This window comes from Prionailurus viverrinus, unplaced genomic scaffold (genome assembly GCF_022837055.1).
Source record: "Prionailurus viverrinus isolate Anna unplaced genomic scaffold, UM_Priviv_1.0 scaffold_52, whole genome shotgun sequence".
Lineage (NCBI taxonomy): Eukaryota > Metazoa > Chordata > Mammalia > Carnivora > Felidae > Prionailurus > Prionailurus viverrinus.
Genome location: NW_025927615.1, coordinates 2023232 through 2167410, shown reverse-complemented (window position 1 = coordinate 2167410; position 144179 = coordinate 2023232). Strand labels below are relative to the sequence as shown.

Genomic DNA, 144179 nt, shown 5'->3' with positions numbered 1-144179 from the left:
GGGAGACCACTGCCTTGCTGTGAGTTCAGCGCCTGGAACCTCCTGGGACCTAACCGTAACCCTAACCCTACCCCGAACCCGGACCCTCCCCCGAAACCTAAGCCTGCCTCGACACCTAATCCTGCATTTGAGCCGCCTCCTGGCATGGGCCTTCACTTCAGCCCTTGAGGGAGATCACGAGACCGGAGTCGCTTCGGCCCTGGCGACGTCCCTGGACCGAACCCTAACCCTAGCTAAGGCTCTCTGCACATGGGGACACAATTCCAAGGTCGGACAGCATCATGCGCCTGGGGTCCAGAAGCGGTGCAGGCTGACTCGGCATGGACCTTGCAATCTCACCATGTCGTTTCCCAGGCCCGGCTGCAGCTCCCGAGAGGATTCCGGAGGCCTCCTCGACCAGGGTCTTATCGACGTGTGTGGCCTTGACAGCCAACGAGGGACCCTGACCGGCACGATCCCTTGTGCCCTCAACTCAGCCCTTCGGGGAGACCACTGCCCTGCTTTGGGAATGGCGCCTGGAACTTCCTGGGACCTAACCCTAATCCTAACCCTACCCCGAACCAGGACCCTCCACCGAAACCTAAGCCAGCCTCGATCCCTATTCCTGCATTTGAGACGCCTTCTGGAATGGGCCCTCACTTCAGTCCTCGAGGGAGATCACGAGACAGGAGTCGCTTCGGCCCTGGCGACGTCCCTGAACCGAACCCTAACCCTAGTTAAGGCTCTCTCCGCATGGGGACCCAATTCCAACGTAGGACAGCATCACGAGCCTGGGGTCCAGAAGCGGTGCAGGCTGACTTGCCAAGGAACCTGGAAGCTCACCATGTCGTTTCCCAGGCCCGGCTGCAGCTCCCGAGAGGATTCCGGAGGCCTCCTCGACCAGGGGCTTATCGACGCGTGTGGTCTTGGCAGCCAAAGAGGGACCCTGAGGGGCACCGTCCCTTGTGCCCTCAACTCAGCCCTTCGGGGAGACCACTGCCCTGCTGTGAGTTCAGCGCCTGGAACCTCCTGGGACCTAACCCTAACCCTAACCCTACCCCGAACCGTTAGCCTCCACCAACACGTAAGCCTGCCTCGTTCCCTTATCCTGCATTTGAGCCGCCTCCTGGCATGGGCCCTCACTTCAGCCCCCGAGGGAGATCACGAGAGCGGAGTCGCTTCGGCCCTGGCATCGTCCCTGGACCGAACCCTAACCCTAGCTAAGGCTCTCTCCTCATGGGGACCCAATTCCAAGGACGGACAGCATCACGCGCATAGGGAACAGAAGCGGTGCAGGCTGACTCGGCAAGGAACATGGAAGCAAACCATGTCGTTTCCCAGGCCGGCTGCAGCTCCCGAGAGGATTCCGGAGGCCTCCTCGACCAGGGGCTTATCGAGGTGTGTGGCCTTGAGCCAAAGAGGGACCCTGACCGGCACCGTCCCTTGTGCGCTCAACTCAGCCCTTCGGGGAGACCACTGCCCTGCTGTGAGTTCGGCGCCTGGAATCTCCTGGGTCCTACCCCTAAACCTAAACCTAACCAGAACCGTTACCCTCCCCCGAAACCTAAGCCTGCCTCGACACCTAATCCTGCATTTGAGCCGCCTCCTGGCATGGGCGCTCACTTCAGCCCTCGAGGGAGATCACGTGACCGGAGTCGCTTCGGCCCTGGTGACATCCCTGGACCAAACCCTAACCCTAGCTATGGCTCTCTCCTCATGAGGACCCAATTCCAAGGTTGGACAGCATCACGCGCCTGGGGTCCAGAAGCGGTGCAGGCTGACTCGGCATGGAACTTGGAATCTCACCATGTCGTTTCCCAGGCCCGGCTGCAGCTCCCTAGAGGATTCCGGAGGCCTCCTCGATCAGGGGCTTATCGAGGTGTGTGGCCTTGAGCCAAAGAGGGACCCTGACCGGCACCGTCCCTTGTGCGCTCAACTCAGCCCTTCGGGGAGACCACTGCCCTGCTGTGAGTTCGGCGCCTGGAATCTCCTGGGTCCTACCCCTAAACCTAAACCTAACCAGAACCGTTACCCTCCACCGAAACCTAAGCCTGCCTCGATCCCTAATCCTGCATTTGAGCCGCCTCCTGGCATGGGCCCTCACTTCAGCCCTCGAGGGAGATCACGAGACCAGAGTCGCTTTGGCCCTGGCGACTTCGCTGGACCGAACCTTAACCCTAGCTAAGGCTCTCTCCGCATGGGGACCCAATTCCAAGGTCGGACAGCATCACGCGCCTGGTGTCCAGAAGCGGTGCAGGCTGACTCGTCAAGGAACCTGGAAGCTCACCATGTCGTTTCTCAGGCCCGGCTGCAGCTCCTGAGAGGATTCCGGAGGCCTCCTCGACCAGGGGCTTATCGACGTGTGTGGCCTTGGCAGCCAAAGAGGGATCCTGACCGGCACCGCCCTTTGTGCCCGCAACTAAGCCCTTCGGGAAGAACACTGCCCTGCTGTTAGTTCGGCGTCTGGAACCTCTTGGGACCTAACCCTAACCCTAAACCTTCGGCGACCCGTTACCCTCCACTGAAACCTAAGCTTGCCTCGTTCCCTTATCCTGAAGGTGAGCCGCCTTCTGGCATGGGCCCTCACTTCAGACCTCGTGGGAGATCACGAGAGCGGAGTCGCTTCGGCCCTGGCATCGTCCCTGGACCGATCCCTAACCCTAGCTAAGGCTCTCTCCTCATGGGGACCCAATTCCAAGATCGGACAGCATCACGCGCATAGGGAACAGAAGCGGTGCAGGCTGACTCGGCAAGGAACCTGGAAGCTCACCATGTCGTTTCCCAGGCCCGGCTGCAGCTCCCGAGAGGACTCCGGAGGCCTCCTCGACCAGGGGCTTATCGACGTGTGTGGTCTTGGCAGGCAAAGAGGGACCCTGACCGGCACCGTCCCTTGTGCCCTCAACTCAGCCCTTCGGGGAGACCACTGCCTTGCTGTGAGTTCAGCGCCTGGAACCTCCTGGGACCTAACCCTAACCCTAACCCTACCCCGAACCAGGACCCTCCACCGAAACCTAAGCCTGCCTCGACACCTAATCCTGCATTTGAGCCGCCTCCTGGCATGGGCCCTCACTTCAGCCCTTGAGGGCGATCACGAGACCGGAGTCGCTTCGGCCCTGGCGAAGTCCCTGGACCGAACCCTAACCCTAGCTAAGGCTCTCTCCTCATGGGGACCCAATTCCAAGGTCGGACAGCATCATGCGCCTGGGGTCCAGAAGCGGTGCATGCTGACTCGGCATTGAACTTGGAATCTCACCATGTCGTTTCCCAGGCCCGGCTGCAGCTCCAGAGAGGATTCCGGAGGCCTCCTCGACCAGGGGCTTATCGACATCTGTGGCTTTGACAGCCAAAGAGGGACCCTGACCGGCACGGTCCCTTGTGCTTCAACTCAACCCTTCGGGGAGACCACTACCCTGTTGTGAGTTCAGCGCCTGGAACCTCCTGGGACCCAACCCTAACCCTAAACCTACCCCAACCAGGACCCTCCACCGACACCTAAGCCTGCCCTGATACCTAATCCTGCATTTGAGCCGCCTCCTGGCATGGGCCCTCACTTCAGCCCCAGAGGGAGATCACGAGACCGGAGTCGCTTCGGCCCTGGCGACGTCCCTGGACTGAACCCTAACCCTAGATAAGGCTCTCTCCGCATGGGGACCCAATTCCAAGGTAGGACAGCATCACGAGCCTGGGGTCCATAAGCGGAGCAGGCTGACTTGCCAAGGAACCTGGAAGCTCACCATGTCGTTTCCCATGCCCGGCTGCAGCTCCCGAGAGGATTCCGGAGGCCTCCCCGACCAGGGGCTTCTCGACGTGTGTGGCCTTGGCAGCCAAAGAGGGATCCTGACCGGCACCGTCCTTTGTGCCCGCAACTAAGCCCTTCGGGAACAACACTGCCCTGCTGTGAGTTGGGCGTCTGGAACCTCTTTGGACTTAACCCTAGCCCTAACCCTTCCCCGAACCGTTACCCTCCACTGAAACCAAAGCCTGCCACGTTCCCTTATCCTGCATTTGAGCCGCCTTCTGGCATGGGCCCTCAATTCAGCCCTCGAGGGAGATCACGAGACCGGAGTCGCTTCGGCCCAGGCGTCGTCCCTGGACCGAACCCTAACCCTAGCTAAGGCTCTCTCCTCATGTGGACTCAATTCCAAGGTCGGACAGCATCAGGCGAATAGCGAACAGAAGCGGTGCAGGCTGACTCGGCAAGGAACCTGGAAGCTCACCATGTCGTTTCCCAGGCCCGGCTGCAGCTCCCGAGAGGATTCCGGAGTCCTCCTCGACCAGGGGCTTATCGACGCGTGTGGTCTTGGCAGCCAAAGAGGGACCCTGACAGGCACCGTCCCTTGTGCCCTCAACTCAGCCCTTCGGGGAGACGACTGCCCTTCTGTGAGTTCAGCGCCTGGAACCTCCTGGGACCTAAACCTAACCCTAACCCTACCCCGAACCGTTAGCCTCCACCGAAACGTAAGCCTGCCTCGTTCCCTTATCCTGCATTTGAGCCGCCTCCTGGCATGGGCCCTCACTTCAGCCCTCGAGGGAGATCACGAGACAGGTGTCGCTTCGGCCCTGGCGACGTCCCTGACCGAACCCTAACCCTAGCTAAGGCTCTCTCCGCATGGGGACCCAATTCCAAGGTCGGACAGCATCACGCGCATAGGGAACAGAAGCGGTGCAGGCTGACTCGGCAAGGAACATGGAAGCTCACCATGTCGTTTCCCAGGCCCGGCTGCAGCTCCCGAGAGGATTCCGGAGGCCTCCTCGACCAGGGGCTTATCGACGTGTGTGGTGTTGGCAGCCAAAGAGTGACCCTGACCGGCACCGTCCCTTGTGCCCTCAACTCAGCCCTTCGGGGAGACCACTGCCTTGCTGTGAGTTCAGCGCCTGGAACCTCCTGGGACCTAACCGTAACCCTAACTCTACCCCGAACCCGGACCCTCCCCCGAAACCTAAGCCTGCCTCGACACCTAATCCTGCATTTGAGCCGCCTCCTGGCATGGGCCCTCACTTCAGCCCTTGAGGGAGATCACGAGACCGGAGTCGCTTCGGCCCTGGCGACGACCCTGGACCGAACCCTAACCCTAGCTAAGGCTCTCTCCTCATGGGGACCCAATTCCAAGGTCGGACAGCATCATGTGCCTGGGATCCAGAAGCGGTGCAGGCTGACTCGGCATGGACCTTGCAATCTCACCATGTCGTTTCCCAGGCCCGGCTGCAGCTCCCGAGAGGATTCCGGAGGCCTCCTCGACCAGGGTCTTATCGACGTGTGTGGCCTTGACAGCCAACGAGGGACCCTGACCGGCACGATCCCTTGTGCCCTCAACTCAGCCCTTCGGGGAGACCACTGCCCTGCTTTGGGAAAGGCGCCTGGAACTTCCTGGGACCTAACCCTAACCCTAACCCTACCCCGAACCAGGACCCTCCACCGAAACCTAAGCCAGCCTCGATCCCTATTCCTGCATTTGAGACGCCTTCTGGAATGGGCCCTCACTTCAGTCCTCGAGGGAGATCACGAGACCGGAGTCGCTTCGGCCCTGGCGACGTCCCTGGACCGAACCCTAACCCTAGTTAAGGCTCTCTCCGCATGGGGACCCAATTCCAACGTAGGACAGCATCACGAGCCTGGGGACCAGAAGCGGTGCAGGCTGACTTGCCAAGGTACCTGGAAGCTCACCATGTCGTTTCCCAGGCCCAGATGCAGCTCCCGAGAGGATTCCGGAGGCCTCCTCGACCAGGGGCTTATCGACGTGTGTGGCCTTGGCAGCCAAAGAGGTATCCTGACCGGCACCGTCCTTTGTGCCCGCAACTAAGCCCTTCGGAAAGAACACTGCCCTGCTGTGAGTTCGGCGTCTGGAACCTCTTGGGACTTAACCCAAACCCTAACCCTTCCCCGAAACGTTACCCTCCACTGAAACCTAAGCTTGCCTCATTCCCTTATCCTGCATTTGAGCAGCCTCCTGGCATGGGCCCTCACTTCAGCCCTCGAGGGAGATCACGAGACCGGAGTCGCTTCGGCCCTGGCGACGTCCCTGGACCGAACCCTAACCCTAGCTAAGGCACTCTCCTCATGGGGACCAAATTCCAAGGTCGGAGAGCATCACGCGCATAGGGAACAGAAGCGGTGCAGGCTGACTTGCCAAGGAACTTGGAATCTCACCATGTCGTTTCCCAGGCCCGGCTGCAGCTCCCGAGAGGATTCCGGAGGCCTCCTCGACCAGGGGCTTTTCGTCGTGTGTGGACTTGGCAGCCAAAAATGGACCCTGACCGGCACCGTCCCTTGTGCCCTCCACTCAGCCCTTCGGGGAGACCACTGCCCTGCTGTGAGTTCAGCGCCTGGAACGTCCTTGGACCTAACCCTAACCCTAACCCTACTCCGAACCAGGACCCTCCACCGAAACCTAAGCCTGCCTCGACACCTAATCCTGCATTTGATCCGCCTCCTGACATGGGCCCTCATCTAAGCCCTCGAGGGAGATCACGAGACCGGAGTTGCTTCGGCCCTGGCGACATCCCTTGACCAAACCCTAACCCTAGCTATGGCTCCCTCCTCATGAGGACCCAATTCCAAGGTCGGACAGCATCATGCGCCTGGGGTCCAGAAGCGGTGCAGGCTGAGTCGCCATGGACCTTGGAATCTCACCATGTCGATTCCCAGGCCTGGCTGCAGCTCCCGAGAGGATTCCGGAGGCCTCCTCGACCAGGGGATTATCGACGTGTGTGGCCTTGACAGCCAAAGAGGGTCCCTGACCGGCACGGTCCCTTGTGCCCTCAACTCAGCCCTTCGGAGAGACCACTGCCCGGCTGTGGGTTCGGCGCCTGGAACCTCCTGGGACCCAACCCTAACCCTAACCCTACCCCGAAAAAGGACCCTCCAGCAAAACCTAAGCCAGCCTCGATCCCTATTCCTGCATTTGAGCTGCCGTGTGGCATGGGCCCTCATTTCAGGCCTCGAGGGAGATCACCAGACCGGAGTCGCTTTGGCCCTGGCGACGTCCCTGGACCGAACCCTAACTCTAGATAAGGCTCTCTCCGCATGGGGACCCAATTCCAAGGTAGGACAGCATCACGAGCCTGGGGTCCAGAAGCGGGGCAGGCTGACTTGCCAAGGAACCTGGAAGCTCACCATGTCGTTTGCCAGGCCCGGCTGCAGCTCCCGAGAGGATTCCGGAGGCCTCCTCGACCAGGGGCTTATCGACGTGTGTGGTCTTGGCAGCCAAAGAGTGACCCTGACCGGCACCGTCCCTTGTGCCCTCAACTCAGCCCTTCGGGGAGACCACTGCCTTGCTGTGAATTCAGCGCCTGGAACCTCCTGGGACCTAACCCTAACCCTAACCCTACCCCGAAACCGGACCCTCCCCCGAAACCTAAGCCTGCCTCGACACCTAATCCTGCATTTGAGCCGCCTTCTGGCATGGGCCCTCACTTCAGCCCTTGAGGGAGATCACGAGACCGGAGTCGCTTCGGCCCTGGCGACGTCCCTGGACCGAGCCCTAACCCTAGCTAAGGCTCTCTCCTCATGGGGACCCAATTCCAAGGTCGGACAGCATCATGCGCCTGGGGTCCAGTAGCGGTGCATGCTGACGCGGCATTGAACTTGGAATCTCACATGTCGTTTCCCAGGCCCGGCAGCAGCTCCAGAGAGGGTTCCGGAGGCCTCCTCGACCAGGGGCTTATCGACGTGTGTGGCCTTGACAGCCAAAGAGGGACCCTAACCGGCACGGTCCCTTGTGCTTCAACTCAACCCTTCGGGGAGACCACTGCCCTGCTGTGAGTTCAGCGCCTGGAACCTCCTGGGACCTAACCCTAACCCTAAACCTACCCCGAACCAGGACCCTCCACCGAAACCTAAGCCAGCCTCGATCCATATTCGTGCATTTGAGCCGCCTTCTGGCATGGGCCCTCACTTCCAGCCTCGAGGGAGATCACGAGACCGGAGTCGCTTCGTCCCTGGCGACGTCCCTGGACCGAACCCTAACCCTAGATAAGTCTCTCCCCGCATGGGGACCCAATTCCAAGGTAGGACAGCATCACGAGCCTGGGGTCCAGAAGCGGGGCAGGCTGACTTGCCAAGGAACCTGGAAGCTCACCATGTCGTTTCCCAGGCCCGGCTGCAGCTCCCGAGAGGATTCCGGAGGCCTCCTCGACCAGGGGCTTATCGACGCGTGTGGTCTTGGCAGCCAAAGAGGGACCCTGACCGGCACCGTCCCTTGTGCCCTCAACTCAGCCCTTCGGGGAGACCACTGCCCTGCTGTGAGTTCAGCGCCTGGAACCTCCTGGTACCTAACCCTAACCCTAACCCTACCCCGAACCGTTAGCCTCCACCAACACGTAAGCCTGCCTCGTTCCCTTATCCTGCATTTGAGCCGCCTCCTGGCATGGGCCCTCACTTCAGCCCCCGAGGGAGATCACGAGAGCGGAGTCGCTTCGGCCCTGGCATCGTCCCTGGACCGAACCCTAACCCTAGCTAAGGCTCTCTCCTCATGGGGACCCAATTCCAAGGACGGACAGCATCACGCGCATAGGGAACAGAAGCGGTGCAGGCTGACTCGGCAAGGAACATGGAAGCAAACCATGTCGTTTCCCAGGCCGGCTGCAGCTCCCGAGAGGATTCCGGAGGCCTCCTCGACCAGGGGCTTATCGACGTGTGTGGTGTTGGCAGCCAAAAAGGGACCCTGAGCGGCACCGTCCCTTCTGCCCTCAACTCAGGTCTTCGGGGAGACCACTGCCCTGCTGTGAGTTCAGCGCCTGGAACCTCATGGGACCTAACCCTATCCCTAACCCTACCCGAACCAGGACCCTCTACCGAAACCGAAGATTGCCTCGATCCCTAATCCTGCATTTGAGCCGCCTCCTGGCATTGGCGCTCACTTCAGCCCTCGAGGGAGATCACGAGACCGGAGTCGCTTCGGCCCTGGCGACATCCCTGGACCAAACCCTAACCCTAGCTATGGCTCTCTCCTCATGAGGACCCAATTCCAAGGTTGGACAGCATCACGCGCCTGGGGTCCAGAAGCGGTGCAGGCTGACTCGGCATGGAACTTGGAATCTCACCATGTCGTTTCCCAGGCCCGGCTGCAGCTCCCGAGAGGATTCCGGAGGCCTCATCGACCAGGGGCTTATCGAGGTGTGTGGCCTTGAGCCAAAGAGGGACCCTGACCGGCACCGTCCCTTGTGCGCTCAACTCAGCCCTTCGGGGAGACCACTGCCCTGCTGTGAGTTCGGCGCTTGGAATCTCCTGGGTCCTACCCCTAAACCTAAACCTAACCAGAACCGTTACCCTCCACCGAAACCTAAGCCTGCCTCGATCCCTAATCCTGCATTTGAGCCGCCTCCTGGCATGGGCCCTCACTTCAGCCCTTGAGGGAGATCACGAGACCAGAGTCGCTTTGGCCCTGGCGACTTCGCTGGACCGAACCTTAACCCTAGCTAAGGCTCTCTCCGCATGGGGACCCAATTCCAAGGTCGGACAGCATCACGCGCCTGGTGTCCAGAAGCGGTGCAGGCTGACTCGTCAAGGAACCTGGAAGCTCAACATGTCGTTTCCCAGGCCCGGCTGCAGCTCCTGAGAGGATTCCGGAGGCCTCCTCGACCAGGGGCTTATCGACGTGTGTGGCCTTGGCAGCCAAAGAGGGATCCTGACCGGCACCGCCCTTTGTGCCCGCAACTAAGCCCTTCGGGAAGAACACTGCCCTGCTGTTAGTTCGGCGTCTGGAACCTCTTTGGACCTAACCCTAACCCTAAACCTTCGGCGAACCGTTACCCTCCACTGAAACCTAAGCTTGCCTCGTTCCCTTATCCTGCAGTTGAGCCGCCTTCTGGCATGGGCCCTCACTTCAGACCTCGAGGGAGATCACGAGAGCGGAGTCGCTTCGGCCCTGGCATCGTCCCTGGACCGAACCCTAACCCTAGCTAAGGCTCTCTCCTCATGGGGACCCAATTCCAAGATCGGACAGCATCACGCGCATAGGGAACAGAAGCGGTGCAGGCTGACTCGGCAAGGAACCTGGAAGCTCACCATGTCGTTTCCCAGGCCCGGCTGCAGCTCCCGAGAGGATTCCGGAGGCCTCCTCGACCAGGGGCTTTTCGACGTGTGTGGTCTTGGCAGCCAAAGAGGGACCCTGACCGGCACCGTGCCTTGTGCCCTCAACTCAGCCCTTCGGGGAGACCACTGCCTTGCTGTGAGTTCAGCGCCTGGAACCTCCTGGGACCTAACCCTAACCCTAACCCTACCCCGAACCAGGACCCTCCACCGAAACCTAAGCCTGCCTCGACACCTAATCCTGCATTTGAGCCGCCTCCTGGCATGGGCCCTCACTTCAGCCCTTGAGGGCGATCACGAGACCGGAGTCGCTTCGGCCCTGGCGAAGTCCCTGGACCGAACCCTAACCCTAGCTAAGGCTCTCTCCTCATGGGGACCCAATTCCAAGGTCGGACAGCATCATGCGCCTGGGGTCCAGAAGCGGTGCATGCTGACTCGGCATTGAACTTGGAATCTCACCATGTCGTTTCCCAGGCCCGGCTGCAGCTCCAGAGAGGATTCCGGAGGCCTCCTCGACCAGGGGCTTATCGACATCTGTGGCTTTGACAGCCAAAGAGGGACCCTGACCGGCACGGTCCCTTGTGCTTCAACTCAACCCTTCGGGGAGACCACTACCCTGTTGTGAGTTCAGCGCCTGGAACCTCCTGGGACCCAACCCTAACCCTAAACCTACCCCAACCAGGACCCTCCACCGACACCTAAGCCTGCCCTGATACCTAATCCTGCATTTGAGCCGCCTCCTGGCATGGGCCCTCACTTCAGCCCCAAAGGGAGATCACGAGACCGGAGTCGCTTCGGCCCTGGCGACGTCCCTGGACTGAACCCTAACCCTAGATAAGGCTCTCTCCGCATGGGGACCCAATTCCAAGGTAGGACAGCATCACGAGCCTGGGGTCCAGAAGCGGGGCAGGCTGACTTGCCAAGGAACCTGGAAGCTCACCATGTCGTTTCCCAGGCCCGGCTGCAGCTCCCGAGAGGATTCCGGAGGCCTCATCGACCAGGGGCTTATTGCCATGTGTGGTCTTTGCAGCCAAAGAGGGACCCTGACCGGCACCGTCCCTTGTGCCCTCAACTCAGCCCTTCGGGGAGACCACTGCCCTGCTGTGAGTTCAGCGCCTGGAACCTCCTGGGACCTAACCCTAACCCTAACCCTACCCCGAACCAGGACCCTCCACCGAAACCTAAGTTGCCTCGACACCTAATCCTGCATTTGAGCCGCCTCCTGGCATGGGCCCTCACTTCAGCCCTCGAGGGAGATCACGAGACAAGAGTCGCTTCTGCCCTGGCGACGTCCCTGGACCGAACCCTAACCCTAGCTAAAGCTCTCTCCTCATGGGGACCCAATTCCAAGGTCGGACAGCATCACGCGCCTGGGGTCCAGAAGCAGTGCAGGCTGACTCGGCATGGAACTTGGAATCTCACCATGTCGTTTCCCAGGCCCGGCTGCAGCTCCCGAGAGGATTCCGGAGGTCTCCTCGACCAGGGGTTTATCGACGTGTGTGGCCTTGACACCAAAGAGGGACCCTGACCGGCACGGTCCCTTGTGCCCTCAACTCAGCCCTTCGGGGAGACCACTGCCCTGCTGTGGGTTCGGCGCCTGGAACCACCTGGGACCTAACCCTAACCCTAACCCTACCCCGAACCAGGACCCTCCACCGAAACCTAAGCCTGCCTCATTCCCTTATCCTGCATTTGAGCCGCCTTCTGATATGGGCCCTCACTTCAGCCCTCGAAGGAGATCACGAGACCGGAGTCGCTTCGGCCTGGCGTCGTCCCTGGACTGAACGCTAACCCTAGCTAAGGCTCTCTCAGCATGGGGACCCAATTCCAAGGTAGGAGAGCATCACGAGCCTGGGGTCCAGAAGCGGGGCAGGCTGACTTGCCAAGGAACCTGGAAGCTCACCATGTCGTTTCCCAGGCCCGGCTGCAGCTCCCGAGAGGATTCCGGAGGCCTCCTCGACCAGGGCCTTATTGCCATGTGTGGTCTTAGCAGCCAAAGAGGGACCCTGACCGGCACCGTCCCTTGTGCCCTCAACTCAGCCCTTCGGGGAGACCACTGCCCTGCTGTCAGTTCAGCGCCTGGAACCTCTTGGGACCTAACCCTAACCCTAACCCTACCACGATCCAGGACCATCCACCGGAACCTAAGCCTGCCTAGACACCTAATCCTGCATTTGAGCCGCCTCCTGGCATGGGCCCTCACTTCAGACCTCGAGGGAGATCACGAGACCGGAGTCGCTACGGCCCTGGCGACGTCCCTGGACTTAACCCTAACCCTAGCTAAGGCTCTCTCCTCATGGGGACCCAATTCCAAGGTCGGACAGCATCACGCGCCTGGGGTCCAGAAGCGGTGCTGGCTGACTCGGGATGGAACTTAGAATCTCACCATGTCGATTCCCAGGCCCGGCTGCAGCTCCAGAGAGGATTCCGGAGGCCTCCACGACCAGGGGCTTATCGACGTGTGTGGACTTGACAGCCAAAGAGGGTCCCTGACCGGCACGGTCCCTTGTGCCCTCAACTCAGCCCTTCGGGGAGACCACTGCCCGGGTGTGGGTTCGGCGCCTGGAACCTCCTGGGACCTAACCCTAACCCTAAACCTACCTCGAGAAAGGATCCTCCACCGAAACCTAAGCCAGCCTCGATCCCTATTCCTGCATTTGAGCTGCCGTCTGGCATGGGCCCTCATTTCTGGCCTCGAGGGAGATCACCAGACCGGAGTCGCTTCGGCCCTGGCGACGTCCCTGGACCGAACCCTAACTCTAGATAAGGCTCTCTCTGCATGGGGACCCATTCCAAGGTAGGACAGCATCACGAGCCTGGGGTCCAGAAGCGGGGAAGGCTGACTTGCCAAGGAACCTGGAAGCTCACCATGTCGTTTCCCAGGCCCGGCTGCAGCTCCTGAGAGGATTCCGGAGGCCTCCTCGACCAGGGGCTTATCGACGTGTGTGGCCTTGGCAGCCAAAGAGGGATCCTGACCGGCACCGTCCTTTGTGCCCGCCACTAAGCCCTTCGGGGAGACCACTGCCCTGCTGTGGGTTCGGCGCCTGGAACCTCCTGGGACCTAACCCTAACCCTAACCCTACCCCGAACCAGGACCCTCCACTGAAACCTAAGCCTGCCTCATTACCTTACCCTGCATTTGAGCTGCCTTCTGATATGGGCCCTCACTTCTTCCCTCGAAGGAGATCACAAAACTGGAGTCGCTTCGGCCCTTGCGTCGTCCCTGGACCGAACCCTAACCCTAGCTAAGGCTCTCTCCTCATGGGGACCCAATTCCAATGTCGGACAGCATCACGCGCATAGGGAACAGAAGCGGTGCAGGCTGACTCGGCAAGGAACCTGGAATCTCACCATGTCGTTTCCCAGGCCCGGCTGCAGCTCCCGAGAGGATTCCGTAGGCCTCCTCGACCAGGGGCTTTTCGACGTGTGTGGTCTTGGCAGCCAAAGAGGGACCCTGACCGGCACCGTCCCTTGTGCCCTCAACTCAGCCCTTCGGGGAGACCACTGCCCTGCTGTGAGTTCAGCGCCTGGAACGTCCTGGGACCTAACCCTAACCCTAACCCTACCACGAACCAGGACCATCCCTGGGAACCTAAGCCTGCCTCGACCCCTAATCCTGCATTTGAGCCGCCTCCTGGCATGGGCCCTCACTTCAGCCCTCGAGGGAGATCACGAGACCAGAGTCGCTTCGGCCCTGGCGACGTCCCTGGACTGAACCCTAACCCTAGCTAAGGCTCTCTCCTCATGGGGACCCAATTCCAAGGTCGGACAGCATCACGCGCCTGGGGTCCAGAAGCAGTGCAGGCTGACTCGGCATGGAACTTGGAATCTCACCATGTCGTTTCCCAGGCCCGGCTGCAGCTCAAGAGAGGATTCCGGAGGCCTCCTCAACCAGGGGCTTATCGACGTGTGTGGCCTTGACAGCCAAAGAGGGTCCCTGACCGGCACGGTCCCTTGTGCCCTCAACTCAGCCCTTCGGGAAGACCACTGCCCGGCTGTGGGTTCGGCGCCTGGAACCTCCTGGGACCTAACCCTAACCCTAACCCTACCCAGAAAAAGGACCCTCCACCGAAACCTAAGCCAGGCTCGATCCCTATTCCTGCATTTGAGCTGCCGTCTGGCATGGGCCCTCATTTCAGGCCTCGAAGGAGATCAGCAGACCGGAGTCACTTCGGCCCTGGTGACGTCCCTGGACTGAACCCTAACCCTAGATAAGGCTCTCTCAGCATGGGGACCCAATTCCAAGGTAGGACAGCATCACGAGCCTGGGGTCCAGAAGCGGGGCAGGCTGACTTGCCAAGGAACCTGGAAGCTCACCATGTCGTTTCCCAGGCCCGGCTGCAGCTCCTGAGAGGATTCCGGAGGCCTCCTCGACCAGGGGCTTATTGCCATGTGTGGTCTTGGCAGCCAAAGAGGGACCCTGACCGGCACCGTCCCTTGTGCCCTCAACTCAGCCCTTCGGGGAGACCACTGCCCTGCTGTGAGTTCAGCGCCTGGAACCTCCTGGGACCTAACCCTAACCCTAACCCTACCCCGAACCAGGACCCTCCACCGAAACCTAAGCCTGCCTCGACACCTAATCCTGCATTTGAACCGCCTCCTGGCATGGGCCCTCACTTCAGCCCTCGTGGGAGATCACGAGACCAGAGTCGCTTCGGCCCTGGCGACGTCCCTGGACCGAACCCTAACCCTAGCTAAAGCTCTCTCCTCATGGGGACCCAATTCCAAGGTCGGACAGCATCACGCGCCTGGGGTCCAGAAGCAGTGCAGGCTGACTCGGCATGGAACTTGGAATCTCACCATGTCGTTTCCCAGGCCCGGCTGCAGCTCCCGAGAGGATTCCGGAGGTCTCCTCGACCAGGGGCTTATCGACGTGTGTGGCCTTGACAGCCATAGAGGGACCCTGACCGGCACGGTCCCTTGTGCCCTCAACTCAGCCCTTCGGGGAGACCACTGCCCTGCTGTGGGTTCGGCGCCTGGAACCTCCTGGGACCTAACCCTAACCCTAACCCTACCCCGAACCAGGACCCTCCACCGAAACCTAAGCCTGCCTCATTCCCTTATCCTGCATTTGAGCCGCCTTCTGATATGGGCCCTCACTTCAGCCCTGGAAGGAGATCATGAAACCGGAGTCGCTTCGGCCCTGGCGTCGTCCCTGGACCGAACCCTAACCCTAGCTAAGGCTCTCTCCTCATGGGGACCCAATTCCAATGTCGGACAGCATCACGCGCATAGGGAACAGAAGCGGTGCAGGCTGACTCAGCAAGGAACCTGGAAGCTCACCATGTCGTTTCCCAGGCCCGGCTGCAACTCCCGAGAGGATTCAGGAGGCCTCCTCGACCAGGGGCTTTTCGACGTGTGTGGTCTTGGCAGCCAAAGAGGGACCCTGACCGGCACCGTCCCTTGTGCCCTCAACTCAGCCCTTCGGGGAGACCACTGCCCTGCTGTGAGTTCAGCGCCTGGAACCTCCTGGGACCTAACCCTAACCCTAACCCTACCACGAACCAGGAGCATCCCCCGGAACCTAAGCCTGCCTCGACACCTAATCCTACATTTGAGCCGCCTCCTGGCAAGGGCCCTCACTTCAGACCTCGAGGCAGATCACGAGACCGGAGTCGCTACGGCCCTGGCGACGTCCCTGGACTTAACCCTAACCCTAGCTAAGGCTCTCTCCTCATGGGGACCCAATTCCAAGGTCGGACAGCATCACGCGCCTGGGGTCCAGAAGCGGTGCAGGCTGACTCGGCATGGAACTTAGAATCTCACCATGTCGATTCCCAGGCCCGGCTGCAGCTCCAGAGAGGATTCCGGAGGCCTCCTCGACCAGGGGCTTATCGACGTGTGTGGCCTTGACAGCCAAAGAGGGTCCCTGAACGGCACGGTCCCTTGTGCCCTCAACTCAGCCCTTCGGGGAGACCACTGCCCGGCTGTGGGTTCGGCGCCTGGAACCTCCTGGGACCTAACCCTAACCCTAACCCTACCCAGAAAAAGGACCCTCCACCGAAACCTAAGCCAGGCTCGATCCCTATTCCTGCATTTGAGCTGCCGTCTGGCATGGGCCCTCATTTCAGGCCTCGAGGGAGATCACCAGACCGGAGTCGCTTCGGCCCTGGCGACGTCCCTGGACCGAACCCTAACTCTAGATAAGGCTCTCTCTGCATGGGGACCCAATTCCAAGGTAGGACAGCATCACGAGCCTGGGGTCCCGAAGCGGGGCAGGCTGACTTGCCAAGGAACATGGAATCTCACCATGTCGTTTCCCAGGCCCGGCTGCAGCTCCCGAGAGGATTCCGGAGGCCTCCTCGACCAGGGGCTTATCGACGTGTGTGGCCTTGGCAGCCAAAGAGGGATCCTGACCGGCACCGTCCTTTGTGCCCACAACTAAGCCTTTCGGAAAGAACACTGCCCTGCTGTGAGTTCTGCGTCTGGAACCTCTTGGGACCTAACCCTAACCCTAACCCTTCCCCGAACCGTTACCCTCCACTGACACCTAAGCCTGCCTCGTTCCCTTATCCAGATTTTGAGCCGCCTTCTGACATGCGCCCTCACTTCAGCCCTCGAGGGAGATCACGAGAGCGGAGTCGCTTCGGCCCTGGCATCGTCCCTGGACCGAACCCTAACCCTAGCTAAGGCTCTCTCCTCTTGGGGACCCAATTCCAAGGTCGGACAGCATCACGCGCATAGGGAACAGAAGCGGTGCAGGCTGACTCGGCAAGGAACATGGAAGCTCACCATGTCGTTTCCCAGGCCCGGCTGCAGCTCCCGAGAGGATTCCGGAGGCCTATTCGACCAGGGGCTTATCGACATGTGTGGTCTGGCAGCCAAAGAGGGACCCTACCGGCACCGTCCCTTGTGCCCTCAACTCAGCCCTTCGGGGAGACCACTGCCCTGCTGTGAGTTCAGCGCCCAGAACCTCCTGGGTCCTACCCCTAAGCCTAAACCTAACCTGAACCGTTACCCTCCACCGAAACCTAAGCCAGCCTCAATCCCTATTCCTGCATCTGAGCCGGCGTCTGGCATGGGCCCTCATTTCAGGCCTCTAGGGAGATCACCAGACCGGAGTCACTTCGGCCCTGGCGACGTTCCTGGACCGAACCCTAACCCTAGATAAGGCTCTCTATGCATGGGGACCCATTTACAAGGTAGGACAGCATCACGAGCCTGGGGTCCAGAAGCGGGGCAGGCTGACTTGCCAAGGAACATGGAAGCTCACCATGTCGTTTCCCAGGCCCGGCTGCAGCTCCCGAGAGGATTCCGGAGGCCTCCTCGACCAGGGGCTTATCGACGTGTGTGGCCTTGGCAGCCAAAGAGGGATGCTGACCGGCACCGTCCTTTGTGCCCGCAACTAAGCCCTTCGGAAAGAACACTGCCCGGCTGTGAGTTCTGCGTCTGGAACCTCTTGGGACCTAACCCTAACCCTAACCCTTCCCCGAACCGTTACCCTCCACTGACACCTAAGCCTGCCTCATTACCTTATCCTGCATTTGAGCTGCCTTCTGATATGGGCCCTCACTTCAGCCCTCGAAGGAGATCACGAGACCGGAGTCGCTTCGGCCCTGGCGTCGTCCCTGGACCGAACCCTAAACCTAGCTAAGGCTCTCTCCTCATGGGGATCCAATTCCAATGTCGGACAGCATCACGCACATAGGGAACAGAAGCGGTGCAGGCTGACTCGGCAAGGAACCTGGAAGCTCACCATGTCGTTTCCCAGGCCCGGCTGCAGCTCCTGAGAGGATTCCGGAGGCCTCCTCGAGCAGGGGCTTTTCGACGTGTGTGGTCTTGGCAGCCAAAGAGGGACCCTGACCGGCACCGTCCCTTGTGCCCTCAACTCAGCCCTTCGGGGAGACCACTGCCCTGCTGTGAGTTCAGCGCCTGGAACCTCCTGGGACCTAACCCTAACCCTAACCCTACCCCGAACCAGGACCCTCCACCGAAACCTAAGCCTGCCTCGACACCTAATCCTGCATTTGAGCCGCCTCCTGGCATGGGCCCTCACTTCAGCCCTCGAGGGAGATCACGAGACCAGAGTCGCTTCGGCCCTGGCGACGTCCCTGGACTGAACCCTAACCCTAGCTAAGCCTCTCTCCTCATGGGGACCCAATTCCAAGGTCGGACAGCATCACGCGCCTGGGGTCCAGAAGCGGTGCAGGCTGACTCGGCATGGAACTTGGAATCTCACCATGTCGTTTCCCTGGCCCGGCTGCAGCTCAAGAGAGGAACCCGGAGGCCTCCTCGACCAGGGGCTTATCGACGTGTGTGGCCTTGACAGCCAAAGAGGGTCCCTGACCGGCACGGTCCCTTGTGCCCTCAACTCAGCCCTTTGGGAAGACCACTGCCCGGCTGTGGGTTCGGCGCCTGGAACCTCCTGGGACCTAACCCTAACCCTAACCCTACCCAGAAAAAGGACCCTCCACCGAAACCTAAGCCAGGCTCGATCCCTATACCTGCATTTGAGCTGCCGTCTGGCATGGGCCCTCATTTCAGGCCTCGAAGGAGATCAGCAGACCGGAGTCACTTCGGCCCTGGTGACGTCCCTGGACTGAACCCTAACCCTAGATAAGGCTCTCTCAGCATGGGGACCCAATTCCAAGGTAGGACAGCATCACGAGCCTGGGGTCCAGAAGCGGGGCAGGCTGACTTGCCAAGGAACCTGGAAGCTCACCCTGTCGTTTCCCAGGCCCGGCTGCAGCTCCTCGGAGGATTCCGGAGGCCTCCTCGACCAGGGGCTTATTGCCATGTGTGGTCTTGGCAGCCAAAGAGGGACCCTGACCGGCACCGTCCCTTGTGCCCTCAACTCAGCCCTTCGGGGAGACCACTGCCCTGCTGTGAGTTCAGCGCCTGGAACCTCCTGGGACCTAACCCTAACCCTAACCCTACCCCGAACCAGGACCCTCCACCGAAACCTAAGCCTGCCTCGACACCTAATCCTGCATTTGAGCCGCCTCCTGGCATGGGCCCTCACTTCAGCCCTCGAGGGAGATCACGAGACCAGAGTCGCTTCCGCCCTGGCGACGTCCCTGGACCGAACCCTAACCCTAGCTAAAGCTCTCTCCTCATGGGGACCCAATTCCAAGGTCGGACAGCATCACGCGCCTGGGGTCCAGAAGCAGTGCAGGCTGACTCGGCATGGAACTTGGAATCTCACCATGTCGTTTCCCAGGCCCGGCTGCAGCTCCCGAGAGGATTCCGGAGGTCTCCTCGACCAGGGGCTTATCGACGTGTGTGGCCTTGACAGCCAAAGAGGGACCCTGACCGGCACGGTCCCTTGTGCCCTCAACTCAGCCCTTCGGGGAGACCACTGCCCTGCTGTGGGTTCGGCGCCTGGAACCTCCTGGGACCTAACCCTTACCCTAACCCTACCCCGAACCAGGACCCTCCACCGAAACCTAAGCCTGCCTCATTCCCTTATCCTGCATTTGAGCCGCCTTCTGATATGGGCCCTCACTTCAGCCCTCGAAGGAGATCACAAAACCGGAGTCGCTTCGGCCCTTGCGTCGTCCCTGGACCGAACCCTAACCCTAGCTAAGGCTCTCTCCTCATGGGGACCCAATTCCAATGTCGGACAGCATCACGCGCATAGGGAACAGAAGTGGTGCAGGCTGACTCGGCAAGGAACCTAGAAGCTCACCATGTCGTTTCCCAGGCCCGGCTGCAGCTCCAGAGAGGATTCCGGAGGCCACCTCGACCAGGGGCTTTTCGAGGTGTGTGGTCTTGGCAGCCAAAGAGGGACCCTGACCAGCACCGTCCCTTGGGCCCTCAACTCAGCCCTTCGGGGAGACCACTGCCCTGCTGTGAGTTCAGCGCCTGGAACCTCCTGGGTCCTAACCCTAACCCTAACCCTACCACGAACCAGGACCATCCCTGGGAACCTAAGCCTGCCTCGACCCCTAATCCTGCATTTGAGCCGCCTCCTGGCATGGGCCCTCACTTCAGCCCTCGAGGGAGATCACGAGACCAGAGTCGCTTCGGCCCTGGCGACGTCCCTGGACTGAACCCTAACCCTAGCTAAGGCTCTCTCCTCATGGGGACCCAATTCCAAGGTCGGACAGCATCACGCGCCTGGGGTCCAGAAGCGGTGCAGGCTGACTCGGCATGGAACTTGGAATCTCACCATGTCGTTTCCCAGGCCCGGCTGCAGCTCCAGAGAGGATTCCGGAGGCCTCCTCGACCACGGGCTTATCGACGTGTGTGGCCTTGACAGCCAAAGAGGGTCCCTGACCGGCACGGTCCCTTGTGCCCTCAACTCATCCCTTCGGGAAGACCACTGCCCGGCTGTGGGTTCGGCGCCTGGAACCTCCTGGGACCTAACCCTAACACTAACCCTATCCAGAAAAAGGACCCTCCACCGAAACCTAAGCCAGGCTCGATCCCTATTCCTGCATTTGAGATGCCGTCTGGCATGGGCCCTCATTTCAGGCCTCGAAGGAGATCAGCAGACTGGAGTCACTTCGGCCCTGGTGACGTCCCTGGACTGAACCCTAACCCTAGATAAGGCTCTCTCCGCATGGGGACCCAATTCCAAGGTAGGACAGCATCACGAGCCTGGGGTCCAGAAGCGGGGCAGGCTGACTTGCCAAGGAACCTGGAAGCTCACCATGTCGTTTCCCAGGCCCGGCTGCAGCTCCTGAGAGGATTCCGGAGGCCTCCTCGACCAGGGGCTTATCGACGTGTGTGGCCTTGGCAGCCAAAGAGGGATCCTGACCGGCACCGTCTTTTGTGCCCGCAACTAAGCCCTTCGGGAAGAACACTGCCCTGCTGTGAGTTCGGCGTCTGGAACCTCTTGGAACCTAACCCTAACCCTAACCCTTCCCCGAACCGTTACCTCCACTGAAACCTAGCCTGCCTCGTTCCCTTATCCTGCATTTGAGCCGCCTTCTGGCATGGGCCCTCACTTCAGCCCTCGAGGGAGATCACGAGACCGGAGTCGCTACGGCCCTGGCATCGTCCCTGGACCGAACCCTAACCCTAGCTAAGGCTCTCTCCTGTTGGGGACCCAATTCCAAGGTCGGACAGCATCACGCGCATAGGGAACAGAAGCGGTGCAGGCTGACTCGGCAAGGAACATGGAAGCTCACCATGTCGTTTCCCAGGCCCGGCTGCAGCTCCCGAGAGGCTTCCGGAGCCTCCTCGACCAGGGGCTTATCGACGAGTGTGGTCTTGGCAACCAAAGAGGGACCCTGACCGGCACCGTCCCTTGTGCCCTCAATTCAGCCCTTCGGGGAGACCACTGCCCTGCTGTGAGTTCAGCGCCTGGAACCTCCTGGGACCTAACCCTAACCCTAACCCTACCCCGAACCAGGACCCTCCACCGAAACCTCAGCCTGCCTCGACACCTAATCCTGCATTTGAGCCGCCTCCTGGCATGGGCCCTCACTTCAGCCCTCGAGGGAGATCACGAGACCAGAGTCGCTTCTGCCCTGGTGACGTCCCTGGACCGAACCCTACCCTAGCTAAAGCTCTCTCCTCATGGGGACCCAATTCCAAGGTCGGACAGCATCACGCGCCTGGGGTCCAGAAGCAGTGCAGGCTGACTCGGCATGGAACTTGGAATCTCACCATGTCGTTTCCCAGGCCCGGCTGCAGCTCCCGAGAGGATTCCGGAGGTCTCCTCGACCAGGGGCTTATCGACGCGTGTGGCCTTGACAGCCAAAGAGGGACCCTGACCGGCACGGTCCCTTGTGCCCTCAACTCAGCCCTTCGGGGAGACCACTGCCCTGCTGTGGGTTCGGCGCCTGGAACCTCCTGGGACCTAACCCTAACCCTAACCTTACCCCGAACCAGGACCCTCCCCCGAAACCTAAGCCTGCCTCATTCCCTTATCCTGCATTTGAGCCGCCTTCTGATATGGGCCCTCACTTCAGCCCTCGAAGGAGATCACAAAATCGGAGTCTCTTCGGCCCTTGCGTCGTCCCTGGACCGAACCCTAACCCTAGCTAAGGCTCTCTCCTCATGGGGACTCAATTCCAATGTCGGACAGCATCACGCGCATAGGGAACAGAAGAGGTGCAGGCTGACTCGGCAAGGAACCTGGAAGCTCACCATGTCGTTTCCCAGGCCCGGCTGCAGCTCCCGAGAGGATTCCGGAGGCCTCCTCGACCAGGGGCTTTTCGACGTGTGTGGTCTTGGCAGCCAAGGAGGGACCCTGACCGGCACCGTCCCTTGTGCCCTCAACTCAGCCCTTCGGGGAGACCACTGCCCTGCTGTGAGTTCAGCGCCTGGAACGTCCTGGGACCTAACCCTAACCCTAACCCTACCACGAACCAGGACCATCCCTGGGAACCTAAGCCTGCCTCGACCCCTAATCCTGCATTTGAGCCGCCTCCTGGCATGGGCCCTCACTTCAGCCCTCGAGGGAGATCACGAGACCAGAGTCGCTTCGGCCCTGGCGACGTCCCTGGACTGAACCCTAACCCTAGCTAAGGCTCTCTCCTCATGGGGACCCAATTCCAAGGTCGGACAGCATCACGCGCCTGGGGTCCAGAAGCGGTGCAGGCTGACTCGGCATGGAACTTGGAATCTCACCATGTCGTTTCCCAGGCCCGGCTGCAGCTCCAGAGAGGATTCCGGAGGCCTCCTCGACCACGGGCTTATCGACGTGTGTGGCCTTGACAGCCAAAGAGGGTCCCTGATCGGCACGGTCCCTTGTGCCTTCAACTCAGCCCTTCGGGAAGACCACTGCCCGGCTGTGGGTTCGGCGCCTGGAACCTCCTGGGACCTAACCCTAACCCTAACCCTACCCAGAAAAAGGACCCTCCACCGAAACCTAAGCCAGGCTCGATCCCTATTCCTGCATTTGAGCTGCCGTCTGGCATGGGCCCTCATTTCAGGCCTCGAAGGAGATCACCAGACCGGAGTCACTTCGGCCCTGGTGACGTCCCTGGACTGAACCCTAACCCTAGATAAGGCTCTCCAGCCTGGGGACCCAATTCCAAGGTAGGACAGCATCACGAGCCTGGGGTCCAGAAGCGGGGCAGGCTGACTTGCCAAGGAACCTGGAAGCTCACCATGTCGTTTCCCAGGCCCGGCTGCAGCTCCAGAGAGGATTCCGGAGGCCTCCTCGACCAGGGGCTTATTGCCATGTGTGGTCTTGGCAGCCAAAGAGGGACCCTGACCGGCACCGTCCCTTGTGTCCTCAACTCAGCCCTTCGGGGAGACCACTGCCCTGCTGTGAGTTCAGCGCCTGGAACCTCCTGGGACCTAACCCTAACCCTAACCCTACCCCGAACCAGGACCCTCCACCGAAACCTAAGCCTGCCTCGACACCTAATCCTGCATTTGAGCCGCCTCCTGGCATGGGCCCTCACTTCAGCCCTCGAGGGAGATCACGAGACCAGAGTCGCTTCGGCCCTGGCGACGTCCCTGGACCGAACCCTAACCCTAGCTAAAGCTCTCTCCTCATGGGGACCCAATTCCAAGGTGGGACAGCATCACGCGCCTGGGGTCCAGAAGCAGTGCAGGCTGACTCGGCATGGAACTTGGAATCTCACCATGTCGTTTCCCAGGCCCGGCTGCAGCTCCCGAAAGGATTCCGGAGGTCTCCTCGACCAGGGGCTTATCGATGCGTGTGGCTTGACAGCCAAAGAGGGACCCTGACCGGCACGGTCCCTTGTGCCCTCAACTCAGCCCTTCGGGGAGACCACTGCCCTGCTGTGGGTTCGGCGCCTGGAACCTCCTGGGACCTAACCCTAACCCTAACCCTACCCCAAACCAGGACCCTCCACCGAAACCTAAGCCTGCCTCATTCCCTTATCCTGCATTTGAGCCGCCTTCTGATATGGGCCCTCACTTCAGCCCTCGAAGGAGATCACAAAACCGGAGTCGCTTCGGCCCTTGCGTCGTCCCTGGACCGAACCCTAACCCTAGCTAAGGCTCTCTCCTCATGGGGACCCAATTCCAATGTCGGACAGCATCACGCGCATAGGGAACAGAAGCGGTGCAGGCTGACTCGGCAAGGAACCTGGAATCTCACCATGTCGTTTCCCAGGCCCGGCTGCAGCTCCCGAGAGGATTCCGGAGGCCTCCTCGACCAGGGGCTTTTCGACGTGTGTGGTCTTGGCAGCCAAAGAGGGACCCTGACCGGCACCGTCCCTTGTGCCCTCAACTCAGCCCTTCGGGGAGACCACTGCCCTGCTGTGAGTTCAGCGCCTGGAACGTCCTGGGACCTAACCCTAACCCTAACCCTACCACGAACCAGGACCATCCCCCGGAACCTAAGCCTGCCTCGACCCCTAATCCTGCATTTGAGCCGCCTCCTGGCATGGGCCCTCACTTCAGCCCTCGAGGGAGATCACGAGACCAGAGTCGCTTCGGCCCTGGCGACGTCCCTGGACTGAACCCTAACCCTAGCTAAGGCTCTCTCCTCATGGGGACCCAATTCCAAGGTCGGACAGCATCACGCGCCTGGGGTCCAGAAGCGGTGCAGGCTGACTCGGCATGGAACTTGGAATCTCACCATGTCGTTTCCCTGGCCCGGCTGCAGCTCAAGAGAGGAACCCGGAGGCCTCCTCGACCAGGGGCTTATCGACGTGTGTGGCCTTGACAGCCAAAGAGGGTCCCTGACCGGCACGGTCCCTTGTGCCCTCAACTCAGCCCTTCGGGAAGACCACTGCCCGGCTGTGGGTTCGGCGCCTGGAACCTCCTGGGACCTAACCCTAACCCTAACCCTACCCAGAAAAAGGACCCTCCACCGAAACCTAAGCCAGGCTCGATCCCTATACCTGCATTTGAGCTGCCGTCTGGCATGGGCCCTCATTTCAGGCCTCGAAGGAGATCACCAGACCGGAGTCACTTTGGCCCTGGTGACGTCCCTGGACTGAACCCTAACCCTAGATAAGGCTCTCTCAGCATGGGGACCCAATTCCAAGGTAGGACAGCATCACGAGCCTGGGGTCCAGAAGCGGGGCAGGCTGACTTGCCAAGGAACCTGGAAGCTCACCCTGTCGTTTCCCAGGCCCGGCTGCAGCTCCTCGGAGGATTCCGGAGGCCTCCTCGACCAGGGGCTTATTGCCATGTGTGGTCTTGGCAGCCAAAGAGGGACCCTGACCGGCACCGTCCCTTGTGCCCTCAACTCAGCCCTTCGGGGAGACCACTGCCCTGCTGTGAGTTCAGCGCCTGGAACCTCCTGGGACCTAACCCTAACCCTAACCCTACCCCGAACCAGGACCCTCCACCGAAACCTAAGCCTGCCTCGACACCTAATCCTGCATTTGAGCCGCCTCCTGGCATGGGCCCTCACTTCAGCCCTCGAGGGAGATCACGAGACCAGAGTCGCTTCGGCCCTGGCGACGTCCCTGGACCGAACCCTAACCCTAGCTAAAGCTCTCTCCTCATGGGGACCCAATTCCAAGGTCGGACAGCATCACGCGCCTGGGGTCCAGAAGCAGTGCAGGCTGACTCGGCATGGAACTTGGAATCTCACCATGTCGTTTCCCAGGCCCGGCTGCAGCTCCCGAGGGGATTTCGGAGGTCTCCTCGACCAGGGGCTTATCGACGTGTGTGGCCTTGACAGCCATAGAGGGACCCTGACCGGCACAGTCCCTTGTGCCCTCAACTCAGCCCTTCGGGGAGACCACTGCCCTGCTGTGGGTTCGGCGCCTGGAACCTCCTGGGACCTAACCCTTACCCTAACCCTACCCCGAACCAGGACCCTCCACCGAAACCTAAGCCTGCCTCATTCCCTTATCCTGCATTTGAGCCGCCTTCTGATATGGGCCCTCACTTCAGCCCTCGAAGGAGATCACAAAACCGGTTCGCTTCGGCCCTTGCGTCGTCCCTGGACCGAACCCTAACCCTAGCTAAGGCTCTCTCCTCATGGGGACCCAATTCCAATGTCGGACAGCATCACGCGCATAGGGAACAGAAGTGGTGCAGGCTGACTCGGCAAGGAACCTAGAAGCTCACCATGTCGTTTCCCAGGCCCGGCTGCAGCTCCAGAGAGGATTCCGGAGGCCTCCTCGACCAGGGGCTTTTCGAGGTGTGTGGTCTTGGCAGCCAAAGAGGGACCCTGACCAGCACCGTCACTTGGGCCCTCAACTCAGCCCTTCGGGGAGACCACTGCCCTGCTGTGAGTTCAGCGCCTGGAACCTCCTGGGTCCTAACCCTAACCCTAACCCTACCACGAACCAGGACCATCCCTGGGAACCTAAGCCTGCCTCGACCCCTAATCCTGCATTTGAGCCGCCTCCTGGCATGGGCCCTCACTTCAGCCCTTGAGGGAGATCACGAGACCAGAGTCGCTTCGGCCCTGGCGACGTCCCTGGACTGAACCCTAACCCTAGCTAAGGCTCTCTCCTCATGGGGACCCAATTCCAAGGTCGGACAGCATCACGCGCCTGGGGTCCAGAAGCGGTGCAGGCTGACTCGGCATGGAACTTGGAATCTCACCATGTCGTTTCCCAGGCCCGGCTGCAGCTCCAGAGAGGATTCCGGAGGCCTCCTCGACCACGGGCTTATCGACGTGTGTGGCCTTGACAGCCAAAGAGGGTCACTGACCGGCACGGTCCCTTGTGCCCTCAACTCAGCCCTTCGGGAAGACCACTGCCCGGCTGTGGGTTCGGCGCCTGGAACCTCCTGGGACCTAACCCTAACCCTAACCCTACCCAGAAAAAGGACCCTCCACCGAAACCTAAGCCAGGCTCGATCCCTATTCCTGCATTTGAGCTGCCGTCTGGCATGGGCCCTCATTTCAGGCCTCGAAGGAGATCAGCAGACCGGAGTCACTTCGGCCCTGGTGACGTCCCTGGACTGAACCCTAACCCTAGATAAGGCTCTCTCAGCATGGGGACCCAATTCCAAGGTAGGACAGCATCAAGAGCCTGGGGTCCAGAAGCGGGGCAGGCTGACTTGCCAAGGAACCTGGAAGCTCACCATGTCGTTTCCCAGGCCCGACTGCAGCTCCTGAGAGGATTCCGGAGGCCTCCTCGACCAGGGGCTTATTGCCATGTGTGGTCTTGGCAGCCAAAGAGGGACCCTGACCGGCACCGTCCCTTGTGCCCTCAACTCAGCCCTTCGGGGAGACCACTGCCCTGCTGTGAGTTCAGCGCCTGGAACCTCCTGGGACCTAACCCTAACCCTAACCCTACCCCGAACCAGGACCCTCCACCGAAACCTAAGCTTGCCTCGACACCTAATCCTGCATTTGAGCCGCCTCCTGGCATGGGCCCTCACTTCAGCCCTCGAGGGAGATCACGAGACCAGAGTCGCTTCGGCCCTGGCGACGTCCCTGGACCGAACCCTAACCCTAGCTAAAGCTCTCTCCTCATGGGGACCCAATTCCAAGGTCGGACAGCATCACGCGCCTGGGGTCCAGAAGCAGTGCAGGCTGACTCGGCATGGAACTTGGAATCTCACCATGTCGTTTCCCAGGCCCGGCTGCAGCTCCCGAGAGGATTCCGGAGGTCTCCTCGACCAGGGGCTTATCGACGTGTGTGGCCTTGACAGCCATAGAGGGACCCTGACCGGCACGGTCCCTTGTGCCCTCAACTCAGCCCTTCGGGGAGACCACTGCCCTGCTGTGGGTTCGGCGCCTGGAACCTCCTGGGACCTAACCCTAACCCTAACCCTACCCCGAACCAGGACCCTCCACCGAAACCTAAGCCTGCCTCGACACCTAATCCTGCATTTGAGCCGCCTCCTGGCATGGGCCCTCACTTCAGCCCTCGAGGGAGATCACGAGACCAGAGTCGCTTCTGCCCTGGCGACGTCCCTGGACTGAACCCTAACCCTAGCTAAAGCTCTCTCCTCATGGGGACCCAATTCCAAGGTCGGACAGCATCAAGCGCCTGGGGTCCAGAAGCAGTGCAGGCTGACTCGGCATGGAACTTGGAATCTCACCATGTCGTTTCCCAGGCCCGGCTGCAGCTCCCGAGAGGATTCCGGAGGTCTCCTCGACCAGGGGCTTATCGACGTGTGTGCCCTTGACAGCCAAAGAGGGACCCTACCGGCACGGTCCCTTGTGCCCTCAACTCAGCCCTTCGGGGAGACCACTGCCCTGCTGTGGGTTCGGCGCCTGGAACCTCCTGGGACCTAACCCTAACCCTAACCCTACCCCGAACCGTTACCCTCCACCAAAACGGAAGCCTGCCTCATTCCCTTATCCTGCATTTGAGCCGCCTTCAGATATGGGCCCTCACCTCAGCCCTCGAAGGAGATCACAAAACCGGAGTCGCTTCGGCCCTTGCGTCGTCCCTGGACCGAACCCTAACCCTAGCTAAGGCTCTCTCCTCATGGGGACCCAATTCCAATGTCGGACAGCATCACGCGCATAGGGAACAGAAGCGGTGCAGGCTGACTCGGCAAGGAACCTGGAAGCTCACCATGTCGTTTCCGAGGCCCGGCTGCAGCTCCGAGAGGATTTCGGAGGCCTCCTCGACCAGGGGCTTTTCGACGTGTGTGGTCTTGGCAGCCAAAGAGGGACCCTGACCGGCACCGTCCCTTGTGCCCTCAACTCAGCATTTCGGGGAGACCACTGCCCTGCTGTGAGTTCAGCGCCTGGAACCTCCTGGGACCTAACCCTAACCCTAACCCTACCACGAACCAGGACCATCCCCCGGAACCTAAGCCTGCCTCGACCCCTAATACTGCATTTGAGCCGCTTCCTGGCATGGGCCCTCACTTCAGCCCTCGAGGGAGATCACGAGACCAGAGTCGCTTCGGCCCTGGCGACGTCCCTGGACTGAACCCTAACCCTAGCTAAGGCTCTCTCCTCATGGGGACCCAATTCCAAGGTCGGACAGCATCACACGCCTGGGGTCCAGAAGCGGTGCAGGCTGACTCGGCATGGAACTTGGAATCTCACCATGTCGTTTCCCAGGCCCGGCTGCAGCTCCCGAGAGGATTCCGGAGGCCTCCTCGACCAGGGGCTTATCGACGTGTGTGGCCTTGACAGCCAAAGAGGGTCCCTGACCGGCACGGTCCCTTGTGCCCTCAACTCAGCCCTTCGGGAAGACCACTGCCCGGCTGTGGCTTCGGCGCCTGGAACCTCCTGGGACCTAACCCTAACCCTAACCCTACCCAGAAAAAGGACCCTCCACCGAAACCTAAGCCAGGCTCGATCCCTATTCCTGCATTTGAGATGCCGTCTGGCATGGGCCCTCATTTCAGGCCTCGAAGGAGATCACCAGACCGGAGTCACCTCGGCCCTGGTGACGTCGCTGGACTGAACCCTAACCCTAGATAAGGCTCTCTCCGCATGGGGACCCAATTCCAAGGTAGGACAGCGTCACGAGCCTGGGGTCCAGAAGCGGGGCAGGCTGACTTGCCAAGGAACCTGGAAGCTCACCATGTCGTTCCCCAGGCCCGGCTGCAGCTCCTGAGAGGATTCCGGAGGCCTCCTCGACCAGGGGCTTATCGACGTGTGTGGCCTTGGCAGCCAAAGAGGGATCCTGACCGGCACCGTCTTTTGTGCCCGCAACTAAGCCCTTCGGGAAGAACACTGCCCTGCTGTGAGTTCGGCGTCTGGAACCTCTTGGAACCTAATCCTAACCCTAACCCTTCCCCGAACCGTTACCTCCACTGAAACCTAGCCTGCCTCGTTCCCTTATCCTGCATTTGAGCCGCCTTCTGGCATGGGCCCTCACTTCAGCCCTCGAGGGAGATCACGAGACCGGAGTCGCTACGGCCCTGGCATCGTCCCTGGACCGAACCCTAACCCTAGCTAAGGCTCTCTCCTGTTGGGGATCCAATTCCAAGGTCGGACAGCATCACGCGCATAGGGAACAGAAGCGGTGCAGGCTGACTCGGCAACGAACATGGAAGCTCACCATGTCGTTTCCCAGGCCCGGCTGCAGCTCCCGAGAGGCTTCCGGAGCCTCCTCGACCAGGGGCTTATCGACGTGTGTGGTCTTGGCAACCAAAGAGGGACCCTGACCGGCACCGTCCCTTGTGCCCTCAATTCAGCCCTTCGGGGAGACCACTGCCCTGCTGTGAGTTCAGCGCCTGGAACCTCCTGGGACCTAACCCTAACCCTAACCCTACCCCGAACCAGGACCCTCCACCGAAACCTAAGCCTGCCTCGACACCTAATCCTGCATTTGAGCCGCCTCCTGGCATGGGCCCTCACTTCAGCCCTCGAGGGAGATCACGAGACCGGAGTCGCTTTAGCCCTGGCGACGTCCCTGGACCGAACCCTAACCGTAGCTAAGGCTCTCTGCATATGGGGACACAATTCCAAGGTTGGACAGCATCATGCGCCTGGGGTCCAGAGGCGGTGCAGGCTGACTCGGCATGGACCTTGCAATCTCACCATGTCGTTTCCCAGGCCCGGCTGCAGCTCCCGAGAGGATTCCGGAGGCCTCCTCGACCAGGGTCTTATCGACGTGTGTGGCCTTGACAGCCAAAGAGGGACCCTGACCGGCACGGTCCCTTGTGCCCTCAACTCAGCCCTTCGGGGAGACCACTGCCCTGCTTTGGGAAAAGCGCCTGGAATCTCCTGGGACCTAACCCTAACCCTAACCCTACCCCGAACCAGGACCCTCCACCGAAACCTAAGCCAGCCTCGATCCCTATTCCTGCATTTGAGCCGCTTTCTGGAATGGGCCGTCACTTCAGTCCTCGAGGGAGATCACGAGACCCGAGTCGCTTCGGCCCTGGCGACGTCCCAGGACCGAACCCTAACCCTAGTTAAGGCTCTCTCCGCATGGGACCCAATTCCTACGTAGGACAGCATCACGAGCCTGGGGTCCAGAAGCGGTGCAGGCTGACTTGCCCAGAAACCTGGAAGCTCACCATGTCGTTTCCCAGGCCCGGCTGCAGCTCCCGAGAGGATTCCGGAGGCCTCCTCGACCAGGGGCTTATTGCCATGTGTGGTCTTGGCAGCCAAAGAGGGACCCTGACCGGCACCGTCCCTTGTGCCCTCAACTCAGCCCTTCGGGGAGACCACTGCCCTGCTGTGAGTTCAGCGCCTGGAACCTCCTGGGACCTAACCCTAACCCTAACCCTACCCCGAACCAGGACCCTCCACCGAAACCTAAGCCTGCCTCGACACCTAATCCTGCATTTGAGCCGCCTCCTGGCATGGGCCCTCACTTCAGCCCTCGAGGGAGATCACGAGACCAGAGTCGCTTCAGCCCTGGCGACGTCCCTGGACTGAACCCTAACCATAGCTAAAGCTCTCTCCTCATGGGGACCCAATTCCAAGGTCGGACAGCATCAAGCGCCTGGGGTCCAGAAGCAGTGCAGGCTGACTCGGCATGGAACTTGGAATCTCACCATGTCGTTTCCCAGGCCCGGCTGCAGCTCCCGAGAGGATTCCGGAGGTCTCCTCGACCAGGGGCTTATCGACGTGTGTGCCCTTGACAGCCAAAGAGGGACCCTACCGGCACGGTCCCTTGTGCCCTCAACTCAGCCCTTCGGGGAGACCACTGCCCTGCTGTGGGTTCGGCGCCTGGAACCTCCTGGGACCCAACCCTAACCCTAACCCTACCCCGAACCGTTACCCTCCACCGAAACGGAAGCCTGCCTCATTCCCTTATCCTGCATTTGAGCCGCCTTCAGATATGGGCCCTCACCTCAGCCCTCGAAGGAGATCACAAAACCGGAGTCGCTTCGGCCCTTGCGTCGTCCCTGGACCGAACCCTAACCCTAGCTAAGGCTCTCTCCTCATGGGGACCCAATTCCAATGTCGGACAGCATCACGCGCATAGGGAACAGAAGCGGTGCAGGCTGACTCGGCAAGGAACCTGGAAGCTCACCATGTCGTTTCCGAGGCCAGGCTGCAGCTCCGAGAGGATTTCGGAGGCCTCCTCGACCAGGGGCTTTTCGACGTGTGTGGTCTTGGCAGCCAAAGAGGGACCCTGACCGGCACCGTCCCTTGTGCCCTCAACTCAGCATTTCGGGGAGACCACTGCCCTGCTGTGAGTTCAGCGCCTGGAACCTCCTGGGACCTAACCCTAACCCTAACCCTACCACGAACCAGGACCATCCCCCGGAACCTAAGCCTGCCTCGACCCCTAATACTGCATTTGAGCCGCTTCCTGGCATGGGCCCTCACTTCAGCCCTCGAGGGAGATCACGAGACCAGAGTCGCTTCTGCCCTGGCGACGTCCCTGGACTGAACCCTAACCCTAGCTAAGGCTCTCTCCTCATGGGGACCCAATTCCAAGGTCGGACAGCATCACGCGCCTGGGGTCCAGAAGCGGTGCAGGCTGACTCGGCATGGAACTTGGAATCTCACCATGTCGTTTCCCAGGCCCGGCTGCAGCTCCAGAGAGGATTCCGGAGGCCTCCTCGACCAGGGGCTTATCGACGTGTGTGGCCTTGACAGCCAAAGAGGGTCCCTGACCGGCACGGTCCCTTGTGCCCTCAACTCAGCCCTTCGGGAAGACCACTGCCCGGCTGTGGCTTCGGCGCCTGGAACCTCCTGGGACCTAACCCTAACCCTAACCCTACCCAGAAAAAGGACCCTCCACCGAAACCTAAGCCAGGCTCGATCCCTATTCCTGCATTTGAGATGCCGTCTGGCATGGGCCCTCATTTCAGGCCTCGAAGGAGATCACCAGACCGGAGTCACCTCGGCCCTGGTGACGTCGCTGGACTGAACCCTAACCCTAGATAAGGCTCTCTCCGCATGGGGACCCAATTCCAAGGTAGGACAGCGTCACGAGCCTGGGATCCAGAAGCGGGGCAGGCTGACTTGCCAAGGAACCTGGAAGCTCACCATGTCGTTCCCCAGGCCCGGCTGCAGCTCCTGAGAGGATTCCGGAGGCCTCCTCGACCAGGGGCTTATCGACGTGTGTGGCCTTGGCAGCCAAAGAGGGATCCTGACCGGCACCGTCTTTTGTGCCCGCAACTAAGCCCTTCGGGAAGAACACTGCCCTGCTGTGAGTTCGGCGTCTGGAACCTCTTGGAACCTAACCCTAACCCTAACCCTTCCCCGAAACGTTACCTCCACTGAAACCTAGCCTGCCTCGTTCCCTTATCCTGCATTTGAGCCGCCTTCTGGCATGGGCCCTCACTTCAGCCCTCGAGGGAGATCACGAGACCGGAGTCGCTACGGCCCTGGCATCGTCCCTGGACCGAACCCTAACCCTAGCTAAGGCTCTCTCCTGTTGGGGACCCAATTCCAAGGTCGGACAGCATCACGCGCATAGGGAACAGAAGCGGTGCAGGCTGACTCGGCAAGGAACATGGAAGCTCACCATGTCGTTTCCCAGGCCCGGCTGCAGCTCCCGAGAGGCTTCCGGAGCCTCCTCGACCAGGGGCTTATCGACGTGTGTGGTCTTGGCAACCAAAGAGGGACCCTGACCGGCACCGTCCCTTGTGCCCTCAATTCAGCCCTTCGGGGAGACCACTGCCCTGCTGTGAGTTCAGCGCCTGGAACCTCCTGGGAACTAACCCTAACCCCAACCCTACCCCGAACCAGGACCCTCCACCGAAACCTAAGCCTGCCTCGACACCTAATCCTGCATTTGAGCCGCCTCCTGGCATGGGCCCTCACTTCAGCCCTCGAGGGAGATCACGAGACCGGAGTCGCTTTAGCCCTGGCGACGTCCCTGGACCGAACCCTAACCATAGCTAAGGCTCTCTGCTCATGGGGACACAATTCCAAGGTCGGACAGCATCATGCGCCTGGGGTCCAGAGGCGGTGCAGGCTGACTCGGCATGGACCTTGCAATCTCACCATGTCGTTTCCCAGGCCCGGCTGCAGCTCCCGAGAGAATTCCGGAGGCCTCCTCGACCAGGGTCTTATCGACGTGTGTGGCCTTGACAGCCAAAGAGGGACCCTGACCGGCACGGTCCCTTGTGCCCTCAACTCAGCCCTTCGGGGAGACCACTGCCCTGCTTTGGGAAAAGCGCCTGGAATCTCCTGGGACCTAACCCTAACCCTAACCCTACCCCGAACCAGGACCCTCCACCGAAACCTAAGCCAGCCTCGATCCCTATTCCTGCATTTGAGCCGCTTTCTGGAATGGGCCGTCACTTCAGTCCTCGAGGGAGATCACGAGACCCGAGTCGCTTCGGCCCTGGCGACGTCCCAGGACCGAACCCTAACCCTAGTTAAGGCTCCCCCGCATGGGACCCAATTCCTACGTAGGACAGCATCACGAGCCTGGGGTCCAGAAGCGGTGCAGGCTGACTTGCCCAGAAACCTGGAAGCTCACCATGTCGTTTCCCAGGCCCGGCTGCAGCTCCCGAGAGGATTCCGGAGGCCTCCTCGACCAGGGGCTTATTGCCATGTGTGGTCTTGGCAGCCAAAGAGGGACCCTGACCGGCACCGTCCCTTGTGCCCTCAACTCAGCCCTTCGGGGAGACCACTGCCCTGCTGTGAGTTCAGCGCCTGGAACCTCCTGGGACCTAACCCTAACCCTAACCCTACCCCGAACCAGGACCCTCCACCGAAACCTAAGCCTGCCTCGACACCTAATCCTGCATTTGAGCCGCCTCCTGGCATGGGCCCTCACTTCAGCCCTCGAGGGAGATCACGAGACCAGAGTCGCTTCTGCCCTGGCGACGTCCCTGGACTGAACCCTAACCCTAGCTAAAGCTCTCTCCTCATGGGGACCCAATTCCAAGGTCGGACAGCATCAAGCGCCTGGGGTCCAGAAGCAGTGCAGGCTGACTCGGCATGGAACTTGGAATCTCACCATGTCGTTTCCCAGGCCCGGCTGCAGCTCCCGAGAGGATTCCAGAGGTCTCCTCGACCAGGGGCTTATCGACGTGTGTGCCCTTGACAGCCAAAGAGGGACCCTACCGGCACGGTCCCTTGTGCCCTCAACTCAGCCCTTCGGGGAGACCACTGCCCTGCTGTGGGTTCGGCGCCTGGAACCTCCTGGGACCTAACCCTAACCCTAACCCTACCCCGAACCGTAACCCTCCACCGAAACGGAAGCCTGCCTCATTCCCTTATCCTGCATTTGAGCCGCCTTCAGATATGGGCCCTCACCTCAGCCCTCGAAGGAGATCACAAAACCGGAGTCGCTTCGGCCCTTGCGTCGTCCCTGGACCGAACCCTAACCCTAGCTAAGGCTCTCTCCTCATGGGGACCCAATTCCAATGTCGGACAGCATCACGCGCATAGGGAACAGAAGCGGTGCAGGCTGACTCGGCAAGGAACCTGGAAGCTCACCATGTCGTTTCCGAGGCCCGGCTGCAGCTCCGAGAGGATTTCGGAGGCCTCCTCGACCAGGGGCTTTTCGACGTGTGTGGTCTTGGCAGCCAAAGAGGGACCCTGACCGGCACCGTCCCTTGTGCCCTCAACTCAGCATTTCGGGGAGACCACTGCCCTGCTGTGAGTTCAGCGCCTGGAACCTCCTGGGACCCAACCCTAACCCTAAACCTACCCCAACCAGGACCCTCCACCGACACCTAAGCCTGCCCTGATACCTAATCCTGCATTTGAGCCGCATCCTGGCATGGGCCCTCACTTCAGCCCCAGAGGGAGATCACGAGACCGGAGTCGCTTCGGCCCTGGCGACCTCCCTGGACTGAACCCTAACCACAGATAAGGCTCTCTCCGCATGGGGACCCAATTCCAAGGTAGGACAGCATCACGAGCCTGGGGTCCAGAAGCGGAGCAGGCTGACTTGCCAAGGAACCTGGAAGCTCACCATGTCGTTTCCCAGGCCCGGCTGCAGCTCCCGAGAGGATTCCGGAGGCCTCCCCGACTAGGGGCTTATCGACGTGTGTGGCCTTGGCAGCCAAAGAGGGATCCTGACCGGCACCGTCCTTTGTGCCCGCAACTAAGCCCTTCGGGAACAACACTGCCCTGCTGTGAGTTGGGCGTCTGGAACCTCTTTGGACTTAACCCTAACCCTAACCCTTCCCCGAACCGTTACCCTCCACTGAAACCAAAGCCTGCCACGTTCCCTTATCCTGCATTTGAGCCGCCTTCTGGCATGGGCCCTCACTTCAGCCCTCGAGGGAGATCACGAGACCGGAGTCGCTTCGGCCCAGGCGTCGTCCCTGGACCGAACCCTAACCCTAGCTAAGGCTCTCTCCTCATGTGGACTCAATTCCAAGGTCGGACAGCATCACGCGAATAGGGAACAGAAGCGGTGCAGGCTGACTCGGCAAGGAACCTGGAAGCTCACCATGTCGTTTCCCAGGCCCGGCTGCAGCTCCCGAGAGGATTCCGAAGGCCTCCTCGACCAGGGGCTTATCGACGCGTGTGGTCTTGGCAGCCAAAGAGGGACCCTGACAGGCACCGTCCCTTGTGCCCTCAACTCAGCCCTTCGGGGAGACCACTGCCCTTCTGTGAGTTCAGCGCCTGGAACCTCCTGGGACCTAAACCTAACCCTAACCCTACCCCGAACCTTTAGCCTCCACCGATACGTAAGCCTGCCTCGTTCCCTTATCCTGCATTTGAGCCGCCTCCTGGCATGGGCCCTCACTTCAGCCCTCGAGGGAGATCACGAGACAGGTGTCGCTTCGGCCCTGGCGACGTCCCTGACCGAACCCTAACCCTAGCTAAGGCTCTCTCCTCATGGGGACCCAATTCCAAGGTCGGACAGCATCACGCGCATAGGGAACAGAAGCGGTGCAGGCTGACTTGCCAAGGAACCTGGAATCTCACCATGTCGTTTCCCATGCCCGGCTGCAGCTCCCGAGAGGATTCCGGAGGCCCCCTCCCCAGGGGCTTTTCGTCGTGTGTGGTCTTGGCAGCCAAAGAGGGACCCTGACCGGCACCGTCCCTTGTGCCCTCAACTCAGCCCTTCTGGGAGACCACTGCCCTGCTGTGAGTTCAGCGCCTGGAACCTCCTGGGACCTAACCCGTACCCTAACCCTACCCCGAACCAGGACCCTCCACCGAAACCTAAGCCTGCCTCGACACCTAATGCTGCATTTGATCCGCCTACTGACATGGGCCCTTATCTAGGCCCTCGAGGGAGATCACGAGACCAGAGTCGCTTCGGCCCTGGCGACATCCCTGGACCAAACATTAACCTTAGCTATGGCTCTCTCCTCATGGGGACCCAATTCCAAGGTCGGACAGCATCACGCGCCTGGGGTCCAGAAGCGGTGCAGGTGACTCGGCATGGAACTTGGAATCTCACCATGTCGTTTCCCAGGCCCGGCTGCAGCTCCCGAGAGGATTCCGGAGGCCTCATCGACCAGGGGCTTATCGACGTGTGTGGCCTTGAGCCAAAGAGGTACCCTGACCGGAACCGTCCCTTGTGCCCTCAACTCAGTCCTTCGGGGAGACCACTGCCCTGCTGTGAGTTCGGCGCCTGGAATCTCCTGGGTCCTACCCCTAAACCTAAACCTAACCAGAACCGTTACCCTCCACCGAAACCTAAGCCTGCCTCGATCCCTAATCCTGCATTTGAGCCGCCTCCTGGCATGGGCCCTCACTTCAGCCCTCAAGGGAGATCACGAGACCAGAGTCGCTTTGGCCCTGGCGACTTCACTGGACCGAACCTTAACCCTAGCTAAGGCTCTCTCCGCATGGGGACCCAATTCCAAGGTCGGACAGCATCACGCGCCTGGTGTCCTGAAGCGATGTAGACTGACTCGGGAAGGAACCTGGAAGATCACCATGTTGTTTCCCAGGCCCGGCTGCAGCTTCTGAGAGGGTTCCGGAGGCCTCCTCGACCAGGGGCTTATCGACGTGTGTGGCCTTGACAGCCAAAGAGGGACCCTGACCGGCACGGTCCCTTGTGCCCTCAACTCAGCCCTTCGGGGAGACCACTGCCCTGCTTTGGGAAAAGCGCCTGGAATCTCCTGGGACCTAACCCTAACCCTAACCCTACCCCGAACCAGGACCCTCCACCGAAACCTAAGCCAGCCTCGAACCTATTCCTGCATTTGAGCCGCTTTCTGGAATGGGCCGTCACTTCAGTCCTCGAGGGAGATCACGAGACCCGAGTCGCTTCGGCCCTGGTGATGTCCCTGGTCCGAACCCTAACCCTAGCTAAAGCTCTCTCCTCATGGGGACCCAATTCCAAGGTCGGACAGCATCACGCGCCTGGGGTTCAGAAGCAGTGCAGGCTGACTCGGCATGGAACTTGGAATCTCACCATGTCGTTTCCCAGGCCCGGCTGCAGCTCCCGAGAGGATTCCGGAGGTCTCCTCGACCAGGGGCTTATCGACGTGTGTGGCCTTGACAGCCAAAGAGGGACCCTGACCGGCACGGTCCCTTGTGCCCTCAACTCAGCCCTTCGGGGAGACCACTGCCCTGCTGTGGGTTCGGCGCCTGGGACCTCCTGGGACCTAACCCTAACCCTAACCCTACCCCGAACTGTTACCCTCCACCGAAACGGAAGCCTGCCTCATTCCCTTATCCTGCATTTGAGCCGCCTTCTGATATGGGCCCTCACTTCAGCCCTCGAAGGAGATCACAAAACCGGAGTCGCTTCGGCCCTTGCGTCGTCCCTGGACCGAACCCTAACCCTAGCTAAGGCTCTCTCCTCATGGGGACCCAATTCCAATGTCGGACAGCATCACGCGCATAGGGAACAGAAGCGGTGCAGGCTGACTCGGCAAGGAACCTGGAAGCTCACCATGTCGTTTCCCAGGCCCGGCTGCAGCTCCCGAGAGGATTCCGGAGGCCTCCTCGACCAGGGGCTTATCGACGTGTGTGGTCTTGGCAGCCAAAGAGGGACCCTGACCGGCACCGTCCCTTGTGCCCTCAACTCAGCCCTTCGGGGAGACCACTGCCCTGCTGTGACTTCAGCGCCTGGAACGTCCTGGGACCTAACCCTAACCCTAACCCTACCACGAACCAGGACCATCCCCAGGAACCTAAGCCTGCCTCGACCCCTAATCCTGCATTTGAGCCGCCTCCTGGCATGGGCCCTCACTTCAGCCCTCGAGGGAGATCACGAGACCAGAGTCGCTTCTGCCCTGGTGACGTCCCTGGACTGAACCCTAACCCTAGATAAGGCTCTCTCCTCATGGGGACCCAATTCCAAAGTCGGACAGCATCACGCGCCTGGGGTCCAGAAGCGTTGCAGGCTGACTCGGCATGGAACTTGGAATCTCACCATGTCTTTTCCCAGGCCCGGCTGCAGCTCCTGAGAGGATTCCGGAGGCCTCCTCGACCAGGGGCTTATCGACGTGTGTGGCCTTGGCAGCCAAAGAGGGATCCTGACCGGCACCGTCTTTTGTGCCCGCAACTAAGCCCTTCGGAAAGAACACTGCCCTGCTGTTAGTTCTGCGTCTGGAACCTCTTGGGACCTAACCCTAACCCTAACCTTTCCCCGAACCGTTACCCTCCACTGAAACCTAAGCCTGCCTCGTTCCCTTATCCTGCATTTGAGCCGCCTTGTGGCATGGGCCCTCACTTCAGACCTCGAGGGAGATCCCGAAGGTGGAGTCGCTACGGCCCTGGCATCGTCCCCGGCCCGAACCCTAACCCTAGCTAAGGCTCTCTCCTCTTGGGGACCCAAATCCAAGGTCGGACAGCATCACGCGCATAGGGAACAGAAGCGGTGCAGGCTGACTCGGCAAGGAACATGGAAGCTCACCATGTCGTTTCCCAGGCCCGGCTGCAGCTCCCGAGAGGATTCCGGAGGCCTCCTCGACCAGGGGCTTATCGACGTGTGTGGTCTTGGCAGCCAAAGAGGGACCCTACCGGCACCGTCCCTTGTGCCCTCAACTCAGCCCTTCGGGGAGACCACTGCCCTGCTGTGAGTTCAGCGCCTGGAACCTCCTGGGACCTAACCCTAACCCTAACCGTACCACGAACCAGTCCATCCCCCGGAACCTAAGCCTGCCTCGACACCTAATTCTGCATTTGAGCCGCCTCCTGGCATGGGCCCTCACTTCAGCCCTCGAGGGAGATCACGAGACCGGAGTCGCTTCTGCCCTTGCGACGTCCCTGGACCGAACCCTAACCCTAGCTAAGGCTCTCTCCTCATGGGGACCCAATTCCAAGGTCGGACAGCATCACGCGCCTGGGGTCCAGAAGCGGTGCAGGCTGATTCGGCATGGAACTTGGAATCTCACCATGTCGTTTCCCAGGCCCGGCTGCAGCTCAAGAGAGGATTCCGGCGGCCTCCTCGACCAGGGTCTTATAGACGTGTGTGGCCTTGACAGCCAAAGGGGGACCCTGACCGGCACGGTCCCTTGTGCCCTCAACTCAGCCCTTCGGGGAGACCACTGCCCTGATGTCGGTTAGGCGCCGGGAGCCTACAGGTACCCAACCCTAACCCTAAAACTGCCCATATCCAGGACCCTCCACTGAAACCTAAACCTGCCTCGATCCGTAATCCTCCATTTGAGCCGCCTTCTGGCATGGGCTCTCACTTCAGCCCTCGAGGGAGATCACGAGACCGGAGTCGCGTCGGCCATGGCGACGTCCCTGTAACGAACCCTAACCGTAGCTGAGGCTCTCTCCTCTTGGGGACCCAATTCCAAGGTCTGACAGCATCACGCACCTGGGGTTCAGAAGCGGTGCAGGCTGACTCAGCAAGGAACCTGGAAACTCACCATGTCGTTTCCCAGGCCCTGCTTCAGCTCCCGAGAGGATATCAGAGTCCTTCTCGACCAGGGGCTTATCGACGTGTGTGGACTTGGCAGCCAAAGAGGAATCCTCCACTGCACCGTCCCTTGTGCCCTCAACTCAGCCCTTCGGGAAGACCACTACCCTGCTGTGGGTTCGGCGCCTGGAGCCTCCAGGTACCCAACCCTAACCCTAATCCTAACCAGATCCGGGACCCTCCACCAAAACCTAAGCTTACCTCGATCCCTAATCCTGCATTTGAGACGCCTTCTGGCATGGGCCCTCACTTCAGCCCTCGAGGGAGATCTGGAGACCGGAGTCGCTTCGGCCCTGGCGACGTCCCTGGACCGAACCCTAACCCTAGCTAACGCTCTCTCCTCATGGGGACCCAATTCCAAGGTCTGACAGCATCACGCGCCTGGTGTCCTGAAGCGGTGCAGACTGACTCGGGAAGGAACCTGGAAGATCACCATGTTGTTTCCCAGGTCCGGCTGCAGCTTCTGAGAGGGTTCCGGAGGCCTCCTCGACCATGGGCTTATCGACATGTGTGGCCTTGGCAGCCAAAGAGGGATCCTGACCGGCACCGTCCCTTGTGCCCTCAACTCAGCCCTTCGGGGAGACCACTGCCCTGATGTCAGTTCGGCGCCTGGAACCTCCAGGTACCCAACCCTAACCCTAACCCTACTCCGAAACGGGACCCTCCACCAAAACCTAAGCCTGCCTGGATCCTTAATCCTGCATTTGAGCCGCCTTCTGGCATGGGCCCTCACTTCCACCCTCGAGGGAGATCACGAGATAGGATTCTCTTCGACCCTGGCGACGTCCCTGGTCCGAACCCTAACCCCAGCTAACGCTCTCTCCTCATGGGGACACAATTCCAAGGTCTGACAGCATCACGCGCCTGGGGTTCAGACGCGGTGCAGGCTGACTCGGCAAGAACCTGGAAGCTCACCATGTCGTTTCCCAGGCCCGGCTGCAGCTCTCGAGAGGATTCCGGAGGCCTCCTCGACCAGGGGCTTATCGACGTGTGTGGCCTTGGCAGCCAAAGAGGGATCCTGACTGGCACCGTCCCTCGTGCCCTCAACTCAGCCCTTTGGGGGGACCACTGCCCTGATGTGGGTTTGGTGCCTGGAGCCTCTAGGTACACAACCCTAACCCTAACCCTACCCCGATCCGGGACCCTCCAACGAAACCTAAGCCTACCTCGATCCCTAATCCTGCATTTGAGCCGCCTTCTGGCATGGAACCTCACTTCAGCCCTCGAGGGAGATCACAAGACAGGAGTCGCTTCGGAGCAGGCGACGTCCCTTTACGGAACCCTCACCCTAGCTAAGCCTCTCTCCTCATGGGGACCCAATTCAAAGGTCTGACAGCATCTCGCACCTGGGACCAGAAGCGTTGCAGGCTGACTCGGCAAGGAACCTGGAAGATCACCATGGCTTTTCCCAAGCTCGGCTGCAGCTCCCAAGAGGATTCCGGAGGCTCCTCCATCAGGGGCCGATCGACGTGTGTGGCCTTGGCAGCCAAAGACGGATCCTGACCGGCACCGTCACTTGTGCACTCAACTCAGCCCTTCGGGGAGACCACCACCCTGCTGTGGGTTCGGCGCCTGGAGGTCCTGGGAGCTAACCCTAACCCTTACCCTACCTCGATCCGGGACCCTCCACCGAAACCTAAGCCTGTCTCGATCCCTAACCCTGCAGTTGAGCCGCCTTCTGGCATGGGCCCTCACTTCAGCCCTCAAGGAAGATCACGAGACCGGAGTCGCTACGGCCTTGGCAACGTCCCTGGACCGAACTCTAACCCTAGCTAAGGCTTTCTCCCCATGGGGACCCAATTCCAACGTCTGACAACACCACGCGCCTGGCGTCCCGAAGTGGTCAGGCTATGTCGGCATGGAACCTGGAAACTCACCATGTCATTTCTCAGGCCCAGCTGTAGCTGCCCAAGAGGATTCCTGAGGCTCCTCCATCAGGGCCGATCGACGTGTGTGGCATTGGCAGCCAAAGAGGGATCCTGACCGGCACCGTCCCTTGTGATCTCAACTCAGCCCTTCAAGGAAACCACGACCCTGCTGTGGGTTCGGCGCCTGGAGCTCCTGGGAGCTAACCCTAACCCTAACCTACCCCAATCCTGGACCCTCCACCGAAACCTAAGCCTGCCTCGATCACTACCCATGCAATTGAACCACCTTCTGGCATGGGCCCTGACTTCAGCCCTCGAGGGAGATCACGAGACTAGAGTCGCCACTGACCTGGTGACGTCCCTTACCGAACCCTAACCCTAGCTAAGGCTCTACCCCATCGGGACCCAATTTTACCGTCTGAAATCACCATGCGCCTGGGGTCCAGATGCGGTGTAAGCTGACTCGGCATGGAACCTGGAAGCTCACCATGTCGTTTCCCAGTCCCGGCGCCAGCTGCCCGAGTGGATTCTGGAGGCCTCCTCGATCAGGGGATGTGTTGCCTTGGCAGACCAAGACGGATCCTGACGGGCACCCTCCCTTGTGTCCTCAACCTAGCCCTTCAGGGAGACCACTGTATTTCTGTGGGTTCGTCGTCTGGAGCTCCTGGGATTTAAACTTCACCCTAAACCTACCCTCTGGAGGTTTCTACAGCTATCCTCAAATCCTAACCCTCTCAGCCATCCTCAAATCTCAGCCATCCTCAAATCTCAGCCATCCTCAAATCCTAACCATCTCAGCCATCCTCAAATCCTAACCTTCTACTTGAGCCGCCCCATTGCATGGGCCCTCATTTCAGGCCTTGAGAGAGATTTCGGGCTCAGTGTGCCTTCGGCCCTGGTGACGTCCCTGGACCAAACCCTAATCCTAGGTAAGGCTCTCTCTCCGTGGGGACCCAATCCCTACGTCTGACAACACCATACGCCTTGGGACATGAAGGGTTGCATGGTCACTTGGTATGGTATCTGGAAGCTCACCATATCGTTTCCCATGCCTGTTGCAGCTGCCAGTGAGGATTCCTGAGTCTTCCCCCACCAGGCGCTCATAGAGTTGTGTGGCCTTGGAAGAACAGAGTCTGACCCTGCCCGGCACTCTCCCTTGTGCCCTGAACTCAGTCCTTCGTGGAGACCACGGAAGTGTTCTGGCTTCAGCACTTGGGGGCTCCTGGGACGTAACCCCAATCCTACCCTTAACCGGACCCTCATCCAAATCCTAAGCTGGACTTGAACCCTATCCCTTCATTTTAACCTCACCTTCACATGAGCCCTCACTTCATCTCTCGAGGGAGATCTCGAGACTGGAGTTACTTCGATCCTGGCTACGTCCCTGGTCCAAACACTAACCGTAGCTAAGTCTCTCTCCTCTTGTGGACCCAATCCCAAGGTCTGGCAACACCACGCGCCTGGGGTTCCAGAAGCAACGCAGTGTCCCTCGGCATGGTGCCGGGAACCTCACAATGTCATTCTGCAGGCCCGGCTGCAGTTGTCTGAGAGAATTCCTGAGGCCTACCCGACCAGTGGCCCATAGATTTGCGTGGCCAGGAAGCCAAAGACTGAACCTTACCAGCCCTCTCCCCTGTGCCCTCAACTTAGCCCATTCGGGTGACCACTGCCCTGCTGTGGGTTCAGTACCTGGAGCCTCTTGGGTCCTAACCCAAACCCTACCCCTAACCAGAAACCTCAACCGAATCCTAACCCGATCTTGAAACCTAATCAAACAATTGACCCCCGCTGTCTCCTGGTCCCTTACTTCATTCCTCTAGGGAGATCACGAGACTGGAGTTGCTTTGGCCCTGGCAACGTCCTGGACCGAACCCTAACCCTAGCTCAGACTCTCTCCCAATGGGGATGTAAGCAACAAACTATAAATCGTCTATGAGAAAAATTGAAAAAACCCAAAGAAAAGGAAAACATTCCATGCTCACGTATTAGAAGAACAAACATTGTTAAGATGTCAATACTACCAAAGCAGTCGACACACTCAATGCAATCCCTATCAAAATAACACGAGCTTTCTCCACAGAGCTAGAACAAACAACCCTACAATGTGTAAGGATCCAGAAAAGATACCAAAAAGTAAAGTCATGTTGAAAAAGAAAACAAAGGTGGAAACATGACTATTTTGGATTTATGGTGTATTAGAAAGCTGCATTCATCAAGACAGGACGTACAGGCACAGAAACGGAGACAGATGTCAATGGAACAGAATATGGAACCCAGAAATATACCCTCAAACATATGGTGAGGAATCTTTGTTAACACAGAAAGAATATCGAATGGAATCAGAGTCTCTTCGGAAAATGATACTCGGAATACTGGACACTGAGAATGTTGAACCTGGACACTGTCCTTAAACGACACACACACACACACACACACACACACACACACACACACACCTCATAATAGATGAATTATCTAAATGTAATTCAGGAACATTCAAAATCCTGGAGGAGATAACAGGCAATGTACCTCCTTGATCCTGGCCACAGCAACTTCTCGCTTGTCATGTCTCCAGAAGCAAGGGCAATAGAAACCACAATGAACTATTGGGTCCTGAAGATAAAAAGCTTCTTCACAGAAGGGGACAAAATCAGCCAAACTAAAAGGCAACTGAATGAAATGGGAGACGATATTTGCAAGTGACATATCAGATAAAGGGTTAGTATCCAAAATCTATAAAAAACTGATCACACTCAACACCCAGAAACCAAATAATCCAGTGAAGAAATGGACAAAAGACATGAAGAGACACTTTAAGAAAGATGGCATCCAGATCGGTCACACATGAAAAGATGCTCAATCTCACTGGTCATCACTGAAATACAAATGAAACCCACAATGAGATATCCCCTCACACCTATCAGAATGGCTAAAATTAACATCTCCTGAAATGACAGATGTTGGCAAGGATGCAGGGAAAGGGAACCCTTTTGCAATGCTGGTGCGAATGCAAAGCGGTGTAGCCATTCTGGACAATAGTATGGAGATTCGTCACAAAAACAAAAAATAGAACTACACTAGGACCCAGCAATTGCACTACTACGTGTTTATCCAAAAGATACACTAACGCTGACTCGAAGTGGCACGTGTACTCCAATATTTCTAGCAGCATTCTCAACAATAGCTAAGTTATGCAAAGAGCCCAAATGACCACTGACAGATGAATGGATAAAGAAGATATGGTATATGCATACAATGGACTATCACTCGGCGACCAAAAAGAATGAAATCTCGCTCTTTGCATCAACGTGGATGGAACCGGACTTTCTTAAGCTAAGCAAAATATGTCAGAGAACGACACACATCCTATGATTTCTCTCATCTGTCGAATTTAATAAAACTGAACATAGTGCAAGGAAAGCAAAAATAAGATACATACAGAGAGGGAGTCAAATGATAAGAAACTGTTAAATAGAGGGAAGAACCTCAGGGTTCCTGGAGGGTTACTGAATAGGGGTATGGGCTAAATGGGTGACGGGCATTAGGGGTGGACCTTGGGATGAGTATTGGGTATATTTTGTACTTGATGGATCACTAAATTCTACTGCTGAAACTGTATTCCTCTATAAGGTAACTAACTTGGGCTTCAATTTTAAAAAGAAGAAATATTAAAAATAAGTAAAGAAATGTACCACCAGTCAAAAGAAAAGAATATTTAAATCGGGCTCTTGAGTGGAAAGGAAAGACTAAAAGTGTTACAGACAAGAAAGGATCAGAGAAAACATCAAGAAACAATGACAAAACAACTAGTAGAATGGGACTAAATGTATACCTAGCAATAATCACTCTGACTATAAATGGACTAAATGCTCCAATCCAAAGACATTGGATAGGGCGTCAGAATGGACTAAACAAACAAACAAACAAGCAACAAAAAACAATGTCTATCTAGATGCTGCCTACAAAGCCTTATTTGGACTTAAGTCTCCTGCAGATTTGTTATTTTTTAAAATTTTTTTAATGTTTATTTATTTTTGAGACAGAGAGAGACCGAGCATGAACGGGGGAGGGTCAGAGAGAGGGAGACACAGAATCTGAAACAGGCTCCAGGCTCTGAGCTGTCAACACAGAGCCCGACGCGGGGCTCGACCTCATGGACCGCGAGATCATGACCTGAGCCGAAGTCGGCCCCTTAACCGACTGAGCCACCCAGGCGCCCCAAGTCTCCTGCAGATTTGAAGTGAGGGAATGAAGAAATATTTATCATGCCAATAATGTCAAAAGAAAGCCAGTAGCCATACTTATATCATGCAAAATAAACTTTAAAACCGAGACTCTATTTTGGTACCCTTTGGGTAAATACCTAATAGTGACATTGCATGCACCCAGTATTTATAGCAGAATTATCAACAGTAGCCCAACTATGGAGAAAGCCTAAGTATCCATCAACTGAGGAAGGTGTAAAGAAGTTGTGGTGTGTGTATGTATACGTATGTATATGCATATGGACATATGTGTATGTTCATATATACATACATACGTATATACAATGAAATATAACTCAGCTTCAAGAAGAATGAAATCTTGCCATTTGCAACGATGTGGATGGAGCTCGAATGTATTATGCTACGTGAAATACGTCAATCAGAGAAAGACACATATATGATTTCACTCATGTGGAAGTTAAGAAACAAAACACATGAAAACTTAGGAAGGAGCCAGGAAAAGAGAAGTGTGGTAACAAACCACATGAGTCTCTTAATGTTAGAGAAAAAAAAAGTGAAAGTTGATGGAGGGAGATGGGTCAGCGCTGGGCTAGATGGAGGACGAGTATTAAGGAGAGCACTTGTGATGAGCACTGGGTGTTGTATGTAAAGGATGAATCACCGAATTCTACTCCTAAACCCGAGAATGCACTGTATGTCAACTAAGACTTAAATTAAAATACATACATACATACATACATACAGCTATAACAAGAGATGAAGACAGACACTATCTGATACTAAAGGGGACAGCCACACAAGAAGATCCAATGATTGTAAATTTCGATGCACCCAACATGCGATCACCAAGTATACAAAACATTTAGCAACAACCGTAAAGGAACTCATTTATAATATGATGATGATAGTAGAGGACTTTAACACATCACTCACATCAATGGACAGAACCTATAAACAGAAAGTCAACAAGGAAACAATGGCTTTGAGTGACACACTGGACCAGAAGGGTTTAACAGATATATTCAGAACACTCCATACTAAAATGCCAGAGTACACATTCTTTTCAAGCATACCTGGGGCGTTCTCCAGAATTGATCACATTCTCGGTCACAAATCAGGCCTCAAGAGGTACCCAACGACAGAGAACAGACCAAGCATCTTTTCTAACCACAAAGCTAGGAAACTTGAAGTCAACCACAAAAAGAGGGCGGGGGGGGGGGGCGGGAAGGCCACAAATAAAGGGAGGTTAAGTAACATGCTTCTAAATGAATGGGTCAAACAGGAAATCAATGAGAAAATACACTGAAACAAATGAAAATTAAAATACACTGGTAAAACCCTTTGGAATGCGGCAAAAGCAGTCTATGATGGAAGTATATAGCAATACAAGCCTACCTTAAAGAGCAAGAAAACTCTCAAAGAATCCTAACTTACACCTGAAGGAATGAGAAAAAGAGCAGCAGAAGGAAGGAAATAATAGAGTTTAGGGCAGAAATAAGGAATATAGAAACCAAAAAGACACTAGACCAAATCAATGAAACCAGGGGCTGGTTCATTGAATGCAGTAATCAACTTGAAAACCTCCTAGGCATACTCTTCACAAAGAAGACAGAAAGGACCCAAATAAATGAAATCACAAATAAGAAAGGAGAAATGACAGTCAACACCACAAAAATACAATTAGAAGATAATATTATGAACAACTATATGCAACAAATTGGACACTCTGAGAAAAATGGACAAATCCTTAGAAACACACACACTACCAAAACTGAAACAGGAAGATACCTAAAAGCTGAAAACAGAAAGATACCCCATCAGTAATTAAAAAAATCTCCCCCCAACACAAGAGTTCATGGCCAGATGGCTTCATGGATGAATTCTACCATCCATTCAAGGAAGAGGTAATAGGTATTCTCCTCGAATTATTACAAAAAATAAAAAAAGAAGGAAAACTTACAAATTCATCGTATGAGGCCATCATTACCCTGATACCAAAACGAGATGAAGCCTCCACTAAAACCGAAAACTGCAGTGGCGCCTGTGTGGGTCGGTCGGTTTACTGTCCACCTCTTAATTTTGGATGAGGACATTATCTTGTGGTACGTGGGTTCGAGTCCTACGTTGGGCCCTGCCATGACAGTGTGGGGCATGGCCAGGACTCTCTCTCTCCCTGTCTCTCTGCCCCTCCCTCACTTTTATGTACACTATCTAAGGAAAAAATAAGCATTTAAAAAGATATTTTAAAAATTTTAAATAAAACTGCAGAGCAATAGCCTGATGACTATGTATGCCGAAATTCTCATTAAAATACTTTCAAATTAAAGTCAACAATACATTGATAGAATCATTTCCCATAATCAAGTGGGATATATTCCTGGGCTGCAAGCGTGGTTCCACATTCACATATCAATCAACATGATGCACCACAGTAATAGAAGAAAGGATAAGAACAATATGATGCTTTCAACAGATGCAGGGAAACTATTTGATAAAATGTCACATCCATTCATGATAAGAACCGTCAGCAAAGTACATTGAGACTCAACCTACCTGCACATAACAAAGGTCGTCTATGAAAATCCCACAGCTCATCTCATCCTCAATGGGTAAAAATTGAAAGTTTTTCTTCCAAAGTCAGGGACAAGCTAGGAATGACCCCTCTCACCACTGTTATCCCACATAGTACGGGAAACCCTAACCACAGCACTCAGACAACTAAAGGAAATAAGAGGCATCCAAATCGGCAAGGAAGAAGTAGCACTTTCGCTGTTTGGAACTGACATGATAGGTTCTATAAAAAACATGAAAGTTTCCCTTAAAAATTGCTAGAATCGATATATGAATTCGACAGGTCACAATCTACAGAAATCAAGGAACATAGATGTATTGAATTTCTAACACAAATCATGAATTAACACAGAGAGAAAGTAAGGGATCAATCCCATTGACAGGCTCACAAATACCACAAGAAACCAGGAATAAACCTAACCAAAGAGGTGAAAGACCTGTACTCTAAAGACTATGAAACACTGATGAAATAAATGGAAGAGGACACAAAGAAATGGACATACGTTTCATGTTCATGGATGGGAAGCACAAAATACTGTTAAAATGTCTACACTCCTCAAAGCAATCTACACATATAATGAAATGAAGTGTGATAGGGATATCACACTCACAAAAACATTTGTCACAGAACAAGAACAAATAGTCTCAACATGTGTATGGAATGACAAATGTCCCCAAACAGCCAACACAAACTTGTAGAAGAAAAGCAAAGCTGGAGACATCACAATTCCAGACTTTAGGTTATATTACAAAGCTATACTGATCAGAACAGTATGATCAGTATGTCCGTACTGAACAGTACTGACAAAACAACAACAAAACATAAGAACAACAACAAACTCATACACATAGATCAATAGAATGGACACCCAGAAATAAACTCACACCTCTATGGTCAATTAATTCTCAACAAAGCAGGAAAGAACATCCAATGGAAAAAAAAAGATAGTCTTGGGACACATGGGTGGCCCAGTCACGAAAGCGTGTGATGGTGGGTTCAGCTCAGGTCATGATCTCAGGGCAGTGCAGAGCATGCGTGGGATTCTCTCTCTCCATGTGTCTCTGCCCCTCTTCTGCATGCTCGCTCTCTCTCTCTCTCTCAAAAATAAATACATAAATTTAAAAAAAGGCTCCTCAATATATGGTTTTGGAAAAACTTGACTGCAATCTGCAAAACAAAACAAAAACAACGGACCACTGTCTTACAACATACACAAAAATAAATCCAACATGGACAAAGACCTCTATGTGAAACCTGAAACCATAAAAATCCCAGCGGATAACACGGGTAGTATCTTACTTGACATTGCCTGTACAAACGTCTTTGTAGATATATCTCTAGAGGTAAGGGAAACGCAAGCAAAAATAATGAGACTTTATAAAAATTAAAACCTTCCGTCACCAAGGAAATAATCAACAAAACGAAAACATCAACAGAATGATATCTGCAAACGACATAGGATACAGGGTTAGTGTCCAAAATATATACAGTTATACAGCACCCAAAAGATGAGAAATCTGATTAAAAATGGGCAGAAGACACGAGTGGACATTTCCCGAAGGAAGACATATACATGGCCAAGAGACACATGAAAAAATGCTCAACAATACTGATCTTCAGGGAGATACAATTCGAAAGTACAATGAGAGAACACATCACATCTGTCACAATGACTAAAATCAATGAAGGATGACACAGCAGGTGTTGCCAAGGATGTGGGGAAAGAATAACCCTCTTGCACTGTGGGTAGGAATGCAAACTGGTGCAGCCACTCTGGAAAACCACATGGAGATGTCAACTACAAAACAAAACTGGAAATAGAAGTACCTTACAATCCAGCAACTTCACTACAAGGTATTTCCACAAAGAATACAAAATCTTCAAAGGGATACATGCACCGTGATGTTTACAGCAGCGTTTTCTACAAAAGCCAAATGACAGAAACTATCCAAGCACCCATCAACTGATGAATAAATTGAGATGTGGTCTATGGAATGTAATATGATTTAGCCGTAAAAACGTGAAATCTTGCCATTTGCCACGAGGTGGATGGAGAGAGAGAATGTTATGCTGGGTGAAATAAGCCTGTCGGAGAAAGACAAATACCCAATGATTTCACTAACACATGGCAAGAAAACAAAACAAAGGGGCGGGGGGAGGAGACAAACGGACTTTTAACTAGGAAACAAACTGAGGCGTTCCACAGCGAGGTGAGGGAATGGGTGAAACAGCTGATGGGGATTCAGAAGTGCACCTGGGATGAGCACCGGGTGACGTGTGGAAGTGTTGCTCTATATTGGACACCTGAAACTACTATTACACTGTGTCTTCACTCAGTGGAATTTAAATTAAACGATAACATAAGGTTAATGAGACTTACCTACCGGGTTTTCGGTAGTGTTCAATCATTTCACTAGGTTGGAAAAATAACCATGAAATTTTTTAAAAAGCATGTATGATGTGTGGGACAGTTTGAGCCCTTACCTTGGTCTCTGGGTCCAGCAGGACTTGGAACATGAGTCCCAGCTCCTTCTTCTAGAAGGTCGTGAGACGAGCATTGTATGGATCCACGTCCTAATTGAATGCAGCTCCCGTGCTTCTGAATTTCTGTTAGGGTTCCTTCCCGGAAACAAGCCTGGATCTGGAACAAACCATCGACTGCATCTATGAGGTGATGTCGTGGGACCCCGCAATCCACAAGTCCTTTAGCAAAATACGTCTTGTGCAAACACTGTCCGGGAAGGGGTGGAATGAAACACGGGAACAGCCCAGAAAATGCAAAGGCCTGTGCAGCTCAGCGACCAGCTTGACCAGGGAAGCCACCCAGCGCCCCCTCCTCAGCACTCATTACAGCAAGGCAGCTTCTCTCTGGCGACTCAGGAGATGCCAAGTTGCTGCTAAGCTCCCAAGGTCTCCCCTGGGGCGGGTGGCAGAACCTGCTGGAAATGCAGCTCTGCTCTCTGTACTCAGGCACCAGCAGAGGCCTGAGTCCTCTGAGAGCAATCGAAGCCCTTCCTGCTCTGAGGTGCCCTGGGTCAGAAAAGCAGATGGTGCGCCCTCTGCTGGCTATCACTGCCCAGCAGAGGAACCCGCCCCTCGGGGGTCTGTGGTGCTTGAGCTCTCTCTGCTGGCCACCATGGGAATTCCTTCAATGTGGAAGGCCCTGGTTGCTCAGCTGAGAGACCGAAGGTGCTCTGGGCAACTAAGCCTGTTCTCCTCGTTGGGAAGGTCTTAGTGACAGGGCCTGGACACAAAATCTTTTCCTTCTCTTTCTTGTGAGTGAAGAATGAAACCGAATTTATTAACGTAACGACATCATTGGTAATGTTTTAAGCAATATTCACAGAAAAATAAGACCACCGATTTACACATGCTGAACAAGAGGTAATGTTGTTTACCACCAAAATACTTAGGTTAGATAAAGAATGGACACCTTTGAGAGAGAGAGATACCGGCGTCCAGCGATGGAGTGAATGAGTCCTAGGGATACAAGGGACAGCCAATGGAATGGAGTCAATCCTGTAACAATATTGTTGCATGCTTTCACAGGATAGCTACACTTGTGGTTGAGTACAACATAATGTAGAGACATATGGAATGACTACAATGTATGCCTAAAACTAACACAACGAATGTGTGAACAATATTTCAATTAAAAATAGACATCCTTTACACTATCTTTAATTTCTTCTTCTTTGCCACTAAACTATCTTTCCTGGGGCGCTTGGGTGGCTTAGTCGGTGAAGCGTCCGACTTTGAGTCAAGTCAGGATTTGGCAGTCCATGAGATTGAGCCCCGCATCAGCCTCTGTCCTGAGAGCTCAGAGCCTCGAGCCTGCCTCATATTCGGTGTCTCCCACTCTATCCCCCTCCCCAGCTCGGGTTCTCTCAAAAAAAGAAACATTAAAAATGAAAAATCATTCCTCATTGAGAATCTGCGAATTTCCATTCATACCAGATTCTCTAACATCACCTTCTTGGTGTTGAAAGCTTATCTGAAAAGTCACGAATAATATCTTTGATGACACATATGTGACAACGTCAGAATGCAACTTACAGGGAGCTACACATCAGTTGTGAATTTACAGTGTGTATCCTTGGCTAATATTTACACTGAAATGTGCTTTAGGGATACGGATGGATGAAATAATGTCCATCCGTCATATAGGTCAATTGCCTATAGGACTATTATGCCTTCAATTACTGATTGCCATCTCTTCAGAACTAAAAGAAAGCTGGGTCAAGAAAACGTCTTTGAATTTCATGTAAGAGAAGACTAGGGTGTTTGAAAGGGTCCACCTACCTTCTGGATTCCTCAGATTGGTTGTGGAGAGGAGGATAGCAACCTATGATTTGGATGCACACCGCTAGTCCCAGAGGGAGGATGTGTACCTTATTGTCAAATATAGATATATATATATATATATTTTACCAATATTACTAGTCCACCTCTGCCAGGTCCAGACTGCATGACCTGGGGGCAACGCAATACCTGATGCCTGGGTTCAGAACTTGAGGAAGGCAGGCTGGCGGGGGAGGGGGGAAATCCAACAGAGCCTGGGGCAGTGAGGGAGATGGCCCTGGGACACCTCCCCACAGGGCAGGCTATGGAGTTTACCTGCCAAAGAGCGGCACACTCTCCCTCAAGACATCCCTCTCCATGACAGAACGTGAGGCTGAACCTCACAATTCTAGAAGAAGTGAGGGCTACCCATCTTTTCAATTCCAATGGCCTCTGCAGAACTTGGACCCAGGGATGTTGGAGTCTTGGGGCCATGGAACCCTGATTCCCATGATAGAAGCCCTTTGTGCCCCAGCACTCAGAGCCACTTCCTACATCCCCTCTCCCCTGGCCCATCTAACCGTGTCCACATACCCGGACCAGGTCTCTACTTTCCTTCTTGTACTTCCTCTTTGTCTCTGTTTCTCTCTAACCACATCTCTCTCTATTTCTTCCTTTCACTCTCTAGGGAGTGGTGTATTATATGGTGCTCAACTTTGTTCTTATACATGGGAATATCCAATTTTCCTAGCACCAGTTATTCAAAAGACTACTCTTCTCCACTGTGTATTATTGACTCCGTTGTCGAATACTAGGTGACTGCAATGCATGGGTTTAGTTTGGGCTCTCAATTTCTGTTCCATTGTCTTGTGTGTGTGCTTATGCCAGTGACATCATTGATTTCTTTGTGTTAGAATGACGCTTGAAATCCAGAAGGGGGATGCTTCCTGTTTTGTTCTGTCTTGCGTTGGCTACATGGGGTCTTTTTGTGGTTCCAAATAAATTTTTGGTTATGATTTTCTAATTGCATAAATATTGCATCGGAGTCTTGATAGAGATTGCACTGAATCTCTAGATGGCTTTGGGTAATATGGACATTGTACTGTATTAATTCCTCCGAAAGTTGGACATGGGATGGCTTTTCACTGACTTGTGTGTTCTCCCCTTTCTTTCACCCAAATTGAATTTCTTCCATTCTTGCACACAGGTTTTATAGTTTTCTGTAGAGAGAGTTTCATTTCCTTGGTTAAATGTATTGCTTTAATTTTTATTGTTTTTGATGCTATTGTAAATGGGATTGTTTTCTTTACTTCTTAGATAATTGGGTTAGTGTATCGGAATGATACAGAATTTGATATGGTGACTTTCTAGTTTAAAACTTCACTGCATTTCTTGGTTAGATATTAACAGGTTCTTTTACATTAAACTTTTTATTTTAGCGCTTTACCTAGTTAAAAAAAAAAAAACATGTTTGGGACGCCTGGGTGGCGCAGTCGGTTAAGCGTCCGACTTCAGCCAGGTCACGATCTCGCGGTCCGTGAGTTCGAGCCCCGCGTCGGGCTCTGGGCTGATGGCTCAGAGCCTGGAGCCTGCTCCGATTCTGTGTCTCCCTCTCTCTCTGCCCCTCCCCCGTTCATGCTCTGTCTCTCTCTGTCCCAAAAATAAATAAAAAACGTTAAAAAAAAATAAAAGAAACATGTTATTTGGGAATATTGATACACTACGTTATATTAGTTTCAGATGAACAACCTAGTCATTGCACAAATGTATACAATCTGGTACGCTAACACAGGTGTAGCTATCATCTGTCACCATGCATCCCTACTCCAGTACCATTCTCTATGTCCCCTATGCTATATCTTCTATCTGTGATTCATTAATTGCATAACCAGAAGCCTGCATCACCCAATACCCTTCACATATCTAGGGCATCCTTGTCTTGTGCCTGATCTTAGTGGAAAATCTTTCACAATTTCACTGCTGAGTATGACATTAGCTGTGGGCTTCACATACGTGGCCTTTGTTATGTTGAGATTTGACCCTTCTGCACAGAATTTTACAGATTTTTACCACAAATAGACACCAAATTTTCTAAGAACGCTTTTTCTGTGTCTACTGACATCATCACATGAGTTTTCTTTTTTCTTTTTAACATGTATTTATTTAGTTTAGTTTAAATGTATTTATGTATTTCTTTAGTATTCATTTTTTCAAGTTTTTATTTGAATTCCAGTTGGATAACATACAGTGTAATGTTAGCTTCAGGTAAAGAAGATGGTCATCATTCACTTACATGCAACACCCAGGGATCCTCACTACTCGTGCCCTCCATACCCCATCACCCATTTTAAGCATCCCCCTACGCCACCTCCCTGGCGACGTCCCTGGACTGAATCCTAACCCTAGCTAAGGCTCTCTCCCCATGGGGACCCAATTCCAACGTCTGACAACACCACGCGCGTGGGGTCCAGAAGCGGTGCAGGCTGACTCGGCATGGAACATGGAAGCGCACCATGATGTTTCACGGTCCTAGCTTCAGCTGCCCGAGAGGATTGTGGAGTACTCCTCAACCAGGGGCCGATCGAAGTTTGTGGCCTTGGCAGCCAAAGACGGATCCTGACCGTCACCGTCCCATGTGCCCTCAACTCAGCCTTTCGGGGAGACCACTGTCATGCTGTGGGTTCGGGGCCTGGAGCCACCTGGGACCTAACCCTAACCGTACCCCGAACTGGGACCCTCCACCGAAACCTAAGCCTGCCTCGATCCCTAACACTGCAATGGAGCCGCCTTCTGGCATGGGCCCTCACTTCAGCCCTCGAGGGAGATCACGAGACCAAAGTCACTTCGGCCCTGGCGACGTCCATGGTTCAAACCCTAACCCTAGCTAAGGCTCTCTCCCCATGAGGACCCAATTCCAACGTCTGACAACACCACGCAACTGGGTTCCAAAAGCAGTGCAGGCTGATTCGGCATGAAACCCGGAAGCTCACCATATCATTTCCCAGGCCCGCTGCAGCTGCCCTAGAGGATTCCGGAGGCCTCCTCGACCAGGGGCTGATCGACGCCTGTGGCTTTGGCAGCCAAAGAGGGATCCTGACTGGCACCGTCCCTTGTGCCCTCAACACAGCCCTTCGGGGAGACCACTGCCCTGCTGTGGGTTCGGCGCCTGGAGCCCCTGGGACCTAACCCTAAACCTACCCCTATCCCAAACCGGGAACCTCCAATGAAACCTAAGCCTGCCTCGATCCCTAACCCTGCAATTGAGCTGACTTCTGGCATGGGCCCTCAATTCAGCCCTTGAGGGAGATCATGAGAACAGAGTCACTTCGGCCCTGGCGACATCCCTGGTTCGAACCCTAACCATAGCTAAGACTCTCTCCCCATGGGGACCCAATTCCAATGTCTGACAACTCCGCGTGCCTGGGGTCCAGAAGCGGTGCAGGACGACTCGGCAAGGAACCTGGAAGCTCACCATGTCGTTTCCCAGGCCCGGCTGCAGCTGCCCGAGAGGATTCCGAAGGCCTCCTCGACCAGTGGCTGATCGACGTGTGTGGCCTTTGCAGACAAAGCCACACCCTGACAGGCACCGTCCCTTGTGCCCTCATCTCAGCCCTTGGGGAGACTACTGCCCTGTTGTGGGTTCGGCGTCTGGAGCCACCTGGGAGCTAACCCTAACCCTAACCATACCCCGAACCGTTACCCTCCACCAAAACCTAAGCCTCCCTCGATCCCTAATCCTGCATTTGAGCCGCCTTCTGGCATGGGCCCTCACTTCAGCCCTGGAGGGAGATCAGGAGACCGGAGTCGCTTCGGCCCTGAGGACGTCCCTGGACCGAACCCTAACCCTATCTAAGGCTCTCTCCTCATGGGGACCCAATTCCAACGTCTGACAGCATCACGCGCCTGAGGTCCAGGAGCGGTGCAGGCTGACTCGGCAAGGAACCTGGAAACTCACTGTGTCGTTTCCCAGGCCCGGCTGCAGCTCCCGAGAGGATTCCGGAGGCCTCCTCGACCAGGGGATTATCAACGTGTGTGGCCTTGGCAGCCAAAGAGGGATCCTGACCGGCACTGTCCCTTGTGCCCTCAACTCAGCCCTTCGGGGAGACCACTGCCCTGCTGTGGGTTCGGCGCCTGGAACATCCTGTGTCCTAACACTAACCTGAAGCCTACCCGAACCGGGACCCTCCACCGAAACGTAAGCCTGCCTCGATCCCTAATCCTGCATTTGAGCCACCTTCTGGCATGGGCCCTCATTTCACCCCTCCAGAGAGACCACAAGACGGGAGTCGCTACAGCCCTGGTGACGTCCATGGACCGAACCCTAACCCTAGCTAAGGCTCTCTCCCCATGGGGACCCAATTCCAATGTCTGAAAATTCCACGCGCCTGGGGTCCAGAAGCGGTGCAGGCTGACTCGGCAAGGAACCTGGAAGCTCACCATGTCGTTACCCACGCCCGGCTGCACCTGCCCGAGAGGATTCCGGAGGTTTCCTCGACCAGGGGCCGATCGAAGTTTGTGGCCGTGGCAGCCCAAGACGGATCCTGGCCGGCACCGTCCCTTGTGCCCTCAACTCAGCCCTTCCGGGAGACCACTGCCCTGGTGTGTGTTTGGTGCCCGGAGCCTCATGGGACGTAATCCTAACCCTAACTGTATCCCGAACCGGGACCCCCCACCGAAAGTTAAGCCTGCCTCGATCCCTAACCCTGCAATTGAGCATCCTCCTCGCCCGGGGCTGTCACTTACCATGGCTCATCATGGCTGATCCTCTCCGGGCCTCCTCGCCAGGGGCTGGTCGCCTCGGGCCTCTCGTCTGGGGCTGTCACTTACCATGGCTCATCATGGCTGATCCTCTCCGGGCCTCCTCGCAAGGGGCTGCTCGCCTCGGGCCTCCTCATCCGGGGCTGTCACTCACCATGGCTCATCATGCCTGAAGCCTCTCCCTGTACCTGAATGTAGCCTCCAGACCATGGGGTCTCAGCTAGGAAACTTCCGCGAAAGTTTCAAGTAGTGGGAGACACAGAATCCCAAGCAGACCCTCCAGGGGCTGTGCAGCGAACACAAAATCCCAAGCAAGACATATGCCTGAATCCTAAAAGCCAACAAACCTTGTGGTCTCAGGTCCGAAACTCCCGTGTTAGGACCAAGGAATGCCAGACACAGAATCCCAAACACCAGCTACAAGCTGCGGCCTCCAGGCCCTGAGTCAAGTACCATGGCTCACCATGGCTGAAGCCGCTCCCTGTACCTGAGAGAAAGGGGTCACAAAATACTAAACAGCCTCCAGAACCTGGGGTCTCAGCTTAGAATCTCCCGGAAACGGTCCGAGAAATCAGAGACACAGAAACCAAGCAGCCCATGCAGGGATGGGCAGCCAGCACAAAATCCCAAGGGAGACATAAGCAAGACACAAAAAACCCTGTGGTCTGAGCTCAGAAATTCCCGAGATAGGTCAGATGGATGCCAGACACACAGTCCCAATCAGCTACTGTTAGACCCGGCTTCGAGGCCGGAAGTCAATTACCATGCCTTTCCACGGCAGAGGCCGATCCCTGTAACTGAGAGAATGGGGTCACACAATCACAAACACCCGCCAGGCTCTGGGTTCCCTGCTCAGAAAATCCAGGGGAAGTCGGAGGGATAGGATGTACAAAATGGGTACTGCTCCGGCTCGCCCAGGGCCTCCACGCCCGGGGCTGTATCTTACCATGGCTCATGAGGGCTGAAGACTCTCCCTGTACCCGACAGAAACGGGTCAGTGTTTCCCACACAGCCTCCAGACCATGGGGTCTCAGCTCAGAAACTTACAGGGAAGGCTGGAGAAGTGGGAGACACAGAATCCCAAGCAGCCCCTCCAGGGGGTATGCAGCGAGAACAAAATCCCAAGGAGACATATGCCTGAATCCTGAAAGCCAGCAAACACTTCCTCTCCACTCCGATACTCCCGGGACAGGACCGAGGGATGCGAGACCCAGAATCCCAAAAAACCTGCTACGAGCCCCGGCCTCCAGACCCTGAGTCATTACGATGGCTCACCATGGCTGGAGCCTGAGAGAAGGCGGTCACCCTGTACCTGAGAGAAAGGGGTCACAGACCCGAAACAGCCTCCAGACACTGGGGTCTCAGCACAGAAACTCCTCGGAAAGTTCCGAAGGATTGGAGACACAGAAAGTGAAGTGCCCGCTCGCCCCGCGCCTCCAGGCCCGGGGCTGCTCGCCCCGCGCCTCCAGGCCCGGGGCTGCTCGCCCCAGGCCTCCTCGCCCGGGGCTGCTCGCCGCGGGCCTCCTCGCCCGGGGCTGCTCGCCCCGGGCCTCCTCGCCCGGGGCTGCTCGCCCCGGGCCTCCAGGCCCGGGGCTGCTCGCCCCGGGCCTCCTCGCCCGGGGCTGCTCGCCCCGGGCCTCCACGCCCGGGGCTGCTCGCCCCGGGCCTCCACGCCCGGGGCTGCTCGCCCCGGGCCTCCTCGCCCGGGGCTGCTCGCCCCGGGCCTCCACGCCCGGGGCTGCTCGCCCCGGGCCTCCACGCCCGGGGCTGCTCGCCATGGCTCACTATGACTGAAGCCGTTCCTGTACCATAGAGAAGGGGTCACACAAACACAAACACCCTCCAGGCCCTGGGTTCCCTGCTCAGAAAATCCCGGGCAAGTTCCGAGGGATCGGATTCGCCAAATGGGTAGTGCTCCTGGTCGACCCGGGCCTCCACTCCCGGGGCTCTATATTTCCATGGCGCATCAGGGCTGAAGCCTCTCCCTGTCAGTGACAGAAACGGGCCAGTGTTTCCCACACAGAGTCCAGACCTTGGGGTCTCAGCTCAGAAACTTACGGGGAAGGATAGAGAAGTGGGAGACACAGAATTCCAAGCAGCCCTACCAGGGACTATACTACAAGCCTAAAATCCCAAGGAGACATATGCCTGAATCCTGAAAAGCCAACAACCCTTCCTCTCCACTTCGGTACTCCCGGGTCAGGACCGAGGGATGCGTTACCCAGAATCCCAAACACCTGCTACGAGCCCCGGCCTCCAGGCCCTGAGTCATTACGATGGCTCACCATGGTTGGAGCCTGAGAGAAGGCAGTCACCCTGTACCTGAGAGAAAGAGGTCACAGAACCCGAAACAGCCTCCAGACACTGGGGTATCAGCTCAGAGACTCCCCGGAAAGTTGCGAGGGATTGGAGACACAGAATTGGAAGTGCCACCCTCGCCCCGTGCCTCCAGGCCCGGGGCTGCTCGCCCCGGGCCTCCACGAACGGGGCTGCTCGCCCCGGGCCTCAACGCCCGGGACTCCTCGCCCCTGGCCTCCACGCCCGGAGCTGCTCGCCCTGGCTCAATATGACTGAAGCCGTTCCTGTACCTGAGAGAAGGGGTCACACAAACACAAACACCCTCCAGGCCCTGGGTTCCCTGCTCAGAAAATCCCGGGGAAGTTCCGAGGGATCGGATTCGCCAAATGCGTAGTGCTCCTGGTCGACCTGGGCCTCCACGCCCGGGGCTCGATCTTTCCATGGCGCATCAGGGCTGAAGCCTCTCCCTGTCAGTGACAGAAACGGGCCAGTGTTTCCCACACAGAGTCCAGACCTTGGGGTCTCAGCTAAGAAACTTACGGGGAAGGATGGAGAAGTGGGAGACAAAGAATTCCAAGCAGCCCTACCAGGGACTATACTACAAGCCTAAAATCCCAAGGAAACATATGCCTGAATCCTGAAAAGCCAACAACCCTTCCTCTACACTCCGGTACTCCCGGGTCAGGACCGAGGGATGCGAGACCCAGAATCCCAAACACCTGCTACGAGCCCCGGCCTCCAGGCCCTGAGTCATTACGATGGCTCACCATGGCTGGAGCCTAAGAGAAGGCAGTCACCCTGTACCTGAGAGAAAGGGGTCACAGAACCCGAAACAGCCTCCAGACACTGGGGTCTCAGCTCAGAAACTCCCCGGAAAGTTCCGAGGGATTGGAGACACAGAATGGGAAGTGCCCCGCTCGCCCCGGGCCTCCAGGCCCGGGGCGGCTCGCCCCGGGCCTCCAGGCCCGGGGCGGCTCGCCCCGGGCCTCCAGGCCCGGGGCGGCTCGCCCCGGGCCTCCTCGCCCGGGGCGGCTCGCCCCGGGCCTCCACGCCCGGGGCTGCTCGCCCCGGGCCTCCACGCCCGGGGCTGCTCGCCATGGCTCACTATGACTGAAGCCGTTCCTGTACCTTAGAGAAGGGGTCACACAAACACAAACACCCTCCAGGCCCTGGGTTCCCTGCTCAGAAAATCCCGGGCAAGTTCCGAGGGATCGGATTCTACTACAAGCCTAAAATCCCAAGGAGACATATGCCTGAATCCTGAAAAGCCAACAACCCTTATTCTCCACTCCGGTTCTCCCGGGTCAGGACCGAGGGATGCGAGACCCAGAATCCCAAACACCTGCTGCGAGCCCCGGCCTCCAGGCCCTGAGTCATTACGATGGCTCACCATGGTTGGAGCCTGAGAGAAGGCAGTCACCCTGTACCTGAGAGAAAGGGGTCACAGAACCCGAAACAGCCTCCAGACACTGGGGTCTCAGCTCAGAAACTCCCCGGAAAGTTCCGAGGGATTGGAGACACAGAATGGGAAGTGCCCCGCTCGCCCCGGGCCTCCGGGCCCGGGGCTGCTGGCCCCGGGCCTCCCGGCCCGGGGCTGCTGGCCCCGGGCCTCCAGGCCCGGGGCTGCTCGCCCCCGGCCTCCACGCCCGGGGCTGCTCGCCCCGGGCCTCCACGCCCGGGGCTGCTCGCCCCGGGCCTCCACGCCCGGGGCTGCTCGCCCCGGGCCTCCACGCCCGGGGCTGCTCGCCCCGGGCCTCCACGCCCGGGGCTGCTCGCCCCGGGCCTCCACGCCCGGGGCTGCTCGCCATGGCTCACTATGACTGAAGCCGTTCCTGTACCTTAGAGAAGGGGGTCACACAAACACAAACACCCTCCAGGCCCTGGGTTCCCTGCTCAGAAAATCCCGGGCAAGTTCCGAGGGATCGGATTCGCCAAATGGGTAGTGCTCCTGGTCGACCCGGGCCTCCACGCCCGGGGCTCTATCTTTCCATGGCGCATCAGGGCTGAAGCCTCTCCCTGTCAGTGACAGAAACGGGCCAGTGTTTCCCACACAGAGTCCAGACCTTGGGGTCTCAGCTCAGAAACTTACGGGGAAGGATAGAGAAGTGGGAGACACAGAATTCCAAGCAGCCCTACCAGGGACTATACTACAAGCCTAAAATCCCAAGGAGACATATGCCTGAATCCTGAAAAGCCAACAACCCTTCCTCTCCACTCCGGTACTCCCGGGTCAGGACCGAGGGATGCGAGACCCAGAATCCCAAACACCTGCTACGAGCCCCGGCCTCCAGGCCCTGAGTCATTACGATGGCTCACCATGGTTGGAGCCTGAGAGAAGGCAGTCACCCTGTACCTGAGAAAAAGAGGTCACAGAACCCGAAACAGCCTCCAGACACTGGGGTCTCAGCTCAGAAACTCCCCGGAAAGTTCCGAGGGATTGGAAACACAGAATTGGAAGTGCCACGCTCGCCCCGGGCCTCCACGCCCGGGGCTACTCGCCATGGCTCACAATGACTGAAGCCGTTCCTGTACCTGAGAGAAGGGGTCACACAAACACAAACACCCTCCAGGCCCTGGGTTCCCTGCTCAGAAAATCCCGGGCAAGTTCCGAGGGATCGGATATGCCAAATGGGTAGTGCTCCTGGTCGACCCGGGCCTCCACGCCCGGGGCTCTATCTTACCATGGCACATCAGGGCTGAAGCCTCTCCCTGTCAGTGACAGAAACGGGCCAGTGTTTCCCACACAGAGTACAGACCTTGGGGTCTCATCTAAGAAACTTACGGGGAATTATGGAGAAGTGGGAGACACAGAATTCCAAGTAGCCCTACCAGGGACTATACTACAAGCCTAAAATCCCAAGGAGACATATGCCTGAATCCTGAAAAGCCAACAACCCATCCTCTCCACTCCGGTACTCCCGGGTCAGGACCGAGGGATGCGAAACCCAGAATCCCAAACACCTGCTACGAGCCCCGGCCTCCAGGCCCTGAGTCATTACGATGGCTCACCATGGCTGGAGCCTGAGAGAAGGCAGTCACCCTGTACCTGAGAGAAAGGGGTCACAGAACCCGAAACAGCCTCCAGACACTGGGGTCTCAGCTCAGAAACTCCCCGGAAAGTTCCGAGGGATTGGAGACACAGAATAGGAAGTGCCCCGCTCGCCCAAGGCCTCCAGGCCCGGGGCTGCTCGCCCCGGGCCTCCAGGCCCGGGGCTGCTCGCCCCGGGCCTCCAGGCCCGGGGCTGCTCGCCCCGGGCCTCCAGGCCCGGGGCTGCTCGCCCCGGGCCTCCAGGCCCGGGGCTGCTCGCCCCGGGCCTCCAGGCCCGGGGCTGCTCGCCCCGGGCCTCCAGGCCCGGGGCTGCTCGCCCCGGGCCTCCAGGCCCGGGGCTGCTCGCCCCGGGCCTCCAGGCCCGGGGCTGCTCGCCCCGGGCCTCCAGGCCCGGGGCTGCTCGCCCCGGGCCTCCAGGCCCGGGGCTGCTCGCCCCGGGCCTCCAGGCCCGGGGCTGCTCGCCCCGGGCCTCCAGGCCCGGGGCTGCTCGCCCCGGGCCTCCAGGCCCGGGGCTGCTCGCCCCGGGCCTCCAGGCCCGGGGCTGCTCGCCCCGGGCCTCCAGGCCCGGGGCTGCTCGCCCCGGGCCTCCAGGCCCGGGGCTGCTCGCCCCGGGCCTCCAGGCCCGGGGCTGCTCGCCATGGCTCACTATGACTGAAGCCGTTCCTGGACCTTAGAGAAGGGGGTCACACAAACACAAACACCCTCCAGGCCCTGGGTTCCCTGCTCAGAAAATCCCGGGCAAGTTCCGAGGGATCGGATTCGCCAAATGGGTAGTGCTCCTGGTCGACCCGGGCCTCCACGCCCGGGGCTCTATCTTTCCATGGCGCATCAGGGCTGAAGCCTCTCCCTGTCAGTGACAGAAACGGGCCAGTGTTTCCCACACAGAGTCCAGACCTTGGGGTCTCAGCTCAGAAACTTACGGGGAAGGATAGAGAAGTGGGAGACACAGAATTCCAAGCAGCCCTACCAGGGACTATACTACAAGCCTAAAATCCCAAGGAGACATATGCCTGATTCCTGAAAAGCCAACAACCCTTCCTCTCCACTCCGGTACTCCCGGGTCAGGACCGAGGGATGCGAGACCCAGAATCCCAAACACCTGCTACGAGCCCCGGCCTCCAGGCCCTGAGTCATTACGATGGCTCACCATGGTTGGAGCCTGAGAGAAGGCAGTCACCCTGTACCTGAGAAAAAGAGGTCACAGAACCCGAAACAGCCTCCAGACACTGGGGTCTCAGCTCAGAAACTCCCCGGAAAGTTCCGAGGGATTGGAGACACAGAATTGGAAGTGCCACGCTCGCCCCGGGCCTCCAGGCCCGGGGCTGCTCGCCCCGGGCCTCCACGCCCGGGGCTACTCGCCATGGCTCACTATGACTGAAGCCGTTCCTGTACCTGAGAGAAGGGGTCACACAAACACAAACACCCTCCAGGCACTGGGATCCCTGCTCAGAAAATCCCGGGCAAGATCCGAGGGATGGGATACGCCAAATGGGTTGTGCTCCTGGTCGACCCGGGCCTCCACGCCCGGGGCTCTATCTTAACATGGCGCATCAGGGCTGAAGCCTCTCCCTGTCAGTGACAGAAACGGGCCAGTGTTTCCCACACAGAGTCCAGACCTTGGGGTCTCAGCTCAGAAACTTACGGGGAAGGATGGAGAAGTGGGAGACACAGAATTCCAAGCAGCCCTACCAGGGACTATACTACAAGCCTAAAATCCCAAGGAGACATATGCCTGATTCCTGAAAAGCCAACAACCCTTCCTCTCCACTCCGGTACTCCCGGGTCAGGACAGAGGGATGCGAGACCCAGAATCCCAAACACCTGCTACGAGCCCCGGCCTCCAGGCCCTGAGACATTACGATGGCTCACCATGGTTGGAGCCTGAGAGAAGGCAGTCACCCTGTACCTGAGAGAAAGGGGTCACAGAACCCGAAACAGCCTCCAGACACTGGGGTCTCAGCTCAGAAACTCCCCGGAAAGTTCCGAGGGATTGGAGACACAGAATGGGAAGTGCCAGGCTCGCCCCGGGCCTCCACGCCCGGGGCTACTCGCCATGGCTCACAATGACTGAAGCCGTTCCTGTACCTGAGAGAAGGGGTCACACAAACACAAACACCCTCCAGGCCCTGGGTTCCCTGCTCAGAAAATCCCGGGCAAGTTCCGAGGGATCGGATATGCCAAATGGGTAGTGCTCCTGGTCGACCCGGGCCTCCACGCCCGGGGCTCTATCTTACCATGGCGCATCAGGGCTGAAGCCTCTCCCTGTCAGTGACAGAAACGGGCCAGTGTTTCCCACACTGAGTCCAGACCTTGGGGTCTCATCTAAGAAACTTACGGGGAAGGATGGAGAAGTGGGAGACACAGAATTCCAAGTAGCCCTACCAGGGACTATACTACAAGCCTAAAATCCCAAGGAAACATATGCCTGAATCCTGAAAAGCCAACAACCCATCCTCTCCACTCCGGTACTCCCGGGTCAGGACCGAGGGATGCGAAACCCAGAATCCCAAACACCTGCTACGAGCCCCGGCCTCCAGGCCCTGAGTCATTACGATGGATCACCATGGCTGGAGCCTGAGAGAAGGCAGTCACCCTGTACCTGAGAGAAAGGGGTCACAGAACCCGAAACAGCCTCCAGACACTGGGGTCTCAGCTCTGAAACTCCCCGGAAAGTTCCGAGGGATTGAAGACACAGAATGGGAAGTGCCCCGCTCGCCCAAGGCCTCCAGGCCCGGGGCTGCTCGCCCCGGGATTCCACGCCCGGGGCTGCTCGCCCCGGGCCTCCACGCCCGGGGCTGCTCGCCCCGGGCCTCCACGCCCGGGGCTGCTCGCCCCGGGCCTCCACGCCCGGGGCTGCTCGCCCCGGGCCTCCACGCCCGGGGCTGCTCGCCATGGCTCACTATGACTGAAGCCGTTCCTGTACCTTAGAGAAGGGGGTCACACAAACACAAACACCCTCCAGGCCCTGGGTTCCCTGCTCAGAAAATCCCGGGCAAGTTCCGAGGGATCGGATTCGCCAAATGGGTAGTGATCCTGCTCGCCCCGGGCCTCCAGGCCCGGGGCTGCTCGCCCCGGGCCTCCAGGCCCGGGGCGGCTCGCCCCGGGCCTCCAGGCCCGGGGCGGCTCGCCCCGGGCCTCCACGCCCGGGGCGGCTCGCCCCGGGCCTCCACGCCCGGGGCGGCTCGCCCCGGGCCTCCACGCCCGGGGCGGCTCGCCCCGGGCCTCCACGCCCGGGGCGGCTCGCCCCGGGCCTCCACGCCCGGGGCGGCTCGCCCCGGGCCTCCACGCCCGGGGCGGCTCGCCCCGGGCCTCCACGCCCGGGGCGGCTCGCCCCGGGCCTCCACGCCCGGGGCTGCTCGCCCCGGGCCTCCAAGCCCGGGGCTGCTCGCCGTGGCTCACTATGACTGAAGCCGTTCCTGTACCTTAGAGAAGGGGGTCACACAAACACAAACACCCTCCAGGCCCTGGGTTCCATGCTCAGAAAATCCCGGGCAAGTTCCGAGGGATCGGATTCGCCAAATGGGTAGTGCTCCTGGTCGACCCGGGCCTCCACGCCCGGGGCTCTATCTTTCCATGGCGCATCAGGGCTGAAGCCTCTCCCTGTCAGTGACAGAAACGGGCCAGTGTTTCCCACACAGAGTCCAGACCTTGGGGTCTCAGCTCAGAAACTTACGGGGAAGGATAGAGAAGTGGGAGACACAGAATTCCAAGCAGCCCTACCAGGGACTATACTACAAGCCTAAAATCCCAAGGAGACATATGCCTGAATCCTGAAAAGCCAACAACCCTTCCTCTCCACTCCGGTACTCCCGGGTCAGGACCGAGGGATGCGAGACCCAGAATCCCAAACACCTGCTACGAGCCCCGGCCTCCAGGCCCTGAGTCATTACGATGGCTCACCATGGTTGGAGCCTGAGAGAAGGCAGTCACCCTGTACCTGAGAAAAAGAGGTCACAGAACCCGAAACAGCCTCCAGACACTGGGGTCTCAGCTCAGAAACTCCCCGGAAAGTTCCGGGGGATTGGAGACACAGAATTGGAAGTGCCACGCTCGCCCCGGGCCTCCAGGCCCGGGGCTGCTCGCCCCGGGCCTCCACGCCCGGGGCTACTCGCCATGGCTCACTATGACTGAAGCCGTTCCTGTACCTGAGAGAAGGGGTCACACAAACACAAACACCCTCCAGGCCCTGGGATCCCTGCTCAGAAAATCCCGGGCAAGATCCGAGGGATGGGATACGCCAAATGGGTTGTGCTCCTGGTCGACCCGGGCCTCCACGCCCGGGGCTCTATCTTAACATGGCGCATCAGGGCTGAAGCCTCTCCCTGTCAGTGACAGAAACGGGCCAGTGTTTCCCACACAGAGTCCAGACCTTGGGGTCTCAGCTCAGAAACTTACGGGGAAGGATGGAGAAGTGGGAGACACAGAATTCCAAGCAGCCCTACCAGGGACTATACTACAAGCCTAAAATCCCAAGGAGACATATGCCTGATTCCTGAAAAGCCAACAACCCTTCCTCTCCACTCCGGTACTCCCGGGTCAGGACAGAGGGATGCGAGACCCAGAATCCCAAACACCTGCTACGAGCCCCGGCCTCCAGGCCCTGAGACATTACGATGGCTCACCATGGTTGGAGCCTGAGAGAAGGCAGTCACCCTGTACCTGAGAGAAAGGGGTCACAGAACCCGAAACAGCCTCCAGACACTGGGGTCTCAGCTCAGAAACTCCCCGGAAAGTTCCGAGGGATTGGAGACACAGAATGGGAAGTGCCACGCTCGCCCCGGGCCTCCACGCCCGGGGCTACTCGCCATGGCTCACAATGACTGAAGCCGTTCCTGTACCTGAGAGAAGGGGTCACACAAACACAAACACCCTCCAGGCCCTGGGTTCCCTGCTCAGAAAATCCCGGGCAAGTTCCGAGGGATCGGATATGCCAAATGGGTAGTGCTCCTGGTCGACCCGGGCCTCCACGCCCGGGGCTCTATCTTACCATGGCGCATCAGGGCTGAAGCCTCTCCCTGTCAGTGACAGAAACGGGCCAGTGTTTCCCACACTGAGTCCAGACCTTGGGGTCTCATCTAAGAAACTTACGGGGAAGGATGGAGAAGTGGGAGACACAGAATTCCAAGTAGCCCTACCAGGGACTATACTACAAGCCTAAAATCCCAAGGAAACATATGCCTGAATCCTGAAAAGCCAACAACCCATCCTCTCCACTCCGGTACTCCCGGGTCAGGACCGAGGGATGCGAAACCCAGAATCCCAAACACCTGCTACGAGCCCCGGCCTCCAGGCCCTGAGTCATTACGATGGCTCACCATGGCTGGAGCCTGAGAGAAGGCAGTCACCCTGTACCTGAGAGAAAGGGGTCACAGAACCCGAAACAGCCTCCAGACACTGGGGTCTCAGCTCAGAAACTCCCCGGAAAGTTCCGAGGGATTGAAGACACAGAATGGGAAGTGCCCCGCTCGCCCAAGGCCTCCAGGCCCGGGGCTGCTCGCCCCGGGCCTCCACGCCCGGGGCTGCTCGCCCCGGGCCTCCACGCCCGGGGCTGCTCGCCCCGGGCCTCCACGCCCGGGGCTGCTCGCCCCGGGCCTCCACGCCCGGGGCTGCTCGCCCCGGGCCTCCACGCCCGGGGCTGCTCGCCATGGCTCACTATGACTGAAGCCGTTCCTGTACCTTAGAGAAGGGGGTCACACAAACACAAACACCCTCCAGGCCCTGGGTTCCCTGCTCAGAAAATCCCGGGCAAGTTCCGAGGGATCGGATTCGCCAAATGGGTAGTGCTCCTGCTCGCCCCGGGCCTCCAGGCCCGGGGCTGCTCGCCCCGGGCCTCCAGGCCCGGGGCTGCTCGCCCCGGGCCTCCACGCCCGGGGCTGCTCGCCCCGGGCCTCCACGCCCGGGGCTGCTCGCCCCGGGCCTCCACGCCCGGGGCTGCTCGCCCCGGGCCTCCACGCCCGGGGCTGCTCGCCCCGGGCCTCCACGCCCGGGGCTGCTCGCCCCGGGCCTCCACGCCCGGGGCTGCTCGCCCCGGGCCTCCACGCCCGGGGCTGCTCGCCCCGGGCCTCCACGCCCGGGGCTGCTCGCCCCGGGCCTCCACGCCCGGGGCTGCTCGCCCCGGGCCTCCACGCCCGGGGCTGCTCGCCCCGGGCCTCCAAGCCCGGGGCTGCTCGCCGTGGCTCACTATGACTGAAGCCGTTCCTGTACCTTAGAGAAGGGGGTCACACAAACACAAACACCCTCCAGGCCCTGGGTTCCATGGTCAGAAAATCCCGGGCAAGTTCCGAGGGATCGGATTCGCCAAATGGGTAGTGCTCCTGGTCGACCCGGGCCTCCACGCCCGGGGCTCTATCTTTCCATGGCGCATCAGGGCTGAAGCCTCTCCCTGTCAGTGACAGAAACGGGCCAGTGTTTCCCACACAGAGTCCAGACCTTGGGGTCTCAGCTCAGAAACTTACGGGGAAGGATAGAGAAGTGGGAGACACAGAATTCCAAGCAGCCCTACCAGGGACTATACTACAAGCCTAAAATCCCAAGGATACATATGCCTGAATCCTGAAAAGCCAACAACCCATCCTCTCCACTCCGGTACTCCCGGGTCAGGACCGAGGGATGCGAAACCCAGAATCCCAAACACCTGCTACGAGCCCCGGCCTCCAGGCCCTGAGTCATTACGATGGCTCACCATGGCTGGAGCCTGAGAGAAGGCAGTCACCCAGTACCTGAGAGAAAGGGGTCACAGAACCCGAAACAGCCTCCAGACACTGGGGTCTCAGCTCAGAAACTCCCCGGAAAGTTCCGAGGGATTGGAGACACAGAATGGGAAGTGCCCCGCTCGCCCAAGGCCTCCAGGCCCGGGGCTGCTCGCCCCGGGCCTCCACGCCCGGGGCTACTCGCCATGGCTCACTATGACTGAAGCCGTTCCTGTACCTGAGAGAAGGGGTCACACAAACACAAACACCCTCCAGGCCCTGGGTTCCCTGCTCAGAAAATCCCGGGCAAGTTCCGAGGGATGGGATACGCCAAATGGGTTGTGCTCCTGGTCGACCCGGGCCTCCACGCCCGGGGCTCTATCTTAACATGGCGCATCAGGGCTGAAGCCTCTCCCTGTCAGTGACAGAAACGGGCCAGTGTTTCCCACACAGAGTCCAGACCTTGGGGTCTCAGCTCAGAAACTTACGGGGAAGGATGGAGAAGTGGGAGACACAGAATTCCAAGCAGCCCTACCAGGGACTATACTACAAGCCTAAAATCCCAAGGAGACATATGCCTGATTCCTGAAAAGCCAACAACCCTTCCTCTCCACTCCGGTACTCCCGGGTCAGGACCGAGGGATGCGAGACCCAGAATCCCAAACACCTGCTACGAGCCCCGGCCTCCAGGCCCTGAGACATTACGATGGCTCACCATGGTTGGAGCCTGAGAGAAGGCAGTCACCCTATACCTGAGAGAAAGAGGTCACAGAACCCGAAACAGCCTCCAGACACTGGGGTCTCAGCTCAGAAACTCCCCGGAAAGTTCCGAGGGATTGGAGACACAGAATGGGAAGTGCCACGCTCGCCCCGGGCCTCCACGCCCGGGGCTACTCGCCATGGCTCACAATGACTGAAGCCGTTCCTGTACCTGAGAGAAGGGGTCACACAAACACAAACACCCTCCAGGCCCTGGGTTCCCTGCTCAGAAAATCCCGGGCAAGTTCCGAGGGATCGGATATGCCAAATGGGTAGTGCTCCTGGTCGACCCGGGCCTCCACGCCCGGGGCTCTATCTTACCATGGCACATCAGGGCTGAAGCCTCTCCCTGTCAGTGACAGAAACGGGCCAGTGTTTCCCACACAGAGTCCAGACCTTGGGGTCTCATCTAAGAAACTTACGGGGAATTATGGAGAAGTGGGAGACACAGAATTCCAAGTAGCCCTACCAGGGACTATACTACAAGCCTAAAATCCCAAGGAGACATATGCCTGAATCCTGAAAAGCCAACAACCCATCCTCTCCACTCCGGTACTCCCGGGTCAGGACCGAGGGATGCGAAACCCAGAATCCCAAACACCTGCTACGAGCCCCGGCCTCCAGGCCCTGAGTCATTACGATGGCTCACCATGGCTGGAGCCTGAGAGAAGGCAGTCACCCTGTACCTGAGAGAAAGGGGTCACAGAACCCGAAACAGCCTCCAGACACTGGGGTCTCAGCTCAGAAACTCCCCGGAAAGTTCCGAGGGATTGGAGACACAGAATGGGAAGTGCCCCGCTCGCCCCGGGCCTCCAGGCCCGGGGCTGCTCGCCCCGGGCCTCCACGCCCGGGGCTGCTCGCCCCGGGCCTCCACGCCCGGGGCTGCTCGCCCCGGGCCTCCACGCCCGGGGCTGCTCGCCCCGGGCCTCCACGCCCGGGGCTGCTCGCCCCGGGCCTCCATCCCCGGGGCTGCTCGCCCCGGGCCTCCACGCCCGGGGCTGCTCGCCATGGCTCACTATGACTGAAGCCGTTCCTGGACCTTAGAGAAGGGGGTCACACAAACACAAACACCCTCCAGGCCCTGGGTTCCCTGCTCAGAAAATCCCGGGCAAGTTCCGAGGGATCGGATTCGCCAAATGGGTAGTGCTCCTGGTCGACCCGGGCCTCCACGCCCGGGGCTCTATCTTTCCATGGCGCATCAGGGCTGAAGCCTCTCCCTGTCAGTGATAGAAACGGGCCAGTGTTTCCCACACAGAGTCCAGACCTTGGGGTCTCAGCTCAGAAACTTACGGGGAAGGATAGAGAAGTGGGAGACACAGAATTCCAAGCAGCCCTACCAGGGACTATACTACAAGCCTAAAATCCCAAGGAGACATATGCCTGAATCCTGAAAAGCCAACAACCCTTCCTCTCCACTCCGGTACTCCTGGGTCAGGACCGAGGGAAAAGAGACCCAGAATCCCAAACACCTGCTACGAGCCCCGGCCTCCAGGCCCTGAGTCATTACGATGGCTCACCATGGTTGGAGCCTGAGAGAAGGCAGTCACCCTGTACCTGAGAAAAAGAGGTCACAGAACCCGAAACAGCCTCCAGACACTGGGGTCTCAGCTCAGAAACTCCCCGGAAAGTTCCGAGGAATTGGAAACACAGAATTGGAAGTGCCACGCTCGCCCCGGGCCTCCAGGCCTGGGGCTGCTCGCCCCGGGCCTCCACGCCCGGGGCTACTCGCCATGGCTCACAATGACTGAAGCCGTTCCTGTACCTGAGAGAAGGGGTCACACAAACACAAACACCCTCCAGGCCCTGGGTTCCCTGCTCAGAAAATCCCGGGCAAGTTCCGAGGGATTGGATATGCCAAATGGGTAGTGCTCCTGGTCGACCCGGGCCTCCACGCCCGGGACTCTATCTTACCATGGCACATCAGGGCTGAAGCCTCTCCCTGTCAGTGACAGAAACGGGCCAGTGTTTCCCACACAGAGTCCAGACCTTGGGGTCTCATCTAAGAAACTTACGGGGAATTATGGAGAAGTGGGAGACACAGAATTCCAAGTAGCCCTACCAGGGACTATACTACAAGCCTAAAATCCCAAGGAGACATATGCCTGAATCCTGAAAAGCCAACAACCCATCCTCTCCACTCCGGTACTCCCGGGTCAGGACCGAGGGATGCGAAACCCAGAATCCCAAACACCTGCTACGAGCCCCGGCCTCCAGGCCCTGAGTCATTACGATGGCTCACCATGGCTGGAGCCTGAGAGAAGGCAGTCACCCTGTACCTGAGAGAAAGGGGTCACAGAACCCGAAACAGCCTCCAGACACTGGGGTCTCAGCTCAGAAACTCCCCGGAAAGTTCCGAGGGATTGGAGACACAGAATGGGAAGTGCCCCGCTCGCCCAAGGCCTCCACGCCCGGGGCTGCTCGCCCCGGGCCTCCACGCCCGGGGCTGCTCGCCCCGGGCCTCCACGCCCGGGGCTGCTCGCCCCGGGCCTCCACGCCCGGGGCTGCTCGCCCCGGGCCTCCACGCCCGGGGCTGCTCGCCCCGGGCCTCCACGCCCGGGGCTGCTCGCCCCGGGCCTCCACGCCCGGGGCTGCTCGCCCCGGGCCTCCACGCCCGGGGCTGCTCGCCCCGGGCCTCCACGCCCGGGGCTGCTCGCCCCGGGCCTCCACGCCCGGGGCTGCTCGCCATGGCTCACTATGACTGAAGCCGTTCCTGTACCTTAGAGAAGGGGGTCACACAAACACAAACACCCTCCAGGCCCTGGGTTCCCTGCTCAGAAAATCCCGGGCAAGTTCCGAGGGATCGGATTCGCCAAATGGGTAGTGCTCCTGGTCGACCCGGGCCTCCACGCCCGGGGCTCTATCTTAACACGGCCCATCAGGGCTGAAGCCTCTCCCTGTCAGTGACAGAAACGGGCCAGTGTTTCCCACACAGAGTCCAGACCTTGGGGTCTCAGCTCAGAAACTTACGGGGAAGGATGGAGAAGTGGGAGACACAGAATTCCAAGCAGCCCTACCAGGGACTATACTACAAGCCTAAAATCCCAAGGAGACATATGCCTGAATCCTGAAAAGCCAACAACCCTTCCTCTCCACTCCGGTACTCCCGGGTCAGGACCGAGGGATGCGAGACCCAGAATCCCAAACACCTGCTACGAGCCCCGGCCTCCAGGCCCTGAGACATTACGATGGCTCACCATGGTTGGAGCCTGAGAGAAGGCAGTCACCCTGTACCTGAGAGAAAGGGGTCACAGAACCCGAAACAGCCTCCAGACACTGGGGTCTCAGCTCAGAAACTCCCCGGAAAGTTCCGAGGGATTGGAAACACAGAATTGGAAGTGCCACGCTCGCCCTGGGCCTCCAGGCCCGGCTCTGCTCGCCCCGGGCCTCCACGCCCGGGACTACTCGCCATGGCTCACAATGACTGAAGCCGTTCCTGTACCTGAGAGAAGGGGTCACACAAACACAAACACCCTCCAGGCCCTGGGTTCCCTGCTCAGAAAATCCCGGGCAAGTTCCGAGGGATCGGATATGCCAAATGGGTAGTGCTCCTGGTCGACCCGGGCCTCCACGCCCGGGGCTCTATCTTACCATGGCACATCAGGGCTGAAGCCTCTCCCTGTCAGTGACAGAAACGGGCCAGTGTTTCCCACACAGAGTCCAGACCTTGGGGTCTCAGCTCAGAAACTTACGGGGAAGGATAGAGAAGTGGGAGACACAGAATTCCAAGCAGCCCTACCAGGGACTATACTACAAGCCTAAAATCCCAAGGAGACATATGCCTGAATCCTGAAAAGCCAACAACCCTTCCTCTCCACTCCGGTACTCCCGGGTCAGGACCGAGGGATGCGAGACCCAGAATCCCAAACACCTGCTACGAGCCCCGGCCTCCAGGCCCTGAGTCATTACGATGGCTCACCATGGTTGGAGCCTGAGAGAAGGCAGTCACCCTGTACCTGAGAAAAAGAGGTCACAGAACCCGAAACAGCCTCCAGACACTGGGGTCTCAGCTCAGAAACTCCCCGGAAAGTTCCGAGGGATTGGAGACACAGAATTGGAAGTGCCACGCTCGCCCCGGGCCTCCAGGCCCGGGGCTGCTCGCCCCGGGCCTCCACGCCCGGGGCTACTCGCCATGGCTCACTATGACTGAAGCCGTTCCTGTACCTGAGAGAAGGGGTCACACAAACACAAACACCCTCCAGGCCCTGGGTTCCCTGCTCAGAAAATCCCGGGCAAGTTCCGAGGGATGGGATACGCCAAATGGGTTGTGCTCCTGGTCGACCCGGGCCTCCACGCCCGGGGCTCTATCTTTCCATGGCGCATCAGGGCTGAAGCCTCTCCCTGTCAGTGACAGAAACGGGCCAGTGTTTCCCACACAGAGTCCAGACCTTGGGGTCTCAGCTCAGAAACTTACGGGGAAGGATGGAGAAGTGGGAGACACAGAATTCCAAGCAGCCCTACCAGGGACTATACTACAAGCCTAAAATCCCAAGGAGACATATGCCTGATTCCTGAAAAGCCAACAACCCTTCCTCTCCACTCCGGTACTCCCGGGTCAGGACCGAGGGATGCGAGACCCAGAATCCCAAACACCTGCTACGAGCCCCGGCCTCCAGGCCCTGAGACATTACGATGGCTCACCATGGTTGGAGCCTGAGAGAAGGCAGTCACCCTGTACCTGAGAGAAAGAGGTCACAGAACCCGAAACAGCCTCCAGACACTGGGGTCTCAGCTCAGAAACTCCCCGGAAAGTTCCGAGGGATTGGAGACACAGAATGGGAAGTGCCACGCTCGCCCCGGGCCTCCACGCCCGGGGCTACTCGCCATGGCTCACAATGACTGAAGCCGTTCCTGTACCTGAGAGAAGGGGTCACACAAACACAAACACCCTCCAGGCCCTGGGTTCCCTGCTCAGAAAATCCCGGGCAAGTTCCGAGGGATCGGATATGCCAAATGGGTAGTGCTCCTGGTCGACCCGGGCCTCCACGCCCGGGGCTCTATCTTACCATGGCACATCAGGGCTGAAGCCTCTCCCTGTCAGTGACAGAATCGGGCCAGTGTTTCCCACACAGAGTCCAGACCTTGGGGTCTCATCTAAGAAACTTACGGGGAATTATGGAGAAGTGGGAGACACAGAATTCCAAGTAGCCCTACCAGGGACTATACTACAAGCCTAAAATCCCAAGGAGACATATGCCTGAATCCTGAAAAGCCAACAACCCATCCTCTCCACTCCGGTACTCCCGGGTCAGGACCGAGGGATGCGAAACCCAGAATCCCAAACACCTGCTAGGAGCCCGGGCCTCCAGGCCCTGAGTCATTACGATGGCTCACCATGGCTGGAGCCTGAGAGAAGGCAGTCACCCTGTACCTGAGAGAAAGGGGTCACAGAACCCGAAACAGCCTCCAGACACTGGGGTCTCAGCTCAGAAACTCCCCGGAAAGTTCCGAGGGATTGGAGACACAGAATGGGAAGTGCCCCTCTCACCCCGGGCCTCCACGCCCGGGGTTACTCACCATGGCTCACGAGGACTGAAGTCATTCCTGTACCTGAGAGAAGGGGTCACACAAACACAAACACCCTCCAGGCCCTGGGTTCCCTGCTCAGAAAATCCCGGGCAAGTTCCGAGGGATCGGATATGCCAAATGGGTAGTGCTCCTGGTCGACCCGGGCTTCCACGCCCGGGGCTCTATCTTTCCATGGCGCATCAGGGCTGAAGCCTCTCCCTGTCAGTGACAGAAACGGGCCAGTGTTTCCCACACAGAGTCCAGACCTTGGGGTCTCAGCTCAGAAACTTACGGGGAAGGATGGAGAAGTGGGAGACACAGAATTCCAAGCAGCCCTACCAGGGACTATACTACAAGCCTAAAATCCCAAGGAGACATATGCCTGAATCCTGAAAAGCCAACAACCCATCCTCTCCACTCCGGTACTCCCGGGTCAGGACCGAGGGATGCGAAACCCAGAATCCCAAACACCTGCTACGAGCCCCGGCCTCCAGGCCCTGAGTCATTACGATGGCTCACCATGGCTGGAGCCTGAGAGAAGGCAGTCACCCTGTACCTGAGAGAAAGGGGTCACAGAACCCGATACAGCCTCCAGACACTGGGGTCTCAGCTCAGAAACTCCCCGGAAAGTTCCGAGGGATTGGAGACACAGAATGGGAAGTGCCCCGCTCGCCCCGGGCCTCCACGCCCGGGGCTGCTCGCCATGGCTCACTATGACTGAAGCCGTTCCTGTACCTGAGAGAAGGGGTCACACAAACACAAACACCCTCCAGGCCCTGGGTTCCCTGCTCGAAAATCCCGGGCAAGTTCCGAGGGATCGGATACGCCAAATGGGTAGTGCTCCTGGTCGACCCGGGCCTCGACGCCCGGTGCTCTATCTTACCATGGCGCATCAGGGCTGAAGCCTCTCCCTGTCAGTGACAGAAACGGGCCAGTGTTTCCCACACAGACTCCAGACCTTGGGGTCTCAGCTAAGAAATTTACGGGGAAGGATGGAGAAGTGGGAGACACAGAAATCCAAGCAGCCCTACCAGGGACTATACTACAAGCCTAAAATCCCAAGGAGACATATGCCTGAATCCTGAAGAGCCAACAAGCCATCCTCTCCACTCCGGTACTCCCGGGTCAGGACCAAGGGATGCGAGACCCAGAATCCCAAACACCTGCTACGAGCCCCGGCCTCCAGGCCCTGAGTCATTACGATGGCTCACCATGGCTGGAGCCTGAGAGAAGGCAGTCACCCTGTACCTGAGAGAAAGGGGTCACAGAACCCGAAACAGCCTCCAGACACTGGGGTCTCAGCTCAGAAACTCCCCGGAAAGTTCCGAGGGATTGGAGACACAGAATGGGAAGTGCCCCGCGCCTCCAGGCCCGGGGCTGCTCGCCCCGGGCCTCCACGCCCGGGGCTGCTCGGCCCGGGCCTCCAGGCCCGGGGCTGCTCGCCCCGGGCCTCCACGCCCGGGGCTCTTCGCCCCGGGCTTCCACGCCTGGGGCTACACGCCATGGCTCACTATGACTGAAGCCGTTCCTGTACCTGAGAGAAGGGGTCACACAAACACAAACACCCTCCAGGCCCTGGGTTCCCTGCTCAGAAAATCCCGGGCAAGTTCCGAGGGATGGGATACGCCAAATGGGTTGTGCTCATGGTCGACCCGGGCCTCCACGCCCGGGGCTCTATCTTTCCATGGCGCATCAGGGCTGAAGCCTCTCCCTGTCAGTGACAGAAACGGGCCAGTGTTTCCCACACAGAGTCCAGACCTTGGGGTCTCAGCTCAGAAACTTACGGGGAAGGATAGAGAAGTGGGAGACACAGAATTCCAAGCAGCCCTACCAGGGACTATACTACAAGCCTAAAATCCCAAGGAGACATATGCCTGATTCCTGAAAAGCCAACAACCCTTCCTCTCCACTCCGGTACTCCCGGGTCAGGACCGAGGGATGCGAGACCCAGAATCCCAAACACCTGCTACGAGCCCCGGCCTCCAGGCCCTGAGACATTACGATGGCTCACCATGGTTGGAGCCTGAGAGAAGGCAGTCACCCTGTACCTGAGAGAAAGAGGTCACAGAACCCGAAACAGCCTCCAGACACTGGGGTCTCAGCTCAGAAACTCCCCGGAAAGTTCCGAGGGATTGGAGACACAGAATGGGAAGTGCCACGCTCGCCCCGGGCCTCCACGCCCGGGGCTACTCGCCATGGCTCACAATGACTGAAGCCGTTCCTGTACCTGAGAGAAGGGGTCACACAAACACAAACACCCTCCAGGCCCTGGGTTCCCTGCTCAGAAAATCCCGGGCAAGTTCCGAGGGATCGGATATGCCAAATGGGTAGTGCTCCTGGTCGACCCGGGCCTCCACGCCCGGGGCTCTATCTTACCATGGCACATCAGGGCTGAAGCCTCTCCCTGTCAGTGACAGAAACGGGCCAGTGTTTCCCACACAGAGTCCAGACCTTGGGGTCTAATCTAAGAAACTTACGGGGAATTATGGAGAAGTGGGAGACACAGAATTCCAAGTCGCCCTACCAGGGACTATACTACAAGCCTAAAATCCCAAGGAGACATATGCCTGAATCCTGAAAAGCCAAAAACCCATCCTCTCCACTCCGGTACTCCCGGGTCAGGACCGAGGGATGCGAAACCCAGAATCCCAAACACCTGCTACGAGCCCCGGCCTCCAGGCCCTGAGTCATTACGATGGCTCACCATGGCTGGAGCCTGAGAGAAGGCAGTCACCCTGTACCTGAGAGAAAGGGGTCACAGAACCCGAAACAGCCTCCAGACACTGGGGTCTCAGCTCAGAAACTCCCCGGAAAGTTCCGAAGGATTGGAGACACAGAAAGGGAAGTGCCCCGCTCGCCCAAGGCCTCCAGGCCCGGGGCTGCTCGCCCAAGGCCTCCAGGCCCGGGGCTGCTCGCCCCGGGCCTCCACGCCCGGGGCTGCTCGCCATGGCTCACTATGACTGAAGCCGTTCCTGTACCTTAGAGAAGGGGGTCACACAAACACAAACACCCTCCAGGCCCTGGGTTCCCTGCTCAGAAAATCCCGGGCAAGTTCCGAGGGATCGGATTCGCCAAATGGGTAGTGCTCCTGGTCGACCCGGGCCTCCATGCCCGGGGCTCTATCTTTCCATGGCGCATCAGGGCTGAAGCCTCTCCATGTCAGTGACAGAAACGGGCCAGTGTTTCCCACACAGACTCCAGACCTTGGGGTCTCAGCTAAGAAATTTACGGGGAAGAATGGAGAAGTGGGAGACACAGAAATCCAAGCAGCCCTACCAGGGACTATACTACAAGCCTAAAATCCCAAGGAGACATATGCCTGAATCCTGAAGAGCCAACAAGCCATCCTCTCCACTCCGGTACTCCCGGGTCAGGACCGAGGGATGCGAGACCCAGAATCCCAAACACCTGCTACGAGCCCCGGCCTCCAGGCCCTGAGTCATTACGATGGCTCACCATGGCTGGAGCCTGAGAGAAGGCAGTCACCCTGTACCTGAGAGAAAGGGGTCACAGAACCCGAAACAGCCTCCAGACACTGGGGTCTCAGCTCAGAAACTCCCCGGAAAGTTCCGAGGGATTGGAGACACAGAATGGGAAGTGCCCCGCTCGCCCCGGGCCTCCAGGCCCGGGGCTGCTCGCCCAGGGCCTCCAGGCCCGGGGCTGCTCGGCCCGGGCCTCCAGGCCCGGGGCTGCTCGGCCCGGGCCTCCAGGCGCGGGGCTGCTCGGCCCGGGCCTCCAGGCGCGGGGCTGCTCGGCCCGGGCCTCCAGGCGCGGGGCTGCTCGGCCCGGGCCTCCAGGCCCGGGGCTGCTCGGCCCGGGCCTCCAGGCCCGGGGCTGCTCGCCCTGGGCCTCCACGCCCGGGGCTGCTCGCCCCGGGCCTCCACGCCCGGGCTGCTAGCCATGGCTCACTATGACTGAAGCCGTTCCTGTACCTGAGAGAAGGGGTCACACAAACACAAACACCCTCCAGGCCCTGGATTCCCTGCTCAGAAAATCCCGGGCAAGTTCCGAGGGATCGGATACAGCAAATGGGTAGTGCTCCTGGTCGACCCGGGCCTCCACGCCCGGGGCTCTATCTTACCATGGCGCATCAGGGCTGAAGCCTCTCCCTGTCAGTGACAGAAACGGGCCAGTGTTTCCCACACAGAGTCCAGACCTTGGTGTCTCAGCTAAGAAACTTACGGGGAAGAATGGAGAAGTGGGAGACACAGAAATCCAAGCAGCCCTACCAGGGACTATACTACAAGCCTAAAATCCCAAGGAGACATATGCCTGAATCCTGAAGAGCCAACAAGCCATCCTCTCCACTCCGGTACTCCCGGGTCAGGACCGAGGGATGCGAGACCCAGAATCCCAAACACCTGCTACGAGCCCCGGCCTCCAGGCCCTGAGTCATTACGATGGCTCACCATGGCTGGAGCCTGAGAGAAGGCAGTCACCCTGTACCTGAGAGAAAGGGGTCACAGAACGCGAAACAGCCTCCTGACCCTGGGGTCTCAGCTCAGAAACTCCCCGGAAAGTTCCCAGGGATTGGAGACACAGAATGGGAAGTGCCCCGCTCGCCCCTGGCCCCCGGGCCCGGGGCTCCTCGCCCCGGGCCTCCACGCCGGGGGCTCCTCGCCCCGGGCCTCCACGCCCGGGGCTGCTCGCCCCGGGCCTCCACGCCCGGGGCTGCTCGCCCCGGGCCTCCACGCCCGGGGCTGCTCGCCATGGCTATGACTGAAGCCGTTCCTGTACCTGAGAGAAGGGGTCACACAAACACAAACACACTCCAGGCCCTGGGTTCCCTGCTCGAAAATCCCGGGCAAGTTCCGAGGGATCGGATACGTCAAATGGGTAGTGCTCCTGGTCGACCCGGGCCTCCACGCCCGGGGCTCTATCTTACCATGGCGCTTCAGGGCTGAAGCCTCTCCCTGTCAGTTACAGAAACGGGCCAGTGTTTCCCACACAGACGCCAGACCTTGGGGTCTCAGCTAAGAAACTTACGGGGAAGGATGGAGAAGTGGGAGACACAGAAATCCAAGCAGCCCTACCAGGGACTATACTACAAGCCTAAAATCCCAAGGAGACATATGCCTGAATCCTGAAGAGCCAACAAGCCATCCTCTCTACTCCGGTACTCCCGGGTCAGGACCGAGGGATGCGAGACCCAGAATCCCAAACACCTGCTACGAGCCCCGGCCTCCAGGCCCTGTGTCATTACGATGGCTCACCATGGCTGGAGCCTGAGAGAAGGCAGTCACCCTGTACCTGAGAGAAAGGGGTCACAGAACCCGAAACAGCCTCCAGACACTGGAGTCTCAGCTCAGAAACTCCCCGGAATGTTCCGAGGGATTGGAGACACAGAATGGGAAGTGCCCCGCTCGCCCCGGGCCTCCAGGCCCGGGGCTGCTCGCCCCGGGCCTCCAGGCCCGGGGCTGCTCGCCCCGGGCCTCCAGGCCCGGGGCTGCTCGGCCCGGGCCTCCAGGCCCGGGGCTGCTCGGCCCGGGCCTCCAGGCGCGGGGCTGCTCGGCCCGGGCCTCCAGGCCCGGGGCTGCTCGGCCCGGGCCTCCAGGCCCGGGGCTGCTCGCCCCGGGCCTCCACGCCCGGGGCTGCTCGCCCCGGGCCTCCACGCCCGGGGCTGCTCGCCCCGGGCCTCCACGCCCGGGGCTGCTCGCCCCGGGCCTCCACGCCCGGGCTGCTAGCCATGGCTCACTATGACTGAAGCCGTTCCTGTACCTGAGAGAAGGGGTCACACAAACACAAACACCCTCCAGGCCCTGGATTCCCTGCTCAGAAAATCCCGGGCAAGTTCCGAGGGATCGGATACAGCAAATGGGTAGTGCTCCTGGTCGACCCGGGCCTCCACGCCCGGGGCTCTATCTTACCATGGCGCATCAGGGCTGAAGCCTCTCCCTGTCAGTGACAGAAACGGGCCAGTGTTTCCCACACAGAGTCCAGACCTTGGTGCCTCAGCTAAGAAACTTACGGGGAAGGATGGAGAAGTGGGAGACACAGAATTCCAAGCAGCCCTACCAGGGACTATACTACAAGCCTAAAATCCCAAGAAGAGCCAACAAGCCATCCTCTTCACTCCGGTACTCCCGGGTCAGGACCGAGGGATGCGAGACCCAGAATCCCAAACACCTGCTACGAGCCCCGGCCTCCAGGCCCTGAGTCATTACGATGGCTCACCATGGCTGGAGCCTGAGAGAAGGCAGTCACCCTGTACCTGAGAGAAAGGGGTCACAGAACGCGAAACAGCCTCCTGACCCTGGGGTCTCAGCTCAGAAACTCCCCGGAAAGTTCCCAGGGATTGGAGACACAGAATGGGAAGTGCCCCGCTCGCCCCTGGCCCCCGGGCCCGGGGCTCTTCGCCCCGGGCCTCCACGCCGGGGGCTCCTCGCCCCGGGCCTCCACGCCCGGGGCTGCTCGCCCCGGGCCTCCACGCCCGGGGCTGCTCGCCCCGGGCCTCCACGCCCAGGGCTGCTCGCCATGGCTATGACTGAAGCCGTTCCTGTACCTGAGAGAAGGGGTCACACAAACACAAACACACTCCAGGCCCTGGGTTCCCTGCTCGAAAATCCCGGGCAAGTTCCGAGGGATCGGATACGTCAAATGGGTAGTGCTCCTGGTCGACCCGGGCCTCCACGCCCGGGGCTCTATCTTACCATGGCGCATCAGGGCTGAAGCCTCTCCCTGTCAGTTACAGAAACGGGCCAGTGTTTCCCACACAGACGCCAGACCTTGGGGTCTCAGCTAAGAAACTTACGGGGAAGGATGGAGAAGTGGGAGACACAGAAATCCAAGCAGCCCTACCAGGGACTATACTACAAGCCTAAAATCCCAAGGAGACATATGCCTGAATCCTGAAAAGCCAACAAGCCATCCTCTCCACTCCGGTACTCCCGGGTCAGGACCGAGGGATGCGAGACCCAGAATCCCAAACACCTGCTACGAGCCCCGGCCTCCAGGCCCTGAGTCATTACGATGTCTCACCATGGCTGGAGCCTGAGAGAAGGCAGTCACCCTGTACCTGAGAGAAAGGGGTCACAGAACCCGAAACAGCCTCCAGACACTGGGGTCTCAGCTCAGAAACTCCCCGGAAAGTTCCGAGGGATTGGAGACACAGAATGGGAAGTGCCCCGCTCGCCCCGGGCCTCGAGGCCCGGGGCTGCTCGCCCCGGGCCTCGAGGCCCGGGGCTGCTCGCCCCGGGCCTCCAGGCCCGGGGCTGCTCGCCCCGGGCCTCCAGGCCCGGGGCTGCTCGCCCCGGGCCTCCAGGCCCGGGGCTGCTCGGCCCGGGCCTCCAGGCGCGGGGCTGCTCGGCCCGGGCCTCCAGGCCCGGGGCTGCTCGGCCCGGGCCTCCAGGCCCGGGGCTGCTCGCCCCGGGCCTCCACGCCCGGGGCTGCTCGCCCCGGGCCTCCACGCCCGGGGCTGCTCGCCCCGGGCCTCCACGCCCGGGGCTGCTCGCCCCGGGCCTCCACGCCCGGGCTGCTAGCCATGGCTCACTATGACTGAAGCCGTTCCTGTACCTGAGAGAAGGGGTCACACAAACACAAACACCCTCCAGGCCCTGGATACCCTGCTCAGAAAATCCCGGGCAAGTTCCGAGGGATCGGATACAGCAAATGGGTAGTGCTCCTGGTCGACCCGGGCCTCCACGCCCGGGGCTCTATCTTACCATGGCGCATCAGGGCTGAAGCCTCTCCCTGTCAGTGACAGAAACGGGCCAGTGTTTCCCACACAGAGTCCAGACCTTGGTGTCTCAGCTAAGAAACTTACGGGGAAGGATGGAGAAGTGGGAGACACAGAATTCCAAGCAGCCCTACCAGGGACTATACTACAAGCCTAAAATCCCAAGAAGAGCCAACAAGCCATCCTCTCCACTCCGGTACTCCCGGGTCAGGACCGAGGGATGCGAGACCCAGAATCCCAAACACCTGCTACGAGCCCCGGCCTCCAGGCCCTGAGTCATTACGATGGCTCACCATGGCTGGAGCCTGAGAGAAGGCAGTCACCCTGTACCTGAGAGAAAGGGGTCACAGAACGCGAAACAGCCTCCTGACCCTGGGGTCTCAGCTCAGAAACTCCCCGGAAAGTTCCCAGGGATTGGAGACACAGAATGGGAAGTGCCCCGCTCGCCCCTGGCCCCCGGGCCCGGGGCTCTTCGCCCCGGGCCTCCACGCCGGGGGCTCCTCGCCCCGGGCCTCCACGCCCGGGGCTGCTCGCCCCGGGCCTCCACGCCCGGGGCTGCTCGCCCCGGGCCTCCACGCCCAGGGCTGCTCGCCATGGCTATGACTGAAGCCGTTCCTGTACCTGAGAGAAGGGGTCACACAAACACAAACACACTCCAGGCCCTGGGTTCCCTGCTCGAAAATCCCGGGCAAGTTCCGAGGGATCGGATACGTCAAATGGGTAGTGCTCCTGGTCGACCCGGGCCTCCACGCCCGGGGCTCTATCTTACCATGGCGCATCAGGGCTGAAGCCTCTCCCTGTCAGTTACAGAAACGGGCCAGTGTTTCCCACACAGACGCCAGACCTTGGGGTCTCAGCTAAGAAACTTACGGGGAAGGATGGAGAAGTGGGAGACACAGAAATCCAAGCAGCCCTACCAGGGACTATACTACAAGCCTAAAATCCCAAGGAGACATATGCCTGAATCCTGAAAAGCCAACAAGCCATCCTCTCCACTCCGGTACTCCCGGGTCAGGACCGAGGGATGCGAGACCCAGAATCCCAAACACCTGCTACGAGCCCCGGCCTCCAGGCCCTGAGTCATTACGATGGCTCACCATGGCTGGAGCCTGAGAGAAGGCAGTCACCCTGTACCTGAGAGAAAGGGGTCACAGAACCCGAAACAGCCTCCAGACACTGGGGTCTCAGCTCAGAAACTCCCCGGAAAGTTCCGAGGGATTGGAGACACAGAATGGGAAGTGCCCCGCTCGCCCCGGGCCTCCAGGCCCGGGGCTGCTCGCCCCGGGCCTCCAGGCCCGGGGCTGCTCGCCCCGGGCCTCCAGGCCCGGGGCTGCTCGCCCCGGGCCTCCAGGCCCGGGGCTGCTCGCCCCGGGCCTCCACGCCCGGGGCTGCTCGCCCCGGGCCTCCACGCCCGGGGCTGCTCGCCCCGGGCCTCCACGCCCGGGGCTGCTAGCCATGGCTCACTATGACTGAAACCGTTCCTGTACCTGAGAGAAGGGGTCACACAAACACAAACACCCTCCAGGCCCTGGATTCCCTGCTCAGAAAATCCCGGGCAAGTTCCGAGGGATCGGATACAGCAAATGGGTAGTGCTCCTGGTCGACCCAGGCCTCCACGCCCGGGGCTCTATCTTACCACGGCGCATCAGGGCTGAAGCCTCTCCCTGTCAGTGACAGAAACGGGCCAGTGTTTCCCACACAGAGTCCAGACCTTGGTGTCTCAGCTAAGAAACTTACGGGGAAGGATGGAGAAGTGGGAGACACAGAATTCCAAGCAGCCCTACCAGGGACTATACTACAAGCCTAAAATCCCAAGAAGAGCCAACAAGCCATCCTCTCCACTCCGGTACTCCCGGGTCAGGACCGAGGGATTCGAGACCCAGAATCCCAAACACCTGCTACGAGCCCCGGCCTCCAGGCCCTGAGTCATTACGATGGCTCACCATGGCTGGAGCCTGAGAGAAGGCAGTCACCCTGTACCTGAGAGAAAGGGGTCACAGAACGCGAAACAGCCTCCTGACCCTGGGGTCTCAGCTCAGAAACTCCCCGGAAAGTTCCCAGGGATTGGAGACACAGAATGGGAAGTGCCCCGCTCGCCCCGGGCCCCCGGGCCCGGGGATCCTCGCCCCGGGCCTCCACGCCGGGGGCTCCTCGCCCCGGGCCTCCACGCCCGGGGCTGCTCGCCCCGGGCCTCCACGCCCGGGGCTGCTCTCCCCGGGCCTCCACGCCCGGGGCTGCTCGCCATGGCTATGACTGAAGCCGTTCCTGTACCTGAGAGAAGGGGTCACACAAACACAAACACACTCTAGGCCCTGGGTTCCCTGCTCGAAAATCCCGGGCAAGTTCCGAGGAATCGGATACGTCAAATGGGTAGTGCTCCTGGTCGACCCGGGCCTCCACGCCCGGGGCTCTATCTTACCATGGCGCATCAGGGCTGAAGCCTCTCCCTGTCAGTGACAGAAACGGGCCAGTGTTTCCCACACAGACGCCAGACCTTGGGGTCTCAGCTAAGAAACTTACGGGGCAGGATGGAGAAGTGGGAGACACAGAAATCCAAGCAGCCCTACCAGGGACTATACTACAAGCCTAAAATCCCAAGGAGACATATGCCTGAATCCTGAAAAGCCAACAAGCCATCCTCTCCACTCCGGTACTCCCGGGTCAGGACCGAGGGATGCGAGACCCAGAATCCCAAACACCTGCTACGAGCCCCGGCCTCCAGGCCCTGAGTCATTACGATGGCTCACCATGGCTGGAGCCTGAGAGAAGGCAGTCACCCTGTACCTGAGAGAAAGGGGTCACAGAACCCGAAACAGCCTCCAGACACTGGGGTCTCAGCTCAGAAACTCCCCGGAAAGTTCCGAGGGATTGGAGAGACAGAATGGGAAGTGCCCCGCTCGCCCCGGGCCTCCACGCCCGGGGCTGCTCGCCATGGCTCACAATGACTGAAGCCGTTCCTGTACCTGAGAGAAGGGGTCACACAAACACAAACACCCTCCAGACCCTGGGTTCCCTGCTCAGAAAATCCCGGGCAAGTTCCCAGGGATCGGATACGTCAAATGGGTTGTGCTCCTGGTCGACCCGGGCCTCCACGCCCGGGGCTCTATCTTTCCATGGCGCATCAGGGCTGAAGCCTCTCCCTGTCAGTGACAGAAACGGGCCAGTGTTTCCCACACAGACTCCAGACCTTGGGGACTCAGCTAAGAAACTTACGGGGAAGGATGGAGAAGTGGGAGACACAGAATTCCAAGCAGCCCGACCAGGGACTATACTACAAGCCTAAAATCCCAAGGAGACATATGCCTGAATCCTGAAAAGCCAACAACCCATCCTCTCCACTCCGGTACTCCCGGGTCAGGACCGAGGGATGCGAGACCCAGAATCCCAAACACCTGCTACGAGCCCCGGCCTCCAGGCCCTGAGTCATTACGATGGCTCACCATGGCTGGAGCCTGAGAGAAGGCAGTCACCCTGTACCTGAGAGAAAGGGGTCACAGAACGCGAAACAGCCTCCAGACACTGGGGTCTCAGCTCAGAAACTCCCCGGAAAGTTCCGAGGGATTGGAGACACAGAATGGAAAGTGCCTCGCTCGCCACGGGTCCCCGGACCCGGGGCTCCTCGACCCGGGCCTCCACGCCGGGGGCTCCTCGCCCCGGGCCTCCACGCCCGGGGCTGCTCGCCCCGGGCCCCCACGCCCGGGGCTGCTCGCCATGGCTCACTATGACTGAAGCCGTTCCTGTACCTGAGAGAAGGGGTCACACAAACACAAACACCCTCCAGGCCCTGGGTTCCCTGCTCAGAAAATCCCGGGCAAGTTCCGAGGGATCGGATACGCCAAATGGGTAGTGCTCCTGGTCGACCCGGGCCTCGACGCCCGGGGTTCTATCTTACCATGGCGCATCAGGGCTGAAGCCTCTCCCTGTCAGTGACAGAAACGGGCCAGTGTTTCCCACACAGACTCCAGACCTTGGGGTCTCAGCTAAGAAATTTACGGGGAAGAATGGAGAAGTGGGAGACACAGAAATCCAAGCAGCCCTACCAGGGACTATACTACAAGCCTAAAATCCCAAGGAGACATATGCCTGAATCCTGAAGAGCCAACAAGCCATCCTCTCCACTCCGGTACTCCCGGGTCAGGACCGAGGGATGCGAGACCCAGAATACCAAACACCTGCTACGAGCCCCGGCCTCCAGGCCCTGAGTCATTACGATGGCTCACCATGGCTGGAGCCTGAGAGAAGGCAGTCACCCTGTACCTGAGAGACAGGGGTCACAGAACGCGAAACAGCCTCCTGACCCTGGGGTCTCAGCTCAGAAACTCCCCGGAAAGTTCCGAGGGATTGGAGACACAGAATGGGAAGTGCCCCGCTCGCCCCGGGCCTCCAGGCCCGGGGCTGCTCGCCCCGGGCCTCCACGCCCGGGGCTGCACGCCCCGGGCCTCCACGCCCGGGGCTGCTCTCCCCGGGCCTCCACGCCCGGGGCTGCTCGCCCCAGGCCTCCACGCCCGGGCTGCTAGCCATGGCTCACTATGACTGAAGCCGTTCCTGTACCTGAGAGAAGGAGTCACACAAACACAAACACCCTCCAGGCCCTGGGTTCCCTGCTCAGAAAATCCCGGGCAAGTTCCGAGGGATCGGATTCGCCAAATGGGTAGTGCTCCTGGTCGACCTAGGCCTCCACGCCCGGGGCTCTATCTTTCCATGGCGCATCAGGGCTGAAGCCTCTCCCTGTCAGTGACAGAAACGGGCCAGTGTTTCCCACACAGAGTCCAGACCTTGGGGTCTCAGCTCAGAAACTTACGGGGAAGGATGGAGAAGTGGGAGACACAGAATTCCAAGCAGCCCTACCAGGGACTATACTACAAGCCTAAAATCCCAAGGAGACATATGCCTGAATCCTGAAAAGCCAACAAGCCATCCTCTCCACTCCGGTACTCCCGGGTCAGGACCGAGGGATGCGAAACCCAGAATCCCAAACACCTGCTACGAGCCCCGGCCTCCCGGCCCTGAGTCATTACGATGGCTCACCATGGCTGGAGCCTGAGAGAAGGCAGTCACCCTGTACCTGAGAGAAAGGGGTCACAGAACCCGAAACAGCCTCCAGACACTGGGGTCTCAGCTCAGAAACTCCCCGGAAAGTTCCGAGGGATTGGAGACACAGAATGGGAAGTGCCCCGCTCGCCCCGGGCCTCCAGGCCCGGGGCTGCTCGCCCCGGGCCTCCAGGCCCGGGGCTGCTCGCCCCGGGCCTCCAGGCCCGGGGCTGCTCGCCCCGGGCCTCCAGGCCCGGGGCTGCTCGCCCCGGGCCTCCAGGCCCGGGGCTGCTCGCCCCGGGCCTCCACGCCCGGGGCTGCTCGCCCCGGGCCTCCAGGCCCGGGGCTGCTCGCCCCGGGCCTCCACGCCCGGGGCTGCTCGCCCCGGGCCTCCAGGCCCGGGGCTGCTCGCCCCGGGCCTCCACGCCCGGGGCTGCTCGCCATGGCTCACTATGACTGAAGCCGTTCCTGTACCTGAGAGAAGGGGTCACACAAACACAAACACCCTCCAGGCCCTGTGTTCCCTGCTCAGAAAATCCCGGGCAAGTTCCGAGGGATCGGATACGCCAAATGGGTAGTGCTTATGGTCGACCCGGGCCTCCACGCCCGGGGCTGTATCTTACCATGGCTAATCAGGGTTGAAGCCTCTCCCTGTCAGTGACAGAAACGGGCCAGTGTTTCCCACAAGGACTCCAGACCTTGGGGTCTCAGCTAAGAAACTTACGGGGAAGGATGGAAAGGTGGGAGACACAGAATTCCAAGCAGCCCTTCCAGGGGCTATGCAGCCAGCCTAAAATCCCAAGGAGACATATGCCTGAATCCTGAAAAGCCAACAACACTTCCTCTCAACTCTGAAACTCCTGGGTCAGGACCGAGGGATGCGAGACCCAGAATCCCAAACACCTGCTATGAACCCCGGCCTCCAGGCCCTGAGTCATTACGATGGCTCACCATGGCTGGAGCCTGAGAGAAGGCAGTCACCCCTGTACCTGAGAGAGGTGGGTCACAGAACCCGAAACAGCCTCCAGACACTGGGGTCTCAGCTCAGAAACTCCCCGGAAAGTTCCGAAGGATTGGAGACACAGAACGGGAAGTGCCCCGCTCGCCCCGGCCCTCCACGTCCGGGGCTGCTCGCCCCGGGCCTCCACGTCCGGGGCTGCTCGTCCCGGGCCTCCACGCCCGGGGCTGTTCGCCCCGGGCCTCCACGCCCGGGGCTGCTCCCTCCGGGCCTCCAGGCCCGGGGCTGCTCCCTCCGGGCCTCCAGGCCCGGGGCTGCTCGCCCCGGGCCTCCAGGCCCGGGGCTGCTCGCCCCGGGCCTCCACGCCCGGGGCTGCTCGCCCCGGGCCTCCACGCCCGGGGATGCTCGCCCCGGGCCTCCACGCCCGGGGCTGCTCGCCCCGGGCCTCCACGCCCGGGGATGCTCGCCCCGGGCCTCCACGCCCGGGGCTGCTCGCCATGGCTCACTATGGCTGAAGCCGTTCCTGTACCTGAGAGAAGGGGTCACACAAACACAAATACCCTCCAGGCTCTGGGTTCCCTGCTCAGAAACTCCCCGGGAAGTTCCGAGGGATAGGATACACCAAATGGGTAGTGCTCCTGGTCGATCCGGGTCTCCACGCCCGGGGATCTATCTTACCATGGCTCATCAGGGCTGAAGCGTCTCCCTGTCAGTGACAGAAACGGGCCATTGTTTCCCACACAGACTCCAGACCTCGTGGTCTCAATAAGAAACTTACGGGGAACAATGGAGAAGTAGGAGACACAGAATTCCAAGCAGCCCTTCCAGGCGCTATGCAGCAAGCCTAAAATCCCAACGAGACATATGCCTGAATCCTGAAAAGCCAACATCCCTTCCTCTCCACTCCGATACTCCCGGGTCAGGACCGAGGGGTTCGAGACCCAGAATCCCAAACTCCTGCTACGAGCCCCGGCCTCCAGGCCCTGAGTCATTATGATGGCTCACCATGGCTGGAGCCTGAGAGAAGGCGGTCACCCTGTACCTGAGAGAAATGGGTCACAGAACCCGAAACAGCCTCCAGACACTGGGGTCTCAGCTCAGAAACTCCCCGGAAAGTTCCGAAGCATTGGAGACACAGAATGGGAAGTGCCCCGCTCGCCCCGGGCCTCCAGGCCCGGGGCTGCTCGCCCCGTGCTTCCAGGCCCGGGACTACTCGCCCCGGGCCTCCACGCCCGCGGCTGCTCGCCCCGGGCCTCCAGGCCCGCGGCTGCTCGCCCCGGGCCTCCAGGCCTCCCAGTTACTCCACCTCCCAGTTACACTTAACTGGAGATAGGGTGCTAGAAAGATCGTGGGTCAGCGCCCCTTCCACCTTGAGACAATGTTGAAGGCTGTTTCTTTTGTTTCACATAAATAACGTGAACAACAGCATGAATTGGAGTCTGTATGTTCTGATGAGCTTTCTTGTATTGGCTTTTGGATAAATGCTCAGACTAAATATGCTTTGATGAAAGAAAGCAGACATTTTTTCCTCTGTTTAGAGGTCCCTTTATTCTTTTTTTTTTTGTATTGTGAACTATAGTACTCAGTAAAGTAAATCCTTGTGAAATTTCACTCCTCTAATGTTATTTTATTAGTGTAACTCTGACACTTTGCAGCTCAATCCACATAGCGTTAACATTTCCCTTCCTCATTACTATAGTATTAGTCTCCTCAAGGTCGTTTCTTTTCATGAATACTTACATAATCCCTTGTCAGATACATAAGGCAGATGATATATACAGTACAGCACTTGAAAAATCCCACACATGCCTTGTAGAAAAGGACAGTGTGCTGTTCATGCTGACATTTACAGACATTATCTTAACTAAGCCATTCATATTTTAATTTTTAATCTGTGATGAATTGTCGTTTCCCATGATGTGTATTAGGAAACCCTTCTTTTAGTGTTGATTTCCAATGAATTGAGCCCTGACCTGTCCACAGTTGGCTGATTAAAAAGTATCCAAACAAAGCCTTCTGGTGCCTTCCTCAAGGCTCCCCTGAGTCCCAAGGGGTCACCTCTGTCATGTGGAAAGCCCTCTGTTTCTGGTAAGGGACCTGATTGTAGAAAGCAGTGCAAGATGTTGGAGGAAGGCACGGAGGTGTTTTGTTTTGTTTTGTTTTGTTTTGTTTTGTTTTGTATGTTTTTATTTCCATGCAGTCTATGCAAACCGGAAAAAACCTCCATCCCTTCTTTGGTCTCTATCAAATGCAGAACCTGGTGCAGCTTCTGTGAGAAACAAGAATTCAGTCCCTACTATGGACACAGAGAAGGTCAAGGGAAATGATACAACAATTTTCAGTTGTAACTCTCTCTCTGGAATCTTTTATCTCTTTATACAGCACTCTCTCCTGGTGTTGTCTCTAGGTTGTACGTTCTGACATATATCTATGGCGTTATTTACTGTACAAAGAGTAAAACTCTTTCTCAAGAGCCTACAGGCCTCTCTGTTCTTAGCTTGTTTGTCATCTTTGGTGGTGCCTATAGAAGCCATAAGTGTTTGGAGGCTGAGGACCACAGGGAAGCCGCTGTGTGTTTGTGGAAATAACATGAGGAGGATGACATCTCACATGACACTTAGGTCTCCTGGCCTGCCTCACTTCTTCCAGACCTCCTTTCATGGGAATATTCCTGAAAACTGAAACAGTTTAATTGTTGTTATTTTACTCCTTTTCTGTACAGAGCTAGTCATTAACCTGGTTAGAACATTGGTTGTCTAACTCACTAACTGAAAAACACGAAAAGTCCTACTTTCTGCGATATGCTTAGCAATTTTGAATGCTCTTAGTCAAAGGTTAATTTTTTCCAAATTTCATAATTCATCAGTTTTCCCATCTCTGGGAAATGTGCTTTTGCAGAGTCACTCCAGGGCTCTGTCCTGGACTTAAAGTCCATGCATTCTGCCCTTGAGCCACTGATGTCTGCAGGGCCCTCCTTCCTCCCAGGTTGTGGACACAACCAGCCCTCCAGAAACTTTGGGTTCATGGCTGGGCCACCAAGGGGTCAAGGTCTGGCTGTCCACATGCTTCCCAGGAGTGGTTGGAACAGCAATGCTGCAGTACAGGTCATCATGAGAAGCTTCTGTAAACAGGAGTCGCATACACTGTGATCAGGGCATGGGCTAAAAGATGACAGGAGAGAGGAGGACACAGGACATGTGGTGCCATGCTTCATGGACAGGGCTGCATAGAGCAGAAGGATGAGGGCCTGGGGAGAGGCAGAGAAAGAGACAGGCAGGGAGAGAGACAATGAGTCAGTGATGGGGGAACTGGGCATGTCTGAAGGAGTGAGAGGAAGAAACAGAGGGAGACGATAGAGAGAAGCAGTGACAAAGAGGAGGCAAGGAAGAAAGGATGGAGCTGGTCACAGTGTGTGGAGAGGGCGATGGGCCATCCAGGAGGGGCTCTGTGACGATGCTCTTAGTGTTGGAGGCAGAATGTGTAGGAACCCTGGGCATGACAGTTCCCTGAGTGCAAAGCTCCAACCTCACTGCGGCAACCTCTGTACAGGCCATTGCCCTTGAGAAGATGGGTGCCCCTCATTTTGCCTGGCGTGTTGGGGTCCTGTCTCTGTATCAGTCATGGAGATAAATGGCTTGAGGCAGCATGTGCAGCTTGTTAGCAGGTAAAGACCAGAGTGTGCCCCATGGCACCCTCGAATTATAGCTGTTAACCTGGGAAATGAGGGAGAATCCCTCACATCTATTAAGCAGAGGAACAGGGAGAGAGAGTCAGTGTCTCCTTTTAGTTGGGTTCTATCTCGGCTAGACCAATAAGGAAGGTCCTCTTCTGGAGGTTCCTCCTGATATCTGCTGGGTTTTGGGGACTTTCCCTTGTTGGGACACTTATTCTTTCTCATGTCCTTTCCCCTTGCAGTAGGATCATTGACCCCTTGCTAAGGAGGTTCTCGGCCTCCTCCCTTGCTGCTGGGCATATTTATGGTCTTATAAGCCCCCTGTTGTGATCTCCCTGAGACCCTCTGATATCAACCTATGTGGACCTGCATCTGGAGAGAACCTGCACCTGGCCGAGGGCACAATCTGGCCACAGGGCCTTGTGGGGGAGGGTTGTCTGGCACGGAGGGGAGGAAAATGGGTGGCTGCAGTGGCAGTGCCTTGGCTGGGGAGGCTGCAGCAGTGGCAGCAGTGGCAGCAGCCAGCCCGCTGGGGGAGGAGTTTCAAGCTCAGGGGAGGGGAGGGAAGCCTAAATTGTCATGAAGAGGGGAACATTAGGGGAGCAGTCTGTCGCTTCTTTGGCTCCCTGGGTGAGTCTCCGGGTAAAGCAGCCAAAACCTTTGCCTGGCTCTCCTTGCCCCATCCCGACTCCACAATTCTCCCGTGAGGCGGAGTCACAAAGACAGAGGGACAGGGGCGCCCCCTCCAATGAGGAGACCAGCCAGATGCTTGCCTGGCCATTTTCTGAAGGAACCCAGGTGACGCTCAGCCCCAGAGGTCCCAGCCTTGTAACACATGATCAGAAGCCATTCTTATATCACCACAGACCCAGTGCCATTCATTATGGAATCTCAGACAGGCCCACTCAGTCTCCATGGGCCCCTAGGGACCCCAAGGGTACCTGTCTGTGGAGCCACAGAAGCTTACTCAGCAGGCAAGCTAGACCGAATCGCACATTCACATTCACATACACACCAGATGTTATTATATTCCCTACCAGAGAATCCCTACCTGTGAGGCTTCTGAAGTCTTGGGGAGTAAACAGGTCCCCCTTCCACTCTTGTGAGCGGCCCTGACTAGATTGGCCCCAGCCTTACCGGTTCTGACCCTTGGGCCCAGTACCTCACCAGCCAAGTCTCCTCGTGTCCGGTGGGAATGCCGGTGAGGTGCTGGCCTGAATGGGACAGAGAAGGAGACTGCCGATATTTAGGCAGGTTGCTCACTCTACCTTATGATCCCTCATTCCGGTACCGCCTCGCTGTTCTCCCAAACTGGTGGCAACAATGAGCCAGCATGGTTGGGTTTCCTGCTCAGGGAACCAAATTTGTTATGGAACCAGGTTGGAACACTGGCGGAAAAACCAAGTGGCACTCAGAGATCTTGGGGGATTGGAGATTTATTTAACACAAGCGGGCTCAGAGGAGACCGTATGTCTCCAAAGATCTCAACCCCGATTGAGAGCAGGAAGGGTAATTTTTAGTTATCAGCCTCCGTGTTTGTGTGTGTGTGTGGGGGGGGGGGGGTGGTTAAATGTGCAGCAAACAAGGGAAGAAGAACCCGGAGGAGGGGGTCTCTAAGCTAGAGACCAGAGTTTGTTTTAGTTCAATCAGCCACCCTTAGTGTACCTTCTCCACTTCTCCAACAGAACTAGTTATGTGCAACATGATAGTGCATTGCTATTCTTACATCTACTGCTGATCTCTGGATTGCGGATTGTAAGTGAGAAGTTTAAAACACCACCCCTTTCTCTTACATGAAAAGAGAAATCTCTGTCTTCACCTAGCCTTCCTGTGATTGTGAAGACATGGCAATTATTATTTCAAGGCACAGTTATCTACCTATGAGTCTGATGGAACTTATTTCACACATCTTCATCCCTAAAGCACTTTTCATAGAAAATATTACCCATATAGAGGCAGGAAATTCATCACAGATGTGTAGCTCCCTCTAGGTATGCATTCTGACCTTGTCACATTTGTGTCATCAAACACATTGACACCGTGAAAAATAAGCTCTCAACATCAAGATGGTGACATTAGAGGATATGGTGTAAAAGGAATTTCATGTGTTCTCAATTAGAAATAAATTTTAATGGTGAAGGAGAAAGTTAAAGTATTGTCAAATTTTATTGACATATAGTAGACACACCACGTTGTATTAGTTTCAGGCGTATATCACCGTGATTCCGTGTGTATACAATATGCTCTCCATATACCTAGACAAGCGTAGCTATGATGTGAAAGCATGCAATATTTTCTTACAGGGTTGACTATATTCTATAACCTGTACATTGTATCCCAATGACATATTCATTTCATAGCTGGAAGCCTGTATCTCTTTCTCAAGGGTGTCAATTTTTTATTCAACCCATGTATTTTCATGGTAAATACCACTGCCTGTCGTTCATTCAGCATGTGTCAATTTGCAGTCTGTCTTTCTGGGAATGCTGCTTAAAGCATTACAAATTACATCATTGTATCAATAAATTCGGTTTCATTCCTTATTCAGTAAAAAGGAGAAGGAAAACATTTCTTTGTGTCTCAGGCCCTGTCACTAAGACCCTTCCCAATCTGGAGGACAGGCTTAACTGGACCAGCTACACCCTCAGTATCTCCAGCTGAGCGGCCATGGCTTTGAACATTGCAGGAATTCCCACGGCGGCCAGCAGAGGGCGCGCACACAGCACGCCCATGGAGGGGCCGGTCCTCTGCAGGCTCAGCGATAGCCAGAGAAGGCGCCCATTAGGCTTTTCTGATCCAGGGTGCCTCAGAGCTGGAAAGGCTTCCTTGCTCCTGAGGACCCAGTGCCTCAGAGTGTGGGCAAAGAGCCAGAGCTGGGTATCCATCAGGCTCCGCCCCCAGGCCTGGGGGAGACTGGAGGCTTCCCAGCCACTTGCAGTCTCCTCAGTGGTGGGGCTGAGTACTGGGGATGGGTGCTGGGCAGCTTCCAGGAAGCGCTGGATGGTCAGTGAGCAGCACAGTCCCTTGCATTCTCAGGGCTGTCCGTGGTTTTTTCCTCATTTCCCCTGCCGGTATGTGAACAAGATGTATTTCAGTCAAGGATGTGTGGATTCAGGGGGTCCCACGATGCCACGTCAGAGAGGCTGGGTTTTTTTTTTGTTGTTGTTGTTCCAGATTCAAAATTGTTTTGGGGGAGAAATCCTGTCACAAATACGGAGGAACAGGAGTCGCTTTCACTTTGGAAGTAAAGACACCAAATGTTGACTCTCAGGACCTTCTAGAAGAATCAGCTGGGACCCACTCTTCCAAGTCCTGCTGGAAGCAGAGCCAGAGGTAAAAACACAATGTGCCCTCCACATCATACATGCTTTTATAATTTTCAGTGGGTATCTGTCCCCCAACAATGTTGTAGTCGCTGAAAACAACTGAAAACCTGACAGGTACTTTGTGTCAGGAACCTCCCGTTATTTGAATATTCAATATTATTCCTGCGTCAGAATTTGTTACAGTTATCCTTTCTTGTCTTCGTTGGAAGGAATCTCATCAATAATATCTTAAAAACATACTAGTTACCTTATGTCTTTTTCAGGTGAGATTTGGCATGTTTTTTAATTTCTCATGAACTCGTGAAAAACTGAAATACTTTTAAATTGATTGCAGTTTTTACTAAAAGCTGATTCACGCCATCCCTCTGAGACTGCTGCTGGTCAAAGAACTTACCAATGCCCCTTCTCAGTGTGGGAAAGATTGTACTAAGCAAGCATTGTGAGCCAAGTTTAGAAGAAAAAGCCTGAGCATAGTGTATCTCTATGAAAATTGATGCTTAGATCCCCTGTCTGATACATTTCCACTTTTTTTTATGTTTCTTTTTTGGCCCATTTTCTCATTCAGAGATTCGTAGACCTGCCTCAGTTTTACATTCACCACCCATTTTATTCTGGTGGACTTTTTTTTTGAGTACGTTGTTAGATTCTGTTTGCCAAATCTTGGTTGAGGACATTTGCATCTGTGTGCTTGAACGATACGGACCCATAGTTTTGTTTTTTCGTGGTGTCTTTATCTGGTTTTGGTATCAGGGTAATGCTGAATTAATTTGGATATTTTCTTTCCTGTTCTATTTTCTGGAATAGTTTGACAAGTATAGACATCAACTTTTCTTCAGATGTTTGATAGAATGTGCTTGTGAAGACGTCCGGTCCTGGACTGTTGTCTCTTAGGTGACATTTGATTACTGAATCTGTCTTCTTGCTAGTAAACCATCTGTTCAAATTTTTGATTTCATTCTGCTTCAGTTTTGGTAAGTTCCATGTTTCTAGGAATTGATCCATATAATCTGGTTTGTCCAGCTTGTTGGCATATAGTTTCTCATAATATTCTCTTACAATTGTTTGTATTTCTGTGGTGTTGGTTGTTCTCTGTCATTGTTATTTATAGGTGTCATTTCTGTTTTCTGATTAGTCTGGCTAGGGCTTATCAATTTCAATGTTCTTTTCATTGAAGCAGCTCCTAATTTCACTTACCTTGTTCTACTGTAGTTTTACCTTCTATATCACTTATTTCTCCTCTGCTTTTAATTATTTTCTTCATGCTGCTGTTTGGGGGTTTTGTTTGTTGTCCTTTGTCTGGCTTTTATAGTTATAAGGTTATGGAGTTTACTTCAGGGTATTTTGTTTTTTGTTTTTTCCTGAGGCAGACCTGTATTGCTATAAGCTTCCCTGTTAGAACTAGTTTTCTTGCTTTACAGAAGTTTGGATTGTTGTGTTTTCATTTTCATTTGTTTCCATGTTATTTCGATTTCATCTTTGATTTCTTGGTTGACCCATTGATTGTTTAGGAGCATGCTGTTTAACTTCCATGTTTTTGTGCCTTTTGCAGATTTTTTTTTTCTTGTTGGAGACTTCTACTTTCATAGCATTGTGGTCTGAAAAGACACATGGTATGACGTCGATTGGTTTGATTTTGTTTTGGCTTGTTTTATGACCTAATATTTTATTGAGTGTGGGGAATTTTCCATGTGCATGTGAAAAGAATGAGTATGGTGCTGTTTTAGGATGGAATGTCCTAAATATATCGGTTAAGTCCATCTGGTCTACTCTATCATTCAAAGTCACTACTTCCTTGTTGATTTTCTGATGGAATGATCTCTCCATGGGTATCATTGGAGTGTTAAAGTGCCCTACTATGATTGTATGACTATCAATACTTTAGGTTTTGACTGTTTTGTGTACTTGGATGCTCTCAGGTTGAGTGCGTATATGTTTACAATTGTTCTATCTTTTTTTGGATTGTACCTTTTATTATTATAGTGTCCTTCATTGTCTCTTGTTACAGTTTTCTTTTTAAATCTATTTTTTTCTGATATAGGTATGGCTACTGCAGTTTTCTTTTGATACTTTAGTTCTATAGTTAGCCTCTTGTAGGTAGAAGATAGATGGGTCCTATATTTTATTCATTCTATCACCCAGTGCCTTTTATTATGAAGAGAGAGTGCACAGGCATGGGATGGCAGGGTGGGGGAGTGGGGGAAGATAGAAGGAGAGCGAGAGAGAATGAGAGTGAGGATGTATCTTAAGCAAATCTCAAGCTCAGTGCAGAGCTCAGTTGGGACTCAATCCCAGGATCCTGGGATCATAGCCTGAGCCCAAATCAAGAGTCGAAATCTCAAGCGATGGAGCCATCCAGGTGCCCCTATCTGTCACCCAGTGCCTTTGATTTGAGCATGTATTCTGTTTCCGTTCAAAGTAATTGATAGACATACAGTTGTCCTTTTATTACTTGATGTTGGTTGTTTCTGAATCTGTCTGATCCTTTCTTCTCTTTCTCTTTTCTATGGTTTGCTGGGTTTATTTAGTAGTGCAGTTGAAATTGCTTGTCTTTATACTCTGCATATGTATTAGTGGTGTTTGATTTGTGGTTATTATTAGGTTTGTACCTAACCACTTCTGCATATAGAAGTCTATATTAAGTTGATAGTTGTTGAAGCTTGAACCAGTTCTTTACTCCTCTCCTCCCCGTGTTGTAGATATGTAGTGTCATATTTCAAAACCTTTCATATCGTGGATACCTTGGCTGATGTTTTACAGATATATTCATTTTTATTGCTTTTGCGTTTCGCACTTTAATACTGTCACTTTAGGTGTTTCTTTTCCACTTAAAGAGTCTCCTTTAACATTTCTTGCGGGGGTGGTTTGTGGCTTGTGAACTCGCTTAGTATTTATTTGGCAACCTCTTGATCTGTCCTTCCATCTGAATGATAGTGTTGTGGATAGACTCTCTTTGGCTGCAGATGTTTTCCATTCAGCAACTTTACCATACCTGCTGCTCACTTACGGTTTCAAACTTTCTTCTGAAAAACATCCAGTGATAAACTTATGGGGTTTTTTCTTGTAGGTAACTGTCATCTTTTCTTTTCCTGCTGTTAAAATTTTTCTTGATCATGACATTTTGGGTTTTAATTACTACATGACTTGGTGTAGATCTGCTTCTGCTGAATATTTTGGGGGTTCTTTGTGCCTCCTGCTTCTGAATCTGTTTCCTTCCCCGATTGAAGGAAGTTTTCATCTATTGTGTCTTCAAATAAATTTTCTGGTTCCATTTGTCAGAATTCTCAGAATGAGAAATAGGACAGGAAAGACCTATTGAAGCTTCTCTGATGAGTCACTGGATTTGCATGCGTGGAGGATACATTCGGGACTCAAATGAACAACCTACCTTTAATTTCAAAGAACTAGAAAAAGACAACAATCTACGTCCAATGTTCTCAAAACGGAGAAAGGAATACATATGAGAGTGGAAACCAATGAAATAGAGACCATGAAATCAATAGAAAATAGGAAGAAGACCAACAGTGGGTTTTCGAAAGAGTGAAACAAAATTGTCAAGACTATACATAGACTATGCTAAGACAGAGAGACGACCCAATTCAAAATAACTATAAATAAAAGAGAAGACATTACACCTGATACCAAAGAAATATAAAGGAAACAAAGAGGCGACTATGTGCAAATTAGATGCCAGCAAACCACTTACCTAGAAGAAATGGATAGGTTCTTAGAAACACACAACCTACCAAGACTGTATTAGGAAGATATAGAAGGTTTGCACAGACCCATTAAAGGAAGACTGCATCAATACAAGAAGATAACCAATGCAAGTAAATTGAGTTAGTAATGGAAATTCTCTCAGGGAAGAAAAGCCCAGGAACAGGTGCATTCACTGGTGAATTTGAACAACCGTTGTAGAAGAAACTAACAGCAGTCCTCTCACTGATTAAAAAGGGGTAAACACCTCCAAACTCATTTCATGAGACTGGAATACCCTGGTAGGAAGCCAGAAAAGGATACTACTTGAACAGAAAACTATAGGCCAGTATCCCCGTGATGAATATAGATGAATAATTCCCAATAATATACAAGCAAACCAAATTCAGCATCACCTTAAAAGGATCATTGACCGTGATGAAGGGCTTTTTTCCCTGTAAAGGAAGGATGTTTCAGAAATGCAAATCAATAAATGTGACTCCTCACATACTTGAATGAAAAAAAATCAACCAGAAACCAGAATCTTAAGTATAAATAGCAAAGGCAGGGTTACTAGAAGGGAGGTGGGCAGGGGGATGGGTTTAATGGGTGATGGGCTAAGGAGGGCGCTAGTAGTGAGGAACACTTGGTGTTGTATGTAAGTGATGGATGACTACATTCTATACCTGAAACTAACACTACACTGTATGTTAACCAACTGGAATTTAATTAAACACTTGAACAAATAAATTCTAAAGAAATACATAAATAAATTTAACCTAAAATAAATAAATACATTTTAAAAATTAAAAAGAAAACTCATGTGACGATGTCAATAGACACAGAAAAAAAAAGTTCTGAGAAAATTTGGTATCCATTTGTGCTAAAAATCTCTTTAGAATTCTGTGTAGAAGGAACATATCTCAACATAAGAAAGGCCATGTATGTGAAGCCCACAGCTAACATCATACTCAATAGTGAGATTGTGAAAGATTTTCCTCTAAGATCAGGCACAAGACAAGGATGCCCTAGATATGTGAAGGGGATTGGTTGATGCAGGCTTCTGTTTATGGAATGAATAAATCACAGGTAGAAGACATAGCATAGGGAAAATAGAGAATGGTACTGGAGTGGTGATGCATGGTGAGAGACGATAGCTACACCTGTGTTAGCGTAGCAGCATGTATACACTTGTCCCATCACTATGTTGTTCATCTGAAACTAATGTAACACAGTGTGTCAGCTATTCCCAAATAACATGATTTTTTAAAAATAAGGTAAAGGAATGAAATAAAAAGTTTAATGTAAAAGAACCTGTTCCTATCTAATCAAGAAATGCAATAAAGTTCCAAAATAGAAAGTCACAGATCAAATTCTGTAGCATTCCTATACACTAACCAAATTATCTAAGAGGGAAAGAAAACAATCCCATTTACAATAGCATCAAAACCAATAAAATTTATAGGAACAAATTTAGCTAAGGAAGTGAAAGACCTCTCTACAGAAAACTGTAAAACCTGTGTGCAGAAATGGAAGAAATTCAATTTGTATGAAAGAAACAGGAGACTCCGCCCACCAACTCCAGTTATACACCACAGCACAGGAGAAGTGCCCTGCAGGTCCTCACCACACCAGGGACTATCCAAAATGACCAAGCGGAAGAATTCCCCTCAGAAGAATCTCCAGGAAATAACAACAGCTAAGGAGCTGACCAAAAAGAATTTAAATAATATAACAGAAAGTGAATTTTAGAATAATAGTCATAAAATTAATCGCTGGGCTTGAAAACAGTATAGCTGGCACAAAAACAGACACATAGACCAATGGAATAGAATAGAAACCCCAGAACTAGACCCACAAACGTATGGCCAACTCATCTTTGACAAAGCAGGAAAGAACATCCAATGGATGTAAGTTTTATGCAATTAGAAACACATATCTTCAAATGTATTTGGAACCACAAAAAGACCCCAAGTAGCCAATGCAAGAAAGAACAAAACAGGTGGCATCACACTTCTTGATTTCAAGCTGCATTCTAACACAAAGAAATCAGTTATGTCATTGGCATAGGCACACACACACAAGGCAATGGAATGGAAATTGAGAGCCCAAACTAAAGCCATGCATGCACAGTCAACTAGTATTTGACAAGGGAGTCAAGAATACTCAGTGGAGAAGAGTAGTCTCTTGAATAACTGGAGCTGGGAAAATTGGATAGTCACATGTATAAGATTAAAGCTTAGCACCTTATGTTACATCACTCCAAGAATTAACTTGAAATGGATTAAAGATGTAAACGAATGATATGAAAACAAAATTCTTCCTCACCATTTCAGCTCTTATTATGCCAGGACGTAGCTGTTGAAGTGGTGAAGGGCTGGATAGAGAGTAGTCCTGGAAATAGAAGCCTGTGTGTGTGAAACAGACTTTCTTTAGTAGTCTGTAATTATCCCCCTGATGCTTTAAGAGTAGCCACTTCCTTCCCTACATTTTCAGGCACAGCTAGTACCATGCTTGCTGCCAGCAATGCACTGCTTTGTCTCCACAAATGCCTAGAAGCTCTAGGTTGGACCCATTGGGAAGGGTGGAGTTTTGTGGCAGTAATGCTGCCCTGTTGAAACCAGGTGGAGGGGAAGGAGAGAGGTGCCATTCCGGCTTCACTGGGGTTCAGGTATGTTAGTGTTGGTGTTGGATTTTTCACCTTTTACTCTAACACATCTCAAAAGTTTAATTTCTGTCCGGCATGTCAAAATGGCTTCCAGAACAGTTCCTCCTTTCTCAGAAGTGCCCTCCGTGTCATACCCCGTTGGGCTGCTCTTTATCACCATCCAGGGTCTTTGGGCCACCACCAACTTCTCCAACCTGGTGGCCTCTGGGACCTCACCCTCCACCTCCACCATCTGGAAAGATGATTGAAACAGTATGAGTTGACTTATAAAACACGTTTTGTCTTTTTACTTGTTGAGTGTTTGGAGAGGATGCAGTGATGGCACCACAGGGCTTTCAGGTTAGCCTGAGTGAGGACAGTGTAATGTGCTTCCAATTTCTCAGGAAATGAATGAAATGGGCAGTCGTTTCCACCCAGTGAGCTGGGCAACACATGTCTCTGAGAAGGAAAGAGGCCTTATACATGCTGACTCCCTAGGATGTAGCTTGTACAGAGACCATGTGCTGGGCTCTCTGAGGGATGAAACACACCCCTAACTTTATTTCTAGCTAGTTGAGACCTGAACTGTTCACAGATGCTTGATTAGTTATAAAAACTCCTGAACCAGGGCCATGTAGACCTTCCTCAAAGGACAGGATCAGATCTCCCTCTTGTCCTCAAGGGTCACCTGAGGCACCTGAAAAACCCTCTGCCCCTAGTACGGGACATGAGAATGTGAAAGAGTTGAATATAATGAAACCTGTTGCGGATGGTTTGTTTTTCTTGCACACAGTCTATGCAAGTCAGAATCAACTTCCATCCCCCTCCATCTTTTATGAGACCTAGGACATGGTGCAACTCCCATGGGGAATATCAGTTGTGTCTCTACCATGGATGCAGAGAAAGACAAGGTAAATTCTGTTGCCTATTTCAGTTGCAATGCTTTCTGGAAAATTTATCTGACCTTGTCTGGTTTTCTATGCCCTCTGGTATTTTTACTGTTTGATTTACATCCTCACAAGCCTCCAGACTTCTCCAGTTTAAGATCATCATGTTAGCTAGTGCCTCTGGACGCCACAAGTGTGTGGAGGTGGAGGACCACGTGGCTATCACTTTGTGTTTGTGGAAATAACTTGAGGAGAATGACACTTCACTGCACCCTCAAGTCTTCTGGAGCATGGGACACCTTTCTCACTTTCTTTGCATGGGATTATCCTGATTATTTTCATTTTTTTTCCTATTTCAGAGTAGGCCATGAATTTGTTCAGAATGTCTGCTATGAGCCTCGTGACTGGAAAAGATAACAACACTTTCCAACATTATATTGTGTGCTTTGTGCAGTGTTGAGGGTTCTTAGTTAAATTTCAGAACTCATTACTGGTCCTTCTGTGTTGGTCAATGTGCAATAGAGAAGTTCTCCCAAGCTTTGCGCAGTGGCAGTATCATAGCCAATGAGGTTTATCCGAGGCGCGATTATTGCTCATCGAGAATTTCTCCAGTTGTCCCCTAGGTGGAAATACTCTGAATTTTCAGAAGCGGCATGTGTAATCGAAAATGTACGTGGAACTTCAGTCGTGAAGGGAGAGAATCAGTGATTACCTGCAGGGCCAGTAACTCACAGAGTTCTTCAGTTGTATTTATATGAGCAGGTTCAATTGTGTCCCAGGAACAGTTGCAACTGGTACTTTGTCTCATGATGCCTTATGGGAGTTTTACACCTGAAATTGAGACATGTTTCTGTTCATTCTTTTACGTAGAATTTCTACCTCCCTTTTACAATGGGACAAAATAGCTCTGCAATTCATATTGTATTTAAAAGCTGAATTGCCTGTGAATTAAGGTAAACACTCTTAAGACCATGAATGTGCACAGGTAACGTGTTTCTCTCAGAAAACACATTTCTAGGCCCCCTGCAGGACTCCAGGAATCCCCATCTCCTCAAAGGTTTCTGTGCCCTTGCACAGAAGATGTCTTTGTCAGTGAGGGAAGCAGAGTAAGGACATGAATGGGATGGCAATTTGAGCTTTGACCCTGGGGTGGCCCTGAATCTCTGTGTGGTGCTGGGCTTTTCTTTCATTCCTTCATGTTTTGTCTGTTCTCAATGTGTAAGTAAAAAGTCTGCAGATCTGGTGGAAGAGGGGTGTCCTGAACACAGATGCCTGCCTCTCTGGAATACGTTCCTTTATTAGACTGGCATTACTGCCATCAATCTTCAAGAATAGGATTCCTTGGCTTTCTGCATTTGTAACCATGTGCAGTGATGTGTGGAGACAGTAGTTTCTCCTTGTGCATCTGGTACCTTCAGGCTGTAGGTGGGACCTCATAGGAGGTCCTCGTGAGACCTTCAGGTTGTAAGTGGGATCTCGTGGGAGGGTAGAGTTTTCTGGCACTGATGCTGCATTCTACTAGAACCCGTGAATGAACAAGGGGCCAGGTGCTGACACCTGCTTCATTGTGTTTCAGCTCCTGTGGGCGTTCTACTTCTGTCTGTCATACCAACATACCTGTCGCTTCTGTTCTGTAGGTCCTTATGGTTGCAAGAGGACCTCCTCTTTTACCAGGTCCACCCTGCATGCCCTCCCCCACAGATCCCCTTTATCACTGTTCATGGACTCTATAAGTCACCACCAGCTCATTGGTGCCCTCAGTGACCTCCACCTCGACTATTTGTAAGATGATCTGAACAGTATGAGTTGACATGTTCAGCATATTCATCTACTGTCTTGTTGAGTCTCTGAGAAGATGTAGAGATGGCCTCACAGGCTTTTCAATGCAAGGGTGCTGCTGACTGAAACACTGTTAAGATTCCTCAAGTTTCTTAGGCCATACATATGTTGGGCTGTGCCTAAGTGTGTGTATCTCTGTGAGACTAAATGCGACGAAAGGTTGTAGATTAGCTGTGTGGCTTCCTTGGCTTCAGCCTGAGTCACACTCTTAGCGGGGAATTCAGGGTTGACCAGGAAATGCCCCTGCTGGACTCCTGTCACCGCAACCCTGAACCTGCTTTCACCACCCTGCCTGAAGGTTTGCATCTCCGACACTTCCCTCACAATTTCCTGAGGCTTTGCGTGTGTTCCTCTTGTCTCAGACCTAATGCCAGCTCTCAGTGGGGAGAGCCTCAACTCAGAGCATCAGCTTTGTGATCTGAGAAGCAGGGATAATGTTGATCTCTGAGGTCAGCGCGATGAAGAGGTGGTTAAGCACATGAGGAATTTGTAAAATATATGGGATGAGTGAGCACTCACCCTTTTCAGCGTGGAAACGAATGTATCTGCACAGAGAAGATCATCAACAGATGTTCATTCAATTTCATGAAACTAAGGGTATAATGCCTGAGGCTGAGAGATTGGCAATTCTAGTTTCAAAGGATACAACAAAGATTCCTGTGTGTTTTCTATTAAAATTCAGGTCCTACTTTACAAGGAAGGAAAAGATAAGTATGAGAATATGGATGTTCAGGGATCTGAAGATAATCCTCTTCCATTACAGGTAGACACACAAATGCACCCTGACAAATATGTGCTCATCCAAGGCCACAGATGTATTGAAGAAGAAAAAACGCATATAGAAGAACAGAAGATCCCTTTGCAATAACTCAATCACTTTGACATAGAGGGCAATCAGTTTGAAATTTGAAGAGCACACTGAACCATTACAAACCAGCTGTGGTTATTATATATTTAGAGATGGGGTCTAATCTACCCCTTGGTCTGAATGCTTTCCCTGTCCACCCCGTCCCCTCCACATTGTCCTTCCTAATATCCCCTAATACACTTGTCATAGTTGTGTTTCTATGTCAGCGTCTGCCTCCAGGAAAATCGACACTCATTCCCCATCAAGTGTACACTTTGGCGTTCTTGTATATGCAGTTAACAAACAGGTAGAATGTATAGTATTGGTGTACGAAGACAGATCATTGTTTGGGGTTGTATTGCCTGGAAGGGACCAATAGTTCCATCTGAGGGGTTGGATACATCCTTTAGGGAGATATGGTGGTGGTTGTTCATGTATAGATTGATGCTCATGAGCACATGGCACATGTGCTAGTTGATGTGGTTTGTGCTGATGAGCAGGGCAGGTGTCTGTCTCCAGGAAAGGGTCTCTTCTGATGGTGAGGAATGGATTCAGGAGACCAGTAAGGAGGCCCTGCATTAATTCAGCTTTTGCGCCCTTGTGCACCTTACCAGCTGCTACCAATAGCACCAATCCAGGTGGCCTCCAAGGGGGCAAATGGCACAATTTTTGTGGCGAGTCACATGGTGTCCCATAAAGCTCCCCCTGAAGCCATATTGAGGCATGGGGAGGGCAGAGGACCATGGTCTGAGAAAGGTTCCTTCAACACAATCCAGGGAGAGTTGGGTGTAAGCATACGGCTCCTTCTACATCAGCCAATCCAATCTACATCAGGGACCCTGAACCCTGTGAGCTTTTTTTTCCTTCCAGCTTAGGGAAGCAGCCAGCCCTCCAGCAGCTTTTGGGTCATGGCTGGGCCACCAACGGTAAATGTCTGGCTGTCCACATTCTGCCAGCATTGCTTTAGCAAATGTCAATATGAGCAGCTGCTGTATGGGGGATTCTCCTCCATTTTGATCAGGGCCTGGGACAAAACATGACGAGAGAGAGAGAGACAGGAGTTCCCTGTGCTCCTGGACAGGGCTGCAAGCACAGAGCAGATAGCCTGAAGCCTGGGGAGAGGTGGACAAAGAGGTAAGGAGAGAGAAACTGGATGAGTGATAGGGGAATTGGGCAAGACCTAGAGAGTGAAAGAAAGAAACACAGAGAGGTGTGGTTAGAGAGAAACAGAGACAAAGAGGAAGTACAAGGAGAAAAGTGGAGCCCTGGTCCGGGTATGTGAACGGGGTGAGATGAGCCAGGGGAGAGGGGATGTGTGAAGTGGCTCTGAGTGCTGGGGCCGAAAGGGCTGGTATCATGGGCATCATAGTTTCATAACTCTAAGACTCCAACATCCCTGGGGTCAAGCTCTGCAGAGGCCATTGCAATCGAAAAGATGGGCATCCGTCATTTCTACTGGAATTGTGGGGCTCAGCGTTATGTTCTGTCATGGAGACAGATGTCTTCAGGGAGAATGTGCTGCTCTTTGGCAGCTAAACTCCAGAGCCCGCCCTGTGAGGAGGTGTCCCGGGGTCATCTCCCTCACTGCCCCAGGCCCTGTTGGATTTCCCCCCTCCCCCCCCCCCAACCAGCTGGCGTTCCTCATGTTCTGAACCCAGGCATGAGACATTGTGTTGCCCCCAGGTTCTGCAGTCTGGACCTGGCAGAGGTGGGCTGTTGATATTGATTAAAAAAAATATTTGACAATAAGGTCCATATTCTCCCTCTGGAACGAGCGGTGTGCATCCAAATCGTGGGTTGCTATCCTCCTGTCCACAACCAATCTGAGGATTCCAGAAGGTAGGTGAACCTTTTAAAACACCATAGTCTTCTCTTACCTCATTCAAAGACAATTTCTTTCCCAGTTTCTTTTAATTTTGAAGAGATGGCAATTCCTAATTGAAAGCATAATGGTCCTGTAGGAAATTGACCTACATGAGTGATGGGCATTATTTCATCCATCCGTATCCCTAAAGCACATTTCATTGGAAATATAAGCCATGGATACATGTCATAAATTCATAACAGATGTGTAGCTCCTGTAAGTTGCATTCTGACCTTGTCACATATGTGTCATCAGATATTATTAGTGACTTTTCAGATAAGCTCTAAACATCAAGATGGTCATGTTAGAGAATCTGGTATATATGGAATTTCACAGATTCTAAATTAGGAATGATTTTTCATTTTTAATGTTCCTATTTTTTTCCTTTTGTGAAAGAGCCCGAGCTGGGGATGGGGGAGAGAGTGGGAGATACTGAATCTGAGGCAGGCGCCAGACTCTGAGCTGTCAGGACACAGCGTGACGTGGGGCTCAAACTGATGGACTGCAAGATCATGACCTGAGTGGAAGTCGGACGCTTAACCAAGTAAGCCACCCAAGCGCCCCAGGAATGATAGTTTATTGGCAAAGAAAGAGAAATTAAAGATAGCGTAAAGGATGTCGACTTTTAATTGAAATATTCTTCACACATTTGTTGTATTAGTTTTAGACATACATTGTAGTCCTTCCATATGTCTATAAATTATGTTGTACTTAAGCACAAGTGTAGCTATCCTGTGAAAGTATGCAACAGTATTATTACAGGATTGACTCTCTTCCATTGGCTGTCCCTTGTATCCCTAGGACTCATTCATTCCGTAGCTGGAAGCCAGTATCTCTCTCTCAAAGGTGTCCATTCTTTATCTAACCTAAACACTTAGGTGGTAAACACAATAACCTCTTGTTCATCATGTGTAATTTGGTGGTCTATTTTTCTGGGAACATTGCTTAAAGCATTACAAATGATGCCATTACCTTAATAAATTTGGTTTCATTCTTCACTCACAAGAACGGAGAAGGAAAAGATTTCTTTGTGCCCTAGGTCCTGTCACTAAGACCCTTCCCAGTGTAGAGAACAGGCTTAGTGGCCCAGAGCACCTTCGGTCCCTCAGCTGAGCCACCAGGGTCTTCAACATTGCAGGAATTCCCATGGTGGCCAGCAGAGAGAGCTCGAGCACCACAGACCCAGACGGGCGGGTTCCTCTGCCTGGGCAGTGATGGCCAGTAGAGGGCGCAGCATCGGCTTTTCTGACCCAGGGCACCTCAGAGCAGGAAGGGCTTAGACTGCTCTCAGAGGACTCAGGCCTCTGCTGGTGCCTCAGTACAAAGAGCAGAGCTGCATTTCCAGCAGGTTCTGCCACCCGCCCCAGGGGAGACCTTGGGAGCTTAGCAGAAACTTGGCATCTCCTGAGTCGCCAGAGAGAAGCTGCCTTGTTGTACTGAGTGCTGAGGAGGGGGCGCCGGGTGGCTTCCCTGGTCAAGCTGGTCGCTGAGCTGCACAGGCCTTTGCATTTTCTGGGCTGTTCCCATGTTTCATTCCACCCCTTCCCAGACAGTTTTTGAACAAGACGTATTTTACCAAAGGACTTGTGGATTGAGGGGTCCCACGACATCACCTCATAGATGCAGTCGATGGTTTGTTCCAGATCCAGGCTTGTTTCCGACAAGGAACCCTAACAGAAATTCAGAAGCACGGGAGCTGCATTCAATTAGGACGTGGATCCATGAAATGCTCGTCTCACGACCTTCTAGAAGAAGGAGCTGGGACCCATGTTCCGAGTCCTGCTGGAACCAGAGACCAAGGTAAGGGCACAAACTGTCCCACACATCATACATGCTTTTTAAAAATGTTCATGGTTATTTTCCCAACTTAGTGAAGTGATTGAAAACTACAGAAAACCTGGTAGGTAGGTGTCATTAACCTTATGTTATCTTTTAATTTAAATTCCAGTGAGTGAAGACACAGTGTAATGTTAGTTTCAGGTGTCCAATATAGAGCAACACTTCCACACGTCACCCGGTGCTCATCCCAGGTGAGCACCAGCAACAGCTTCTTAATCCCCAGCAGCTGTTTCACCCATTCCGTCACCTCACTGTGGAAGCCCTCAGTTTGTTTCCTAGTTAAGAGTCTGTTTGTTTGTCATTGTGTCCTTCACCGCCCCCCCCCTTAAATTTGTCTTATTTCCATGTGTTAGTGAAATCATCTGGTGTTTGTCTTTCTCTGACAGGCTTTTTTCACCCAGCATAACATTCTGTCGCTCCTCCAGCTCGTGGCAAATGACAAGATTTCATGTTTTTATGGCTAAATAATATTACATTCCATATACTACATCTCAATTTATTCATCAGTTGATGGATGCTTGGGAAGTTGCTGTAATTTGGTTGTTGTAGAAAATGCTGCTGTAAACATCATGGTGCATGTATCCCTTTGAAGAATTATTTTTGTATTCTTTGAGTAAATACCTCTTAGTGAAATTGCTGGATCTTAAGGTAGTTCCATTTCCATTTTTTTTTTTATGAATCTCCATGATGTTTTCCAGTGTGGCTGCACCAGTTTGCATTCCTACCCACAGTGCAAGAGGGTTTCTCTTTCCTCACATCCTTGGCAACACCTGCTATTTCATCATTCATTGATTTTAGTCATTCTGAAAGATATGATGTGTTATCTCATTGTACTTTTGAGTTGTGTTTTCCTGAAGATCAGTATTGTTGAGCATCTTTTCATATGTCTCTTGGCCATGTGTATGTCTGCCTTGGGAAAATGTCCATTCGTGTCTTCTGCCCAGTTTTAATCGGAATTTCTCCTTTTTTTGGGTGCTGTATGACTTTATTTGTTTTGGACACTAAGCCTTAATCAGATGTCGTGTGCAAATAGTATTCTGTAGGTGTTTTAGTTTTGTTGATTATTTCCTTGGTGACAGAGCTTTTTATTTTTACGAAGTCCCATTATTTTTGCTTGTGTTTCCCTTAACTCAGGAGATATATCTGCAAAGATGTTTGTACAGCCAATGTCAAATAAGATACTGTCTGTGTTCATTATCCTCTGGGATTTTTATGGTTTCAGGTTTCACACATAGGTCTTTATCCATGTTGGATTTATTTTTGTGTATATTGTAAGAAGGTGGTCCATTGTTGGTCTTGTTTGGTTTTGCAGGTTGCTGTCTAGTTTTTTCCAAAACCATATGTTGAGGAGATTCTTTTTAAGTGTATGTATTTATTTTTTAGAGACAGAGATAATGCAGAAGGGGGCAGAGAGAAATGGGGATTGAGAATCCCACACATGCTCTGCACTGCCCTGAGATCATGACCTGAGCTGAATCCCCAATCACACGCTTTGCAGCCTCCCATGTGTCCCAAGACTATCTTTTTTTTCCATTGGATATACTTTCCTGCTTTATTGAGAATTAATTGACCATATAGGTTTGAGTTCATTTCTGGGTTTCCGTTCTATTGATCTCTGCGTCTGTGTTGTTGTTGTTGTTGTTGTTGTTGTTGTTGTTGATGTTGTTTTTTGCCAGTACCATACTGTTCTGTTCAGTACAGCTTTTTAATATAACCTGATGTCTGTAATTGTGATGCCTCCAGCTTTAGTTTTCTTCTTCAATTTTGTTTTTGCTGTTTGGAGTCTTTGTCGTTCCATACAAATCTTGGAATTATATGTTGTAGTTCTGTAACAAATGTTTTTGTTAATGTGATAGGGATTTCATTACATGTGTAGATTGTTTTGAGGAGTGTAGACATTTTAACAGTATTTTTGCTTCCCATCCATGAGGGTGAAATATATTTCCTTTTCTTTTCGTCCTCTTCCATTTCTTTCATCAGTGTTTCATAGCCTTTAGAGTACAGGTCTTTCACCTCTTTGGTTAGGTTCATTCTAGGTATCTTGGGGTATTTGGTGCACCTGTCAATAGGATTGATCCCTTACTTTCTCTTTCTGTTAATTCATTACTCGTCTATAGAAATGCAATAGATTTCTGTACATTGATTTCTGTATATTGTGATTTGTGGAATTCATATATAAATCCTAGAAATTTTCATTGGAGTATTTCATGGTTTTTATAGAGAGCATCATGTCAGTTCCAAACAGCGAAAGTTCTACTTCTTCCTTGCCAATTTGGATGCCTCATTTCTTTTTTTGTCTGATTGCTGTAGCTAGGACTTCTTGTACTATGTGGAATAATAGTGGTGACGGGTCATCCCTGTCTTGTCCCTGACCTTGGAGGAAACACTTTCAATTTTTCCCCATTGAGGATGAGCTGAGCTGTGGCTTTTTCCTAGGTGACCTTTATATGTGTAGGTAGGTTTAGTCCAAGTCTACTTTGCTGAGGGTTTTTATCATGAATGGATGTGACATTTTGTCAAATGGTTTTACCGCATCTGAGGAAAGCATCATATTGTTCTTATCATTTCTTCTAATACTGTGGTGCATCATGTTGATTGATCGGCGAATGTGGAGCCACCCTTGCAGCCCAAGAATATATCCCACTTGATTATGGTAAATGATTCTATTAATGTATTGTTGACTTTAATTTGAAGGTATTTTAATGAGAATTTCTGCATACATACTCTCAGGCTATTGGTCTGCAGTTTTATTTTAAATTTTTAAACATTTTTTTAAAATGTTTATTTCTTTCCTTAGATAGAGTACATAAAAGTGAGGGAGGGGCAGAGAGACAGAGAGAGAGAATCCTGGCCATGCTCCACACTGTCAATGCACTGTCCAATGTGGGACTGGAACCCACGCCCCGCAAGATAATGTCCTAATCCAAAATTAAGACCTGGACAATAAACCGACTGAGCCACACAGGCGCCCCGGCAGTTTTCGGTTTTAGTGGAGGCTTTATCTGGGTTTGGTATCAGGGCAATGATGGCCTCATAAGATGAATTTGTAAGTTTTTCTTCTTTTTTATTTTTTGTAATCATTCGAGGAGAATACATATTACCTCTTCCTTAAATGGATGGTAGAATTAATCAGTGAAGCCCTCTGCCCTGAACTCTTGTATTGGGGGGAGTTTTTTTTTCTTATTGATTTGATTTCTTTCTGTTTTCAGATTTTATGTATCTTCCTGTTTCAGTTTTGGTAGTTTTTGTGTTTCTAGGAATTTGTCCATTTTTCTCAGAGTGTCCAATTTGTTGCATATAGTTTTTCATAATATTATCTTCTAACTGTATTTTTGTAGTGTTGACTGTTGTTTCTCCTTTCTTATTTGTGATTTTATGTATTTGAGTCCTTTCTCTCTTCTTTGTGAAAACTCTGCCTAGGAGGTTTTCATGTTGATTACTGTTTTCAAGGAACCAGCCCCTTGTTTCATTGATTTGGTTTAGTGTCTTTTTGGTTTGTATATCCCTCATTTCTGCCTTAATCTCTATTATTTCCTTCCTTCTGCTGTTCTTCTCATTCCTTTAGTTGTAAGTTAGGAGGGTTTGAGATTTTTCTTGCTCTTTAAGGTAGGCTTGTATTGCTATATACTTCCATCTTAGATTGCTTTTGCTGCATTCCAAAAATTTTTACCAGTGTATTTTCATTTTCATTACTTTCAGTGTATTTTCTTATTGATTTCCTGTTTGACCCATTCATTTCGTAACATGTTATTTAACCTCCCTTTATTTGTGGCCTTTCCCCCTGTGTGTGTGTGTGTGTGTGTGTGTGTGTGTGTGTGTGTGTGTGTATGATTGTGGTTAACTTCAAGTTTCCTAGCGTGTGGTCAGAAAAGATGCTTGGTCTGATCTCTGTCTTTAGGTACCTGTTGAGGCCTGATTTGTTACCTAGAATGTGATCATTTCTGGAGAATGCCCCATGTGCGCTTGAAAAGAATGTGTACTCTGCCATTTTAGTATGGAGTGTTCTGAATATATCTGTTAAACGCATCTGGTCCAGTGTGTCATTCAAAGCCATTGTTTCCTTGTTGATTTTCTGTTTAGAGGTTCTGTCCATTGATGTGACAGATGTGTTAAAGTCCTCTATTATCATTATATTATTATAAATTCTTTTATGGTTTTGTTGAATGTTTTTGATATTGGTGATTGCATATTGGGTGCATCAAAATTTACAATCATTGGGTCTTTTTGTTTGGTTGTCCCCTTTAGTATGAGATAGTGTCTATCTTCGTCTCTTGTTACAGCTTTATTTATTTTTTTAATGTAAGTCTTAGTTGACATATAGTGCATTCTCTGTTTCAGGAATAGAATCCAGTGATTCATCCCTTACATGCAACACCCAGTACTCATGACAACAATTGCTCTCCTTAATACTCGTCCGCCATCTAGCCCAGCGCCGACACATCTCCCTCTATCAACCCTCACTTTTTTTCCGCTATGGCTAAGAGACTCATGTGGTTTGTTACCACTCTTCTCTTTTCCTGCCCCCTTCCCATATTTTCATATGTTTTGTTTCTTAAATTCCACATGAGTGAAATCATATATGTGTCTTTCACTGATTGATATATTTCACTTAGCATAATACATTCTAGGTCCATCCATATCGTTGCAAGTGGCAGGGTTTCGTTCTTTATGAAGCTGAGTTTCATTTCATTGTATATATGTATGTATATTTGTATGTATATATGAACATACACGTGAGTACATATGCAAATACATGCACACACACACACACACACACACAAGTTTATACCTTCATCCGTTGATGGATACTTGGGCTTTCTCCATAGTATGGCTACTGTTGATAATGCTGCTATAAATATTGGGTGTATGCATTTTACTACTAGGTATTGACCCAAAGGGTACCAAACTACACTCTCGGTTTTGAAGTTTATTTTGCCTAATATAAGTATTGCTACTGGCTTTCTTTTACATTATTGTCATGATAAACGTTTTTCATTCCCTCCTTTTAAATCTGCAGGTGACATATGTCCAAATAACGCTTTGTAAGCAGCATCTAGATAGGCCTTGTTTTGTTTTTGTTTTTGTTTCTTTCTTTTTTTTCTGTCCATTCTGACACCCTATCCTTGTCTTTTGATTGGAGCATGTAGTCGATTTACATTCAGAGTAATTATTGACAGGTATATATTTAGTGACATTCTACTAGTTGTTTTCCATTGTTTCTTGATGTTTTCTCTGATCCTTTCTTGTCTGTAACACTTTTGGTCTTTCATTTCCACTCCAAGAGTCTGATTTAAATATTCTTTTCTTTTGACTGGTAGTACATTTCTTTACTTATTTTTATATTTCTTCTTCGTTAAAATTTAAGCCCCAGTTAGTTACCTTATAGTGGAATACAGTTTCAGGATTAGAATTTAGTGATCCATCAGTTACAAAATATATCCAGTACTCATTCCAAGTGCCCCCCGGGTTCCCATCACCTATTTAGCCCACACCCCTATTCAGAAACCTTCCTGGAGTCCTGAGCTTCTTCCCTCTATTTAACAGTTTCTTATCGTTTGATTCCTTCTCTGTATCTTATTTTTGCTTTCCTTTCACTATGTTCATCAGTGTATTAAATGCCACAGATGAGAAAAATCATATGATGTGTGTCTTTCTCTGACATATTATGGTTAGCATAATAAAGTCTGGTTCCATCCACCTTGTTGCAAATAGCAAGATTCCACTCTTTTTGATTGCCGAGTAATATTCCACTGTATGAATATACCACATCTTCGTTATCCATTCATCTCTCAATGGTCATTTGGGCTCTTTGCATAATTTAGCTATTGTTGATAATCCTGCTATAAACATTGGAGTGCATGTGCCTCTTCGAGTCAGCGTTAGTGTGTCCTTTGGATAAATGCCTATTAGTGCAATTGCTGGGTTGTAGTGTAGTTCTCTTATTGTTTCTTGTAACGAATCTCCATACTATTTTCCAGAACGGCTACACCACTTTGCATTCCCACCAGCATTGCAAAAGCATTCCCTTTCTCTGCATTCTTGCCAACATCTGTCGTTTCCTGAGATGTTAATTTTAGCCATTCTGATAGGTGTGAGGGGATATCTCATTGTGGTTTTGATTTGTATTTCACTTATGATGAATGAGGTTGAGCATCTTTTCATGGTATGACCAATCTGGATGTGATCTTGTTAAAGTGTCTCTTCATGTCTTTTGCCCATTTCTTCACTGGGTTATTTGGTTTCTGGGTGTTGAGTGTGATATATTCTAGATATGGAAGAATGCTGATGTTATTTTGATAGGAATTACATTGAATTTGTCCATTGTTTTGGGTAGTATTGATATTTTAACAATATTTGTTCTTCCAATCCATGAGATGGGATGTTTTTCCATTTCTTTGTGTCTTCTTCAACTTCTTTCATAGATGTTGTATGGTTTGTTCTTTTATTTTTTTAATTTTTATTTATTTTTAAGAGAGTGAGCGAGTGAGCAAGAGCCCATGAGCAGGGGAAAGGCAGAGATAGGGAGACACAGAATCTGAAGCAGGCTCCAAGCTCCAAGCTGTCAGCACAGAGCCTGTCACAGGACTCAAACCCACAAACGTGGGATCATGTCCTGAACTGAGGTCGGCACTTAACCGACTGAGCCACCCAGGCACCCCTCTATTGTTTGAATGTACTGATCTTTTACCTCTTTGGTTAGATTTACCCCTGGGTATTTTATGCATTTCTGTGCAGTTGTAAATTAGATCAATTCCTTAACTTTCTTTCTGTTGATTCATTATTGGGGTATAGAAATGCAATCAACTTCTGTATATTGATTTTATATTCTGAGACTTTCCTGAATTCCTGTATCAGTCCTAGAAGTTTTTTGGTGGAGTCGTTTGGATTTTCCACGGAGAGTATCATATCTGTGAGGAGGGAAATTTTGACCCCTCCTTGCCAACTTGGACACCTTGTAATTCTTTTTGTCGTCTGATTGCTGAGGCTAGGACTTTCAAAAGAATGGTGGGGGCGCCTGGGTGGCACAGTCGGTTAAGCGTCCGACTTCAGCCAGGTCACGATCTCGCGGCCCGTGAGTTCGAGCCCCGTGTCGGGCTCTGGGCTGATGGCTCAGAGCCTGGAGCCTGTTTCCGATTCTGTGTCTCCCTCTCTCTCTGCCCCTCCCCCGTTCATGCTCTGTCTCTCTCTGTCCCAAAAATAAAAAAAAAAATAAACGTTGAGAATGGTGAATAACAGTGTTGAGAATGGACATCCCTGTCGTGTTCCTGACCTTAGGGGGAAAGCTCTCAGTTTTCCCCATTGAAGATATTATTAGCTGTGGGACTTTCATATCTGGACATTCTCACATTGAGCCACGACCCTTCCATCCCTCCTTTCATGAGGTGTTTTTTTCCATCAAGAAAGGATGCTGCTGCGTTTTGTCAAATGTTTATTCTGCAACTATTGAGAGGATCATGTGGTTGTTATCCTTTCTTTTATCAACGAGATATATCACATCAGTTGATTTGCAGATATTGAGTCGGTTGTGCATCCCAGGAATAAAATCCACTTCATTGTGCTGAATAATTCTTTTAATGTATTTTTGAATCCAGTTTGCCACTTTTTGTTGAGATTTTTTGCATCCATGGTCATCAGGGAAATTTGTCTCTAGGTTTCCTTTAAAGTGGGGTCTTTGTTCAGTTCGGACTCAAGGCCATGCTGGCCTCATAGAATGAGTTTGGAAGTGTTCCCTCCATTTTTCTGCCCATGTTCTTATCTTGTTCTTTCATTTGGGATGCCTCCCTCTTGTGTTGGAATTTTGGTTGAGTATTTGCCATCTCTGTGTTACCAAAGCTCATTGTGTTACCTGCCTATGAGTTGAATGGTTTTATGAAGAGGAGGTCATCCAATGTCCAGGGCCTGGCACATCACGGAGTGTCTGTGGTGTGTGTCGCATGCACTATTTTTTGTGTTCTGGCTGCACTATCCTTCAGGTCAGTTGTATGGGAAAGGTAGGGTCCTTGGCTAGAATGTGGTGAGTCTTACCGAGGTCGCAACTGGGATCCCTGGAAACTGCAGTACAGTCAGAACTGGGTTCACTGCATGGTGCAGTGCGCGGGCACTGGGTTCACTGGAGGGGGCAGTAAGTAATCTGAGGATTCCAGAAGGTAGGTGAACACTGTAAAACACTCTAGTCTTCTCTTACATCAAATTCAAAGACATTTTCTTGCCCCAGCTTTCTTTTAATGCTGAAGAGATTGCAATTAGTAATTGAAGGCATAATGGTCCTACAGGATATTTACCTATATGACTGGTGGACATTATTTCATCCATCCGTGTCCCTAAAGCACGTTTCATTGGAAATATTAGCCAAGGATACATACTGTAAATTCACAACTGATTCACAGCTCCCTGTAAGTTTCATTCTGACCTTGTCACATATGTATCATCAAAGATATTATTAGTGACTTTTCAGATACGCTCCCCACATCAAGATGGTGATGTTAGAGAATCTGGTATAAATGGAAATTCACAGGTTCCAAATTAGGAATTATTTTTCATTTTTAATGTTTCTTTTTTCTTTTTTTGAGATAGCCCGAGCTGGGGAGGGGGGAGAGAGTGGGAGATACCGAATCTGAGGCAGGCTCGAGGCTCTGAGCTCTCAGGACAGAGCCTGACGCGGGGCTCAAACTCATGGACTGCAAGATCACGACTTGCGTCAAAGTCGGACGCTTAACCGACTAAGCCACCCAAGCGCCCCAGGAATGATAGTTTATTGGCAAACAAGGAGAAATTAAAAATAGTGTAAAGGATGTCTATTTTTAATTGAAATATTGTTCACACATTTGTTGTATGAGTTTTCAGCATACATTGTAGTCATTCCATATGTCTATGAATTATATTGTACTTAAGCACAAGTGTAGCTATCCTGTGAAAGCATGCAACAGTATTACAAAATTGACTCCATTACATTGGCTGTCCCTTGTATTCCTAGGACTCATTCATTCCATAGCTGACGCCAGTATCTCTCTCAAAGGTGTTCATTCTTTATCTAACCTAAGTATTTTGGTGGTAAACACAATTACCACTTGCTCAGCAAGTGTAAATTGGTGGTCTATTTTTCTGTGAACATTGCTTAAACCATTACAAATGATGTCATTACGTTAATAAAGTCGGTTTCATTCTTCACTCACAAGAAAGGAGAAGGAAAAGATTTCTCTGTGTCCCAGGCCCTGTCATTAAAACCTTTCCCACTGTGGAGAACAGGTTTAGTTGCCCAGGGAACTTCAGTGTCTCAGCTGAGCAACCAGGGCCTTCCACATTGCAAAAGTACCCATGATGGCCAACAGAGAGAGCTCAAGCACCACAGACCCGGAGAGGCGGAGTCCTCTGCCCAGGCAGTGATGGCCACCAGAGGGCGTACCATCGGCTTTTCTGACCCAGGGCACCTGAGAGCAGGAAGGGCTTTGATTGCTCCCAGAGTACTCAGGGCCTTTTCAGCTGCCTGAGTACAGAGAGCAGAGCTGCATTTCCAGCAGGTTGTGCTGCCCGCCCCAGGGGAGATCTTGGGAGCTTTGTAGCAACTTGGCATCTCCTGAGTCGCCAGAGAGAATTTGTCTTATTGTACTGAGTGCTGAGGAGTGGGCTCTGGGTGGCTTCCCTGGGCAAGCTGGTTGCTGAGCTGCACAGGCCCTTGCGCTTTCTGGGCTGTTCCCGTGTTTCATTCCTCCCCTTCCCGGACAGTATTTGAACAAGACATATTTTACTAAAGGTCTCGTGGATTGTGGAGTCCCACGACATCACCTCATCGATGCAGTCGATGGTTTGTTGTTCCAGATTCAGGCTTGTTTCCGGGAAGAAACCCTGACAGAAATTCAGAAGAACGGGAGGTGCATTCCATTAGGACATGAATACATGAAATGCTCGTCTTAGGAACTCCTAGAAGAATGAGCTGGGACCCACTTTCCAAGTCCTGCTGGAACCAGTGACCGAGGTAAGGGCACAAACTGTCCCCCACATCATACATGCCTTTTAAAAAGTTTCATGGTGATTTTTCCAACTTAATTAAGTGATTGCAAACTACAGAAAACCTGGTAGGTACCTGTCATTAACGTACGTTATCTTGAATTTAAATTGCAGTGAGTAAAGATACAGTGTAGTATTAGTTTCAGGTGTAAAATATAGAGCAACCCTTCCACACGTCATCCGGTGCTCATCCCAGGTGCACTTCTTAATCCCCAGCAGCTGTTTCACCCATTCCCCACCTTGCTCTGGAAGCCCTCAGTTTGTTTCCTAGTTAAAAGTCTGTTTGTCACTGTCTCCTCCCCGCCCCCCCCCCACTTTGTTTTGTTTTATATCCATGTGTTAGTGAAATCATCTGCTATTTGTCTTTGTCTGAAAGGCTTATTTCACCCAGGATAACATTCTCTTGCTCCATCCAGCTCATGGCAAATTACAAGATTTCATGTTTTTACGGCCTAATAATATTACATTCCATAGACCACATCTCAATTTATTCATCAGTTGATGGATGCTTGGATAGTTTCTGTAATTTGGCTGTTGTAGAAAATGCTGCTGGAAACATCATGGTGCATGTATCCCTTTGAAGATTTTGTATTCTTTGTGGAAATACCTTGTAGTGAAATTGCTGGATCATAAGTTACTTCCATTTCCAGTTGTTTTTTTTTTTTTTTTTAGAAATCTCCATAATGTTTTCCAGACTGGCTGCACCGGTTTGCCTTCTTACCCACAGTGCAAGAGGGTTATTCTTTCCCCACATCCTTGGCAACACCTGCTGTGTCATCCTTCATTGATTTTAGTCATTGTGACAGAAGTGATGTGTTATCTCATTGTACTTTTGAATTGTATTTGCCTGAAGATCAGTATTGTTGAGTATTTTTTCATGTGTCTCTTGGCCAGGTATATGTCTTCCTTCAGGAAATGTCCATTTTTGTCTTCTGCCCATTTTTAATCAGATTTTTCATTTTTTGGGTGCTGTATAACTGTATATATTTTGGGCACTAACCCTTTATCTGATGTCGTTTGCAAATATCATTCTGTAGGTGTTTTAGTTTTGTTGATTATTTCCTTGGTGATTGAAGGTTTTAATTTTTATGAAGTCTCATTGTTTTTGCTTGTGTTTCCCTTACCGGTAGAGATATATCTGCAAAGACGTTTGTACAGGCAATGTTAAATAAGATACTACCCGTGTTATCCTCTGGGATTTTTATGGTTTCAGGTTTCACATATAGTTCTTTATCCGTGTTGGATTTATTTTTGTGTATGTTGTAAGAAAGTGGTCCATTGTTGTTTTTGTTTTGTTTTGCAGGATGCTGTCCATTTTTTCCAAAACCATTTGTTGAGGAGCCTTTTTTTTTAAGTTTATTTATTTATTTTCGAGAGAGAGAGAGAGAGCATGCAGAAGAGGGGCAGAGAGAAATGGAGACAGAGAATCCCACGCATGCTCTGCACTGCCCTGAGATCATAACCTGAGCTGAATTCACAATCACATGCTTTGTTGACTGAGCCACCCCTGTGTCCCAAGACTATCTTTTTTTCCATTGGATGTTCTTTCCTGCTTTGTTGAGAATTAATTGACCATATAGGTGTGAGTTCATTTCTGCATTTATTTTCTATTGATCTATGCCTCTGTGTGTTGTTGTTGTGGTGGTGGTGGTGGTGGTGGTGGTGGTGGTTGTTCTTTTGCCAGTTCCACTGTTTTGATCAGTATAGCTTTGTAATATAACCTAAAGTCTGGAATTGTGATGTCTCCAACTTTGCTTTTCTTCTTCAAGTTTGTTTTGGCTGTTTGGGGACTTTTGTTATTCCATACAAATTTTGAGATTATTTGTTCTTGTTCTGTCACAAATGTTTTTGTTAGTGTGATAGGGATTTCATTATATGTGTAGATTGTTTTGAGGAGTGTAGACATTTTAACAGTATTTTGTGCCTCCCATCCATGAACATGAAATGTATTCCATTTCTTTGTGTCCTCTTCCATTTCTTTCATCAGTGTTTCATAGACTTTAGAGTACAGGTCTTTCAATTCTTTGGTTAGGTTTATTCCTGGTTTCTTGTGGTATTTGTGAGCCTGTCAATGGGATTGATCCCTTACTTTCTCTCTGTGTTAATTCATGATTTGTGTTAGAAATTCAATACATCTATGTTCCTTGATTTCTGTATATTGTGACTTGTGGAATTCATATATCAATTCTAGCCGTTTTTAAGGGAATATTTCATGCTTTTTAGAGAACACATCACGTCAGTTCCAAATAGCGAAAGTGCTACTTCTTCCTTGCCGATTTGGATGCCTCTTATTTCTTTTTGTTGTCTGAGTGCTGTGGTTAGGGTTCCTGTACTATGCGCAATAACAGTGGTGAGAGGGGTCATCCCTGTTTTGTCCCTGACCTTGGAGGAAATTTTTTCAATTTTTCCCCATTGAGGATGAGATGAGCTGTGGGTTTTTCCTAGATGACCTTTATTATGTGCAGGTAGGTTGACTCTCAATGTACTTTGCTGAGGGGTTTTATCATGAATGGATGTGACATTTTTTCAAATAGTTTTCCTGCATCTGTTGAAAGCATCGTATTGTTCTTATCCTTTCTTCTATTACTGTGGTGCATCATGTTGATTGATCTGTGAATGTGGAACCACCCTTGCAGCCCAAGAATATATCCCACTTGATTATGGCAAATGATTCTATTAATGTATTGTTGACTTTAATTTGAAGGTATTTTAATAAGAATTTCTGCATACATAGTCATCAGGCTATTGGGCTGCAGTTTTATTTAAAAAATTTTTAAACATTTTTTAAATGTCTATTTCTTTCCTTTGAGTACATAAAAGTGAGGGAGGGGCTCAGAGATAGGGAGAGAGAGAATCCTGGCCATGCTCCACACTGTCATGGCAGGGTCCAACATGGGACTCGAACCCACGCACTGCAAGATAATGTCCTAGTCCAAAATTAAGAGTTGGACAGTAAACAGCCCGAGCCACACAGGCGCCCCACCAGTTTTCGGTTTTAGTGGAGGCTTTATCTGGTCTTGGTATCAGGGTAATGATGGCCTCATAAGATGAATTTGTAAGTTTTCCTTCTTTTTTATTTTTCATAATAATTCAAGGAGAGTACATATTAGCTCTTTCTTAAATGGATGGTAGAATTCATCAGTTAAACCATCTGGCCCAGAACTTTTGTGTTGGGGGGAGATTTTTGTTATTACTGATTTGATTTCTTTCTCTTTTCAGAATATATGTATCTTCCTGTTTCAGTTTTGGTAGTTTGTGTGTTTCTAGGAATTTGTCCATTTTTCTCAGTGTGCAATTTGTTGCATATAGTTGTTCATAATATTAACTTCTAACTGTATTTTTGTGGTGTGGACTGTTATTTCTCCTTTCTTATTTGTGATTTTATTTATTGGAGTCCTTTCTCTCTTCTTACTCAAAAGTCTGCCTAGAAGTTTTCATGTTGATTTCTGTTTTCAAAGAACCAGCCCCTGGTTTCATTGATTTGGTCTAGTGTCTTTTTGGTTTGAGTATCCCTTATTTCTGTCTGAATCTCTATTCCTTCCTTCCTTCTGCTCTTGTTCTTCTGATATGTGACCTAGAATATGATCAACTCTGGAGAATGTCCCATGTGCGCTTGAAAAGAATATGTACTCTGCCATTTTAGTATGGAGTGTTCTGAATATATCTGTTAAACCCATCTGGTCCACTGTGTCAATCAAAGCCATTGTTTCCCTGTTGATTTTCTGTTTACAGCTTCTGTCCATTGAAGTGAGCAATGGGTTAAAGTCCTCTACTATCGTTATATTATAAAAAATGAGTTCCTTTATGGTTGTTGTTAAATATTTTATATACTTGGTGATCGCATGTTGTGTGCATCAAAATTTATAATCATTGGATCTTCTTGTTTCATTGTCCCCTTTAGTATGAGATAGCGTCTGTCTTCATCTCTTGTTATACCTTTATTTATTTATTTATTTACTTACTTACTTATTTATTTATATTAATTTAAGTCATAGTTGACATAGTGCACTCTCGGATTCGGGAGTAGAATTTGGTGATTCATCCCTTACATACAATACCCAGTGCTCATCCCAACAAGTGCTCTCCTTAATACTCATCCCACATCTAGCCCAGCCCTGACCCATTTCCCTCCATCAACCTTCGGTTTTTTTCTCTAACATTAAGAGACTCATGTGGTTTGTTACCACTCTTCTCGTTTCCTGCCCCCTTCCCATGTTTTCATCTGTTTTGTTTCTTCAATTCCACATGAGTGAAATCATATATTTGTCTTTCACTGATTGACATATCTCACTTAGCATAATACATTATAGCTCCATCCACATCATTGGAAATGGCAAGATTTCATTCTTCTTGAAGTTGAGTTATATTTCTTTGTGTATACATATGTTTGTATATATGAACGTACACATATGTACATCTGTATATATGCGTATACATACATACACACGCACACACACCACAACTTCTTTATACCTTCATCAGTTGATGGATACTTGGGCTTTCTCTATAGTTTTGCTACTCTTGATAATGCTGCTATAAATACTGGGTTCATGAAATGTCACTATTAGGTATTTACCCAAAGTGTACCAAAAAAGAGTCTCGGTTTTAAAGGTTATTTTGCCTGATATAAGTATTGCTACTGGCTTTCTTTTAACATTATTGGCATAATAAATATTTCTTCATTCCCTCACTTCAAATCTGCAGGAGACTTAAGTCCAAATAAGGCTTTGTAGGCAGCTTCTAGATAGACATTGTTTTTTGTTTGTTTGCTTGTTTGTTTGTTTGTTTTGTCCATTCTGACGCCCTATCCAATGTCTTTTGATTGGAGCATTTAGTCCATTTATATTCCGGGTGATTATTGATAGGTATATATTTAGTGCCATTCTACTAGTTGTTATGCCTTTGTTTTTTGATGTTTTCTCTGATCCTTTCTTGTCTGTAACACTTTTAGTCCTAGATTTCCACTCAAAGAGCCCGATTTAAATATTCTTTTCTTTTGACTGGTAGTACATTTCTTTACTTCTTTTTCATATTTCTTTTTTTTTAATTTAAGCCCAAGTTAGTTACTTTATAGTGGAATACAGTTTCAGCAGTAGAATTTAGTGATCCATCAAGTACAAAATATACCCGATACTCATCCCAAGTGCACCCGTAATGCCCATACCCATTTAGCCCATACCCCTATTCAGTAACCCTCCTGGAACCCTGAGTTTCTTCTCTGTATTTCAGAGTCTCTTATCGTTTGACTCCCTCTCTGTTTGTATCTTATTTTTGCTTTCCTTTCACTACGTTCATCAGTTGTATTAAATTCCACAGATGAGAGATATCATATGATGTGTGTCTTTCTCTGACATATTTTGCTTAGCATAATCAAGTCTGGTTCCATCCATGTTGTTTCAAATAGCAAGATTTCATTCTTTTTGACCGCCGAGTAAAATTCCATTGTATGAATATACCACATCTTCTTTATCCATTCATCTGTCAATGGTCATTTGCGCTCTTTGCATAATTTAGTTATTGTTGATAATGTTGCTATAAACATTGCAGTGCATGTTCCACTTGGACTCAACGTTAGTGTATCCTTTGGATAAATACGTAGTAGTGCAATTGCTGGGGTCTAGTGTAGTTCTATTTTTAGTTTTTCTGACAAATCTCCATACTATTTCCAGAGTGGCTACACCACTTTGCATGCCCACCAGCATTTCAAAAGCGTTCCCTTTCTCTGCATCCTTGCTAACATCTGTCTTTTTCGGAGATGTTAATTTTAGCCATTCTGATAGGTGTGTGGGGATATCTCATTGTGGTTTTGATTTGTATTTCAGTGATGACAAGTGAGATTGAGCATCTTTTCATGTGTGACCAATCTGGATGTCATCTTTCTTAAAGTGTCTGTTCATGTCTTTTGCCCATTTCTTCACCAGATTATTTGGTTTTTGGGTGTTGAGTGTGATAAATGTTTATAGATTTTGGATACTAACCCTTTATCTGATATGTCACCTGCAAATATCTTCTCCCACTTCATTCAGTGGCCTTTCAGTTTCGCTGATTATGTCCTCTTCTGTGCAGATGCTTTTTATCTCCAAGTCCCAATTGTTCACTTTGGTTTTCATTGCCCTTGCTTTGGAGACATGACAAGCAAGAGGTTGTTGTGGCCAGGATCAAGGAGGTAGATTGCGTGTTTTCTCCTCTAGGATTTTGATGGTCCCTTTCTTACATTTATATCTTTCATCCATTTTGAGGTGTGTGTGTGTGTGTGTGTGTGTGTGTGTGTGTGTGTGTGTGTGTGGTTTAAGAACATAGTCCAGGTCCAATCTTCTCATTGTTCAGTTTTCCCAGTACCATTTGCTGAAGAGACTTTTGTTTTTCCATTGGATATTCTTTCCAGTGTTATCAAAGATTACTCGGCCATATGTTTGAGCATCCATTTATGGGTTCCCTATTCCGTTCCATTGATGTCTGTGTCTGTTTATGTGCCCGTACCATACTGTCTTGATGATTGCAGTTTTCTAATGCACCATAAATTCCAGATTTTAATGTCTCCAGCTTTGTTTTCTTTTTCAACATGACTTTGGCGATTTGGGGTCTTTTCTGGCTCCCTACAAATTTTAGGGTTGTTCTAGTTCTGTGAGGAATGCTGGTGTTGTTTTGATAGGAATTGCATTGAATGTGTCGATTGCTTAGGGTAGTATTGACATTTTAATAATGTTTGTTCTTCTCATTCATGAGCATGGAATGTTTTTCCGTTTCTTTGTGTTTCTTCCATTTCTTTCATAGATGTTGTATGGTTTGTTCCTTTATGTTTTTAATCTTTGTTCATTTTTGAGAGAGAGAGAGAGAAAGAGAGAGCACATGAGCAGGGGAAGGGCAGAAAGAGGGAGAGAGGGAGACACAGACTCTGAAGCAGGCTCCAGGCTCCGAGCTGTCAGGACAGTGCCCATCACGGGACTCAGACCCACAAATGCGGGATCATGTCCTGAATTGAAGTCGGCACTTAACCGACGGAGCCACCCAGGCGCCCCTCTATTGTTTTAAGTGTACTGATCTTTTACCTCTTTGGTTATGTTTACCCCTGGGTGTTTGATGGTTTTCAGTGCAGTTGTAAAGTACATCAATCCTTGATTTCTCTCTGCTGACTCATTATTGGTGTATAGAAATGCAATCAACTTCTGTATATTGATTTTATATCCTGAGACTTTCCTGAATTCCAGTATCAGTCCTAACAGTTTTTCCATGGAGTCTTTGGGATTTCCTTGAAAAGTATCATGTCTGCGAAGAGGGAAAGTTTGACCCTCCTTGCCAATTTGAACGCCTTGTATTTCTTTTTGTTGTCTTCTTGCTGAGGTTAGGACTTCCAACAGTTTGTGGAATAACAGTGGTGAGAGTGGACATCCCAGTCGTGTTCCTGACCTTAGGGGGAAAGCTCTCAGTTTTTCCTCATTGAAGATGATATTAGTTGTGGGACTTTCATATCTGGACATACTGATATTCAGACAAGATCTTTCTATCCTTCCTTTCATGTGTGCTTTTTTTCCATCAAGAAAGGATGCTGCATTGTGTCAAATGCTCTTTCTGCATCTATTGAGAGGATCATATGGTTGTTATCCTTTCTTTTCTCAATGTGATGTATCACATCAGTTGATTTGCAGATATTGAATTGGTGGTGCATCCCAGGAATAAATCTAATTCATTGTGGTGAATAATTATTTGTATGTATTGTTGGATCCGGCTTGCTACTTTTGTTGAGAATTTTTGCATCCAGGTTCATCAGGGAAATTGGTCTGTAGTTTTCCTTTCTGGTGGGGTCTTTGTCCAGTTTGGTATCAAGGCCAAGCTGGCCTCATAGAATGACTTTGGAAGTGTTCCTTCCATTTCTCTGTCCATGACCTTATCTTGTTCTTTCATTTGGGATGCATTCCTCTTGTCTTGGCATTTTGGCTGAGTTTTTGCCTTCTCTGTGTTACAAACGCTCATTATGTTAGCTGCCTGTGAGATGAATGGCTTTAATAAAAGGAGGTCATCTAGTGTCCAGGGGCTGACACATCAGGGAGTGTCTGTGGTGTGTGTTGCATACATTGTTTTGTGTTCTGGCTGCACTGTCCTTCAGGCCAGTTGTATGGACAATGTATGGTCCTTGGCCAGAATGTGCTGAGTTTTGTCTAGGTCAGCTCCGATCTGCCTCTTAAATGAGACTTGAAATGACTGCCACTCGAAGCGAAGTTCTGCAGAACTGTCTGGTCAAGAGAGGTGGTGTGGTCATGGGCTTCCGCTGGTCACCTGCGGAAGGGGACACCTCCATTGGGACTGAGGCAAGCCTGATTGACCTAGAAGGCCAGTCTCACCAGAGCACAGGAATGTGGGGTTGGTGTTAGCATCTTAGGCAGCCAGTGTGGGGATGACATTGTTTCCAGCAGATGGCTCTGTGTCTATGCTGTGGGGAAGAGGAGGAAAATGGTCCCACACACTTCCTCTGTCCTGGCTCCTTTGTCCCCTTGTGAACACTGCCTCTCAGGGGTGCTCTATGAGAGTGTATAATCGCTCCACTGTGTACACCAGGCGATGTACAGGTCACTGTTTCCATACCGTCTGCCTGTATGTAGATTGCTGCCTTCTCTGAAGGATTAGGCCAGTGCCCTCAGGGATGTATCCCAGCCAAGCCTTCTGACCTTTGAAACTCCACATTCTCGGGGTCTGGATCGCTTGGTTAAGTGTCCGAGTCTTGATCCTGGCTCAGATCATGACCTCGTGGTAATGGGCTTCTCTCTCTCCCTCTATTCCTGCCCCTGCCTTGCTTGTGCTCTCTTTCTCTGTCTCTCTCTCAAAATAAACTTAAAACAAATTTAGTGGCATGGAATACCTTATTTAGGCGAGATTTCCTCCCTGAGGGAATGGCAGCCGTCTATCAGTCAAATTTCTGGCAATGAATAGGAATTTCACTGTTGACCTGTTAAAGGTTACATTCCTACAGGAGTAAATTTAGGGTTAGTGACATGAGGCCTTAACGTAAGTAACTCCATGATGGCAGGCACTGGGTTCATGGAGGCTGCATTGCCTCGGACAGTGGGTTCACTGTAGGTAGCAGTGCTTCGGACAGTGTGTTCACAGGTGTCAGCAGTGCTTCGGGTGGAAAATTTACTGGAGGCTGCAGTGACACTGGCAGCGGGTTCACTGGAGGCTTCACTGTGTCGGGCAGTGCGTTCACTGGAGGCTGCATTGCCCCAGGACTGGGTTCACTGGACAATGCAGTAGAGCGGGCACTGGGTTCACAGGAGGCTGCAGTGTCTTGTGTACTGAGTTCACTGCAGGCTGCAGTGCTGCGAGAACTGGTTTCACTGGTTCCTGCAGTGCCGCGGGCACTGGGTTCACTGGAGGCTGCAGTGCAGCGGTTACTGGATTCACTGGAGGCTCCAGTGCTGCAGGAACTGGCTTCACTGGAAGCTGCAGTGCCGCGGACACTGGCTTTACTAGAGTGTGCAGTGCCATGGGCACTGGTTCACTTGAGGCTGCAGTGGCGTGGACACTTGGTTCACTGGAGGGTGTAGTGCCACGGGCACTGGCTTCACTGGAGGGTGAAGTGCCAGGGACACAGCCTCACTGGAGGTAGAGACCCGCAGGCCCTGGGTTCACTGCATGCTGCAGTGCCGTGGTCACTGGGTTCACTGGAGGGTGCATTGCCGCAGGCAGTTTGTTCACTGAGGGATGCAGTGCCATGGGCACTGGGATCCCAGGAACCTGCAGTGGAGTCGGAAATGGGTTCACTGCAGGGTGCATTGCTATGGTCACTGGGTTCACTGCAGACTGCAGTGCATGGAACACTGGAATAACTGGAGGCTGCAGTGCAGTGGGCACGTGTTTCACTGGAGTCTGCAATGCCCTGGGCACTGGCTTTACTGGCAACTGCAGTGCCACGGACTCAAGGTTCAATGGAGAGTGCAGTACGGCGGACCCTGGCTTCAATGGAGGCTGCAGAGCCGCGGGCACTGGGTTCATAGGAGGCTGCAGTGCCGGGGCACATTGTTCCCTGGATGGTGTAGTGCCTTGGGCACTGGGTTCACTGGAGGGTGCATGGCCGCGGGCACTGGGTTGACTGGAGGGTGCAGTGTCACGGACAGTGTGTTCACTGGAGGGGGCAGTGTCGCAGGCAGTGGGTCACTGGAGGATGCAGTGTGTGGGCAGTGGGTTCACAGCATGCTCCAGTGCCACGGGTATTGAGTTCACTGGATGGTGCAGTGCCACGGGAACTGGGTTCACCGGAGGCTGCAGTACCCTGCGCAGTGGGTTCCATGCAGGATGCAGTGATGCGTGCACTGGGTTCAATGGAGGGTTCCGTGCCTCCCGCACTGGGTTCACTGGAGGCTGCAGTGCCGCGGCAGTGGGTTCACAGCAGGCTCCAGTACCATGGGTCCTGGGTTCACGGCATGGTGCAGTGCTGCGGGAACTGGGTTCACCGCAGGCTGCAATACCCTGGGCACTAGGTTCCATGCAGGATGCAGTGATGCGAGCAATGGGTTTACTGCAGGCTGCAGTACCCTGGGCAGTGTGTTCAATGCAGGATGTAGTGACACGCGCACTGGGTTCAATGGAGGGTGCAGTGCCGCGGGCACTGGGTTCACTGGAGGCTGATGTGCCGCAGGCAGTGGGTTCACAGTAGGCTCCAGTACAACGGGTACTGGGTTCACTGGATGGTGCAGTGCCGTGGAACTGGGTTCAGTGGAAGGGCAGTGTCTCAGGCAGTTGGTCCCTGGAGGTTGCAATGCCACAGGCAGTGGGTTCACTGGATGGGGCAGTGCCGCCAGATCTGGGTTCACTGGAGGCTGCAGTGCTGCGGGCAGTGTGTTCATTGGAGGCTGCATAAAAACTGGAACTGGTTCCACTGCATGCTGCAGTGCCCGGGCACTGGGTTCACAGGAGGCTACAGTGCAGTAGACACTGCCTTCACTGGCGGGTGCAGTGCTGCGGGACGTGGGTTCACTGGAGTCTCCAGTGCTGCGGGATCTGGCTTCACTGGAGGCTGCAGTGCTGCAGGCACTGTGTTCACTGCATGCTGCAGAGAAGCGGGAACTATGTTCACTGCATGGTGCAGTTACAAGGGCACTGGGTTTATTGGAGGGTGCTGTGCGGCAGGCACTGCCTCCAATGGAGGGTGCAGTGTTGCGGTCAGTGGGTTCACTGGAGGCTGCAGTGCGGCGGGCAATTGGTTTACTTGAGGCTGCATAGAAGCGGGAATTGGGTTCACTGCATGGTGCAGTGCTGCGGGCACCCTGTTCACTGGATGGTATAGTGCCGTGGGCACTGGGTTCACTGGAGGGTAGAGACCCGCAGGCCCTGGATTCACTGCACACTGCAGTGCCACGGGCACTGGGTTCACTGGAGGGTGCATTGCCGGAGGCACTTTATTCACTGGAGGTTGAAGTGCCATGGGAACTGCGATCTTGGGAACCTGCAGTGCAGTCAGAACGAGGTTCAATGCAGGGTGCAGTGCTGTGGGCACTGGGTTCACTGCAACTGCAGTGCACGGATCACTGGGAAACTGGAGGCTGCATTGCTCTGGCACGTGTTTCACGTGAGGCTGCAATGCCGCAGGTACTGGCTTTAGTGGCGGCTGCAGTGCCGGGGACCCAAGGTTCAATGGAGAGTGCAGTACGGCGGGCACTGACTTCAATGGAGGCTGCAGAGCAGCGGGCACTGTGTTCATAGCAGGCTGCAGCGTGGCAGGAACTTTGTTCATGGGATGGTGTAGTGCTGTGTGCACTGGCTTCACTGCAGGGTGCAGTGCCAAGGGCACTGGCTTCACTGGAGGGTGCAGTGCCGCGGGCACTGGCTTCACTGGAGGGTTGAGACCCACAGGCCCAGGTTTCACTGCAGGCTGCAGTGCCGCATTCACTCGGTTCACTGGAGGGTGCATTCCCGCGGGCACTTTGTTCACTGGAGGCTGCTGTGTCATGGGGACAGGGATCCCTGGAACCTGCAGTACAGTCGGAACTGGGTTCACTGCAGGGAGCAGTGCTGTGGGCACTGGGTTCACTGCAGACTGCAGTGAACGGATCACTGGGATAACTGGAGGCTCCAGTTCAGTGGGCAGGGGTTTCCCTGGACGCTGCAATGCCATGGGCACTGGCTTTACTGGCCGCGACAGTGCTGCGGACCGAAGGTTCAATGGAGAATGCAGTATGGCAGGCACTGGCTTCACTGGAAGCTTCGGTGTCGTGGGCACTGGGTTCATAGCAGGCTGCAGTGCTGCTGGCACTTTGTTCACTGGATGCTGTAGTGCCCTGAGCACTGGGTTCCCTCAAGGGTGCAGTGCTGTGGACATTGTGTTCACTGGAGGGGGCAGTGTCGCAGGCATTGGGTTCCCTGGAGGGGGCAGTGCCGCCGGATCTGGGTTCACTGGAGTCTGCAGTGCTAAGGGCAGTGTGTTCACTGGAGGCTGCATAGAAGCTGGGACTGGGTTCACTGCATGGTGCAGTGCCGCGGGCACTGGGTATACAGGAGGCTACAGTGCGGCATGCACTGCATTCACTGGCGGGTGCAGTGCTGCGGGAAGTGGGTTCACTGGAGGCTCCAGTGCCGTGGTATCTGGGTTCACTGGAGGCTGCAGTGCTGCAGGCACTGTGTTCACTGCAGGCTGCATAGAAGTGGGAACTGGGTTCACTGCATGGTGCAGTTCCACGGGCAATGGTTTCACTGGAGTGTGCAGGGCGGAGCCACTGTTTTTTTTTTTTTAACTTTTTTCTCAACGTTTATTTATTTTTGGGACAGAGACAGAGCATGAACAGGGGAGGGGCAGAAAGAGAGGGAGACACAGAATCAGAAACAGGCTCCAGGCTCTGAGCCATCAGCCCAGAGCCTGACGCGGGGCTCGAACTCACAGACCGCGAGATCGTGACCTGGTTGAAGTGGACGCTTAACCGACTGCACCACCCAGGCGCCCCAAGGAGGCACTGTTTCAATGTAGGGTTCAGTGCCACATTCAGTGTGTTCACTGGAGGCTGCAGTGCTGCAGGCAATTGGTTTACTTGAGGCTGCATAGAAGTGGGAACTGGGTTCATTGCATGGTGTAGTGCTGCTGGCACTTTGTTCACTGGATGGTGTAGTGCCGTGGGCACCGGGTTCACTGGAAGTTGCAGTGGCACGGACACTTGGTTCACAGGAGGGTGCAGTGCTGCGGGCACAGGCTTCACTTGAGCCTGCATTGGCGCGGACACTTGGTTCACTGGAAGGTGCAGTTCTGTGGGCATTGGCTTCACTGGAGCGTGCAGTGCCAGGGACATTGGCTTCACTGGAGGGTAGAGATCCGTAGGCACTGGGTTCACTGCAGGCTGCAGTACTGTGCCACTGGGTTCACTGCAGGGTGCAGTGCCGCGGGCACTGTGTTCACTGGAGGGTGCAGTGCCGTGGCACTGGCTTCATTGGACGGGGCAGTGCCAGGGACACTGGCTTACTGGATGGTAGAGACACGCAGGCCCAGGGTTCACTGCAGGCTTCCCTGCCACGGGAACTGGGTTCACTGGAGGGTGCATTGCCGTGGGCACTTTGTTCACTGGAGGCTGCAGTGACATATGCGCTGGGATCCCTGGAACCTTCACTGCAGTCAGAACTGGGTTCACTGCAGGGTGCAGGGCTGTGGGCACTGCGTTCACTGCAGACTGCAGTGCACCGATCACTGGGATAACTGGAGTGCTGTGCAGTTGGAATGTGTTCCACTACAGGCTGCAATTCTGCGGGCACTGGCTTTACTGGCGGCTGCGTGCCTCGGACACAACGTTCACTACAGAGTGCAGTATGGCAGGCACTGGCATTAATGGAGGCTGCAGATCCTTGGGCACTGAGTTCATAGCAAGCTGCAGTGTTGCAGGCACTTTGTTCCTGGGATGGTGTAGTGCCTTGGGCACTGGATTCACTGGATGGTGCAGTGCCGGGGACACTGGCTTTACTGGAGGGTAGAGACCCGCAGGCCCTGGGTTCACTACATGCTGCACTGCTGCCGGCACTGGGTTCACTGGAGGGTGCATTGCCCCAGGCACTTTGTTCACTGGAGGATGAAGTGCCATGGGCCCTGGGATCCTTGGAATCTGCAGTGCAGTGGGAACTGGGTTCACTGCAGGGTGCAGTGCTGTGGGCACTGGGTTCATTGCAGACTGCAGTGCATGGATCACTGGGATAAATGGAGGCTGCAATGCTGTGGGCACGGGTTTCACTTGAGGCCACAATGCCACGGGCACTGGCTTTACTGGTGGCTGCAGTGCCACGGACCCAAGGTTCAATGGAGAATGCATTATGGCAGTCACTGGCTTCACTGGAGGCTGCAGAGCCGTGGGCACTGTGTTCATTGCAGGCTGCAGTGTCGCAGGCACTGTGTTCACGGATGGTGTAGTGCCGTGGGCACTGGGTTCACTGGAGGGTGCAGTGCCGCCGACACTGGCTTCACTGGAGGGTGCAGTGCCAGTCTCACTGGCTTCACTGGAGGGTAGAGACCCGCAGGCCCTGGGTTCACTGCAGGCTGCAGTGCCTGGGTCAAAGGGTTTCCTGGAGGGTGCATTGCTGCGGGCACTTTGTTCACCGGAGGCTGAAGTGCCCTGCGCACTGGGATCCCTGGAACCTGTAGTGCACTCGGAACTGGGTTCACTGCAGGGTACAGTGTTGTGGGCACTGCGTTCACTGCAGACTGCAGTGCACGGATCACTGGGATAACTTGAGGCTCCAGTGCAGTGAGCACGGGTTTCACTGGACGCTGCAATGCCGCAGACACTGGCTTTACTGGGGGCCGCAGTGTCGCCGACCCTAGGTTCACTCGAGAGTGTGGTACGGTGGACACTGGCTTTAGTGGAGGCTGCAGATCCGCGGGCACAGGGTCCATAGCAGGCTGCAGTGCCACGGGCACTTTGTTCACTGGATGGTGTAGTGCCCTGGGAACTGGATTCGCTGGAGGCTGCAGTGCCGTGGGCACTGGGTTCACTGCAGGCTGCTTGCCGCCTGAACTCGTTTCAGTGTTGCCTGCAGTGCCACGGTCACTGGGTTCATTGGGGGCTCCACTGCAGCGGTCACTGGGTTCACTGGAGGCTCCAGTGCAGCGGGAACTGGCTTCACTGGAAGTTGCAGTGCCGCGGACACTGGCATTACTAGAGTGTGCTGTGCCGCGGGCACTGGCTTCACTTGACCTGCAGTGGCACGGACACTTGGTTCACTGGAAGGTGCAGTGCTGCGGGCACATGCTTCACTTGAGTTTGCATTGGCATGGACACTTGGTTCACTGGAAGGTGCAGTTCCGCGAAAACTGGCTTCACTGGAGCATGCACTGCCTGGGATACTGGCTTCACTGGAGGGTAGAGATCCGTAGGCACTGGGTTCACTGCAGGGTGCAGTGTTGTGCCACTGGATTCACTGCAGGGGGCAGTGCTGTGGGAACTGGGTTCACTGGAAGGTGCACGATCGCGGGCACTGGCTTCACTGGACGGTGGAGTGCCAGGGATATTGGCTTCACTGGAGGGTAGAGACACGCAGGCCCTGGGTTCACTGCAGGCTTCACTGCCGCGGGAACTGGGTTCCCTGGAGGGTGCATTACCGCAGGCACGTTGTTCACTGGAGGCTGCAGTGCCATATGCATTGGGATCCCTGGAACCTGCAGTGCAGTCAGAACTGGGTTTACTGCAGGGTGCAGGGCTGTGAGCACTGGGTTCACTCCAGACTGCAGTGCAAGGATCACTGGGATAACTGGAGGCTGCAGTGCAGTTGGCACTTGTTTCACTGGAGGCTGCAATGCTGCGGGCACTGGTTTTACTGGTGGCTGCCGTGCCGCGGACCCAAGGTTCAATGGAGAGTGCATTACGGCGGGCACTGGCTTCAATGGAGCCTGCAGAGCCGCCGGCCCTTTGTTCACTGGATGGTGTAGTGCCCTGGGCACTGGGTTAACTGGAGGGTGCCGTGCCAGGGACACTGGCTTTACTGGAGGGTAGAGACCCGCAGGCCCTGGGTTCACTGCAGGTTGCAGTGCCTCGGGCATTGGGTTCACTGGAGGGTGCATTGCCCCAGGCACTTTGTTCACTGGAGGCTGAAGTGCCATGGGCACTGGGATCCTTGGAACCTGCAGTGCAGTGGGAACGGGGTTCACTGCAGGGTGCAGGGCTGTGGACACTGGGTTCACTGCAGACTGAAGTGCACGGATCACTGGGATAACTGGAGGCTGCTGTGCTGTGGGCACGGGTTTCCCTTGAGGCCTCAATTCCGTGGGCACTGGCTTTACTGGGGGCTGCAGTGCCGCCGACCCATGGTTCAGTGGAGATTCCTATACGGCAGGCCCTGGCTTCACTGGAGGCTGTAGAGCCTTGGGCACTGGGTTCATAGCAGGCTGCAGTGCCGCCTGCACTTAGTTCACTGGATGCTGTAGTGCCCTGGGCGCTGGGTTCCCGGGAGGGTGCAGTGTCGCGGACACTGGCTTCACTGGAGGTCGCAGTGCCACGGACACTGTGTTCACTGGAGGGGCTGTGTCGCAGGCATTGGTTTCATTGGAGGGGGCAGTGCCGCCGGAACTGGGTTCACTGGAGGTTGCAGTGCTATGGGCATGTGTTCACTGGAGGCTGCATACAAGCTGGAACTGGTTTCACTGCATGGTGCAGTGCCGTGGTCAGAGGGTATACAGGAGGCTACAGTGCGCCATGCACTGCATTCATGGCGGGTGCAGTGCTGCGGGAAGTGGGTTCACTGGAGGCTCCAGGGCCGTGGGATCTGGGTTCACTGGAGGCTGCAGTGCTGCGGGCACTGTGTTCACTGCAGGCTGCATAGAAGCGGGAACTGGGTTCACTGCACGGTGCAGTGCTGCAGGCACTTTGTTCACTGGATGGTGTAGTGCCGTGGGCACTGTGTTCACTGGAGGGTGCAGTGGCAGGGACACTGGCTTCACTGGAGGGTAGAATCCCGCAGGCCCTGGGTTCACTGGAGGCTGCAGTGCAGCGGGCACTAGGTTCACTGGAGGGTGCATTGCCGCAGGCACTTTGTTCACTGGAGGCCAAAGTGCCATGGGCCCTGGGATAGTTGGAACCTGGGTGCATTCAAAACTAGGTTCACTGCAGGGTGCAGTGCTGTGGGCACTGGGTTTACTGCAGACTTCATTGCACAGATCACTGAGAAAACTGGAGGCTGCAGTGCTGTGGGCACGATTTTCACTTGAGGCTGCAATGCCGTGGGCACTGGCTTTACTGGCGGCTGCAGTGCCGTGGACCCTAGGATCACTTGAGAGTGCAGTACGGCAGGTGCTGGCTTCAATGGAGGCTGCAGAGCCACGGGCACTGGTTTCATTGCAGCCTGCAGTGTTGCAGGCACTTTGTTCACGGGCTGGTGTAGTGCCGTGGGCACTGGGTTCACTGGAGTGTGCAGTGCCAGGCTCACTGGCTTCACTGGAGGGTAGAGACCCGCAGGCCCTGGGTTCACTGCAGGTTGCAGTGCCGCGGTCAATGTGTTCCCTGGAGTTCATTGCCGCGGGCACTTTGTTCACCGGAGGCTGCAGTGTCATGCACACTGGGATCCCTGGAACCTGTAGTGCACTCAGAACTGGGTTCACTGCAGGGTGCAGTGTTGTGGGCACTGTGTTCAATGCCTACTGCAGTACACGGATCACTGGTCTAACAGGAGGTTCCAATGCAGTGGGCACGTGTTTCACTGGAGGCTGCAATGCCGCCGGCACTGGCTTTACTGGTGGCTGCAGTGCTGTGGACCCAAGGTTCACTACAGAGTGCAGTACGGTGGGCCCTGGAATCAATGGAGGCTGCAGAGCCACGGGCACTGGGTTTATCGCAGGCTGCAGTGTCGCAGGCACTTTGTTCCCGGGATGGTGTAGTGCCGTGGGCTATGGCTGCACTGGATGGTGCCGTGTCGCCAGCACTGGCTTCACTGGAGGTTGCAGTGCCAGGCTCACTGACCTCACTGGAGGGTAGAGACCCGCAGGCCCTGGGTTCACTGCAGGCTGCAGTGCCGCGGTCAATGGGTTCCTTGCAGGGTGCATTGCCACGGACACTTTGTTCCCCAGAGGCTGCAGTGCCATGTGCACTGGGATCCCTGGAACCTGTAATGCACTCGGAACTGGGTTCACTGCAGGGTGCAGTGTTGTGGGCACTGGGTTCACTGAAGACTGTAGTGCATGGATCACTGGGATCACTGGAGGCTCCAGTGCAGTGTGCACGGGTTTCACTGGACGCTGGAATGTCGCGGGCACTGGCTTTACTGGGGGCTGCAGTGCCGCCGAACCAAGGTTCACTCGAGAGTGGAGTACGACGGGCACTGGCTTCAATGAAGGCTGCAGAGCCACGGGCACTGGGTTCATAGAAGGCTGCAGTGTCACAGGCACTTTGTTCAGTGGATGGTGTAGTGCCCTGGGCACTGGGTTCACTGGAGGTTGCAGTGCCGCGGGCAATGGGTTCACTGCAGGCTACAGTGCCACGGGAAATGGTTTCCCTGGTGCCTGCAGTGCTGCGGGCACCTGGTTCACTGGAGGCTCCACTGCAGCGATCACTGGGTTCACTGGAGGCTCCAGTGCCGCGGGAACTGGCTTCACTGGAAGGTGTTGCACCACGGACACTGGCTTTACTAGAGTGTGCAATGCCGCGGGCACTGGCTTCACTTGAGGCTGCAGTGGCATGGACACTTGGTTCACTGGAGGGTGCAGTGCCGCGGGCACAGGCCTCACTTGAGCCTGCATTGTCACAGACACGGTTCACTGGAAGGTGCAGTTCCGAGGGCACTGGCTTCGTTGGAGCGTGCAGTGCCGGGGACACTGGCTCCACTGGAGGGTAGAGACCCTCAGGCACTGGGTTCACTGCAGGCTGCAGTGCTCTGCCACTGGGTTCACTGCAGGGTGCAGTGCCGCGGACACTGTGTTCAATGGAGGGTTCAGTGCCGCGGCACTGGCTTCACTGGACGGTGGAGTGCCAGGGACACTGGCTTCACTGGAGGGTAGAGACACGCAGGCCCTGGGTTCACTGCAGGCTTCACTGCCGCGGGAACTGGGTTCACTGGAGGGTGCATTTCTGCGGGCACTTTGTTCACTGGAGGCTGCAGTGCCATATGCACTGGGATCCCTGGAACCTGCAGTGCAGTCAGAACAGGGTTCACTGCAGGGTGCGGGGCTGTGGGCACTGGGTTCACTGCAGACTGCAGTACACGGATCACTGGGATCACAGGAGGCTGAAGTGCATTTGGCACGTGTTTGACTGGAGGCTGCAATGCCGCGGGCACGGGCTTTACTCACGGCTCCAGTGCCGCGTACCCAAGGTTCACTACAGAGTGCAGTATGGGCGCACTGGCATCAATGGAGGCTGCAGAGCCACGGGAACTGGGTTCATAGCAGGCTGCAGTGTTGCAGGCACTTTGTTCCCGGGATGGTGTAGTGCCGTGGGCACTGGGTTAACTGGAGGGTGCAGTGCCAGGGACACTGACTTTACTGGAGTGTAGAGACCTACAGGCCCTGGGTTCACTGCAGGCTGCAGTGCCGCGGGCACTGGGTTTACTGGAGGGTGCATTGCCCCGGGCACGTTGTTCACTGGAGGCTGAAGTGCCATGGGCACTGGGATCCTTGGAACCTGCAGTGTAGTCGGAACTGGGTTCACTCCAGGGTGCAGTGCTATGGGCACTGGGTTCACTGGAGGGGGCAGTGTCACAGGCATTGGGGGCCCTGGAGGGAGCAGTACCACCGCATCTGGGTTCACTGGAGGCTGCCGTGCTATGGGCAATGTGTTCACTGGAGGCTGCATACAAGCTGGAACTGGTTTCACTGCATGCTGCAGTGCCACGGGCACTGGGTACACAGGAGGCTACAGTGCAGCATGCACTGCATTCAATGGCGGGTGCAGTGCTGTGGGAAGTGGGTTCACTGGAGGCTCCAGTGCCATGGGATCTGGGTTCATTGGAGGCTGCAGTGCTGCGGGCACTGTGTTCACTGCAGGCTGCCTAGAAGCGGGAACTGGGTTCACTGCATGGTGCAGTGCTGCGGGCACTTTGTTCACTGGATGGTGTATTGCCGTGGGAACTGGGTTCACTGGAGGGTGCAGTGGCATGGACACTGGCTTCACTGGAGGGTAGAGTCCTGCAGGCCCTGGGTACACTGCAGGCTGCAGTGCCACGGGCACTGGGTTCACTGGAGGGTGTATTGCTGCAGGCACTTTGTTCACTGGATGCTGTAGTGCCCTGGGCACTGGGTTCCCAGGAGGGTACAGTGCCGCGGACACTGGCTTCACTGGAGAGTGCAGTGCTACGAACACTGTGTTCACTGGAGGGGCAGTGTCGCAGTCATTGGGTTCCCTGGAGGGGGCAGTGCCGCCGGAACTGGTTTCACTGGAGGCTGCTGTGCTGCGGGCAATGCGTTCACTGGAGGCTGCATACAAGCTGGAACTGGTTTCACTGCATGGTGCAGTGCCGTGGTCAGAGGGTATACAGGAGGCTACAGTGCACCATGCACTGCATTCACTGGCGGGTGCAGTGCTGCGGGAAGTGGGTTCACTGGAGGTTCCAGTCCCATGGGATCTGGGTTCACTGGAGGCTGCAGTGCTGCAGGCACTGTGTTCACTGCATGCTGCATCGAAGCGGGAACTGGGTTCACTGCATGGTGCAGTGCTACGGGCACTTTGTTCACTGGATGGTGTAGTGCCGTGAGCACTGGGTTCACTGCAGGCTGCCGTGCTGCAAGCACTGGGATCACTGCAGGCTGAAGGTCTGCGGGCACTGGTTTCACTGGAGGCTGCAGGCCGCCAGCACTGAGTTCACTACAGGCTACAGTGCCGTGGGCACTGGGTTCACTTGTGGGTTCACTGGAGGGTGCAGTGCTGTGGCAGTGAGTTCACTGGAGGCTGCAGTGCGGTTGAACTGGGTTCACTGCAGGCTGCAGTCCCCCGGGCACTGGGTTCACTGCAGGATGCAGTTCCGCGGACACTTTTTTCACTGGAGGGTGCGGGTCCGAGGGCACTGGGCTCACTGGAGGCTCCAGTGCCACGAGGACTGGGCTCACAGGAGGCTGCAGTGGGGCGGGCATTGGGCTCACTGATGGCGGCTGTTCTGCATGAACTGGGATCACTGGATGTTGCAGTGCCGAAGGCTCTGGGTATACTGGAGGCTCCAGTGCCACCGACACTGGGCTCACTGGAGGCTCCAGTTTCGCAGGCACAAGGCCCACAGGAGGCTTCAGTAATGCGGGCACTGTGGTCACTTGAGGCTGCAGTGCCGTGGAAACTGGCCTCAATGGAGGCTGCATTACCGCAGGCACTGGGCAAACTGGTTGCTCCAGTCGCTTGCACTTGGCTCACTGGAGGGTCCAGTGCCATGGGCAATGGGCTCACTGGAGTCTGCAGTGTTGCGGGCACTGGGTTCCCTGGAGGCCGCAGTGATGCGGTCACTGGGCTCTCATGAGGCTGCAGTGCTGTGGAGACTGGGCTCACTGGCGGCTACAGTGATGTGAGCACTGGGCCGACTGTAGGCTGCAGTGGCGCGGGCACTGGGTTCACTGGAGGCTCCAGTGCCGCATGCACTGGGCTCATTGGAGGATGCAGTGCCGTGGGCAGTGGCCTCACTGGAGGCTACAGTGCCGCGGGCACTGGGCTCCCTGGCAGCTGCAATGCTGAGGGCACTGGTTTCACTGGAGGGTGCAGTGCCGCGGTCACTGAGTTCACTGGGGGCTCCAGTGTCGCAGGTACCACGTTCACTGGATGCTGCAGTGCCTGGGTCACTGGGTTCACAGTAGGCTCCTGTGCTGTGGGCTCCTGTGCATGTGGGCATGCAGTGCCGGGATCACTGGGTTCACTGCAGGCTGCAGTGCCGGGATCACTGGGTTCACTGAGGCTGCAGTGCCACGGGCACTGGGTTCACCGGAGGATGCTGTTCTGCGGGCACTGGGTTCACCAGAGACTCCAGTGCTTTGGGCATGTGTTCATGGGAGGCTGCAGTGCCACGGGTACTGGGTTCACTGGAGGCTGCAGTGCTGCGGGCACTGTGTTCACTGGAAGCTGCAGTGCCTCGGGCACTGAGTTCACTGGGGGCTGCAGTGCCGCTGGCAGTTCACTGGAGCTGGAGTGCAGTGGGCATTTGAGCACTGGTCGTTCCAGTGCCATGGTCCCTGAGTGCCCGAACACTCGGACACTGGAGCCTGGGGGTTGCTGCTTGGGATTTTGTGTCTCCATCTCTCACTGTCTTTCCCCGGGAGGCTCTCTGGTTTGAGCACAGACCTGGAGGCTGCATGGGATTCTGTGTCTCCCTCTTCCTCTGTCCTTCCCAGGAGTTTCTGTGCTGAGACCAAAGAGCCTGGAGGGTGCTTGGAATTCTGTGTCTCCTCTCTCTGTCCTTCTCCTCCAGTTCCTTCACGCACTGGGAAATAGGACTTCAGTCACTGGGAGTGACGACTGCAGTCATTAGAAGTAACTGCAGACATTGAGTGTGTCTTTGACTTCAGTCACTGGGAGTGACTATGACATCAGTCACTGGGAGTGACGTCAGGAGTGACTTCAGTTAGTGGGAGTGACTTCGGGAGTCTTCCGTCAGTGGGATGACTTCGAGAGGGCCTTCCATCACTGTGTGTGACTTCACGAGGGACTTCCGTCACTGGGAGTGACTTCAGTCATTGGGGGTGACTGACTTCAGTCACTGGGCATGCCCTCAGGCCTTGGGCATGCCTGTGCCCTTCAGGCAGTCTTCTAGCCTTCAGGCACAGGGTGAGAATTCAGGCATGGGGCAAGCCCTCAGGCATGGGGCCTGCCTTCAGGCAATGGGCGTGCCTTCAGGCACTGGGCGGGGCTTCATGCATGGGGCAAGGCTTCAGGCACGGGGCTTTCCTTCAGGCATGGGCCTTGCCTGCAGGCAAGGGGCTTGAGTACAGGCACCTGGAGCTGTTTCAGGCAAGAGGCATGCCTTCAGGCACAGGGAGCGGCTTCAGGCACAGGGAGTGGCTTCAGGCACAGGGAGTGGCTTCAGGCACAGGGAGCGGCTTCAGGCACAGGGAGAGGCTTCAGGCACGGGGCGCACCTTCAACCATGGAGCTTGTCTTCAGGCCCTGGGAGCACCTTCAGGTACAGTGAGCGGCTTCATGCACAGGGCGCAACTTCGGAAACGGGGAGACTCTGTGTTCTTCAGGCACAAGGCACGCCATTAGGCACTGTGCTCACCATCAGGCAAAGGGTGCACTCAGGCAAGCAGTGCGTTGTCGACCATGGGGTGCTCTCTCAGAGAGTGCCTGTGCCTTTCAGGCAAAGGGAGTGCTTTCAGGAACGGCGAGTGCCAACAGGCATGGTGAGTGGTTTCAGCAACTGGAGGATCTGTGCTGGGAGCACTGGGGCCTGGAGGCTCTGTGCTTCGAGTATGGAGCCTGAAGGCTGCTTGGAATTCTGCGTCTCCCTCTCTCTCTGTCCTTTCCCTGCAGTTCCTTCAGGCACTGGGAGTGCTGCCTTCAGGGACTGGCAATGATGACTTCAGGCACTGGGATTGACAACTTCAGTCACTGG

General features: G+C 54.2%; 1 pseudogene; it reads left to right on the top strand.

The window, feature by feature from the left end:
- Positions 1-104855: 104855 nt before the first annotated feature.
- LOC125159596 (uncharacterized) lies at positions 104856-105008 on the top strand (annotated as a pseudogene).
- The last annotated feature ends 39171 nt before the right edge of the window (positions 105009-144179 follow it).